Source organism: Bombina bombina, chromosome 12, assembly GCF_027579735.1.
Source record: "Bombina bombina isolate aBomBom1 chromosome 12, aBomBom1.pri, whole genome shotgun sequence".
NCBI lineage: Eukaryota > Metazoa > Chordata > Amphibia > Anura > Bombinatoridae > Bombina > Bombina bombina.
In genome coordinates this window covers 41,618,154-41,762,332 of record NC_069510.1, presented here as the reverse complement: position 1 = coordinate 41,762,332, position 144,179 = coordinate 41,618,154, and the positions used below count along the sequence as shown (strand labels likewise).

The window sequence follows — 144,179 nt, the reverse complement described above, 5'->3', positions numbered from 1 at the left end:
ATCAAAAGATGGTATCACCAATAAAATTATTAGCATGTTATAGAATAAAAATAATGCTATAAAATTATGATCTGATACTTGTTGCGCTAAAAACTTCTAACCAAAAAGATGAAGCTGCAGCAACATCCGGTAAAAATATAGCAGGTCTAAGAAGATTACCTAAACATAAGTAAACTTTTCTTAGAAAGGATTACATTTTCTTATCTAAAGGATCCTTAAATTTAGTACTATCTGCCGTAAGAACAGTAGTACATTTTAGCAGGAATAGAGACAGCCCCAAACCTTAGGGATTTTGTCCCAAAAAACTCTAATCTGTCAGATGGCACAGAATATAATTGCTTAAACGTTTAGAAGGAGTAAAAGAATTACCCAAATTATTCCATTCCCTGGAAATTACTTCAGAAAAAGCATCAGGGAGAATAAACACTTCTGGAATAAATACAGGAGATTTAAAAAACCCTATTTAAACGTTTAGATTTAGTATCAAGAGGACCAGAATCCTCTATATCTAAAGCAATTAATACGTCTTTAAATAAAGAACGAATAAATTCCATCTTGAACAAATAAAAAGATTTAACAGCATCAACCTCTGAGACAGAAACTTCTGAACCAGAAGAACCATTATCAGTATCAGAACGATGATGTTCATTTAAAAATTCATCTGAAAAAAAGAGAAGTTTTAAAAGACTTTTATGTAAACTAGAAGGAGAAATAACAGACATAGCCTTCTAAATGGATTTAAAAAATAAAATCTCTTATGTTTATCAGGAACACTCTGAAAATTAAATGTTGACGGAACAGCAACAGGTAATATAACAGTACTAAAGGAAATTTTATCTGCATTAATAAGTTTGTCATGACATGCAATACAAACAACAGCTGGAGAAACAGATACCAAAAATTTATAGCAGATACACTTAGCTTGGTAGCTCCAGCCCCGGGCAGTGATTTTCCTCAAGTAACTTCTGACTCAGTTGCAACGTGGAACATCTTGCAATATGTAATAGAAAAAACAACATATAAAGCAAATTGATCAAAATCCTTAAATGACAGTTTCAGGAATGGGAAAAAAATGCCAGTGAACAAGCTTCTAGCAACCAGAAGCAATAAATAATGAGACTTAAATAATGTGGAGACAAAAGCGACGCCCATATTTTTTTAGCGCCAAACAAGACGCCCACATTATTTGGCGCCGAAATGCCTTTTGGCGCCAAAAATGACGCCACATCCGGAACGCCGAAATTTTTGGCGCAAAATAACGTCAAAAAAATGACGCAACTTCCGGCGACACGTATGACGCCGGAAACGGAAAAGAATTTTTGCGCCAAAAAAATCCGCGCCAAGAATGACGCAATAAAATGAAGCATTTTCAGCCCCCGCGAGCCAAAGAGTCAAATTTTTGAAGGTAAGAAAAAATGATTAATTCAAATGCATTATCCCAAATATGAAACTGACTGTCTGAAAAATAAGGAATGTTGAACATTCTGAGTCAAGGCAAATAAATGTTTGAATACATATATTTAGAACTTTATAAATAAAGTGCCCAACCATAGCTTAGAGTGTCACAGAAAATAAGATTTATTTACCCCAGGACACTCATCTACATGTTTGTAGAAAGCCAAACCAGAACTGAAACGAAAATCAGCAGAGGTAATGGTATATAAATAAGAGTATATCGTCGATCTGAAAAGGGAGGTAAGAGATGAATCTCTACGACCGATAACAGAGAACCTATGAAATAGACCCCGTAGAAGGAGATCACTGCATTCAAATAGGCAATACTCTCCTCACATCCCTCTGACATTCACTGCACGCTGAGAGGAAAACCGGGCTCCAACTTGCTGCGGAGCGCATATCAACGTAGAATCTAGCACAAACTTACTTCACCACCTCCATCGGAGGCAAAGTTTGTAAAACTGAATTGTGGGTGTGGTGAGGGGTGTATTTATAGGCATTTTAAGGTTTGGGAAACTTTGCCCCTCCTGGTAGGAATGTATATCCCATACGTCACTAGCTCATGGGCTCTTGCCAATTACATGAAAGAAACAGGCTTTTTTTATTTAAGATTATATTTCTCAAAAGCAATTCATTTCTGTTCTAGATTTTTTATTAATTACTAGACGTGCATTTGTGAATGTTGTTACCATCCGAAGGCGGCAGCCGATCGCGGAATTCGGCTATCTTCAGAACCAGATTTCTTCTTGTAAAAGTGCAAAACACTTAAGATCTGTGCAAATCCAGATCTAAGTGTGTTACACTTTCACAAGAAGCAATCTGGCTCTACCTTCTTCCGCATTAGGATGGTAACATTTACAAATGCACTAATTACCAGTCTGTACACACACTCCAAATGTCAGCCAAATAATTCCAATCCCACGTTAATTTTTTTTAAAAATACTTATAAAGGAGCAACGTTAAAGGTAAATATAACCGTGCAGCAGTTATCACAATACAGGTGATGGTGAAAAAACCCTTCACTTTGAAAACGATTTAATAAAACACACACTTGCCCACAAGTATCCAAAGCTCACAGAAGACTCTATTCATCCAGCTGTGTATACAACATTGGAGCCCTTGCACAGCAAGCTCATTAAAGGGACATGAAACACTAAATATGCTTTATAAAAATAGTATTGAGTTTTTTCTACTTCTCCTTCTAGTCATAGGAGCCGCCATGTTAAAAACTTTCACTAAATTCCAGTGCTCACCTGTTTGCACGTCTGAAGTAACTATCCTTCAGATACTTGCAATGAAACCTAGGTTCCAAAATAGTGGTACCCATAATTAGATAGCACAATACATTTCATGCATCCCTTAGTGTCCCTTTAACGGGAGCCTGTAAACCGCAAATTAAGAAGTTGAAGACCTCTGCTTTCTAACCTCTCTGCACCTCAGAGGTGGGGGAGTTAAATTATTCTGGACTAATTCCCGGATCATTATGGGAGAGCAAGAAACGGCTTGTTAATAAATAGGGCTGAGTGTTTCTATTGGAGCAGGGTATTCTGGGTTCTAATATGCAAATGAGATCCATATTAGGTTTTTGCTTTTAAAATAGAATTTAAACTACCATTTCATATCAGTGTAAAGCTGCTTGTGACAGTGTTAAAGCCATAACAAAAATGCAAGTACAGTAAACAGAGACCACTCAAAACACAACTTATGCTTACCTGATAAATTTATTTCTCTTGTGGTGTATCCAGTCCACGGATCATCCATTACTTGTGGGATATTCTCATTCCCAACAGGAAGTTGCAAGAGGACACCCACAGCAGAGCTGTAATATAGCTCCTCCCCTAACTGTCATAGCCAGTCATTCGACCGAAAACAAGCCGAGAAAGGAGGAACCATAGGGTGCAGTGGTTACTGTAGTTTAAATTTAAAAATGACCTGCCTTAAAATGACAGGGCGGGCCGTGGACTGGATACACCACAAGAGAAATACATTTATCAGGTAAGCATAAATTGTGTTTTCTCTTGTAAGGTGTATCCAGTCCACGGATCATCCATTACTTGTGGGATACCAATACCAAAGCTAGAGTACACGGATGAAGGGAGGGACAAGGCAGGTACTTAAATGGAAGGAACCACTGCCTGTAAAACCTCTCCCCCAAATATAGCCTCCGAAGAAGCAAAAGTATCAAATTTGTAAAATTTTGAAAAAGTATGAAGCGAAGACCAAGTCGCCGCCTTGCAAATCTGTTCAACAGAAGCCTCATTTTTAAAGGCCAAAGTGGAAGCCACAGCTCTAGTGGAATGAGCTGTAATCCTTTCAGGAGGCTGCTGTCCAGCAGTCTCATAGGCTAAGCGGATTATGCTTCTTAGCCAAAAAGAAAGAGGTTGCCGAAGCCTTTTGACCTCTCCTCTGTCCAGAGTAGACAACAAACAAAGCAGATGTTTGACGAAAATCTTTAGTAGCTTGTAAGTAAAACTTTAAAGCACGGACCACGTCCAGATTGTGTAATAGACGTTCCTTCTTCGAAGAAGGATTAGGACACAAGGATGGAACAACAATCTCTTGATTGATATTCTTGTTAGATACCACCTTAGGTAAGAACCCAGGTTTGGTACGCAGGACTACCTTATCCGTATGAAAAATCAGATAAGGAGAATCACATTATAAGGCAGATAGCTCAGAGACTCTACGAGCCGAGGAAATAGCTACCAAAAACAGAACTTTCCAAGATAAAAGTTTGATATCTATGTAATGAAGAGGTTTAAACGTAACTCCTTGAAGAACCTTAAGAACCAAATTTAAGCTCCATGGTGGAGCAACAGGTTTAAACACAGGCTTGATTCTAACTAAAGCCTGACAAAATGCCTGAACGTCTGGAACATCTGCCAGACGCTTGTGCAAAAGAATAGACAGAGCAGAAATCTGTCCCTTTAAGGAACTAGCTGACAATCCTTTTTCCAAACCTTCTTGGAGAAAAGATAATATCCTGGGAATGCTGACCTTACTCCATGAGTAACCCTTGGATTCACACCAATAAAGATATTCCGCCATATCCTATGTTAAATTTTCCTGGTGACAGGCTTTCGTGCCTGTATTAAGGTATCAATAACTGACTTGGAGAAGCCACGCTTTGATAAAATCAAGTGTTCAATCTCCAGGCAGTCAGCCTCAGAGAAATTAGATTTGGATGGTTGAAAGGACCCTGAAGTAGAAGGTCCTGTCTCAGAGGCAGAGACCATGGTGGAAAGGATGACATGTCCACTAGATCTGCATACCAGGTCCTGCGTGGCCACGCAGGTGCTATCAGAATCACTGATGCTCTCTCCTGCTTGATCTTGGCAATCAGTCGAGGGAGCAGAGGAAACGGTGGAAACATATAAGCCAGGTTGAAAGACCAGGGCGCTGCTAGAGCATCTATCAGTGTCGCCTTGGGATCCCTGGACCTGGATCCGTAACACGGAAGCTTGGCGTTCTGGCTAGATGCCATGAGATCCAGTTCTGGTTTGCCCCAACGATGAATCAGTTGTGCAAAAACCTCCGGATGGAGTTCCCACTCTCCCGGATGAAAAGTCTAACGACTTAGAAAATCCGCCTCCCAGTTCTCTACACCTGGGATATGGATAGCTGATAGGTGGCAAGAGTGAATCTCTGCCCTGCAAATTATTTTTGAAACTTCTAACATCGCTAGGGAACTTCTTGTTCCCCCTTGATGGTTGATGTAAGCTACAGTCGTGATGTTGTCCGACTGAAATCTGATGTACCTCAGAGTTGCTAACTGAGGCCAAGCCTGAAGAGCATTGAATATCGCTCTTAGTTCCAGAATATTTATTGGAAGGAGAGACTCCTCCTGAGTCCACGATCCCTGAGCCTTCAGGGAATTCCAGACTGCACCCCAACCTAGAAGGCTGGCATCTGTTGTTACAATTGTCCAATCTGGCCTGCGAAAGGTCATACCTTTGGACAGATGGACCCGAGATAGCTACCAGAGAAGAGAATCCCTGGTCTCTTGGTCCAGATTCAGTTGAGGGGACAAATCTGTGTAATCCCCGTTCCACTGACTGAGCATGCATAGTTGCAGCGGTCTAAGATGTAAGCGTGCAAACGGCACTATGTCCATTGCCGCTACCATTAAGCCGATTACTTCCATACACTGAGCCACCGAAGGGCGCGGAATGGAATGAAGAACCCGGCAGGAATTTAGAAGCTTTGATAACCTGGACTCCGTCAGGTAAATTTTCATTTCTACAGAATCTATCAGAGTCCCTAGAAAGGAAACTCTTGTGAGTGGGGATAGAGAACTCTTTTCCTCGTTCACTTTCCACCCATGCGACCTCAGAAATGCCAGTACTACGTCCATATGAGACTTGGCAATTTGGAAATTTGACGCCTGTATCAGGATGTCGTCTAAATAAGGGGCTACTGCTATGCCCCACGGCCTTAGGACCGCCAGAAGCGACCCTAGAACCTTTGTAAAGATTCTTGGGGCTGTAGCTAATCCAAAGGGAAGAGCTACAAACTGGTAATGCCTGTCTAGAAAGGCAAACCTGAGAAACCGATGATGATCTTTGTGTATCGGAATGTGAAGATAAGCATCCTTTAGATCCACTGTAGTCATATATTGACCCTCCTGGATCATTGGTAGGATGGTACGAATGGTTTCCATCTTGAATGATGGAACTTTGGAGGAATTTGTTTAAGATCTTTAGATCCAAAATTGGTCTGAAGGTTCCCTCTTTTTTGGGAACCACAGACAGATTTGAGTAAAAACCCTGTCCCTGTTCCTCCTTTGGAACTGGATGGATCACTCCCATAACTAGGAGGTCTCGTACACAGTGTAAGAATGCCTCTCTCTTTATCTGGTTTGCAGATAATTGTGAAAGGTGAAATCTCCCTTTTGGGGGGGAAGCTTTGAAGTCCAGGAGATATCCCTGGGATATAATTTCCAACGCCCAGGGATCCTGAACATCTCTTGCCCACGCTTGGGCGAAGAGTGAAAGTCTGCCCCCTACTAGATCCGTTACCGGATAGGGGGCCGTTCCTTCATGCTGTCTTAGAGGCAGCAGCAGGCTTTTTGGCCTGCTTACTTTTTTTCCAGGTCTGGATTGGTCTCCAGACAGTCTTGGATTGAGCAAAAGTTCCCTCTTGTTTAGCATTAGAGGAAGTTGATGCCGCACCTGCCTTGAAGTTTCGAAAGGCACGAAAATTAGACTGTTTGGCCCTAGATTTGGACCTGTCCTGAGGAAGGGCATGACCTTTTCCTCCAGTGATATCAGCAATAATCTCCTTCAAACCAGGCCCGAATAGGGTCTGCCCCTTGAAGGGAATGTTAAGTAAGCTTAGATTTTGAAGTCACGTCAGCTGACCATGATCTAAGCCATAGCGCTCTGCGCGCCTGTATAGCAAAACCAGAATTCTTAGCCGTTAGTTTAGTCAAATGAACAATGGCATCAGAATAAAAGAATTGGCTAGCTTAAGTGCTCTAAGTTTGCCAAGTATGTCATCCAATGGAGTCGCTACCTGTAAAGCCTCTTCCAGAGACTCAAACCAGTACGCCGCAGCAGCAGTGACAGGGGCAATGCATGCAAGGGGCTGTAGGATAAAACCTTGTTTAACAAATATTTTCTTAAGGTAACCTCTAATTTTTTATCCATTGGATCTAAAAAAAAAAGCACAACTGTCCTCGACAGGGATAGTAGTACGCTTTACTTGAGTAGAAACTGCTCCCTCCACCTTAGGGACTGTCTGCCATAAGTCCCGTGTGGTGGCATCTATTGGAAACATTTTTCTAAAAATAGTAGGGGAAGAGAACGGCACACCTGGTCTATCCCATTCCTTATTAATAATTTCTGTAAACCTTTTAGGTATTTGGAAAAACATCAGTACACACCGGCACTGCAAAGTATTTATCCAGTCTACACAATTTCTCTGGCACTGCAATGGTATCACAGTCATTCAGAGCAGCTAAAACCTCCCTAAGCAACACGCGGAGGTGTTCAAGCTTAAATTTAAATGTAGAAATATTAGAATCGGGTATCTTTCCTGAATCATTAACATCACCCACTGACTGAAGCTCTCTTTCCTCAGCTTCTGCATATTGTGAGGCAGTATCAGACATGGTTCTTAAAGCGTCAGTATGCTCTGCATTTTGTCTCACCCCAGAGCTATCTCGCTTACCTCTAAGTTCAGGTAGTCTGGCTAATACCGCTGACAGTGTATTATCCATGACTGCCGCCATGTCTTGTAAAGTAAACGTTATGGGCGCCCTAGATGTACTTGGCGCCATTTGAGCGTGAGTCAAAGGGTCTGACACGTGGGGAAAGTTAGTCGGCATAACTTCCCCCTCGTCAGATTCCTCTGGTGATAAAAAATTTTAAAGACAGAAAATGATCTTTATTGCATAAAATGAAATCAGTACATTTGGTACACATTCTAAGAGGGGGTTCCACCATGGCTTTTAAACATAATAAACAAGGAGTTTCTTCTATGTCAGACATGTTTATACAGACTAGCAAGCTTGGAAAACACTTTTAAATCAAGTTAACAAGCAAATATAAAAAAACGGTACTGTGCCTTTAAGAGAAACAAATTTTGTCAGAATTTGAAAAACAGTGAAAAAATGCAGTAAATCAAACAAAAATTTTACAGTGTGTATAATAGGCTAACAGAGCATTGCACCCACTTGCAAATGGATGATTAACCCCTTAGTTCAAAAAACGGATCAAAAAAACGAAATAGACGTTTTTTAACAGTCACAACCAACTGCCACAGCAAGCTGTGGCCCTACCTTCCCCAATAAACGACTTTGGAAAGCCTTTGGGCCCTTTAGAGATGTCCTATAGCACTCAGAGGACCTTTGAGGGAAGCTGGATGTCACAGTTTGTAATTTTAACTGCACCAACTGTAACTTTTATACTACAACAGTGGAAAGCCTCAGGAAACTGTTTCTAGTCAAAATTTAAGCCAGCCATGTGGAAAAAACTAGGCCCCAATAAAGTTTTATCACCAAAGCATATATAAAAACGATTAAACATGCCAGCAAACGTTTTATATTGCAATATCATAAGGGTATTACCCCTGGGAGTAAGCATGATACCAGTCGTTATTAAATCAATGTATTCAGGCTTAACTTACATTAATCCGGTATCAGCAGCATTTTCTAGTGTTTTCCATCTCTAGAAAAAATTATAACTGCACATACCTGATAGCAGAATAAACTGCACGCCATTCTCTCGCTGAAGTTTTACCTCATCTGTGTAATCCCCTCAGACATATGTGAGAACAGCAATGGATCTTAGTTACAACCTGCTAAGATCATAGAAACCTCAGGCAGATTCTTCTTCTATTTACTGCCTGAGATAAAATAGCACAACTCCGGTACTATTTAAAAATAACAAACTTTTGATTGAAGAAAATAAACTAGCTATATTTAACCACTCTCTCCTACAACGTCCTAGCTTGTTAAGAGTTGCAAGAGAATGACTGGCTATGACAGTTAGGGGAGGAGCTATATTACAGCTCTGCTGTGGGTGTCCTCTTGCAACTTCCTGTTGGGAATGAGAATATCCCACAAGTAATGGATGATCCGTGGACTGGATACACCTTACAAGAGAAATATAAGCTATTTTGTACCCTGTTGAGTCTTTTTTCTGGTTGCTGCTTAGTACTTAAACAAGTCACAATATAGGTTATGGTGAGTAAAATATGTAATGTGTTTTATCTATCTGATATGACTTCCTATATCACCTGTTTTTCTTCTCTGCCTCTCAAGCTACTCATACACACGTCAAGAGGCTGTTTACCTAGAGTGTCAGTTTGTGTTTGACCTGGAAGTCCCAGAGACATTTCAGCCAAGTGTGGGTGATGGAGAAGTACAAGAATTCTACTTGTGGCCTCTAGAAAAGGTAAATGTGTTTATAAATGAGCTGAGCTTGACACACAGGACAACACACCTTTTAATCCAGACTCCCCTCCAGCAATTATTTTGATTATGCTCTAGTTCCCCATCAAAGCTAAGTTAGACAACATATTAATCGTACCACCATATATAGCAACACACCAATAATTCTACTAGACATTTCAGAACCTTGCTCCACACTAACAATTCTGACCTTAGAATATCTTTCCTGCCTTCCACTGAACAACGCTGTGTAACCTAATAATTTCTAGAATTAACACACCCTAAATATGGTGTCCACTTGACCAAAGCTTTGCTTTTTTTATTTTCCTCATACCTTTAGGTGATAGAGGCTATAGCAGAAGATGACTTTAAACCAAACTGTGCACTAGTGGTTCTAGATTTTCTTATTCGGCATGGATACATACAACCAGACAAAGGTACAGCTTCCTTTTTTTTCTGTAGAAGTGGCAAGGAACATAGCCCAATGCCTATATTAAAGTTAGAGCTATGGTCTGACATGTTACAAGGCGATATTTTGTTATGGGTGCATTAAGACTTGGTTTAAATGATCAGTTCTTGATGTTTGTTAATATTAGTGGCAGAGTTTCAAGGTCCGGTAACTATTGAGAAAAGGCCTAAATTCATGTCTCATATTTGTATTAGAATTGAGTGTATGAGGAGGCAAAACAAGTGACAAAGGAATATTCTAGAGCATTTGATTATTAAACCAATGTTAATTACCTGTTAATTACCAATGTTATTCTGTCCACTGCACCATCCACACAAAGCTGCCAATCACCAGGACCGTGCCTACTGTGTGAGGCTAAGTTAATAGCATTTTATGAATACAAAGATGCATGCCCTGAAACCTGTGTATAAGTTTGAGGCAAGAACTATACAGAATGATTAAGTGGTTTAACAATCCATGTCAACTAATGCTATTTTTTATTTTTCCTTAGAAAAGTTCTATACAGAATTTGTAGAAAATCTTCATTGGTCTCTAGGAACATCATAAGGAATCTGTCTTCCTTCTTTCCCTTACCTGCTGCGCATTTTAAATGAATTTTTGCTAAAAAAAAAAAAAAAAAAATTTTAGCAATTAAAAGTGGACTTGTGTAGTTTGTCAGCACCATATAAGCCGAACACAAACCTATTCTGTATGTGCACCCTCAACGTAACTACATATTGCTCTCCGGTGTCATTAAAAGCACAGCAAAGGCAAAATATCAATTCATGTATGTGAAAGATACAAATTTAGCATATTTAATAAATATTGACTGTGCAAAGAAAATATTTAAATAAAGTTGGTTTAAACCGAGGACGAAATACATACTACATACATCAGTTTTTACATACACTGTTCGATACAATGTTCACAAAGCTGAATGAGGTGGACAAGTCTCCACAAACCTGATATTATGAAGCACTGCATTTATAACTCCATAATACATACGCTTATGAGAAAATAATAAGAAAAAAAATCCATTTAAAGCAAAAAAATTTTTTTGCAAAAAACATAATTTATGTAAGAACTTACCTGATAAATTCATTTCTTTCATATTAGCAAGAGTCCATGAGCTAGTGACGTATGGGATATACATTCCTACCAGGAGGGGCAAAGTTTCCCAAACCTTAAAATGCCTATAAATACACCCCTCACCACACCCACAATTCAGTTTAACGAATAGCCAAGAAGTGGGGTGATAAAAAAGTGCGAAAGCATATAAAATAAGGAATTGGAATAATTGTGCTTTATACAAAAAAATCATAACCACCACAAAAAGGGTGGGCCTCATGGACTCTTGCTAATATGAAAGAAATGAATTTATCAGGTAAGTTCTTACATAAATTATGTTTTCTTTCATGTAATTAGCAAGAGTCCATGAGCTAGTGACGTATGGGATAATGACTACCCAAGATGTGGATCTTTCCACACAAGAGTCACTAGAGAGGGAGGGATAAAATAAAGACAGCCAATTCCTGCTGAAAATAATCCACACCCAAAATAAAGTTTAATAAAAAACATAAGCAGAAGATTCAGACTGAAACTGCTGCCTGAAATACTTTTCTACCAAAAACTGCTTCAGAAGAAGAAAATACATCAAAATGGTAGAATTTAGTAAAAATATGCAAAGAGGACCAAATTGCAACTTTGCAAATGTGATCAACCGAAGCTTCATTCCTAAACGCCCAGGAAGTAGAAACTGACCTGGTAGAATGAGCTGTAATCCTCTGAGGCGGAGTTTTACCCGACTCAACATAGGCAAGATGAATTAAAGATTTCAACCAAGATGCCAAAGAAATGGCAGAAGCTTTCTGGCCTTTTCTAGAACCGGAAAAGATAACAAATAGACTAGAAGTCTTTCGGAAAGACTTAGTAGCTTCAACATAATATTTCAAAGCTCTAACAACATCCAAAGAATGCAATGATTTCTCCTTAGAATTCTTAGGATTAGGACATAATGAAGGAACCACAATTTCTCTACTAATGTTGTTGGAATTCACAACTTTAGGTAAAAATTCAAAAAGAAGTTCGCAACACCGCCTCATCCTGATGAAAAATCAGAAAAGGAGACTCACAAGAAAGAGCAGATAATTCAGAAACTCTTCTGGCAGAAGAGATGGCCAAAAGGAACAAAACTTTCCAAGAAAGTAATTTAATGACCAATGAATGCATAGGTTCAAAGGGAGGAGCTTGAAGAGCTCCCAGAACCAAATTCAAAATCCAAGGAGGAGAAATTGACTTAATGACAGGTTTTATACGAACCAAAGCTTGTACAAAACAATAAATATCAGGAAGAATAGCAATCTTTCTGTGAAAAAGAACAGAAAGAGCAGAGATTTGTCCTTTCAAGGAACTTGCAGACAAACCCTTATCTAACAAAATGTGATGTGATAAAGTGAAGGCGCCTAAAAACAGTGCACACAAATAAAATGCATGCAAATATGTGTATATCTCAGTGTCCTTGATATGTTTTTCAACAAAGAACAAGGAATGTGCGTGCACACATCTACAGTGCATACAAATATGTGTATATCTCCGTGTCCTTGATATGTTCTTCAACAAAGGACAAATAGTGTGCGTGAAATGAATTTCACAACAGTGCTATATATAAAACAAATAATAGTATATGATAAAAATATTAAAAATATTTTATAAATATTTTACTGTGAGCGCAGTAAAAATTTTTTTTTTTTTCACTGTGAACGCAGTATAAGGTGATATACAGTGCCAAAAAATATATATATAATTAGTGTGATGTGCCCTTCTGATGGAGAACACAATTACAGTGTAGCTCCAGCAGCAAATATAGTGATCCTATGACCAATAACTATTAATGCAAGTGATAATGTGAGCATACAATAGTGGCAAAAGGATATTAGAGGACACAATGGTGGTCTGTTGCAGTATAGAATACATACAATGGTAAGGTACCCGGATACTAAATGTCCTTATACACAGTTCATGTGATGGAAATTATCCTCCGGGTGCTCACTATATAGTGGGTGTGCGGCAGCTGACACTCCTTCCACGGCTGATGGCACCAGCGACGATCTACAGATAGAAGGGAGACAAAAGGAGGCGTGTTTTATTATTGCTTTTATAAGTCCTTCTGACTTTTAACCAATCCCATTTGAGCTGGATTTTCTTCCCTGATTGGGAATCTACCACTACTAATTTTTGGCATTATCTTTGATCCGAGCACTTGTGGGGGTATTTGAAGTTAACCCTTAGGATTTTGGACCGTGAGGATAAGCTCGCTGGACAGCTTTGATTAGTTCAGCCCGCACTTGTGGCACTTCTCAAGTGCTTTAAATCTAGTAAGTGATCCTGTATCGTTTTGTGGGGGTCCCTTTAACCTACGATCTCACACTATTGTGGCGCCTCCTTTTGTCTCCCTTCTAAACCCTTATCTAAACCATCCTGAAGAAACTGTAAAATTCTCGGTATTCTAAAAGAATGCCAAGAAAAAAGATGAGAAAGACACCAAAAAATATAAGTCTTCCAGACTCTATAATATATCTCTCTAGATACAGATTTACGAGCCTGTAACATAGTATTAATCACAGAGTCAGAGAAACCTCTTTGACCAAGAATCAAGCGTTCAATCGCCATACCTTTAAATTGAAAGATTTCAGATCCTGATGGAAAAAAAGGACCTTGTGACAGAAGGTCTGGTCTAACGGAAGAGTCCACGGCTGGCAAGAGGCCATCCGGACAAGATCCGCATACCAAACCTGTAAGGCCATGCCGGAGCTACCAGCAGAACAAACGAGCATTCCTTCAGAATCTTGGAGATTACTCTTGGAAGAAGAACTAGAGGCGGAAAGATATAGACAGGATGATACTTCCAAGGAAGTGATAATGCATCCACTGCCTCCGCCTAAGGATCCCAGGATCTGGACAGATATCTGGGAAGTTTCTTGTTTAGATGAGACGCCATCAGATCTATTTCTGGAAGTTCCCACATTTGAACAACCTGAAGAAATACCTCTGGGTGAAGAAACCATTCGCCCGGATGCAACGTTTGGCGACTGAGATAATCCGCTTCCCAATTGTCTACACCTGGGATATGAACCGCAGAGATTAGACAGGAGCTGGAGTCCGCCCAAACCAAAAAAAAAAAAAAAATTCGAGATACTTCTTTCATAGCCAGAGGACTGTGAGTCGCTCCTTGATGATGTATGCCACAGTTGTGACATTGTCTGTCTGAAAACAAATGAACGATTCTCTCTACAGAAGAGGCCAAAACTGAAGAGCTCTGTAAATTGCACGGAGTTCCAAAATATTTATCGGTAATCTCACCTCCTGAGATTCCCAAACTCCTTGTGCCGACAGAGATCCCCACACAGCTCCCCAACCTGTGAGACTTGTATCTGTTGAAATTACAGTCCAGGTCGGAAGCACAAAAGAAGCCCCCTGAATTAAACGATGGTGATCTGTCCACCACGTTAGAGAGTGTCGAACAATCGGTTTTAAAGATATAAATTGAAATATCTTTATGTAATCCTTGCACCATTGATTCAGCATACAGAGCTGAAGAGGTCGCATGTGAAAAACAAGCAAAGGGAATTGCGTCCAATGCAGCAGTCATAAGACCTAGAATTTCCATGCATAAGGTTACCGAAGGGAATGATTGTGACTGAAGGTTTCGACAAGCTGAAAACAATTTAGACGTCTCTTGTCTGTTAAAGACAGAGTCATGGACACTGAATCTATCTGGAAACCCAGAAAGGTTACCCTTGACTGAGGAATCAATGAACTTTTTGGTAAATTGATCCTCCAACCATGATCTTGAAGAAACAACACAAGTCGAATCGCATGAGATTCTTCGAATGAGAAGACTGAGCAAATACCAAGATAATCGTCCAAATAAGGAAATACCAAAACCCTGTTCTCTGAATACAGAAAGAAGGACACAGAGAATCTTTTAAAAAAATTCTTGGAACTGAGGCTAGGCCAAACAGTAGAGCCACAAAACTGGTAATGCTCGTCTAAAAAGAGAATCTCAAACACTAAAAGTGATCTAAATGAATCGGAATATGCAGATACACATCCTGCAAAACTATTGTAGACATAAAATGCCCTTGCTAAACAAAAGGCAGAATAGTCCTACAGTAACCATCTTGAATGTTGGTATACATAACGATTCAATATTGATAGATCCGGAACTGGTCTGAAGGAATTGACCTTCTTTGGTACAATGAAGAGATAAAATAAAACCCTAGCCCCTGTTCCAGAACTGGAACTGGCATAATTACTCCAGCCAACTCTAGATCTGAAACACATTTCAGAAATGCTGAGCCTTGCTGTGTTAACTGGGACACGGGAAGAAAAAAATCTCTTAGCAGGAGGCCTTAACTGAAGCCAATTCTGTACCTTTCTGAAACAATGTTCTGAAACCAGAGATTGAGAACGGAATTGATCCAAACTCCTTTGAATAAAACGTAATCTGCCCCATACCAGCTGAACTGGAAAAAAGGGCCGCACCTTCATGGGTACTTAGGAGCTGACTATAGGTTTCTATAAGGCTTGGATATATTCCAAACTGGAAATAGTTTCCAAACTGAAACCGCTCCTGAGGATGAAGGATCAGGCTTTTGTTCCTTATTATGAGAAAAAGAACGAAAAAATGATTATTACCCTGGAAAGAAAGGGAAAAACAAAGTTAACTTAGAAGACATATCAGCATTCCAAGTTAAATCCATAAAGCTTTTCTAGCTAAAATAGCTAGAGACATATACCTGACATCAACCCAAATGATATCAAAAGATGGTATCACCAATAAAATTATTAGCATGTTATAGAATAAAAATAATGCTATAAAATTATGATCTGTTACTTGTTGCGCTAAAACTTCTAACCAAAAAGATGAAGCTGCAGCAACATCCGGTAAAAATATAGCAGGTCTAAGAAGATTACCTAAACATAAGTAAACTTTTCTTAGAAAGGAATCAATTTTCTTATCTAAAGGATCCTTAAATTTAGTACTATCTGCCGTAAGAATAGTAGTACATTTTAGCAGGAATAGAGACAGCCCCAAACCTTAGGGATTTTGTCCCAAAAAACTCTAATCTGTCAGATGGCACAGAATATAATTGCTTAAACGTTTAGAAGGAGTAAAAGAATAAACCAAATTATTCCATTCCCTGGAAATTACTTCAGAAAAAGCATCAGGGAGATTAAACACTTCTGGAATAAATACAGGAGATTTAAAAAACCCTATTTAAACGTTTAGATTTAGTATCAAGAGGACCAGAATCCTCTATATCTAAAGCAATTAATACGTCTTTAAATAAAGAACGAATAAATTCCATCTTGAACAAATAAAAAGATTTAACAGCATCAACCTCTGAGACAGAAACTTCTGAACCAGAAGAACCATTATCAGTATCAGAACGATGATGTTCATTTAAAAATTAATCTGAAAAAAGAGAAGTTTTTAAAAGACTTTTATGTAAACTAGAAGGAGAAATAACAGACATAGCCTTCTAAATGGATTTAAAAAATAAAATCTCTTATGTTTAACAGGAACACTCTGAAAATTAAATGTTGACGAAACAGCAACAGGTAATATAACAGTACTAAAGGAAATTTTATCTGCATTAATAAGTTTGTCATGACATGCAATACAAACAATAGCTGGAGAAACAGGTACCAAAAATTTATAGCAGATACACTTAGCTTGGTAGCTCCAGCCCCGGGCAGTGATTTTCCTCAAGTAACTTCTGACTCAGTTGCAACGTGGAACATCTTGCAATATGTAATAGAAAAAACAACATATAAAGCAAATTGATCAAAATCCTTAAATGACAGTTTCAGGAATGGGAAAAAAATGCCATTGAACAAGCTTCTAGCAACCAGAAGAAATAAATAATGAGACTTAAATAATGTGGAGACAAAAGCGACGCCCATATCTTTTTAGCGCCAAACAAGACGCCCACATTATTTGGCGCCGAAATGCCTTTTGGCGCCAAAAATGACGCCACATCTGGAACGCCGACATTTTTGGCGCAAAATAACGTCAAAAAAATGACGCAACTTCCGGCGACACGTATGACGCCGGAAACGGAAAATAATTTTTGCGCCAAAAAAAATCTGCGCCAAGAATGACGCAATAAAATGAAGCATTTTCAGCCCCCGCGAGCCTAACAGCCCACAGGGAAAAAAGAGTCAAATTTTTGAAGGTAAGAAAAAAATGATTAAATCAAATGCATTATCCCAAATATGAAACTGACTGTCTGAAAAATAAGGAAAGTTGAACATTCTGAGTCAAGGCAAATAAATGTTTGAATACATATATTTAGAACTTTATAAACAAAGTGCCCAACCATAGCTTTAGAGTGTCACAGAAAATAAGATTTACTTACCCCAGGACACTCATCTACATGTTTGTAGAAAGCCAAACCAGTACTGAAACGAGAATCAGCAGAGGTAATGGTATATATAAGAGTATATCGTCGATCTGAAAAGGGAGGTAAGAGATGAATCTCTACGACCGATAACAGAGAACCTATGAAATAGACCCCGTAGAAGGAGATCACTGCATTCAAATAGGCAATACTCTCCTCACATCCCTCTGACATTCACTGCACGCTGAGAGGAAAACCGGGCTCCAACTTGCTGCGGAGCGCATATCAACGTAGAATCTAGCACAAACTTACTTCACCACCTCCATCGGAGGCAAAGTTTGTAAAACTGAATTGTGGGTGTGGTGAGGGGTGTATTTATAGGCATTTTAAGGTTTGGGAAACTTTGCCCCTCCTGGTAGGAATGTATATCCCATACGTCACTAGCTCATGGACTCTTGCTAATTACATGAAAGAAACATAATTTATGTAAGAACTTACCTGATAAATTCATTTTTTTCATATTAGCAAGAGTCCATGAGCTAGTGACATATGGGATATACAATCCTACCAGGAGGGGCAAAGTTTCCCAAACCTCAAAATGCCTATAAATACACCCCTCACCACACCCACAATTAAGTTTAACAAATAGCCAAGTAGTAGGGTGATAAAGAAAGGAGCAAAAAGCATCAAAAAAGAAATTTGGAAATAATTGTGCTTTATACAAAAAATCATAACCACCATAAAAAGGGTGGATCTCATGGACTCTTGCCAATATGAAAGAAATTAATTTATCAGGTAAGTTCTTACATAAATTATATTTTCTTTCATGTAAATGGCAAGTCCATGAGCTAGTGCCGTATGGGATAGTAATACCCAAGATATGGAACTCCACGCAAGAGTCACTAGAGGGATAAAATAATAACAGCCATTTTCCGCAGAAAAAAAATGAATCCACAACCCAAAATATAAGTTTATTCTTATAAATGAAAAGAAAAAAAACGTAAAACATAAGCAGAGGAATCAAACTGAAAGAGCTGCCTGAAAAACTTTTCTACCAAAATCTGCTTCCGAAGAAGCAAATACATCAAAACGGTAGAATTTAGTAAATGTATGCCAAAAAGACCAAGTTGCTGCTTTGCAAATCTGATCAACTAAAGCTTCATTCTTAAAAGCCCACGAAGTGGAGACTGATCTAGTAGAATGAGCTGTAATTCTGAGGCAGGGCCTGACCCGACTCCAAATAAGCCTGATGAATCAAAAGCTTTAATCATGATGCCAAGGAAATGGCAGAAGCGTTCTGACCTTTCCTAAAACCAGAAAAGATAACAAATAGACTAGAAGTCTTCCTGAAATCTTTAGTAACTTCAACATAATATTTCAAAGCTCTTACATCATCTAAAGAATGTAAGGATCTCTCCAAAGAATTCTTAGGATTAGGACACAAAGAAGGAACAACAATTTCTCTATTAATGTTGTTAGAATTCACAACCTTAGGTAGAAATTTAAATGAAGTCCGTAAAACTGCCTTATCCTGATGGAAAATCAAAAAAGGAGATTCACAAGAAAGAGCAGATAATTTGGAAACTCTTCTAGCAGAAGAGATGGCCAAAAGGAACAACACTTTCCAAAAAATAGTTTAATGTCCAAATAATGCATAGGCTCTAACGGAGGAGCCTGTAAAGCCTTCAAAACCAAATTAAGACTCCAAGGTGGAGAGATTGATTTAATGACAGGCTTGATACGGACCAAAGCCTAAACAAAACATTGAATATCATGAAGCTTAGCAATCTTTCTGTGAAATAAAACAGAAAGAGCAGAGATTTGTCCCTTCAAGGAACTTGCAGTCAAACCCTTATCCAAACCATCCTGAAGAAACTGTAAAATTCTAGGAATTCTAAAAGAATTCCAGGAGAATTTATGAGAAGAACACAATGAAATATAAGTCTTCCAAACTCGATAATAAATCTTCCTAGAAACAGATTTACGAGCCTGCAACATAGTATTAATCACTGAGTCAGATAAACCTCTATGACTAAGCACTAGGCATTCAATTTCCATACATTCAAATTTAATGATTTGAGATCCTGATGGAAAAACGGACCTTGAGACAGAAGGTCTGGTCTTAAAGGAAGTGGCCAAGGTTGGCAACTGGACATCCGAAAAAGATCTGCATACCAAAACCTGTGAGGCCATGCTGGAGCTATCAGCAACACAAATGATTGTTCCATGATGATCTTGGATCGAGGAACTGCTAATGCATCCACCGCTTTCGCCTGAGGATCCCTGGACCTGGACAGGTAACTGGGCAGTTTCTTGTTTAGATGGGAAGCCATCGGATCTATTTCTGGAATACTCCACATCGAAAAAATCTGAGAAAACACATCTGGATGGAGCGACCACTCCCCCGTCTGTAAAGTCTGACGGCTGAGATAATCCGCTTCCCAATTGTCTACACCTGGGATATGAACCGCCGAAATTTGACAGAAGCTGGATTCCGCCCAAGCAAGTATCTGAGATACTTCTTTTATAGCTTGGGGACAGTGAGTCCCACCCTGATTGACATATGCCACAGTTGTTACACAAACAAAAAGTCCTTTGCCTCAGAGGGCTGAATCATTCCTGCTTTTACTCTTCATAATAGAATGAGACTCCCTGGCTTAATAGTCACAACTCTATTACACTGTCATGAGCACACCTGAGCTTGGGTGGGGTGCTTTAACCAATGGGAGATGGTCAGTCTCCCTGATTAGGTTTTAATACAAATGCAAAATTTGGTTTAGCACACCTTACAAAAAGTTTATATACACATCTTTGAGAGTGCTCAAGACAGTGTAACAATATGTTGCTTAGCCAGTTACCACTTACAAGGTGCCCCAAGCTCAGGTGTGCTCATTACAGTGTAATAGAGTTGTGAATATTAAGCCAGGGAGTCTCATTCTATTATGAAGATTAAAACCAGAAATGATTCAGCCCTCTGAGGCAAAGGACTTTTTGTTTGTGTAACAACTGTGGCATATGTCAATCAGGGTGGGACTCACTGTCCCCAAGCTATAAAAGAAGTATCTCAGATACTTGCTTGGGCGGAATCCAGCTTCTGTCAAATTTCGGTGGTTCATATCCCAGGTCTATATTGGGGCACCTTGTAAGTGGTGACTGGCTAAGCAAAATATGGCCATATTGTGTGACTAAGATCACAATTTTATTTAAAAAGAATAGTTGTTCCTTGATGTTTGCAGGCAATTTTTTGCAGCAGTTCAAAAAATAGGTTGTGCTTTTGAAAATGGATGTGCGCCAATACATTTTTGTTTGTGTAATTACTGGGTAATATTGGCAACACTCCCAAAGATGTGTATATAAACTTTTTGTAAGGTGTGTTAAACCAAATTTTGCATATGCCACAGTTGTGATAGTCTGTCTGAAAACAAATGAACGATTCTCTCTCTTAAACAGAGGCCAAACCTGAAGAGCCCTGAAAATAGCACGGAGTTCTAAAATATTGATTGGTAATCTCGCCTCTTGAGATTTCCAAACCCCTTGTGCTGTCAGAGATCCCCAGACAGCTCCCCAACCTGAAAGACTTGCATCTGTTGTGATCACAATCCAGGTTGGACGAACAAAAGAGGCCCCATAAACTATACAATGGTGATCTAACCACCAAGTTAGAGAGAGTAGAACATTGGAATTTAAGGATATTAATTGTGATATCTTTGTATAATCCCTGCACCATTGATTCAGCATACAAAGCTGGAGAGGTCTTATCCTCCTGGTCAGCAGGAGGAGGCAAAGAGCACCACAGCAGATCTGTATATATAGCTCCTCCCTTCCCTCCCACTCCAGTCATTCGAGCGAAGTTAGGAAGAGAAAGGAAAAGACAAGGTGCAGAGGTGACTGAAGTTTAGCAAAAAAATAAAAAGACCTGTCCTATAAAAACAGTGGGCCGTGGACTCATCGTATCGCAAAAGAAATACATTTATCAGGTAAGCATAAATTTCCTTTTCTTTTACAAGATACGATAAGTCCACGGATTTCATCCTTACTTGTGGGATACAATACCAAAGCTACAGTACACGGATGAAACGGGAACCTAAACGGAAGGCACCGCTGCTTGAAGTTCTTTCCTCCCCAAAACAGCCTCAGACGAGGCAAAAGTACGAGTTTGGAAAAAAGGAAATTTATTCTTACCTGATAATTTGATTTCTTTTACGATATACCGAGTCCACGGGTTTCATCCTTGTGGGATATAATCCTCCTGTTAACAGGAAGTGGCAAAGAGCACCACAGCAGAGCTGCTATATAGCTCCTCCCTTAACTCCTCCCCCCAGTCATTTGACCGAAGGTATAGGAAGAGAAAGGGAAAAAAACTAAAAGGTGCAGAGGTGACTTAAGTTTAGAAAAAATAAATCCCGTCTTAAAATGACAGGGTGGGCCGTGGACTCGGTATATCGTAAAATAAAATCAATTTATCAGGTAAGATTAAATTTCCTTTTCTTATACAAGATATACCGAGTCCACGGGTTTCATCCTTACTTGTAGGATACCAATACCAAAGCTTTAGGACACTGATGAAAGGGAGGGACAAGACAGGAGCCTAAACGGAAGGCACCACTGCTTGAAGAACCTTTCTCCCAAAATAGCCTCAGAAGAAGCAAAAGCATCAAATTTGTAAAATTTGGAAAAAGTATGAAGGGAGGACCAAGTCGCAGCCTTACAAATCTGTTCAACAGAAGCATCGTTTTTAAAGGCCCATGTGGAAGCCACAGCTCTAGTAGAATAAGCCGTAATTTTTTCAGGAGGCTGCTGTCCAGCAGTCTCGTAAGCCAGGCGGATGATGCTTTTCAGCCAAAAAGAGAGAGAGGTAGCCATAGCTTTTTGACCCCTACGCTTTCCAGAATAAACAACAAATAGGGAAGATGTTAGACTGAAATCGTTGGTCGCTTGTAAGTAGAACTTAAAGGCACGAACCACATCCAAGTTATGTAAAAGAGGTTCCTTCTTAGAAGGAGGATTAGGACACAAGGAAGGAACAACACTTTCCTGATTAATATTCTTATTTGAAACAACCTTAGGAAGAAATCCAGGTTTAGTATACGCAAAACCACCTTATCAGAATGGAATATAAGATAAGGCGAATCACATTGTAAAGCAGAAAGCTCAAACTCTTTGAGCAGAAGAGATAGCAACTAAAAACAAAACTTTCCAAGATAACTTAATATCTATGGAATGCATGGGTTCAAACGGAACCCCTTGAAGAACATTGAGAACTAAAATCAAACTCCATGGCGGAGAAATAGGTTTGAACACAGGCTTGATTCTGACTAAAGCCTGACAAAATGCCTGAACGTCTGGGACATCTGCCAGACGCTTGTGAAGTAAAATTGATAAAGCAGAAATTTGTCCCTTTAAGGAACTAGCTGATAATCCCTTCTCCAATCCTTCTTGGAGAAAGAACAAAATCTTAGGAATCCTGACCTTACTCCATGAGTAGCCCTTGGATTCGCACCAATAAAGATACTTACGCCATATCTTATGGTAAATTCTTCTAGTGACCGGCTTGCGAGCCTGAATCAGAGTATCAATAACCCCGCTTAAATAAAATCAAGCATTCAATCTCCAAGCAGTAAGCTGCAGAGAAGTTAGATTTGGATGTTGGAACGGACCTTGAATGAGAAGGTCCTATCTCAATGGCAGTTTCCACGGTGGTAGAGACGACATGTCCACTAGATCTGCATACCAGGTCATGCGTGGCTACGCAGGCGCAATTAGAATTACTGAAGCCCTCTCCTGTTTGATTCTTGCAATCACACGCGGTAGGAGAGGAAATGGTGGAAACACATAAGCCAGGTTGAACGACCAAGGTACTGCTAGAGCCTCTATCAGTACCGCCTGGGGATCCCTTGATCTGGACCCGTAGAATGGAAGTTTGGCATTCTGTCGAGATGCCATCAGATCCAATTCCGGTATGCCCCATTGATGAATCAAAGAAGCAAACACCTCCGGATGGAGTTCCCACTCCCCCGGGTGAAAAGTCTGACGACTTAGAAAGTCAGCTTCCCCGTTCTCTACTCCTGGGATATAGATCGCAGATAGATGGCAAGAGTGAGTCTCCGCCCATCTGATTATTTTTGATACTTCTATCATCGCTAGATAACTCCTTGTTCCCCCCTGATGATTAATATATGCCACAGTCGTGATATTGTCTGACTGGAATCTTATGAATTTGGCCGAAGCCAACTGAGGCCACGCCTGAAGCGCGTTGAATATCGCTCTCAGTTCCAGAATATTGATTGGTAGTTGAGACTCCACACACCCTGAGCTTTCAGGGAATTCCAGACTGCACCCCAGCCCAGGAGGCTGACGTCCGTCGTTACTATTACCCAAGATGGCCTGAGGAAGCACATCCCCTGGGACAGATGGTCCTGTGACAACCACCACTGAAGAGAGTCTCTGGTCTCTTGGTCCAGATTTATCTGAGGAGATAAATTCGCATAGTCCCCATTCCACTGTCTGAGCATGCACAGTTGTAGTGGTCTGAGATGAAAGCGAGCAAACGGAATGATCTCCATCGCCGCTACCATTAGTCAGATGACTTCCATACACTGAGCCACTGAAGGCCGATGAATTGACTACAGGGCTCGGCCAGTATTTAGTATATTTGATTTTCTGACCTCCGTCAGAAATATTTTCATGTTTACCGAGTCTATCAGAGTTCCCAGGAATGGAACTCGTTTGTGGAGCTAGTGAACTCTTTTCTACGTTCACTTTCCAACCGTGAGTTCTTAGAAATGACAAGACGATGTCCGTGTGAGACTTGGACAGATGATAAGTTGACGCCTGTATCAAGATATTGTCCAGTTAGAGCGCCACCGCTATGCCTCCCGGCCTGAGAACCGCTAGAAGGGACCCTAGAACTTTTGTGAAGATCCTGGGGGCTGTGGCCAACCCGAAGGGAAGAGCCACAAACTGATAATGTTTGTCCTGAAAGGCAGATCTTAGGGGTTGATGATGATCCTTGTGGATAGGAATGTGAAGGTACGCATCCTTCAAATCCACAGTGGTCATATATTGACCCTCCTGGATCATTGGCAAAATTGTACAAATGGTCTCCATCTTGAACGATGAGACTGAGAAAATTGGTCTGAAGGTTCCCTCTTTTTTGGGAACCACGAATAGATTTGAGTAAAACCCCTGCCCCTGTTCCAGTTCTGGGACTGGGCAAATTACACCCATTGTGTAGAGGTCTTTTACACAGCGTAAGAACGCCTCTCTTTTTGTCTGGTCTACAAACAAACGTGAAAGATGAAATGTCCTCCTTGGGAGAGAATCTTTGAATTCCAGTTGGTACCCCTGGGTCACAATTTCTAATGCCCAGGGATCCTGAAAATCCATTGCCCAAGCCTGAGCAAAGAAAGAGAGAGTCTGCCCCCTACTAGATCCGGTCCCGGATCGGGGGCTGCCCCTTCATGCTGTTTTGGTCGCAGCAGCGGGCTTCTTGGCTTGTTTACCTTTATTCCAGGCCTGGTTAGGTCTCCAGACCGACTTGGATTGAGCAAAGTTTCCTTCCTGCTTAGTGGAGGAAGAGGAAGTAGAGGATATTCCTTTAAAATTTCGAAAGGAACGAAAATTATTTTGTTTGCCCCTCAACTTGAGGGACTTGTCCTGAGGTAGGGTGTGACCCTTACCTCCAGTAATGTCAGAAATTATTTCCTTCAGCTCAGGCCCGAATAGGGTCTTACCCTTGAAGGGAATAGATAAAAGCTTAGATTTAGAAGATACGTCAGCAGACCATGACTTTAGCCATAACGCTCTGTGCGCCATAATGGCAAAGCCTGCGTTTTTTCGCTGCTAATTTTGCAATTTGAAAAGCAGCATCAGTAATAAATAAAGTGGCTAATTTAAGAGCCTTTATTCTGTCTAAAATGTCCTCTAACAGTGTCTCTACCTTCAGAGACTCTCCCAGGGCATCAAACCAAAAGGCAGCTGCAGTAGTTACTGGAACAATGCAGGCTATAGGCTGTAAAAGAAAACCCTGGTGAACAAATAGCTTCTTTAGTAGGCCCTCTAATTTTTTATCCATAGGGTCTTTAAAAGCACAACTGTCTTCAATGGGTATAGTTGTACGCTTAGCTAAAGTAGATATAGCTCCCTCCACCTTAGGGACCAATTTGCAGGAGTCTCGTATAATGTCAGATATAGGAAACATTTTCTTAAAGTTAGGAGGGGGAGAAAACGGTATACCTTTCCCATTCTCTCTCAACAATTTCCGAAATTCTTTTAGGAACCGGAAAAACATCTGTGTAAGTAGGTACCTCTAGATATTTGTCCATTTTACATAATTTTTCTGGGGGAATTGTAATAGGATCACAATCATCCAGAGTCGTCAAAACCTCGCTGAGCAACAGACGGAGGTGTTCCAGTTTAAATTTAAAGGACGTGACGTCCGAATCTGAGGTAATACATTTTCTGATTCTGAAAGTTCTCCCTCAGACATAAAATCCCTAACCCCCACATCAGAACACTGAGGATGCATTGGAAATAGCCACTAAGGCATCAGAGGGTTCAGTATTTACATTAGAGCCCGGCCTACTGCGTTTACCCTGCAAAACTGGCAGTTTAGACAATACCTCTGTAAGGGTAGTAGACAAAACTGCAGCCATATCTTGCAAAGTAAAAGAATTAGACGCACTAGAAGTACTTGCCGTCACTTGTGTGGGCGTTAAAGGTTGTGACACTTGGGGAGAATTAGATTGCATATCCTGATTCTCTTCAGACTGAGAATCATCCTTGGGCATACTTTAATTTCCTAAAATATGTTCTTTACAGTGTAGGGCCCTTTCAGTACAAGAGGGGCAGAATGTAAGAGGGGCACAATGTAAGAGGGGGTTCCACAATGGCTTCTGAACACAGAGCATTGAGTTTCCTCAATATCAGACATGTTGAACATGCTATGTAATCACCACAAAGTCGTTAAACACTTTATTTATAGATATAAAACAGTTTGACAAAAAACGGTACTGCGCCTTTAAGAAAATAAAAAGCGCACATCTGCAAAACCGCTAAAAAATTAACACAAATGCACAATTTTTAGAGAATTCTGCCCTATAGTGCAGTCGGATATTGCATCCCAAGTAAGGACAATTAACCCTTCAAGTTATTTAAGAAAGTTAACGTTTTGAATAAAACTTTATTGAACTTTTATGATTCTCTGCACCTCATAAATGTGGCGCCTACCTGCCCTCAGGAATCTCAAGAAACACTCTAAATCACTCCAGTACACGAGTGATCAGTTTGGGCCCAACCGGAGCTGAAGACTGCTGCCTGTTTGTAAAGAAACTGCGCAACTGAGGCGCGAAAATAGGCCCCGCCCATCCACTACAATGCAGGCTAAGCTCAACCACAGCATGTAAAGCTGTTCCAAAATAGCCATGTCGGTAGAGAAAACACTTAACGAAGTGAAGTGCTAGAAGGAACAACAATTTCCTGATTAATATTTTTATTAGAAACAACCTTAAGAAGAAAACCAGGTTTGGTACGTAACACCACCTTATCAGAATGGAAAATAAGATAAGGAGAATTACATTGAAATGCCGAAAGCTCAGAAACTCTTCGAGCAGAAGAAATAGCAGCCAAAAACAAAAAACATATCTCTCTCTCTAAAATCCTGGGAATCCTAACCCTACTCCATAAGTAGCCCTTGGATTCGCACCAATAAAGATATTTACGCCATATCTTATGGTAAATCTTTCTAGTAACAGGTTTACGTGTCTGAATCAAGGTATCAATGACCGAATCAGAGAACCCTCACTTAGATAAAATCAAGCGTTCAATCTCCAAGTAGTTAGCTGCAGAGAAACTAGATTCGGATGATGGAAGGGTCCCTGAATGAGAAGATCTTTCCTCAATGGAAGCTACCACGGTTGCTGAGATGACATGTCCACCAGATCGGCATACCAAGTCCTGAGAGACCACGCAGGAGCGATGAGGATCACCAAAGTCCTCTCCCGTTTGACTCGAGCAATCACCCGGGGAAGGAGAGCAAACGGCGGAAACACATAAGCTAGGTTTAACGACCAAGGCATCCATCAGTTCGGCCTGGGTATCCCTGGACCGTATCTCGGAAACTTGGCATTCTGATGAGATGCCATAAGACCCAACTCCGGCCTGCCCCATCTGAAAATCAGATTGGCAAATACCTCCGGATGGAGTTCCCATTCGCCCGGATGAAAAGTCTGCTCAGAAAATCCACCTCCCAGTTTTCCACACCTGGGATATGGATCGCCGACAGAACAAGAGTGAGCCTCCGCCCACTGAATTATCTTGGCTACTTCTGTCATCGCTAAGGAACTCCTTGTTCCTCCCTGATGATTGATGTAAGCTACAGTCTTAATGTTGTCCGACTGAAAACTGATGATGTGGCCGAAGCCAACTGAGGCCAAGTCTGAAGCGCATTGAATATTGCTCTCAACTCTAGGACATTGTTGGAAAGCAGAGACTCCGATCGAGTCCATACACCCTGAGCCCTCAAGGAGGTCCAGACTGCACCCCATCCTATCAGACTGGTGTCCGCTATCACTAACATCCAAGAGGTTCTGCAAAGCATGTCCCCTGGGACAGATGGTCCAGCGAAAACCACCTTAGAAGAGAGACCCTTGTCTCCTGACCTAGAGCTACATGAGGAGACAGATTTGTATAATCTCCAATCCACTGTCTGAGCAAGCTCAGCTGCAGAGGTCTGAGATGAAGACGAGCAAACGGAATGAAGTCCATTGCCGCTACCAACAATCCGATCACCTCCATGCCCTGAGCCACTGACGGCCAAGGATTGGTCCGAAGGGCTAGGCAGGTATGCAGAATCCTTAACTCTGACATCCGTCAAAAAGATCTTCATGGAACAGTCGATTAGAGTTCCCAGAAAAGGAACCCTTGCCTAAGGGACTAGCAAACACCTTCCCAGATTCGCCTTCCACCCGTGAGCCCTCAGGAAGGACAGGACAATGTTGGTATGAAACTTTGTTAGCTGAGAAGACGAGGGCCTGGATCAGAATATCGTCCAGATAAGGCGCCACTGCAATGTCCTGCGGTCTCAGAACCGCTAGCAGCGACCCCAGAACCATGTTAAAATTCTGGGTGCCGTGGCCAGACCAAAAGGAAAGGCCACAAACTGAAAACGATTGTCCAGAAAGACAAACCTCAGGAACTTGAGATGATCTCTGTGGATAGGAACATGAAGCTATGCATCCTTCAGATCCACGGTAGTCATAAATTGACCCTCCTGGATCAATGGAAGAATGGAACGAATAGTTTCCATCTTGAAAGATGGAACTCTGAAAAAACTTGGTAAGACTCTTGAGATCTAAGATAGGTCTGAAAAGTCCCTCTTTTTTGGGAACTACAAACAGATTGGAATAAATTCCCAAATTACTCCCATGAAGGATAGGTCACTTACACAGCGTAAGAACGCCTCTCTTTATCTGGTCTACAGACAATGGAGAAAGAAGGAATCTTCCTCTGGGGGAAGAATATCTGAATTCCAGCTAAATACATATATACACATGTATGTATGTATTGAGTATTTGTAAAGCACAGCTAATCACCCGTAAGGGTGTCAAGGCGCTGCTCATTTAATTAACTTTGGAAGTATGAAAGGCTGAGTAGACCTTGACCGGAGATTGAACCTGCAACCCTTGGGTTGCTACAGAGCTCAACCACAGTGCATTAGCCACTGTTTATCCCTGAGACACTATTTCTAATGCCCAGGGAAACAAAAGAATTAGCCAATATGCTGCCACACCAGTGACGGCAGAAGCACACAGATGGGTGACATTTTTAACCTTGTTGTGTGATCCATAAGAAAGAATAGCCCATTAGGACTATCCTCCAAGGGTAAGAAATTCACGTAGTGATCAAAACCATTCTTTCCCTAAGGAATGACGTCAAACCTCTTAGCGGAGACGGCCAAGGAAAACAGTCATGTAAACATAGAGAATGCTATAGGAAAATATGTGGCCATGTGTTAACCAACTCCCAGACAGCAGTCACTGAGGAGGGAATAGGTTCAAAAGAGAAAAACAAACTTGAACATAGGAACAACACAATTCCTTTTAATTCTCAGAATTAAGGCTGAGTATGTTTGTCTCAGCCTCAGTCATAAGGCTGAACTTTCAAAGAAAACAGCTGAAACTGTGGAATAATGCCCACAGAACAAGACGTTACTATCTCTGAAAATTCTTAAAGAAACTCATTCGAGAGAATTGGCACCATCCTATGCCGCGAAGGCTGAAGGAACAAACAAAACAGCCGCAATTCTCTTAATAAAACTTTTACAGAATTTTTTTTACAGTTTCTTTAAATATTAAAAGGTGTTATTTCTGTCATGCAGAAACCAGCCAATAACAAATGTTGCAGCAAATAGACATCGCTAGGATATCAAAAGCAAAGTCTAAACTAGGAACCGCGGAGCATTGCCTGTGGGTCAAAAATGAATGTGGGCACCCCATGTAGAACATTACAGCAGGCCTTGACCGGCAACACCATACTCCTAACAGCCACTGCCGTAGATGGAGAATCAACAATAAAATTTTAATTAGAAAAGGATGCTACTGTCACTTTAAAATGTAAAAAGAATAACCATATCCTTTTATATGAGCTGCAGAAATAGAAACTTGCACAGCTGCAGCTAGGAGCGAACGCATAACCCTTGACCTGGCCACTGGGTCACAGGACCTTTATGGGGTACATTACAGTGGACATGGCTAGGTACATGAACAAAAGTTACAAACTTTAGCCCCTACTGTTTATATGTCACAGAAAAACATAATTTATACTTACCTGATAAATTTATTTCTCTTGTGGTGTATCCAGTCCACGGATCATCCATTACTTGTGGGATATTCTCTTTCCCAACAGGAAGTTGCAAGAGGATCACCCACAGCAGAGCTGCTATATAGCTCCTCCCCTAACTGCCATACCCAGTCATTCGACCGAAGACAAGCAGAGAAAGGAGAAACCATAGGGTGCAGTGGTGACTGAAGTTTAAAATTAAAAAATACCTGCCTTAAAATGACAGGGCGGGCCGTGGACTGGATACACCACAAGAGAAATAAATTTATCAGGTAAGCATAAATTGTGTTTTCTCTTGTAAGGTGTATCCAGTCCACGGATCATCCATTACTTGTGGGATACCAATACCAAAGCTAAAGTACACGGATGAAGGGAGGGACAAGGCAGGTACTTAAACGGAAGGTACCACTGCCTGTAAAACCTCTCTCCCAAAAATAGCCTCCGAAGAAGCAAAAGTATCAAATTTATAGAATTTTGAAAAGGTATGAAGCGAAGACCAAGTCGCCGCCTTGCAAATCTGTTCAACAGAAGCCTCATTTTTAAAGGCCCATGTGGAAGCCACAGCTCTAGTAGAATGAGCTGCCTTCCTTTCAGGAGGCTGCTGGCCAGCAGTCTCAAAAGCTAAGCGGATTATACTTCTTAGCCAAAACGAAAGAGGTTGCCGAAGCCTTTTGGCCTCTCCTCTGTCCAGAGTAGACAACAAACAAAGCAGATGTTTGACGAAAATCTTTAGTAGCTTGTAAATAATACTTTAAAGCACGAACCACGTCCAGATTGTGTAATAGACGTTCCTTCTTTGAAGAAGGATTAGGACACAATGATGGAACAACAATCTCCTGATTGATATTCTTATTAGATACCACCTTAGGTAAAACCCAGGTTTGGTACGTAGAACTACCTTATCTGCATGGAAGATCAGATAAGGAGAATCACATTGTAAGGCAGATAACTTGGAAACTCTACGAGCCAAGGAAATAGCTACCAAAAAAAGACCTATGGAATGAAGAGGTTCAAACGGAACCCCCTGAAGAACTTTAAGAACCAAATTTAAGCTCCAAGGCGGAGCAACAGGTTTAAACACAGGCTTGATTCTAACTAAAGCCTGACAAAATGCCTGAACGTCTGGAACATCCGCCAGACGCTTGTGCAAAAGGACAGCGCAGAAATCTGTCCCTTTAAGGAACTAGCTGACAATCCTTTCTCCAATCCTTCTTGGAGAAAAGATAATATCCTGGGAATCCTGACCTTACTCCATGAGTAGCCCTTGGATTCACACCAATAAAGATATTTACGCCATATCTTATGATAGATTTTCCTGGTGACAGGCTTTCGTGCCTGAATTAAGGTATCAATGACTGACTCTGAGAAACCACGCTTTGATAAAATCAAGCGTTCAATCTCCAGGCAGTCAGCCTCAGAGAAATTAGATTTGGATGGTTGAAAGGACCTTGAAGTAGAAGGTCCTGTCTCAACAGCAAAGTCCATGGTGGAAAGGATGACATGTCCACCAGATCTGCATACCAAGTCCAGCGTGGCCACGCAGGCGCTATCAAGATCACCGATGCTCTCTCCTGCTTGATTTTGGCAATCAGACGAGGGAGCAGAGGAAACGGTGGAAACACATAAGCCAGGTTGAAGGACCAAGGCGCTGCTAGAGCATCTATCAGCGTTGCCTTGGGGTCCCTGGACCTGGATCCGTAACAAGGAAGCTTGGCGGTCTGGCGAGACGCCATGAGATCCAGTTCTGGTTTGCCCCAAAGATTAATCAATTGTGCAAACACCTCCGGATGGAGTTCCCACTCCCCTGGATGAAAGGTCTGTCGACTTAGAAAATCCGCCTCCCAGTTCTCTACACCTGGGATATGGATAGCTGATAGGTGGAAAGAGTGAATCTCTGCCAGCGAATTATCTTTGAGACTTCTAACATCGCTAGGGAACTCCTTGTTCCCCCTTGATGGTTGATGTAAGCCACAGTCGTGATGTTGTCCGAATGAAATCTGATGAACCTCATTGTCGCTAGCTGAGGCCAGGCCTGAAGAGCATTGAATATCGCTCTCAGTTCCAGAATGTTTATTGGAAGGAGTGTCTCCTCCTGAGTCCACGATCCCTGAGCCTTCAGAGAGTTCCAGACTGCCCCCCAGCCTAGAAGGCTGGCATCTGTCGTTACAATTGTTCTATCTGGCCTGCGAAAGGTCATTCCCTTGGACAGATGGACCCGAGATAGCCACCAGAGAAGAGAATCCCTGGTCTCTTGATCCAGATTTAGTAGAGGGGACAAATCTGTGTAATCCCCATTCCACTGACTGAGCATGCATAGTTGCAGCGGTCTGAGATGTAGACGTGCAAACGGCACTATGTCCATTGCCGCTACCATTAAGCCGATTACTTCCATACACTGAGCCACCGAAGGGCGAGAAGTGGAATAAAGAACACAGCAGGAATTTAGAAGTTTTGATAACCTGGTCTCTGTCAGGTAAATACTCATTTCTACAGAATCTATTAGAGTTCCCAGAAAGGAGACTCTTGTGAGAGGGGATAGAGAACTCTTTTCCTCGTTCACCTTCCACCCATGCAACCTCAGAAATGCCAGAACTATGTCCGTATGAGACTTGGCAATTTGGAAATCTCCAATCCTTTTGGAGGAGAAGCTTTGAAGTCCAGAAGATATCCCTGGGATACAAATTCCAACGCCCAGGGATCCTGGACATCTCTTGCCCAAGCCTAGGTGAAGAGCGAAAGTCTGCCCCCTACTAGATCCGTTACCGGATAGGGGGCTGATACTTCATGCTGACTTAGGGCAGCAGCAGGCTTTTTGGCCTGCTTACCTTTGTTCCAGGTCTGGTTAGGTCTCCAGACCGACTTGGACTGGGCAAAAGTTCCCTCTTGTATTGCATTAGAGGAAGTTGATGCCGTACTCGCCTTGAAGTTTCGAAAGGCACGAAAATTAGTCTGTTTGGCCCTTGATTTGGCCCTATCCTGAGGAAGGGCATGACCTTTTCCTCCAGTGATATCAGAAATGATCTCCTTCAAACCAGGCCCGAATAGGGTTTGCCCCTTGAAGGAAATGTTAAGCAGCTTAGACTTTGAAGTTACGTCAGCTGACCATGATTTAAGCCATAGCGCCCTGCACGCTTGAATAGCAAAACCAGAATTCTTAGCCGTTAGTTTAGTCAAATGAACAATGGCATCAGAAACAAAGGAATTGGCTAGCTTAAGTGCTCTAAGCTTGTCAAGTATGTCATCCAATGGGATCTCTATCTGTAAAGCCTCTTCCAGAGACTCAAACCAGAAAGCCGCAGCAGCAGTGACTGGGGCAATGCATGCAAGTGGCTGCAGAATAAAACCTTGTTGAATAAACATTTTTTTAAGGTAACCCTCTAACTTTTTATCCATTGGATCTGAGAAAGCACAACTGTCCTCGACAGGGATAGTAGTACGCTTAGCTAGGGTAGAAACTGCTCCCTCCACCTTAGGGACTGTCTGCCATAAGTCCCGTGTGGTGGCATCTATTGGAAACATTTTCTTAAAAATAGGAGGGGGAGAGAACGGCACACCTGGTCTATCCCATTCCTTAGTAATAATTTCTGTAAACCTTTTAGGTATTGGAAAAACATCAGTGCACACCGGCACTGCATAGTATTTGATACAATTGCAGTGCCAGAAAAATTGTGTAGATTGGACAGTCATTCAGAGCAGCTAAAACCTCCCTGAGCAACACGCGGAGGTGTTCAAGCTTAAATTTAAATGTAGACATATCAGAATCAGGTTGAATCTTTTTCCCTGAGTCAGCAACATCACCCACAGAAAGAAGCTCTCCTTCCTCAGCTTCTGTATATTGTGAGGGAGTATCAGACATAGCTCTTAAAGCGGCAGTATGCTCTGTATTTCTTCTAACTCCAGAGCTGTCTCGCTTTCCTCTAAACCCAGGTAGTCTGGATAATACCGCTGACAGGGTATTATCCATGACCGCCGCCATGTCTTGTAAAGTAAACGCTATGGGCGCACTAGATATACTTGGCACCATTAGAGCGTGAGTCCCTTGAGCGGGAGTCAAAGGGTCTGACACGTGGGGCGAGTTAGTCAGCATAACTTCCCCCTCGTCAGATTCCTCTGGTGATAAATTTTTTAAAGACAGAACATGATCTTTATTACTTAAAGTGAAATCAGTACATTTGGTACACATTCTAAGAGGGGGTTCCACCATGGCTTCTAAACATAATGAACAAGGAGTTTCCTCTATGTCAGACATGTTTAAACAGACTAGCAATGAGACCAGCAAGCTTGGAAAACACTTTAAAGCAAGTTAACAAGCAAAAAATAAAAACAGTTCTGTGCCTTTAAGAGAAACAAATTTTGGCAGAATTTGAAAAACAGTGAAAAAAAGCAGTAAATCAAACAAAATTTTTTACAGTGTGTATAATAAGCTAACAGAGCATTGCACCCACTTGCAAATGGATGATTAACCCCTTAGTTCAAAAAACGGATCAAAAAAACTAGACGTTTTTTAACAGACACACCAAACTGCCACAGCCTTGCTGTGGGCCTACCTTCCCTAACAAACGATTTTGGAAAGCCTAAGAGCCCTTGAGAGAGGTCCTATAGCATTCAGGGGACTCCTGGAGGAAGCTGGATGTCTCAGTCTGTAAAAGTTACTGCGCAAAAAAAGCGCTAAATTAGGCCCCTCCCACTCATACTAACACAGTGGAAGGCCTCAGGAAACCGTTTCTAGGCAAATTTAAGCCAGCCATGTGGAAAAAAACTAGGCCCCAATAAAGTTTTATCACCAAAGTATATATAAAAACGTTTAAACATGCCAGCAAATGTTTTATATTGCAAATCTATAAGAGTATTACCTCAGAAAGTAAGCATGATATACCAGTCGCTATTAAATCACTGTATTCAGGCTTACCTTACATAAATCTGGTATCAGCAGCATTTTCTAGCATTCACATCATCTAGAAAAAAAATTTAACTGCACATACCTCATAGCAGGATAACCTGCACGCCATTCCCCCGCTGACGTTACCTCTCTCTTCAGTCATGTGTGAGAACAGCAATGGATCTTAGTTACAACCTGCTAAGATCATAGAAATCACAGGCAGATTCTTCTATTTTCTGCCTGGGACAAAATAGTACAACTCCGCTACCATTTAAAAATAAACTTTTGATTGAAGAAAAAAAAGACAACTACGTTTCACCACTTCTCTCTTACTACCTCCATGCTTGTTGAGAGTTGCAAGAGAATGACTGGATATGGCAGTTAGGGGAGGAGCTATATAGCAGCTCTGCTGTGGGTGATCCTCTTGCAACTTCCTGTTGGGAAGGAGAATATCCCACAAGTAATGGATGATCCGTGGACTGGATACACCTTACAAGAGAAAGCAGGGTTGCGTTTACATGATCTAAAATGGCACACTGCCTTCTTTCCAGACTCCTTTATAGGAACACAAATCAAATATGCAAGTTATCACTCCCCTTCAGTAAATGTACCCCCCCCTCCCCCCCGCAGTGTGCTCCCTAGTTAACCGGAACACCACCGCAACCAAGCCTGTGAAAACCTATAACTGTAAGCCCATAGAAAAGGAGGAACAGACACTGAAAATGTGCAGATCCTCTCAACTACATTTGCGAACACAGTCGAGAGGCATCTGGCGTCCGTAGAAGGGATAGCGTAAAAGGCGTGTATCCTAGCTCCGCCCATTGTGGGCGTTAAAGTTAATCTTCCCGGGTTATATGACATGGCAAGTGGAGCCGTCTGAGAACCGCATGGCACAAATGTTAAAACTAGCCAGCTTCCCGACCACTGTTAACCCCTGTAACGTCCAACAAGCAATGTGACAGTAAACAGTGAAATAAATCTCGCTGTCGGCTGCTGTGCAAGAAGCCATAGGGAACGAGACATGCACAACACACGCATGTAAATAACATAAGTTTTTGGGGTCTGTAGAACACGGGGAATCAATAACCCTCCCTGTCAGCAGATTATATAAAATATAAGCCCCATGGGAGTGAGGACATGAAACCACAGGAATTTCTCTTTCGGCTACAAGTTACTAGGAACAAAAGCCGTTGTATAGTAATAAAGTCCTGCAAACACACAGTTGAAGCAACGACTATTTCTCATTACACCCCTGAACACTGATAACCCTCCTGGGCTGCAAACGTAGTAAATTAAGCCCTTGAAGTCAGTACTGAAAGGATGACCCCCCTGGGCTGCAAACACATAGTAAATTAAGCCCTTGAAGGCAGTACTGAAAGGGTAACCCCTCCTGGACTGCAAACCTATAGCAAATGAATGAGGGTAGTACCGAAGGGAGTCTATATGGGTTCCGAGGCAGCATGAAAACTGCCCAATAACTTATCCTCCCTTGATGACACAGGGATAAAGTTGTATAGTGTCCCCAAGTGATAAGGGCAGAGTATAAAAGTAACTCCCCACACATCAGATCGGTAAGCATACAGCCTATACTGAGTTAATCTTATGTCCCAGAATAATAAAGACTGCACTTACCTCCATGCTGAGTAACAGCATGAAAACGTCCCACAGGATCCAGAGGTCTTCTCCCTCAGCAAGCTCTGTGGACACAGAAGGGCCTTAGTTACTATATGCTAAGACCATAATCCAGAAGGGCAGCACCAGTATGGGAAGCACAGTGAGGCTAAAACCCCAACAGTCTTAAAGCCACCTGTTGCTCTACTCTAGAGGCTGACAAGGAATTTTACCTCTTCCTATCACTAACACAGGCAAAGAGAATGACTGGGGTGGGAGGGAAGGGAGGAACTATATATACAGCTCTGCTGTGGTGCTCTTTGCCTCCTCCTGCTGACCAGGAGGCGATATCCCACAAGGATGAAATCCGTGGACTCATTGTATCTTGTAAAAGAAATAAGCATAAAATCAAAGTAACACATTTGATTAATCCCCACTGTTCAATAACCTCCCTCAGAAGATATTAACCCATGATTCTATAAAGTTAACAGGAGTCACACTGTGATCCTGTCTTAAGCAATTTCAACATAAGTAAAAATTGAAACAATCTTACCAGAATATGTGCTGTGGAACAGAAACACAGCCTCTCAAGTGTGACAGTCTTGTAGCATCGTTCCTGACAAAGTTTAGAACGCAGACAGTGAAACTCGTCAACACTGGTTGCTTAAGGAGCCATTAGCAAACAGTCTGGATGGGTTCACAGGAAGACTCTCCCTGCATCTCTAGACTAACTTTCGTCAATGCTCTCACTGAGAGGCTGACAAGACTACTTAAACTCCAGTTGCATATCGAAAGGCATATACCCCTCCTGAGGAACAACTCCGAAACCTTCTGACACTTCTCTGCCATCCTCCTGTGACGAAAGGCAAAGAATGACTGGGGGATGGGGGAAGTAGGAGGTATTTAAGCCTTTGGCTGGGGTGTCTTTGCCTCCTCCTTGTGGCTAGGTTCAGTATTTCCCAACAGTAAGGAATGAAGCTGTGGACTCTCCTAATATTAAGAAGGAAATACAAATATCTTCTTAGCACTTTCTCTGCCTACCTCCTATAGTAGGCAAAGAATTATTGGGGGAGCAGGGGAAGTGGGAGGGATACTTATAGCTTTGGCTGGGGTGTCTTTGCCTCCTCGTGGTGGCCAGGTGTTGAATTCCCAACAGTAATGCATGAATTTGTGGCCTCTTCCAACCTTTGGAAATAAATTTACTTACCCATAGACACTCATCCACTAGAACAATTAGCAGTCAGCCAAACCAGTACCGGAACATCAGCAGAGGTTATGGAATAGGGGTATAATGTAGATCTGTAAAGGGAGGCAGAAGACCCGACCCTGCAACAGATTATGGAGGGCCTATGAAGGATTTCCCTTGAGGCAAAACAATCTCTTATCATAACCATACCCCAAATACATCCCTATGACAAGCACTGTACTCTGAGGGGAACCAGGAATCAACATAGACTGAAAACCCCTCTCTGAAGAACACACGCACATCTTCATTCTACAGCCACCTCTTGCGGAGACAATGTAAGGACTAAGATATGTGTGAGGGGTTTAATTGAGCTCTTGGAGTTTGGGATATATTTACCTCCTCCTAGTGGTAGAGAAAGGAAATTTATGCTTACCTGATAAATTTATTTTACGATACGAGTCCACGGATTTCATCCTTACTTGTGGGATATCGCCTCCTGGTCAGCAGGAGGAGGCAAAGAGCACCACAGCAGAGCTGTATAAATAGCTCCTCCCTTCCCTCGCACTCCAGTCATTAGGAAGAGAAAAGGAAAAGCCAAGGTGCAGAGGTGACTGAAATTTAACAAATATAAAGACCTGTCTTAGAAAAAACAGGGAGGGCCGTGGACTCGTCTTATCGTAAAAGAAATAAATTTATCAGGTAAGCATAAATTTCCTTTTCTTTTACAAGATACGACGAATCCACAGATTTCATCCTTACTTGTTGGATACAATACCAAAGCTATAGGACACGGATGAAACGGGAAGGATAAGACAGGGAATCTAAACGAAAGGCACCACTACTCGAAGAACTTTCCTCCCAAAAAAAGCCTTGGACGAGGTAAAAGTATCAAATACGTAAAATATTGACAAAGCGTGAGAAGATCCAGTTCCTATCACTAACGCAGGCAAAGAGAATGACTGGGTTGGGAGGGAAGGGAGGAGCTATTTATACAGCTCTGCTGTGGTGCTCTTTGCTCCTCCTGCTGACCAGGAGGCGATATCTCACAAGGATGAAATCCGTGGACTCGTATCTTGTAAAAGAAAGCGTAATTCCCATGAGTAATTGAAGGTGGATGCTCACCACCTGTATGAAAGAAAGATATAAGAGGTGGTGGGGAGGTTAATCTCCAATGAGATGACTTATGGCTAACAAAGTTGTATAAAGTCTTCTAACTTATGGTGTTTTCACCATGAAAAAAGCATGACAAAGAAAATCAGTTCTATGTTTAGTAACGGGGGGGGGGGGGGGGGGGGAATGCCATGGATAGAAAAGTCTTTTTTTTTTATAATGTGGATCACTTTTAAATGATTGCCGACCACTGAACCAAATCATCTTGCACTCTGTTCTATAAATCCAGTTTTAGAATGTATCCTATTTGCCAAATACAAACAACCACCCCCTCATACAGCCATCTATGCCGTTATAATAATATCTAGTCCCACTGGTCATCGAATAATGAAATTAAATCACAAATTACTTTAGGTTTTTAATTTTTTCAGTTTTCAAACACAGTATAAAGAAACATGTCTACAAGATCAGCAGAATAATCACAGCCCCCCATTAAAACTAAAAGTTATTTCTTACCGGCATCCTATCCACTGGTCACTGGCAGAGTGTGGGTGGTAATGGGGACAGGGCATAGGCACCCAATGCTGGCAATTCCCAATACTTTCCATAGAGTCAGATTCACAGGAAACTGTCCTGTACCCCTAGTCCTGAAGGAGATTAACCCTTTGACCAGCAGAGGAAGCTGGGCAGTACTAAACCTCTGCCAGCGAAAGGGTTAAGTGGATGCATGCAAGCAAAATATAGATAACACACTGAGATGACGCAGAGGAAGGAGAGCCGGCAGGGAACCTGTGGTCTGTTCAGATGCAGTGAGGAGAGCTGGGTACACATGGTATTTCCTAATGGTTAAAATGCTAATCACAAAACCCACCAGATACCAGACAGGTGACATGATAATCAAATTACAGAGATTTGGTGAGGTTCGTGCTCCCCTCCCATTTTAACGTAATCCCTTCTCTGTAAGGAAGGGGCTAACAAGCGAGCAGTAGATCACAAATCAAAGTTCATTTTTGCCCCTTATATGTTCTGGTGCCTCTCCCAGCCTTTCATGCTTGGCGGATAGTGTAGCGAACATAAGGAACCTCCACATCCTCTCCAGTTTCATCATTACAGCACAACTCAAACACCAGAGCCTTGACGTGCTTCCCAATTTTCTTCTTGGACACCTTTGTCACAATCTCAGTCATTCTAGAAAACAAATAAAGAACAATGCATTAAGAAATGACATCCCATGGTGTCACAGGGCAAAAAAAAAAAAAAAAATCAGAGCTACAGGCATTAATTGTCCTTCTGTCTTATATCTCCAAATAAAATGCTAGTACTGTTACATAACTATACAGCCCCTCACCCCAGTATTCATTTATGTCCCCTAACAGATAATACATACGGCTGCTCCAGACGTTCCTTTAGTTTTGCTGCTGGCATGAAGAATGAGTATAGCATTGACACACCCTGGGACAGCATGGTGATCTCCAACTTGTGCTGATTCTGCAAAAAGCAAATAGGTTACAAACTACTGGTGTAGAAATTAAAAAATTCAGCATTTTATGGTGTTCCTATTAAAGCAGCTTTATTAAGTTGCATAGATTAAACTTACTAGAGAGTTTAATGTTTAAATGGACAACATAATGGTACTAATGGTAAGAGGGACAATATACCAAGCATATAGAGCTACTTCGTTTAAGGCAGAGGTATTGTATGTTGACACACTTTCAATATACACAAGGCAATGTGTCACATAATGCAGAGCACTAATACATAGCCATCCATTTCCCCTACTCACAAACCAACCCTGAATGTAGACAAACGGTTCTTATCAACAAGGGTTAGGTGATGGTCTCACCTTAAAGTAATCTAAAAACTGCTTCAGCGTCATCTCCTCGCCATTGCTCTGGATGCCCTTAACTTCAAACCTGTCCCACAAAGTCCACTCGTTCTCATAGTACTGAAAAACAAAAAATTACTTAGATCTTGAAAAAGACAGGACAACGAGAAGATTACGGTAAATGTTTAAGCTACTTACTTTGTGTTTAGGTGCAGCAATTGGCTCAGAGAAGCCAAAAAAGGGAAGGGCAAGGTTCATGAAGCCATTCTTGAAGGAATCCAACTTTTTGTGTCCTTGAATGATTTTGTACAACTCAAGACATACCAGACCCACCACTGCTGCTGTGGTTGTAGCAATGGCTGGTATGATCTTGCCTGCTATCAGCTTGCTCTGTAAACAAAAGAAGTCAACAGGTTTTTTTTTGTGGTTTTTTTCAGGTCTGATCCCACAAAATCATATGAAAAAAATAAACTCTTGATAGTAGAGCACCTCTAAAATCTATAACCTCTCCTCAGAGGTAAAAACAAACTGGAGAGGGAGAGGAGAGGAGTTGGGAGGGGCTAAAGCTCTGAGCGTTGACCTTTTTGATAGGCTGGAATATATCCACATTATGAAACTATGGACTCATCAGCTAAGGAAAAGAACAATACAGCAAACTTGCATTACAGTAAAATCACTCGGGCACACAGTGTGAAAACCTCCAACCTACTCCATCTGTTCAGATGCAGTAATGAGAGCTGGGTACACACGACATTTCCTAATGGTTAAAGGGACATGAAACCCAAAAAAATGTTCTTTCATGAATCAGATAGAAAATACAATTTTAAACAACTTTCTAATTTACTTCTATTTAATTTGCTTCCTTATCTTGTTATCCTTTGCAGAAAGGTTTATCTAGGCAAGCCCAGGAGCAGCAGAGAACCTAGGTTCTAGCTGTTGATTGGTGGCTGCATATATATACACCGATTGTCATTGGCTCACCCATGTGTTCCGTTAGAAACCATTAGTGCATTGCTGCTCCTTTAACAAATGATACCAAGAGAATGAAACAAATTAGATAGAGGTAAATTAAAAAGTTGTTTAAAATTGTATTCTCTATCTGAAGCAAATTAAAAGGGATAGGAAAGTCAAAATTAAACTTGCATGATACAGAGAGCATGTTATTTTGCAAACGTACTTTGTTCTCTTGGTATCTTTTTTTTAAAAAAGTAATAGGTTCATATTCTACACTAGTGGGAGCTAGCTGGTGATTGTAGCCGGCATCATTTGCCTCTTGTGGTTAGCAAACTCTCAGTAGTGCACTGCTGCTTATTCGGCAAAAGGATATCAAGGGAACAATGAAAATTTGATAATAGTAGTAAATTGAGAAGTTGTTTAAAATGGTCTGTTCTGAATCCAGAACGGAAAAAAGTTTTATGTCCCTTTAAATATCTTAATCAACAAATGCATAATAAAAAGACAATGCAATAACACTGACAGCTGTCAATTAAAAAAAAATATGCTCAGTTGAAATTCAAAGTTTAATTTCCCTGTCCCCAGTATTATGTGACACCCTTCAGCAAATGACTCTCAGGGGCTCTCAAGCTTAGAATTTACTTTAAATATTTCTACATGGAAAACGTTATCGTGTTTAACTGCAGCTCTTTCACATGCATGATAGATATTAGCGTCATTGTATTTACCATCTAGACTGCTTGCTCAAACTCACAATATTAAAGGGGACATTGTACACTAGATTTTTCTTTGCATAAATGTTTTATAGACGATTCATTTATTTATTTTTTAAATTCAATAATTTTTTATTAACGAGAGTACAACAAATATAAATACGTGTAAACAAACGTAATGTTTCATAGTCAGGTACACTCATATTGTTAAAACATTGTGCATTATACAACGTTATCAAATCAATAGATATAGCAACTTTGTAGCCTTGGACAGTGACCATGAGACAGCTAATAATCAATTGAGAGTATATTGAGAGTATATAAGAACAGGGGAGAGGATTGGATGGGAAACTCCTTAGAGCAGTGATTTTTAACCTTTTTTTGCCGAGGCACACTTTTTTACATTAAAAAATCCTGTGGCACACCACCATCCCAAAATTTTTAAAAAAATCACACATTGTAGCCTAATACAGCATATATATATATATACACATACACACAAACACACACATACTGTATGTATTGTGCTGTTATGCCATGCCTCCTACAAACTACCCCTGCACTGGGAGTAAAAAACAAGCAAAGTTTAAAAAATATGTCACACTGTTGTCAGTCTGCCGTGGCACACCTGAGGATCTCTCACGGCACACTAGTTGAAAAACACTGCCTTAGAGGATGGTTACGCACTCCATCTAATATTCGCAAATCTGAAAATCTGTTATTCTTGGTTCCATAGCAAAAGAATATTGAGAAAATGGTCTGATTTAGCATAATAACTATGATACATTTCTTCTAAAGAAAGTACATGTTTAACCTCATTTAGCCACTGTTGGAGAATGGGTGGTTTGGGTTTTTTCCACATACGTGGAATTAATCTTTTCGCGCTGTTCATCAGAACTTGAAATAGTGAGTTTTTGGCAACCAAGGTTAGGTAATTTGTTTAAGAGAATCATCTGGGGGTCTAATGTTATATTTTGGTTTAGCTTGTTAGAAATATACTGTTCAACCTGTTCCCAGAATGGTCTAATTAATGAGCAATGCCACCAAGTATGTGACAATGACGCCGATTCATCACATAGTCTCCAGCATTTTGGAGATACTGACGGGTAGATTCTATGTAAACGTGTGGGTGTTAAATACCACCTAGATATTAGTTTATAATTAGTTTCTACAATATTAGCGGAAATAGAAGATTTCTTAATTGAGTTAGATGATTCATTTATATAGCCCATCTGGGTGTGTTTTAGTAACAATTTATAGTTTTGCTTATTTTTAAATAACATTGTGCTGATTTTCAGACTCCTAACCAAGCCCCATAGTTCTAGATGTATACTGATGTACAGACTTCTGACTGCTTCTGTTTGTATAATGCAAATATGCAGGGGGAAGGTTCTGCTATCAGCCCCTTTCAGCTTATCTCATTAATAGTGCTAAACTAGGAGCTTCTCATTAAGTTTTTAAAAGGTTTTACACTGGATTTTTATATCAGTATCTGTGCATATTCTTCTTTACTACTACTTTGTCTACTACACGCAGTTAAATGAAAATTGGTGTACACTGTCCCTTTAACTGTTAATGACACTAAAATTAAGCAAAAAAAAAAAAATCAGGCAATATTTTAACAAGTAGACCTTTTTATAAAATTGGGAATATTTCTACTTGATGTGGCAAATTTTCCAAAAGATTGCCCTGGGGAGAGGGAGTTCTACAATCATTTTCTCTATTTCCGGCTATTGGCCACCACTATCCCAATACCATTGTGGACCAGACACCATTTTTGCACCTTGTTTCAATTTCAAGATCCTACAACTCTAACAAACACAAATCTAGCCACAACCTGCAAAGTCCAGCTACAAATGTGATGTTTCAGAAGCCAACACCGATAATATTCATACCTTGTGGCGATCAGCAGGTGGAATGTCGTAGTTTTCTGCTCGCAAGTTTGATGCAGCAACAATGAAATCCATGTGGAAATTTTTGTCATCATCCTGCAATGAAACATGCAATTGTTTTACGAATGTTCTGTGCTCATTTCCGATAGACAAAAACCAATAATGACAGGACTGTTTACCTTCTCAAAGTCTATGGGGAACATCTTGAAACCACACAAATTGTCAGGAATAGGAAGACTGTTTTTCAGCTCCTCCAGGCGGCTGTCATCTACAACAGGAACCAAAAACGTATACACACCGGAGTGCTCAAATTAACCAAATAAAATAGCCATTCAGGAGAGTTGAGCTACAACTTCTATACAAAATGTAGTAGCAACCAATGTAAAAACAGCCCACCCAAAATTTGTGAAACCATAACCTTCCAAAAAATTGCAGTAACGTAGTCCTCCCCTTAAGTTTCTCTGATAAAGGAAGAATACAGTGTAGATGGAGCTGAAACAGCCGTCTCTCTGAATAACTAAATATACCCCTTTATCAACCAACACAAGTCTTTCCACTTAAAGGGACATGAAAAACTAATTTCAGGATTTATAAAGATGCAATTTTAAGCAATTTTCCAATTTACTTTAATTATCGAATATGCTTCATTCTCTTGATATCCTTTGTTTAAAAGCATATTTAAATAGGCTCAGTAGCAGCTGATGGGTTGCTGCACATGGGTACCTCGTGTGATTGGCTCACCCATGTGCATTGCTATTTCTTCAACAAAGGATGTCTAAAGAATGAAGGAAATTAGAAAATAGAAGTAAATAGGAATGTTGTTTAACATTGTATTCTCCATCTGAATCTCAAAAGAAATATTTTGGTTTTCATGTCCCTTTAAAAACAGCAAATCACCACCAATCTTGTGGATAACAGGACATACCTAGGGATGCATGTGCATTCTGCATTTCTTGGTCCGACACGTGGATTTTGACTCCGGATTTAGGAGTGAACTGTGGCACCTGTATATTTTTGAGAAAGTCCACCACCGTGGCTCTGTCTGTAGATCCGGTAATGCCATAGGACTGTGCATACAAATTAGCGGCAGCCATAATGTAATCTAAGTGCAGGGTCTGAAAGCAGAGGAACAGTACCTTAGAATTGCAACAGGCATTTGGAGTATATATGTAACAATCATGGGAAATCTGAAGTACAGAGATATCAGCCATAGTAGTTATTTACTGTTTATAAAAACAATTGTAAAGGAATCCACTGTGCCCAAAAGGAAGCCTGCTATGTACTTGGTCACAAGACTTTTGTTTTTTTACTGACCTGGCTGCCAGTAGCTATTTACTCAAATAGATCTTGCCCATATATGTTCTGCACTGCAGATACGGAATAATGAGAGGGAAACGTGCTGTGTAAAAGCAAGTCTTTACAGGCATGTTACGTATTAGCTATCAGTGCATTACGTCTGAGGCCACCCCCAACTAGGAGGTTTCTAATGTGGTTTCCCAGAGGAATAAGTAGGATTCCAAGTGCTAACAAAGCAAAAAAAAAAAATGTGTGTCTCTCCTGAATGTCTGCGTAAGTCAAAGAAATGCTCTTTAGTAGGTACTTACAGTGCTACTGTTAAATGTTAAAGCGTGAGGACATCTCTTGGGACCCGACCAGAAAGGAGCACCAGATGAGGTCAACTGAAGATAAAAAAAAAAAAATGCATAAAATCCACAGAAATAACACTAGCAACAAGCCATGAAATACATATTCACTGGCGGCCAGATGTTAATACAGTCACTCACAAACTATAAAAAGTTACCAGGCATCTCAAGGTAATTTTGGCTCAAATACCTGTTCAGGAGGAAAGTTGTGCAGCAATTGCCGGATGTTGTTGCAGTACTGGATGTGCCAATGGTTACATGCCCATGAAACACACTCTGACCAACTTTTCGGTCTCTCCATAACCAGGCTTTTGTGTACCGCTTCAATCACTTCCAAAGGTTGTGAACCTGGCAACTTCAATGTTCTTTCCATGAATTTTGGATCACTGTAAGATACAGAAAGAAATGAACATGTACAAAACATCTAAGACAAAAATGGGATTTGAGACTCGAAAATTACAGCAACTTACGTTAAATATTGGTTGACATTTTCAGCTGGCTGTTTGAAGAGACCCTCAAACTCATCCCGAGCCCACTGCAGACAAAATGTGGTAAATTGATTAATGAAAACTCCTCCTTATGGCAGAGGTAATTGATCTAATTCTGTTTCCTGTCCCCCTCACCTGCAGAGTATGCTCTATTGAGTTAGGGAAGTTTTTCAGGGTGCAGATAGGGATGGATTTTTCTGGAGGATCTTGACTGGAGCTGTAGGACTCTGTTACAAATGGGATGACCACTTGAACGTTTCCTTTTGTCCCCAAAGTGCCGGATTCCAGTAATGGCTTGCGGTAATACACACAACGGCGGTCCATGTACATTCCTACAGCAGAACAAAAGAGTCAATAACATACATAGCAAGTTAGAGATCAAAGTTTACAAACACCTGCCTGTTATCTAGGAGTGGTTGAAGCTCTGAGCCCAGTATTCAGGCTGCAATCTCCCTCCCACCAGAGGTGTATAACAAGCTGCATCATTTTGCCCCCATACCCTCTTCACTCACGGGCATCTACGTTATCTAGTGCATTGGCCACACCATCTAATGCTTCAAAGAAGTCATCATCGTACACCTTCTCAGTCTCTGTTCCCACTCTGTCCTGGTGGGCAGTTACATGCACATTAGGGTTCATTTGTTTGATAGCTGCAGCTGCTGTCTCCGATTTCATTTTCTAGGTGGGGAAAAAAAACCCATCAATACAATTAATAAAAAACACAATTTATGCTTACCTGATAAATTTATTTCTCTTGTGGTGTATCCAGTCCACGGATCATCCATTACTTGTGGGATATTTTCATTCCCAACAGGAAGTTGCAAGAGGAAACCCACAGCAGAGCTGTAATATAGCTCCTCCCCTAACTGTCATAGCCAGTCATTCGACCGAAAACAAGCCGAGAAAGGAGGAACAGTAGTGCAGTGGTGACTGTAGTTTAAATTTAAAAATTACCTGCCTTAAAATGACAGGGCGGGCCGTGGACTGGATACACCACAACAGAAATAAATGTATCAGGTAAGCATAAATTGTGTTTTCTCTTGTAAGGTGTATCCAGTCCACGGATCATCCATTACTTGTGGGATACCAATACCAAAGCTAAAGTACACGGATGAAGGGAGGGACAAGGCAGGTACTTAAATGGAAGGAACCACTGCCTGTAAAACCTCTCTCCCAAATATAGCCTCCGAAGAAGCAAAAGTATCAAATTTGCAAAATTTTGACAAAGTATGAAGCGAAGACCAAGTCGTCACCTTGCAAATCTGTTCAAAAGAAGCCTCATTTTTAAAGGCCCAAGTGGAAGCCACAGCTCTAGTGGAATGAGCTGTAATCCTTTCAGGAGGCTGCTGTCCAGCAGTCTCATAGGCTAAGCGGATTAAGCTTCTTAGCCAAAAAGAAGGAGAGGTTGCCGAAGGCTTTTGATCTCTCCTCTGTCCAGAGAAGACAACAAACCAAGCAGATGTTTGACGAAAATCTTTAGTAGCTTGTAAGTAAAAACTTTAAAGCACGGACCACGTCCAAATTGTGAAACACAAGGATGGAACAACAATCTCTTGATTGATATTCTTGTTAGATACCACCTTAGGTAAAAACCCAGGTTTGGTACGCAGGACTACCTTATCCGAATGGAAAATCAGATAAGGAGAATCACATTGTAAGGCAGATAACTCGGAGACTCTACGAGCCGAGGAAATGGCTACCAAAAAAAAAAAAAAAGGACTTTCCAAGATAAAAGCTTGATATCTATGGAATGAAGAGGTTCAAACAGAACTTCTTGAAGAACCTTAAGAACCAAGTTTAAGCTCCATGGTGGAGCAACCGGTTTAAACACAGGCTTGATTCTAACTAAAGCCTGACAAAATGCCTGAACGTCTGGAACATCTGCCAGACGCTTAACTAGCTGACAATCCTTTTTCAAAACCTTCTTGGAGAAAAGATAATATCCTAGGAATCCTGACCTTACTCCATGAGTAACCCTTGGATTCACACCAATAAAGATATCAACGCCATACCTTATGGTAAATTTTCCTGGTGACAGGCTTTCATGCCCGTATTAAGGTATCAATACCTGACTCGGAGAAGCCACGCTTTGATAAAATCAAGCGTTCAATCTCTAGGCAGTCAGCCGCAGAGAAATTAGATTTAGATGGTTGGAAGGACCCTGAAGTAGAAGGTCCTGTCTCAGAGGTAGAGACCATGGTGGAAAGGATGACATGTCCACTAGATCTGCATACCAGGTCCTGCGTGGCCACGCAGGTGCTATCAGAATCACCGATGCTCTCTCCTGCTTGATCTTGGCAATCAGTCGAGGGAGCAGAGGAAACGGTGGAAACACATAAGCCAGGTTGAAAGATCAACTATCAGTGTCGCCTTGGGATCCCTGGACCTGGATCCGTAAAAACGGAAGCTTGGCGTTCTGGCGAGACGCCATGAGATCCAGTTCTGGTTTGCCCCAACGATGAATCAGTTGTGCAAATACCTCCGGATGGAGTTCCCACTCTCCTGGATGAAAAGTCTGACGACTTAGAAAATCCGCCTCCCAGTGCTCTACACCTGGGATATGGATAGCTGATAGGTGGCAAGAGTGAATCTCTGCCCAGCTAATTATTTTTGAAACTTCTAACATCTCTAGGGAACTTCTTGTTCCCCCTTGATGGTTGATGTAAGCTACAGTCGTGATGTTGTCCGACTGAAATCTGATGTACCTCAGAGTTGCTAACTGAGGCCAAGCCTGAAGAGCCTTAAATATCGCTCTTAGCTCCAGAATATTTATTGGAAGGAGAGACTCCTCCTGAGTCCACGATCCCTGAGCCTTCAGGGAGTTCCAGACTGCACCCCAACCTAGAAGGCTGGCATTTGTTGTTACAATTGTCCAATCTGGCCTGCGAAAGGTCATACCTTTGGACAGATGGACCCGAGATAGCTACCAGGGAAAATAATCCCTGGTCTCTTGGTCCAGATTCAGTTGAGGGTACAAATCTGTGTAATCCTCACTCCACTGACTGAGCATGCATAGTTGCAGCGGTCTGAGATGTAAGCGTGCAAACGGCACTATGTCCATTGCCGCTACCATTAAGCCGATTACTTCCATACACTGAGCCACCGAAGGGCGAGGAATGGAATGAAGAAGCTTTGATAACCTGGACTCCGTCAGGTGAATTTTCATTTCTATAGAATCTATCAGAGTCCCTAGAAAGGAAACTCTTGTGAGTGGGGATAGAGAACTCTTTTCCTCGTTCACTTTCCACCCATGCGACCTCAGAATGCCAGTACTACGTCCGTATGAGACTTGGCAATTTGGAAGTTTGACGCCTGTATCAGGATGTCGTCTAAATAAGGGGCTACTGCTATGCCCCGCGGCCTTAGGACCGCCATAAGCAACCCTAGAACCTTTGTAAAGATTCTTGGGGCTGTAGCTAATCCAAAGGGAAGAGCTACAACTGGTAATGCCTGTCTAGAAAGGCAAACCTGAGAAACCGATGATGATCTTTGTGTATCGGAATGTGAAGATAAGCATCCTTTAGATCCACTGTAGTCATATATTGACTCCTGGATCAGTGGTAGGATGGTATGAATAGTTTCCATCTTGAACGACGGAACTTTGAGGAATTTGTTTAAAATCTTTAGATCCAAAATTGGTCTGAAGGTTCCCTCTTTTTTGAGAACCACAAACAGATTTGAGTAAAAACCCTGTCCCTGTTCCTCCTTTGGAACTGGATGGATCACTCCCATAACTAGGAGGTCTCGTACACAGTGTAAGAATGCCTCTCTCTTTATCTGGTGTGCAGATAATTGTGAAAGGTGAAATCTCCCTTTTGGGGGGGGAAGCTTTGAAGTCCAGAAGATATCCCTGGGATATAATTTCCAACGCCCAGGGATCCTGAACATCTTGCCCACGCCTGGGCTTAGAGTGAAAGTCTGCCCCCTACTAGATCCGTTACCGGATAGGGGGCCGTTCCTTCATGCTGTCTTAGAGGCAGCAGCAGGCTTTTTTGACCTGCTTACCTTTTTTCCAGGTCTGGTTTGGTCTCCAGACTGTCTTAGATTGAGTTCCCTCTTGTTTATTATTAGAGGAAGTTGATGCCGCACGTGCCTTGAAGTTTTGAAAGGCACGAAAATTAGACTGTTTGGTCCTAGATTTGGACCTGTCCTGAGGAAGGGCATGACCTTTTCCTCCAGTGATATCAGCAATAATCTCCTTCAAACCAGGCCCGAATAGGGTCTGCCCCTTGAAGGGAATGTTAAGTAGCTTAGATTTTGAAGTCACGTCAGCTGACCATGATCTAAGCCATAGCGCTCTGCGCGCCTGTATAGCAAAACCAGAATTCTTAGCCGTTAGTTTAGTCAAATGAACAATGGCATCAGAATAAAAGAATTGGCTAGCTTAAGTGCTCTAAGTTTGCCAAGTATGTCATCCAATGGAGTCGCTACCTGTAAAGCCTCTTCCAGAGACTCAAACCAGTACGCTGCAGCAGCAGTGACAGGGGCAATGCATGCAAGGGGCTGCAGGATAAAATCTTGTTGAATAAATATTTTCTTAAGGTAACCTAATATTTTATCCATTGGATCTAAAAAAGCACAACTGTCCTCGACAGGGATAGTAGTACGCTTTGCTAGAGTAGAAACTGCTCCCTCCACCTTAGGGACTGTCTGCCATAAGTCCCGTGTGGTGGCGTCTATTGGAAACATTTTTCTAAAAATAGGAGGGGAAGAGAACGGCACACCTGGTCTATCCCATTCCTTATTAATAATTTTTGTAAACCTTTTAGGTATTTGGAAAAACATCAGTACACACCGGCACTGCAAGTATTTATCCAGTCTACACAATTTCTCTGGCACTGCAATGGAATCACAGTCATTCAGAGCAGCTAAAACCTCCCTAAGCAACACGCGGAGGTGTACAAGCTTAAATTTAAATGTAGAAATATTAGAATCAGGTATCTTCCTGAGTCATTAACATCACCCACTGACTGAAGCTCTCTTTCCTCAGCTTCTGCATATTGTGAGGCAGTATCAGACATGGTTCTTAAAGCGTCAGTATGCTCTGCATCTCGTCTCACCCCAGAGCTATCTCGCTTACCTCTAAGTTCAGGTAGTCTGGCTAATACCGCTGACAGTGTATTATCCATGACTGCCGCCATGTCTTGTAAAGTAAACGCTATGGGCGCCCTAGATGTACTTGATGCCATTTGAGCGTGAGTCCCTTAAGCGGGAGTCAAAGGGTCTGACACGTGGGGAAAGTTAGTCGGCATAACTTCCCCCTCGTCAGATTCCTCTGGTGATAAAAAAAAATTTAATAGACAGAAAATGATCTTTATTGCCTAAAATGAAATCAGTACATTTGGTACACATTCTAAGAGGGGGTTCCACCATGGCTTTTAAACATAATGAACAAGGAGTTTCCTCTATGTCAGACATGTTTATACAGACTAGCAATGAGACTAGCAAGCTTGGAAAACACTTTAAATCAAGTTAACAAGCAAATATAAAAAACGGTACTGTGCCTTTAAGAGAAACAAATTGTCAGAATTTGAAAAAATGCAGTAAATCAAACAAAATTTTTACAGTGTATGTAATAGACTAGCAGAGCATTGCACCCACTTGCAAATGGATGATTAACCCCTTAGTTCAAAAAACGGATCAAAAAAACGAAATAGACGTTTTTTAACAGTCACAACCAACTGCCACAGCCTTTGGGCCCTTTAGAGATGTCCTATAGCATTCAGAGGGCCTTTGAGGGAATCTGGATGTCTTAGTTTGTAATTTTAACTGCACAAAAAACACGTTAAAATAGGCCCCTCCCACTCATATTACAACAGTGGAAAGCCTCAGGAAACTGTTTCTAAGCAAAATTTAAGCCAGCCATGTGGAAAAAACTAAGCCCCAATAAAGTTTTATCACCAAAGCATATATAAAAACGATTAAACATGCCAGCAAACGTTTTATATTGCAATTTTATAAGGGTATTACCCCTGGGAGTAAGCATGATACCAGTCGTTATTAAATCACTGTATTCAGGCTTAACTTACATTAATCCGGTATCAGCAGCATTTTCTAATGTTTTCCATCTCTAGAAAAAATTATAACTGCACATACCTGATAGCAGAATAAACTGCACGCCATTCTCTCGCTGAAGTTTTACCTCATCTGTGTAATCCCCTCAGACATATGTGAGAACAGCAATGGATCTTAGTTACAACCTGCTAAGATCATAGAAACCTCAGGCAGATTCTTCTTCTATTTACTGCCTGAGATAAAATAGCACAACTCCGGTACTATTTAAAAATAACAAACTTTTGATTGAAGAAAATGAACTAGCTATATTTAACCACTCTCTCCTACAACGTCCTAGCTTGTTGAGAGTTGCAAGAGAATGACTGGCAATGACAGTTAGGGGAGGAGCTATATTGCAGCTCTGCTGTGGGTTTCCTCTTGCAACTTCCTGTTGGGAATGAGAATATCCCACAAGTAATGGATGATCCGTGGACTGGATACACCTTACAAGAGAAAAACACCCAATCTTCACCAGTTTATGTAGTAAAATATTCTATTAATGTTCTTAAAGAGATTACATATAAAAACAAACTAGGAAAAAGCTTCAATAGTAATGGCCTTACAAACTTCACTGTCAACCAAGTTCATGCACAGCATTCAGTGTCTGTACACGCCAATATTGGCTACAGCTGTAAAAGTGTATAACTGAGTTCTAAACAAGATTTTTTATAGACTATTTGTTTTTAGACTTATGTCCCTTTAAGCATTCACAGACTAAACACATCAAAGCTTCAGATTGTTTTAAAAGCCTACCCAAGCTCTCCTAACTCAATATCCCAACAGTCTATGTATCTATAAAACATATTCCACTTTGAACAAGAGTGTGGGTGAAGCAAAATTTAGAACAGGGTAAAAAAATCTTTAATTGCTGAAAACGCTAATTCACCAATGAGATGAGTCCATACTGGCACTTTTCCTTACACATAATGATAAACTTACCCAATATACACATTTGCTAATATTATACAAGCAACTTAAACTACAAACCCAGCAGGGAAATCTTTATTTTAGCATGAAGCCAGAGTGGACCTTTTTAATGGCAAACAGATGTTGCCATGTACCCACATAAGGCTAACTACAATGGTGAACTGATTTCTAAAATGATTAAAAGAATAGCACAGTTAATTAAAACACACACACACATATTTATATATATATATATATATATATATATATATATATATATATATATATATATATATATATTTTTTTTTTTTTTTTTTTTTTTTTTTTTACGGCAACCTTTCATTACCCTATTATATACACTTCTCCAAATTGATGAAGTAAAGGAACCCTGCAAAGTTTAATGCTCACCGTGACATCCCAGGGTCTGAAGAGGAACTGTCTGTTGAGGTTGGACTTCTCTATGGTATCCATGTCTGTCACAGTGATCTCTCCACCATCTCTGGCAGCTAAACCAATCATGGCAAAGTTTTTCAGCAATTCACAGCCAATGGCACCTGCTCCAACCTACAGATCAGGAGGAAATTGTAATTATGCAACTCTAGGACTTACTACTGTACTTCATAAAGTTTTAAGAGACAAGAAAAGAGTCCAGTATGCGGAATACACAAGACCGCAACATCAAAGGACCTACCCAAAGAAAGTGTGCAGAGCAAATTAACTTACCAGAAAATATTTTTGTTTGCCAAGTTTCTCTTGTAGATCTGTCCCAAATACAGCAGTTTGTCCATCATAGCGAGAGTTTCTCTGACGAGGGAGAAACAGAAAGCACTCTGGGTTAGAGTCCTGTAGCGATCATTACATACAGCAAGCGGACATAAACACTTACTGGGCTGCACTTTTCCTCCGTCAAAACCACATCCACATTTTCTTCTGGCAAACACTCCAAGGCATCAAAATATAACCACTGCATGACCGGCATAAACTTTCCAGTGCAAGCCTAGAACAGAGAAGTTATGCAACACTTAAAGGGGCTCAAACAGGTTTAGTCAAGCGGAGTAAAGAACATTTGTAATGTATATTCATTGATTTGTTTTTATGTAATTTAAAGGGACATTCTAGTCAAAATTAAACTTTCATGATTGAGATAGGTCATGTAATTTTAAACAACTTTCCAATTTACTTTTATCATCAAATTTGCTTTGCGGAAAGCTTAAAGGGACACTGTACCCAATTTTTTTTCTTTTGTAATTCAGAAAGCATGCAATTTTAAGCAACTTTCTAATTTACTCCTATTATCAATTTTTCTTCGTTCTCTTGCTATCATTATTTGAAAAAGAAGGCATCTAAGCTTTTTTTTGGTTTCAGTACTCTGGACAGCACTTTTTTATTGGTGGATGAATTTATCCACCAATCAGTAAGGACAACCCAGGTTGTTCACCAAAAATGGGCCGGCATCTAAACTTACATTCTTGCATTTCAAATAAAGATACCAAGAGAATGAAGAAAATTTGATAATAGGAGTAAATTAGAAATTTGCTTAAAATTTCATGCTCAATCTGAATCACAAAAGAAAAATTTTGGGTACAGTGTCCCTTTAACCTAGGTAGGCTCACATGCTAATTTATAAGCCGTTAAACTGCTTCTTATGTCAGTACATTTTGACAGTTTTTGACAGTGCTAGTTCATGTGTTTCATATAGATAATATTGTGCTCACACCCGTGGAGTAATTTAAAGAGCCAGCTCTGATTGGCTAAAGTGCAGGTCTGTCAAAAGAACTGAGATAAGGAGCAGTCTGCAGAGGCTTAGATACAAGGTAATTACAGAGGTAAAAAGTATATTAATATAACCATGTTGGTTATGCAAAACTTTGGAATGGATAATAATGGGATTATCTATCTTTTTAAAACAAAAACAATTTTCAAAGACTGTCCCTTTAAGCTACATCATCATTTATCTTTTCAAACATTCTGGGAGTAGACTGTCCCTTTGAAAACTGTGCCCTTAGAGTTAGAGACTGGAGTGTGCACTGCAAGATTGCGAATTCTGAAATATAAATATTTGGTATTTTAATGTTGTTAGCACGGCAAGGAGTTGAACAAACAATATTACCTTCATGGCTTCCTGAGCAGCCAGACCCCCAATGAAAGCATTTACTGGGGCAAGGTTTCCTGTGGCCTGGAAAGCCAGCTTTTTAATTAGATCTTCCATTAATTTCTCCTGCTTGGCAGACCCAGATCGCTGATTGATTTCTTGGGTAAGGGACAAAACCTCATTGGCATCAGCCTAAAATTGAACACGAGTGAAAAGAGTTATCAAAGCAGAACAAAAAAAAAAAAAAAAAAAGATACACTTCAAACCAAAATAAATAAATCAGCAATAAGTAATAGATACCAACTAAAATGAGTGCCCAGGATCAGAACGCCTCTCACCTCATTGCGGGGTTTGGGCAGACGTCCATTCTTTTTTTGGAACTCGTGGAGCCCCTGGAAACCAAGGTGCAACTGAGATGGGTGTTCAAACTTAGCAAAGTCCGTTATGATAAACTCAGGCTCCGACAGTGCATCTTTGAGTGGTTTCTAAAATGGAAGAAATGGTACAGGATTTCACAAAGGATATCATCTTTCCATATTCAGAGATCCAGTCTTTTATAGTTCATTTTAATCTGCAATATTTCTTAACACAATTAATACAAAAGTTGGAAACTCACTATTCTTCAAGCGTTAATATAAAAATAAACATACAAATTTTTTTTTCCAAAGCAAAATGGGAGAAACTTGTTCTGAGAAGATTGATGAATAAATTAAAAAAAATTCTGTATTACTTATTTCTCAGTTATAATTCAATGTTAATAATACAGAGCCTTAAAATTCCATAAGGTAATTTAAAAATAAAAAGAAAGAAAGCTAGAGAACAAATTTGCTCCAGAGAAATAAAAGGTAGGGACTTCAGCACATTTATTTTATTAACGTATAGAACAAACATACAAATCGTAAGTGCAAACAATACGTTAAAGACTTTAAGCTAAATTTTGAGCTACAGGCATTTTTATCATCATTATCTTGTAAGTGCAATTTTATATATGTAGGTGTGTCTCCTGAATAAACTCTACTGTGAATCGTGGATGCGCTGTTTTCTTGTTTCTCCTATACATAGTTTTTGCCTCTACGGGACGCACACAGTGGAAGCCCCGTGATACACCAGCAGCACCTGATCAGATTCAAGCAAGATCTGTGGAGTTTCTGTAAGGAGACACCCGCTCCTTCCTTGTACTCGCTGTGGACATCGGCAAAACAGCTTCAACCTGAACTGAACCAAGTGCGGTCTGTAATCATTTTTTTGTATCTTGTTTGCCTTGGGAACCACTGCCAAAAAACTATAAAAGAACAATTGTGGTACAAATACGGAGCGGTAAAGGACTAATTGTAACTTTGTTTGTGGCTACACGCTTATATTAGGAGACGTGTATGACATTTTAACAGCAATTTTTATTTCCATGTTTTCTATTAATTTTTCTGACGATAATTGCTGTGTATAATATTTTCTCTTGGTATTTGCATTTATATTAACCCTATTGCAAATTAATACTTGAAAATACCTTAAATTACTCTATCTGGATAATACCCAGGGTCACTATAGACGTGTGCCTCCAATTGCAAACAGTAGCGCTGTTAGTATTCTCTCAAATTTTGATTCTTCAAGCGTTAATATAAAAATAAACATACAAATTTTTTTTTCCAAAGCAAAATGGGAGAAACTTGTTCTGAGAAGATTGATGAATAAATTAAAAAAAATTCTGTATTACTTATTTCTCAGTTATAATTCAATGTTAATAATACAGAGCCTTAAAATTCCATAAGGTAATTTAAAAATAAAAAGAAAGAAAGCTAGAGAACAAATTTGCTCCAGAGAAATAAAAGGTAGGGACTTCAGCACATTTATTTTATTAACGTATAGAACAAACATACAAATCGTAAGTGCAAACAATACGTTAAAGACTTTTACACCATCCAGAAAAAAATTAGTAGAGCATGGACAGTTTTCAGAACGCCAGAGTGGCTGATACCACAGTAGACAAATGACATAAGAATATTAAGGTCTGCAACAAAAATGCAGGAAGCCAGGAATATGTCCATCATGGCAATCCCATTGTGGATCTATACTCACCTTACGTCTAAGCACAGTGATATTTGTCATAGTAAGTGCAAACACATTATCTCATGGCAACGACCTATTTACCATATAGCATGAATTTTAGCTGGATGGTCAGTAGAATCAGCCAATATAAAATTAACATTACACAAATTATCAAAATGTATGTTAAGTTATGCAACTAATTTGGGCTTTGGATAACTTATGTAACTTTTATATATAAAAAAAAATAAGAATAAAAATAAGAATAATAATACAAAGTATTACACTGCCCCCACACAGCTACTTGATAATGCCACCTGGCCAGAATAAATAAAACATTCTGTGGATAACATTTCTTTAATAATCTACTTCTGGATGTTGTGCAAGTTTTATTTATTTATTGCTTGCACTTTATAATTCTGTCCTATACCTTAATAAAAATATGCACGTCAATTTTTTTTTTTTAAGAAAGCCAGGTTGGGGGGGGGTCTACATAATAAAAAAAAAATGTGCTGAAATCCCACTATGTTTGCAGAGATTTATTTTTATTGCTTTATTTTGAGTAACATTGAACTTGTCTACAAGACTTTTGTACAGGTGATAATCCTGAGCCCATAATGCTTAATCTGTAAATGTTCCAGACTAAAAAGCTTCAGCTTAAATACCAGACTGAATTAAATTACATGTGATTTTGCTTCTACCATACAATTTTTTTTTATTTATGGTTTACCATCCATATATATTTTATTATAGTTTAAAAAACAAAATATAATAAACACACTAATGCATTTTTAAATATACTGTTCTAGATAAAACAAAGAAAATAAGCATAAATGTCCCCCTTTTTAGGGCTTTCTAACAATGCAAATTTGTGGTAAAGGTGCAGATTATTTTTCTGCATACAATTTACACCGTTTCAGAATAACAACCTTTTTTTCCAGTCATGTGACTGCTATTGAAAAGCATTGAGAAGCAGTGGATTTGTTAAAATAGCCAGTAGGTGGAGCTGTCCGCTTGTGTTGCCGCAAAGCCAAGCAAGCTGAAATTAATCAGTTTAACCAGACCTGAGCTATCGAGCAGATTTCAAAGGAACAAAATCTTCCTGTCTATAAATTAGTGCAGATTGGAATGCATAGAAAGAACTGTTTGCAGAAAAATGCAAGTGAAGTCTGTGTTGTGTGATTATTTTATTAGGTTTATAATGCTGTTTAGCATTTAAAGTCTCCATTTCAAAGCTTTAAAAATAATGTATTAGGTGTTACTTATGACAATTTTGATAGGGGCCTGGAACCTATCTCCCCCACTTCCCATTGACATACATTATAAACTGGGTTTCAATTTACAACCATTCCTTCTGGAACCTAACCCCGGCGTAAACTGAGGGCTACCTGTATGTATGTTACTATTGGAGATACTTTAGTCACACGTGCAATGGAAAAAAAAGTCACAAAGAGGAGAGATTCTATTTTGCGTTACATTTATATAATCAAGAGATGCCAACCAGAATTTACATACAATCTGTACACACATTATCTTTGTCTGCATACTAAAAGCCAAATACTTAGAACAATTGAAAATTAATATTTTATTGCATCGCATTCCTACATCCCACTGGGAGTGTAATCTCCTCTGCTGGCTCTGTATATACAACTTTTCTATAGCCAATACTTAAGTATGGCTAGGTAGGTAGGGACACCACAGGCAAAAACGGCTATTTCAATGCTTATATAAAAAAAACAGAATTTATGCTTACCTGATAAATTACTTTCTCTTGTGATGTATCGAGTCCACGGATTCATCCTTTACTTGTGGGATATTCTCCTTCCCAACAGGAAGTGGCAAAGAGAGCACACAGCAGAGGTGTCCATATAGCTCCCCCTCTAGCTCCACCCCCCCAGTCATTCGACCGAAGGTTAGGAAGAAAAAGGAGAAACCATAGGGTGCAGTGGTGACTGTAGTTTAAACAAAAACACTACCCGACTTAATAGCCAGGGCGGGCCGTGGACTCGATACATCACAAGAGAAAGTAATTTATCAGGTAAGCATAAATTCTGTTTTCTCTTGTAAGATGTATCGAGTCCACGGATTCATCCTTTACTTGTGGGATACCAATACCAAAGCTTTAGGACACGGATGAAGGGAGGGAACAAGAGAGGTACCTTAAACGGAAGGCACCACTGCTTGTAAAACCTCTCTCCCAAAAATAGCCTCCGAAGAAGCAAAAGTATCGAATTTGTAAAATTTGGAAAAAGTATGCAGCGAAGACCAAGTCGCTGCCTTACAAATCTGTTCAACAGAAGCCTCATTTTTAAAAGCCCATGTGGAAGCCACTGCTCTGGTAGAATGAGCAGTAATTGTTTCGGGAGGCTGCTGGCCAGCAGTCTCATAGGCCAAACGGATGATGCTTTTCAGCCAAAAGGAAAGAGAGGTAGCAGTCGCCTTCTGTCCTCTCCGCGTACCAGAATAGATAACAAACAATGAAGTTGTTTGTCTGAAATACTTAGTTGCTTGTAAATAGAACTTTAAAGCACGAACCACATCAAGATTGTGTAACAGACGTTCTTTCTTCGAAGACGGATTAGGACACAGAGAAGGAACAACAATTTCCTGATTGATATTCTTATTAGACACAACCTTAGGAAGAAAACCGTGTTTGCTACGCAAAACTACCTTATCTGCATGGAAAACCAGGTAAGGTGAATCACACTGTAAAGCAGATAACTCTGAAACTCTTCGAGCAGAAGAGATAGCTACCAAAAACAAAACTTTCAAAGATAAAAGCTTAATATCTATGGAATGTAAAGGTTCAAATGGAACCCCTTGCAGAACTGAAAGAACTAAATTCAGACTCCATGGCGGAGCCACAGGTCTATAAACAGGCTTGATTCTGACTAAAGCCTGACTAAATGTTTGAACGTCTGGTACCTCTGCCAGACGTTTGTGGAAAAGAATAGATAAAGCAGATATCTGTCCTTTTAAGGAACTAGCTGATAATCCTTTCTCCAATCCTTCTTGGAGAAAAGACAATATTCTGGGAATCCTAATCCTACTCCATGAGTAACCTTTGGATTCACACCAAAAAAATATATTTTCGCCAAATCTTATGGTAGATTTTCCTGGTGACAGGCTTTCTAGCCTGAATCAGGGTATCAATAACCGACTCAAAGAAACCACGCTTTGATAAAATTAGGCGTTCAATCTCCAAGCAGTCAGACGCAGAGAAATTAGATTTGGATGCTTGAAAGGACCTTTTATTAGAAGGTCCTGCCTCATTGGTAGCGTCCATGGTGGGACAGATGACATGTCCACTAGGTCTGCATACCAGGTCCTGCGTGGCCATGCAGGCGCTATCAGAAGCGCCGAAGCCCTCTCCTGCTTGATTCTGGCAACCAGACGAGGGAGGAGAGGAAACGGTGGAAAAACATAGGCCAGATTGAAGGACCAAGGCGCTGCTAGAGCATCTATCAGCACCGCCTGGGGGTCCCGGGACCTGGACCCGTAAAGAGGAAGTTTGGTGTTCTGACGGGACGCCATCAGATCCAATTCTGGAGTGCCCCATAGCTGAGTCAGCTGGGCAAATACCTCTGGGTGGAGTTCCCACTCCCCAGGGTGAAAAGTCTGACGACTTAGAAAATCCGCCTCCCAGTTGTCTACTCCTGGGATGTGAATTGCTGAGAGATGGCAGGAGTGATCCTCCGCCCACCTGATTTTGGTTACCTCCGTCATTGCTAGGGAACTCCTTGTTCCCCCTTGATGATTGACGTAAGCTACAGTCGTGATGTTGTCCGACTGAAATCTGATGAATTTGGCCGCAACTAGCTGAGGCCATGCCTGAAGCGCGTTGAATATCGCCCTCAGTTCCAGAATGTGTATCGGGAGAAGAGCTTCTTCCCGAGACCATAAGCCCTGAGCTTTCAGGGAGTCCCTGACTGCACCCCAGCCCAACAGACTGGCGTCGGTCGTTACGATGATCCACTCTGGTCTGCGGAAACACATTCCCTGAGACAGGTGATCCTGAGACAACCACCAGAGAATAGAATCTCTGGTCCCCTGGTCCAGCTGTATTTGAGGAGACAAATCTGCATAATCCCCATTCCACTGTTTGAGCATGCATAGTTGCAGTGGTCTGAGGTGTATCCGTGCAAAAGGGACTATGTCCATTGCCGCTACCATTAGTCCGATCGTCTCCATGCACTGAGCTACAGATGGCCGAGGAATGGAATGAAGGACTCGGCAAGTGGTTAAGAGTTTTAAACTTTCTGACCTCCGTCAAAAATATTTTCATATCTACCGAGTCTATCAGAGTTCCTAGGAAGGAAACTCTTGTGAGGGGGGAGAGAGAACTCTTTTTGATGTTCACCTTCCACCCGTGAGACCTCAGAAATGCCAATACGATTTCTGTGTGAGACTTGGCTCTTTGGAAAGTCGACGCCTGAATTAAGATGTCGTCTAGATAAGGTGCCACTGCTATGCCCATGTCTTAGAACCGCCAGGAGGGACCCTAGCACCTTTGTGAAAATTCTGGGAGCAGTGGCCATCCCAAAAGGAAGAGCCACAAACTGGTAATGCTTGTCCAGAAAGGCGAACCTGAGAAACTGGTGATGATCTTTGTGGATAGGAATGTGCAGATACGCATCCCTTAAGTCCATGGTGGTCATATATTGACCCTCCTGGATCATTGCTAAGATTGTCCGAATGGTCTCCATCTTGAATGATGGGACTCTGAGGAATTTGTTTAGAATTTTGAGATCCAGGATTGGTCTGAAAGTTCCTTCTTTCTTTGGAACCACAAACAGGTTTGAGTAAAAACCCAGCCCTTGTTCCGCAATTGGAACTGGGTGGATCACTCCCATTGTATATAGATCTTCTAAACAGCGTAAGAACGCCTCTTTCTTTGTCTGGTCTGAAGACAGACGAGAAATGTGGAACCTTCCCCTTGGAGGGGAGTCCTTGAATTCTAGAAGATATCCCTGGGATACAATCTCTAAGGCCCAGGAATCATGTACATCTCTTGCCCAGGCCTGAGCGAAGAGAGTCTGCCCTCTACTAGATCCGGTCCCGGATCTGGGGCTACCCCATCATGCTGTCTTGGAGGCAGCTGCAGGCTTCTTGGCCTGTTTACCCTTGTTCCAGCCCTGGTAAGGTTTCCAGGCTGCCCTGGGTTGTGCAGCGTTACCCTCTTGCTTTGCAGCAGGGGAGGATGAAGCGAGACCGCTCCTGAAATTCCGAAAGGAACTAAAATTATTTTGTTTGTTCTTTGTCTTGAAGGACTTGTCCTGGGGGAGAGCATGGCCTTTTCCCCCCAGTGATTTCTGAAATAATCTCTTTCAATTCAGGCCCGAAAAGGGTCTTTCGTTTGAAAGGGATGTTCAGTAGTTTGGATTTTGACGACACATCGGCCGACCAGGACTTTAGCCATAGCGCCCTGCGCGCTAAAACGGCGAAACCTGAATTCTTTGCCGCTAACTTAGCTAGTTGGAAAGCGGCATCTGTGATAAAAGAATTAGCCAGCTTAAGAGCTTTAATTCTGTCCATAATGTCCTCATATGAGGTCTCCGTCTGGAGCGCATCTTCCAGCGCCTCGAACCAGAAAGCAGCTGCAGTGGTTATAGGAACAATGCATGCAATAGGTTGGAAAAGAAAACCTTGTTGAACAAAAATTCTTAAGTAAACCCTCTAACTTTTTATCCATAAGGTCTTTAAAAGCACAACTGTCTTCAATTGGTATAGTTGTGCGTTTAGCAAGTGAAGAAACAGCCCCCTCCACCTTAGGGACCGTCTGCCACGAGTCCCGCATGGGGTTAGATATGGGGAACATTTTCTTAAAAACAGGAGGGGGAACAAAGGGAATACCTGGTCTATCCCACTCCCTAGTAACTATATCCGCAATCCTCTTAGGGACTGGAAACACATCAGTGTAAACAGGAACTTCTAGGTACTTGTCCATTTTACACAATTTCTCTGGAACCACCATAGAGTCGCAGTCATCCAGAGTAACTAATACCTCCCTGAGCAATAAGCGGAGGTGTTCTAGTTTAAATTTAAAAGCCAACGTATCTGAATCCGTCTAAGGAGAAACCTTTCCTGAATCGGAAATTTCTCCCTCAGACAGCACATCCCTCGCCCCCACTTCAGAGTGTTGTGAGGGTATATCGGATACGGCTACTAAAGCGTCAGAATGCTCATTATCTGTTCTTAAAACCGAGCTATCACGCTTTGCAGGTAACACGGGCAGTTTAGATAAGAACACAGAGAGGGTATTATTCATAACTACCGCCAAGTCTTGCAAGGTAAAAGAGTTAGAGCGGGCGTAACTAGTTGTGACACTTGGGGAGAGGTTGACGGGCTAACCTCGTTACCTTCTGTCTGAGAATCATCTTGGGCCACATTTTTAAGTGCAACAATATGTTCTTTAAAGTGTATAGACATATCAGTACAAGTGGGACACATTCTGAGAGGGGGTTCCACCATGGCTTCTAAACACATTGAACAAGGATTTTCCTTGGTGTCAGACATGTTTAACAGACTAGTAGTACTACAAACAGGCTTGGAAATCACTTTAATCAAGTAAAAACACACTTTGAAGAAAAAAAACATTACTGTGCCTTTAAGAGATAAAAAAGGCACACAATTTTGCAAAACATTGAAAAAATGCAGCAAACTTTTCGAAATGTTTACAGTATGTACCTAAAGCATTAGTAAGATTGCACCACTAGCAATATAAACAATTAACCCCTTAATGCCCAAACCGGATTGTACAGAAGCCAAAAAAAAACTTAAGGAAACTACAGCACCGTGCCACAGCTCTGCTGTGGCCCTACCTGCCCTTGAGAACCAGATTTGTGGGGAAAAAGCTTCTTATAGGCCCTCAAACTACAGCAGGACCCTCTATGTGAAGACAGCCCGAACTTCTAGTCAAAATAACTGCGCATCTGAGGTGCGAAATTAGGCCCCTCCCACCTCACTCCGGTGCTTGTGAGGCCTAAAGAAACACTCCCAAGTGTTTTAGTAATAGCCATGTGGATAACAACCCCTGAAAGAAATCCAAAGGAACCTTCAAAGTGTCTCAAAAAACGATATTTTCAATAAAAACCGTTTGCCCTGAAGTAGTGTCAACCAGCATAAACTAGCCCTGTTATGTAAGCTTGAAATTCCATACTTAGTCTCTGAATACAGCTTACCCTCCCCTCATGGGGATATTAACAGTCTTTTCTAGCATTATCACAGTCTTGTCTAGAAATAAATGACTGAACATACAGCCTAACCTGCAAACCGTTCCCCCCAAATGAAGTTCTCTTGTACTCCTCAGTCCTGTGTGGGAACAGCAGTGGATTTTAGTTACAACCTGCTAAAATCTTCTTCCTCCCTGCAGAAATCTTCATCTACTTTCTGCTAGAGAGTAAATAGTACACACCAGTACCATTTAAAATAAACTCTTGCTTGTAGAAAATAAAAACTACAATTCTAACACCACATTCACTTTACCCTTCCATTGCTTAGAGCCGGCAAAGAGAATGACTGGGGGGTGGAGCTAGAGGGGGAGCTATATGGACAGCTCTGCTGTGTGCTCTCTTTGCCACTTCCTGTTGGGAAGGAGAATATCCCACAAGTAAAGGATGAATCCGTGGACTCGATACATCTTACAAGAGAAAAAGGTAGTATCAATTTGTAAACTATTTAATACATTCCAGCAGCTAAAATGGATCATGGGAAACAAATTTACTTTTTAGTAGAGGGAAGAAGTTGTTCAGTTTGAAAAAAAAAAAAAAAAAACTTATGCTTACCTGATAAATTTCTCTTACCGGACATGGAGAGTACACAATGTCATTCCAATTACTAGTGGGATATTCAACCCCTGGCCAGCAGGACGAGGCAAAGAGCACCCCAGCAAAGCTGTTAAAGTGAAAGTCAATCCTAGCGTTGTACAAACGATAGGATTGACTATTGAAACAAATAAAGGGGACTTTCATTCATAAAGTATAAGAGATACTTCATGTAGAAAGCTCCTTTGTTTTAACTGATCACCGTTTTTAGCTGCTTCAGCAGCCCACGGCTAAAAATCTGATAAATCTGGCTTGGTTATTGGCTAAGAGGTGAAAACGTCACCTCTTAGGAAAACATTTTTTAGCCATGGGCTGCTGTAGCAGCTAAGAACGGCGATCGGTTGAAACAAACAGGAGCTTTCTACATGAAGTATCTTATAATTCATGAATGAAAGTCCCCTTTATTTGTTTCAATAGTCAATCCTAGTGTTTGTACAACGCTAGGATTGACTTTCACTTCAAGTGTAAACTGCCTTACCCATAACCCCCAGTCAATCAGAAAAAGAAAAAAAATCGAAAAAGAAGAAACAAGGGTGAAAAGGTGCCTGAGGTTTACGCAAAAAAACTGCCGAATTAAAATTAAAAAAGGAGGGCGGGGTCGTGGACTCTCCATGTCTGGAAAGAAAGAAATTTATCAGGTAAGCATAAATTTTGTTTTCTTTCCTATGACATGGAGAGTCCACAATATCATTCCAATTACTAGTGGGAACCAATACCCAAGCTAGAGGACACGGAATGAACAGGGGAGACAAAAGGCAGGAGGCCCTAAACAGAAGGCACCACAGCTTTAAGAACCTTTCTCCCAAAAGAAGCCTCAGCCGAGGCCTAAGTATCAAATTTGTAGAATTTGGAAAAAGTATGCAAAGTTGACCATGTTGCTGCCTTGCAAATCTGTTCCACAGAAGCTTAAGTTTCGATAACCCAAGAAGAGGAGACCGCCCTAGTGGAATGAGTAGCAATTTTCTCAAGGAGGCTGCCAAGCAGTGCCATAGGCCAAACGAATCAAACTTCTCAACCAAATAGACAGTAGAAGAAGTGGCCTTCTGACCCTTAGACTTTCCAGAGAAAAACAACAAACAGGGCAGAAGATCGCCTAAAATCTTCATCTGATGGATACCCTGGCTACCCCGACTGGGTAGCTCCGCCAAACGAGTCCTGCTTCCTCCCTGCCGACTGCAGCTATGTAGCTGGCAAGTGACCACAGCCTGTAGTCACCTCTGATGCCTGACAGCACCGATATTCAGGGTCCCACCCTGTGGCAGACTCCGGCTACCCAGACTAGGTAGCTCTGCCAGAGGGTCCTTCCTTTGCCTGGAACAGGCTGCTAAGTAGCCCAGGAAAGAGATTTTAGCAGGAGCCCACCCAAATAACTAGACATACTAGCATTCAGGTGAAACAGGAGCTCATTTTATTGAAAACACACAATCCTTTTATACACAAAGCTCATCTTGATAAGATACTGGGCAATCCCACAATTTTCCTGCCATTCCCGTCCCTCCAGACAGACCGGCACCTCCATAGCAGCCACAGTCCCACAGAATCCCATGGGTGGCGGTTTCGGGGTGATCCCGGGGGAGCGGCGGCACTTTCAGGGTGTCATTTTAAAGCTGTAGGTCCCCAGATGCCACAAAAATCAGCGTGATTTGTCACTGGTTAGTTTGCTACGTATCACCACTGACACAAACGCCCAACAAAAAAGGCATATGGGATCTTCGTATAAGCTACTTAAGTAGGAAGCTGCAAATGTCCCTTTACACCGACACTACATACATCAGCGCCCATAAAGTGTTTGTAAAAAGGTGGATTAACCACCATCTGTATACCAGCACCATTTTAAATACCTGCGCCACAGATATGAGCCGCGAATAAGGCCCTAAATTACTCGCTCTGAAAGTTGCCTATATCAATCAGAGCTCTAACAGTGAACAGCAATTGCGGTTATGACACCGCTTTTCAGTATATCCAAAAGCATACTGGCGTCTTAACCGTTAGCTGAAATACAGCCTTAGGAGTTCAATAACCGGATCCTGTTAGGAAATGCCGGTCCACTGTACACTGTCAGTCTAGCCACATTCATATCTAAGGATGTTTTTACTTTAAAAATAGTCTCCACTGCCCATAAAATCCCTTATATGCGTCTGTTGAAAGGGATAGGCACTAATCCCCACTAGGGATCCTGGACCTGATAATCTATAAGTGCTGTCCTCCCACCTGGAAGGTAAAAAAACAGAATTTATGTTTACCTGATAAATTACTTTCTCCAACGGTGTGTCCGGTCCACGGCGTCATCCTTACTTGTGGGATATTCTCTTCCCCAACAGGAAATGGCAAAGAGCCCAGCAAAGCTGGTCACATGATCCCTCCTAGGCTCCGCCTACCCCAGTCATTCGACCGACGTTAAGGAGGAATATTTGCATAGGAGAAACCATATGGTACCGTGGTGACTGTAGTTAAAGAAAATAAAATATCAGACCTGATTAAAAAAACCAGGGCGGGCCGTGGACCGGACACACCGTTGGAGAAAGTAATTTATCAGGTAAACATAAATTCTGTTTTCTCCAACATAGGTGTGTCCGGTCCACGGCGTCATCCTTACTTGTGGGAACCAATACCAAAGCTTTAGGACACGGATGAAGGGAGGGAGCAAATCAGGTCACCTAAATGGAAGGCACCACGGCTTGCAAAACCTTTCTCCCAAAAATAGCCTCAGAAGAAGCAAAAGTATCAAACTTGTAAAATTTGGTAAAAGTGTGCAGTGAAGACCAAGTCGCTGCCCTACATATCTGATCAACAGAAGCCTCGTTCTTGAAGGCCCATGTGGAAGCCACAGCCCTAGTGGAATGAGCTGTGATTCTTTCGGGAGGCTGCCGTCCGGCAGTCTCGTAAGCCAATCTGATGATGCTTTTAATCCAAAAAGAGAGAGAGGTAGAAGTTGCTTTTTGACCTCTCCTTTTACCGGAATAAACAACAAACAAGGAAGATGTTTGTCTAAAATCCTTTGTAGCATCTAAATAGAATTTTAGAGCGCGAACAACATCCAAATTGTGCAACAAACGTTCCTTCTTTGAAACTGGTTTCGGACACAGAGAAGGTACGATAATCTCCTGGTTAATGTTTTTGTTAGAAACAACTTTCGGAAGAAAACCAGGTTTAGTACGCAAAACCACCTTATCTGCATGGAACACCAGATAAGGAGGAGAACACTGCAGAGCAGATAATTCTGAAACTCTTCTAGCAGAAGAAATTGCAACCAAAAACAAAACTTTCCAAGATAATAATTTAATATCAACGGAATGCAAGGGTTCAAACGGAACCCCCTGAAGAACTGAAAGAACTAAATTGAGACTCCAAGGAGGAGTCAAAGGTTTGTAAACAGGCTTGATTCTAACCAGAGCCTGAACAAAGGCTTGAATATCTGGCACAGCTGCCAGCTTTTTGTGAAGTAACACCGACAAGGCGGAAATCTGTCCCTTCAGGGAACTTGCAGATAATCCTTTTTCCAATCCTTCTTGAAGGAAGGATAGAATCCTAGGAATCTTAACCTTGTCCCAAGGGAATCCTTTAGATTCACACCAACAGATATATTTTTTCCAAATCTTGTGGTAAATCTTTCTAGTTACAGGCTTTCTGGCCTGAACAAGAGTATCGATAACAGAATCTGAGAATCCTCGCTTCGATAAAATCAAGCGTTCAATCTCCAAGCAGTCAGCTGGAGTGAAACCAGATTCGGATGTTCGAACGGACCCTGAACAAGAAGGTCTCGTCTCAAAGGTAGCTTCCAAGGTGGAGCCGATGACATATTCACCAGATCTGCATACCAAGTCCTGCGTGGCCACGCAGGAGCTATCAAGATCACAGACGCCCTCTCCTGATTGATCCTGGCTACCAGCCTGGGGATGAGAGGAAACGGCGGGAACACATAAGCTAGTTTGAAGGTCCAAGGTGCTACTAGTGCATCCACTAGAGCCGCCTTGGGATCCCTGGATCTGGACCCGTAGCAAGGAACTTTGAAGTTCTGACGAGAGGCCATTAGATCCATGTCTGGAATGCCCCACAGCTGAGTGACTTGGGCAAAGATTTCCGGATGGAGTTCCCACTCCCCCGGATGCAATGTCTGACGACTCAGAAAATCCGCTTCCCAATTTTCCACTCCTGGGATGTGGATAGCAGACAGGTGGCAGGAGTGAGACTCCGCCCATAGAATGATTTTGGTCACTTCTTCCATCGCTAGGGAACTCCTTGTTCCCCCCTGATGGTTGATGTACGCAACAGTCGTCATGTTGTCTGATTGAAACCGTATGAACTTGGTCCTCGCTAGCTGAGGCCAAGCCTTGAGAGCATTGAATATCGCTCTCAGTTCCAGAATATTTATCGGTAGAAGAGATTCTTCCCGAGACCAAAGACCCTGAGCTTTCAGGGATCCCCAGACCGCGCCCCAGCCCATCAGACTGGCGTCGGTCGTGACAATGACCCACTCTGGTCTGCGGAATGTCATCCCTTGTGACAGGTTGTCCAGGGACAGCCACCAACGGAGTGAGTCTCTGGTCCTCTGATTTACTTGTATCTTTGGAGACAAGTCTGTATAGTCCCCATTCCACTGACTGAGCATGCACAGTTGTAATGGTCTTAGATGAATGCGCGCAAAAGGAACTATGTCCATTGCCGCTACCATCAACCCGATCACTTCCATGCACTGAGCTATGGAAGGAAGAGGAACGGAATGAAGTATCCGACAAGAGTCTAGAAGTTTTGTTTTTCTGGTCTCTGTTAGAAAAATCCTCATTTCTAAGGAGTCTATAATTGTTCCCAAGAAGGGAACCCTTGTTGACGGGGATAGAGAACTCTTTTCCACGTTCACTTTCCAGCCGTGAGATCTGAGAAAGGCCAGGACGATGTCCGTGTGAGCCTTTGCTTGAGGAAGGGACGACGCTTGAATCAGAATGTCGTCCAGGTAAGGTACTACTGCAATGCCCCTTGGTCTTAGCACCGCTAGAAGGGACCCTAGTACCTTTGTGAAAATCCTTGGAGCAGTGGCTAATCCGAAAGGAAGCGCCACGAACTGGTAATGTTTGTCCAGGAATGCGAACCTTAGGAACCGATGATGTTCCTTGTGGATAGGAATATGTAGATACGCATCCTTTAAATCCACCGTGGTCATGAATTGACCTTCCTGGATGGAAGGAAGAATAGTTCGAATGGTTTCCATCTTGAACGATGGAACCTTGAGAAACTTGTTTAAGATCTTGAGATCTAAGATTGGTCTGAACGTTCCCTCTTTTTTGGGAACTATGAACAGATTGGAGTAGAACCCCATCCCTTGTTCTCTTAATGGAACAGGATGAATCACTCCCATTTTTAACAGGTCTTCTACACAATGTAAGAACGCCTGTCTTTTTATGTGGTCTGAAGACAACTGAGACCTGTGGAACCTCCCCCTTGGGGGAAGTCCCTTGAATTCCAGAAGATAACCCTGGGAGACTATTTCTAGCGCCCAAGGATCCAGAACATCTCTTGCCCAAGCCTGAGCGAAGAGAGAGAGTCTGCCCCCCACCAGATCCGGTCCCGGATCGGGGGCCAATATTTCATGCTGTCTTGGTAGCAGTGGCAGGTTTCTTGGCCTGCTTTCCCTTGTTCCAGCCTTGCATTGGTCTCCAAGCTGGCTTGGCTTGAGAAGTATTACCCTCTTGCTTAGAGGACGTAGCACTTTGGGCTGGTCCGTTTTTACGAAAGGGACGAAAATTAGGTCTATTTTTTGCCTTGAAACGTTTTAAAATAAAACCGTTACTGTCACTTTAAATTTTAAACTGAACACACTTTATTACTGCAATTGCGAAAAAACATGAAGGAATTGTTCAAAATTCACCAAATTTTCACCACAGTGTCTTAAAGCCTTAAAAGTATTGCACACCAAATTTGGAAGCTTTAACCCTTAAAATAACGGAACCGGAGCCGTTTTAAAACTTTAACCCCTTTACAGTCCCTGGTATCTGCTTTGCTGAGACCCAACCAAACCCAAAGGGGAATACGATACCAAATGACGCCTTCAGAAAGTCTTTTCTAAGTATCAGAGCTCCTCTCACATGCGACTGCATGCCATGCCTCTCAAAAACAAGTGCGCCACACCGGCGCGAAAATGAGGCTCTGCTTATGCTTTGGGAAAGCCCCTAAGAAATAAGGTGTCTAATACAGTGCCTGCCGATATTATTATATCAAAATACCCAGATAAAATGATTCCTCAAGGCTAAATATGTGTTAATAATGAATCGATTTAGCCCAGAAAAGTCTAAAGTCTTAATAAGCCCTTGTGAAGCCCTTATTTACGATCGTAATAAACATGGCTTACCGGATCCCATAGGGAAAATGACAGCTTCCAGCATTACATCGTCTTGTTAGAATGTGTCATACCTCAAGCAGCAAGAGACTGCACACTGTTCCCCCAACTGAAGTTAATTGCTCTCAACAGTCCTGTGTGGAACAGCCATGGATTTTAGTTACGGTTGCTAAAATCATTTTCCTCATACAAACAGAAATCTTCATCTCTTTTCTGTTTCTGAGTAAATAGTACATACCAGCACTATTTCAAAATAACAAACTCTTGATTGAATAATAAAAACTACAGTTAAACACTAAAAAACTCTAAGCCATCTCCGTGGAGATGTTGCCTGTACAACGGCAAAGAGAATGACTGGGGTAGGCGGAGCCTAGGAGGGATCATGTGACCAGCTTTGCTGGGCTCTTTGCCATTTCCTGTTGGGGAAGAGAATATCCCACAAGTAAGGATGACGCCGTGGACCGGACACACCTATGTTGGAGAAAAGGCACTTACCTGTTCTTTAGTAGGACAGGAGCACTTCTAGGTGTGATAGATGGCCACATCTATCATGGACCTGTAGAGAAAGATAATACAGAGTAACCAACTCTGGTTTTCTATAACAGGGGTAGCAAATATGTTAGAAAACAAAGCAAGGACAATCTCACTATTTTCTAACTGCTTAAAAGCCACCACTACTCTTATTTAAGAGATTGACGAGGACACAGCTAAAGTCCAATCCTTGCTTGCAGGGAAAAGTACTCATCAATGGAATAAAAAAAACTTTAGACATCAACTTCGCACATCCTCCATTGACAGAGGCAAAGAGAATGACTGGGAGTTACGGCTAAGGCAGCTACACTTAACTGCTTTACTGCGGTGCTCTTTGACTCCTCCTGCTGGCCAGGAGTTGAATATCCCACTAGTAATTGGAATGTTGTTGTGGCTCTCCATGTCAGAGGAAAGAAAACATAATTTATGCTTACCTGATAAATTCCTTTCTCCTGTAGTGTGATCAGTCCACGGGTCATCATTACTTCTGGGATATTACTCCTCCCCAACAGGAAGTGCAAGAGGATTCACCCAGCAGAGCTGCCATATAGCTCCTCCCCTCTACGTCACCTCCAGTCATTCGACCAAGGACCAACGAGAAAGGAGAAGCCAAAGGGTGTAGTGGTGACTGGAGTATAATTTAAAAAATATTTACCTGCCGTAAAAAACAGGGCGGGCCGTGGACTGATCACACTACAGGAGAAAGGAATTTATCAGGTAAGCATAAATTATGTTTTCTCCTGTTAAGTGTGATCAGTCCACGGGTCATCATTACTTCTGGGATACCAATACCAAAGCAAAAGTACACGGATGACGGGAGGGACAGGCAGGCTCTTTATACAGAAGGAACCACTGCCTGAAGAACCTTTCTCCCAAAAATAGCCTCCGAAGAAGCAAAAGTGTCAAATTTGTAAAATTTGGAAAAAGTATGAAGCGAAGACCAAGTTGCAGCCTTGCAAATCTGTTCAACAGAGGCCTCATTCTTAAAGGCCCAAGTGGAAGCCACAGCTCTAGTGGATTGAGCTGTAATTCTTTCAGGAGGCTGCTGTCCAGCAGTCTCATAAGCTAAACGTATTATGCTACGAAGCCAAAAAGAGAGAGAGGTAGCAGAAGCTTTTTGACCTCTCCTCTGACCAGAGTAAACGACAAACAGGAAAGACGTTTGTCGAAAATCTTTAGTTGCCTGTAAATAAAATTTTAGGGCACGAACTACATCCAGATTGTGCAGAAGTCGTTCCTTCCTTGAAGAAGGATTTGGACACAAGGATGGAACAACAATCTCTTGATTGATATTCCTGTTAGTGACTACCTTAGGTAAGAACCCAGGTTTAGTACGCAGAACTACCTTATCCGAGTGAAAAATCAGATAAGGAGAATCACAATGTAAGGCTGATAACTCAGACTCTTCAAGCCGAGGAAATAGCCATTAAAAATAGAACTTTCCAAGATAACAACTTTATATCAATGGAATGAAGGGGTTCAAACGGAACGCCCTGTAAAACGTTAAGAACAAGGTTTAAACTCCATGGCGGAGCAACAGTTTTAAACACAGGCTTAATCCTGGCCAAAGCCTGACAAAAAGCCTGAACGTCTGCAACTTCTGACAGACGTTTGTGCAACAGAATGGACAGAGCTGAGATCTGTCCCTTTAAGGAACTAGCGGATAAACCCTTTTCTAAACCTTCTTGTAGAAAAGACAATATCCTAGGAATCCTAACCTTACTCCAAGAGTAACCTTTGGATTCGCACCAATATAGGTATTTACGCCATATTTTGTGGTAAATCTTTCTGGTAACAGGCTTCCTAGCCTGTATTAAGGTATCAATAACGGACTCAGAAAAACCACGTTTTGATAAAATCAAGCGTTCAATTTCCAAGCAGTCGGCTTCAGAGAAGTTAGATTTTGATGTTTGAAAGGACCCTGTATCAGAAGGTCCTGTTTCAGAGGTAGAGACCAAGGTTGACAGGATGACATGTCCACCAGATCTGCATACCAAGTCCTGCGTGGCCAAGCAGGCGCTATTAGAATCACTGATGCTCTCTCCTGTTTGATTCTGGCAATCAATCGAGGAAGCATCGGGAAGGGTGGAAACACATAAGCCATCCTGAAGGTCCAAGGTGCTGTCAAGGCATCTATCAGGACCGCTCCCGGATCCCTGGATCTGGACCCGTAACGAGGAAGCTTGGCGTTCTGTCGAGACGCCATGAGATCTATCTCTGGTTTGCCCCAATGTCGAAGTATTTGGGCAAAGACCTCCGGATGAAGTTCCCACTCCCCCGGATGAAAAGTCTGACGACTTAAAAAATCCGCCTCCCAGTTCTCCACTCCCGGGATGTGGATTGCTGACAGGTGGCAAGAGTGAGACTCTGCCCAGCAAATTATCTTTGATACTTCCATCATTGCTAGGGAGCTTCTTGTCCCTCCCTGATGGTTGATGTAGGCTACAGTCGTGATGTTGTCCGACTGAAACCTGATGAACCCCCGAGTTGTCAACTGGGGCCAAGCCAGAAGGGCATTGAGAACTGCTCTCAATTCCAGAATGTTTATTGGTAGGAGACTCTCCTCCTGATTCCATTGTCCCTGAGCCTTCAGAGAATTCCAGACGGCGCCCCAACCTAGTAGGCTGGCATCTGTTGTTACAATTGTCCAGTCTGGCCTGCTGAATGGCATCCCCCTGGACAGATGTGGCCGAGAAAGCCACCATAGTAGAGAATTTCTGGTCTCTTGATCCAGATTCAGAGTAGGGGACAAGTCTGAGTAATCCCCATTCCACTGACTTAGCATGCACAATTGCAGCGGTCTGAGGTGTAGGCGTGTAAAGGGTACTATGTCCATTGCCGCTACCATTAAGCCGATTACCTCCATGCATTGAGCCACTGACGGGTGTTGAATGGAATGAAGGACACGGCATGCACTTTGAAGTTTTGTTAACCTGTCTTCTGTCAGGTAAATTTTCATTTCTACAGAATCTATAAGAGTCCCCAGGAAGGGAACTCTTGTGAGTGGAAAGAGAGAACTCTTCTTTTCGTTCACCTTCCATCCATGCGACCTTAGAAATGCCAGTACTAACTCTGTATGAGACTTGGCAGTTTGAAAGCTTGAAGCTTGTATCAGAATGTCGTCTAGGTACGGAGCTACCGAAATTCCTTGCGGTCTTAGTACCGCCAGAAGAGCACCCAGAACCTTTGTGAAGATTCTTGGAGCCGTAGCCAATCCGAATGGAAGAGCTACAAACTGGTAATGCCTGTCTAGAAAGGCAAACCTTAGATACCGGTAATGATCTTTGTGGATCGGTATGTGAAGGTAAGCATCTTTTAAATCCACTGTGGTCATGTACTGACCCTTTTGGATCATGGGTAAAATTGTCCGAATAGTCTCCATTTTGAATGATGGAACTCTTAGGAATTTGTTTAGGATCTTTAAATCCAGAATTGGCCTGAAAGTTCCCTCTTTTTTGGGAACCACAAACAGATTTGAGTAAAACCCTTGTCCCTGTTCCGACCGTGGAACTGGATGGATTACTCCCATTAATAAAAGCTCTTGTACGCAGCGTAGAAACGCCTCTTTCTTTATTTGGTTTGTTGACAACCTTGACAGATGAAATCTCTCTCTTGGGGGAGAGTATTTGAAGTCCAGAAGGTATCCCTGAGATATTATCTCTAGCGCCCAGGGATCCTGGACATCTCTTGCCCAAGCCTGGGCGAAGAGAGAAAGTCTGCCCCCCACTAGATCCGGTCCCGGATCGGGGGCCCTCAATTCATGCTGTTTTAGGGGCAGCAGCAGGTTTCCTGGCCTGCTTGCCCTTGTTCCAGGACTGGTTAGGTCTCCAGCCTTGTCTGTAGCGAGCAACAGATCCTTCTTGTTTTGGAGCAGAGGAAGTTGATGCTGCTCCTGCTTTGAAATTCCGAAAGGAACGAAAATTAGACTGTCTAGCCTTAGGTTTGGCTCTGTCTTGAGGCAGGGCATGGCCTTTACCTCCTGTAATGTCAGCGATAATTTCTTTCAATCCGGGCCCGAATAAGGTCTGCCCTTTGAAAGGTATATTAAGTAATTTAGACTTAGAAGTAACGTCAGCTGACCAGGATTTTAGCCACAGTGCTCTGCGCGCCTGAATGGCAAATCCGGAATTCTTAGCCGTAAGCTTAGTTAAATGTACTACGGCATCTGAAATAAATGAGTTAGCTAACTTAAGAGCTTTAAGCTTGTGTGTAATCTCATCTAATGGAGCTGATTCAAGTGTCTCTTCCAGAGACTCAAACCAAAATGCTGCTGCAGCCGTTACAGGCGCAATGCATGCAAGGGGTTGCAATATAAAACCTTGTTGAACAAACATTTTCTTAAGGTAACCCTCTAACTTTTTATCCATTGGATCTGAAAAGGCACAGCTATCCTCCACCGGGATAGTGGTACGCTTAGCTAAAGTAGAAACTGCTCCCTCCACCTTAGGGACCGTTTGCCATAAGTCCCGTGTGGTGGTGTCTATTGGAAACATCTTTCTAAATATCGGAGGGGGTGAGAACGGCACACCGGGTCTATCCCACTCCTTAGTAACAATTTCAGTAAGTCTCTTAGGTATAGGAAAAACGTCAGTACTCGACGGTACCGCAAAATATTTATCCAACCTACACATTTTCTCTGGTATTGCAACTGTGTTACAATCATTCAGAGCCGCTAACACCTCCCCTAGTAATACACGGAGGTTTTCCAGCTTAAATTTAAAATTTGAAATATCTGAATCCAATCTGTTTGGATCAGAACCGTCAGCCGCAGAATGAAGCTCTCCGTCCTCATGTTCTGCAAGTTGTGACGCAGTATCTGACATGGCCCTAACATTATCAGCGCACTCTGTTCTCACCCCAGAGTGATCACGCTTACCTCTTAGTTCTGGTAATTTAGCCAAAACTTCAGTCATAACAGTAGCCATATCCTGTAATGTGATTTGTAATGGCCGCCCAGATATACTCGGCGCCACAATATCACGCACCTCCCGAGCGGGAGATGCAGGTACTGACACGTGAGGCGAGTTAGTCGGCATAACTCTCCCCTCGTTGTTTGGTGAAATGTGTTCAATTTGTACAGATTGACTTTTATTTAAAGTAGCATCAATGCAGTTAGTACATAAATTTCTATTGGGCTCCACTTTGGCATTAGCACATATAGCACAGATGTCTTCCTCTGAATCAGACATGTTTAACACACTAGCAAATAAACTAGCAACTTGGAAATACTTTTCAAGTAATTTACTATAATATGAAAACGTACTGTGCCTATAAGAAGCACAGAAAGAGTTATGACAGTTGAAAGTTAATAAACTGAAAGGTTATAGCATCAAATCTTTGTAAAAAACACAATTTTAGCAAAGGCTTGTTCCCATTAGCAAAGGATAACTAACCCTGATAGCAGAAAAAAAGTTACAGAAATAAACGTTTTTTATCACAGTCAACTACAATCTCACAGCTCTGCTGTGAGTGATTACCTCCCTCAAAACAAGTTTTGAAGACCCCTGAGTTCTGTAGAGATGAACCGGATCATGCAGGAAATACAATGAGCTTCTGACTGAATTTTTTTGATGCGTAGCAAAAGCGCCAAAAAAGGCCCCTCCCCCTCACACACCACAGTGAGAGAGATCAGTAAACTGTCATAAATTAAATAAAACAACTGCCAAGTGGAAAAAAATAGTGCCCAAAATATTTTATTCACCCAGTACCTCAGAAAATGAAACGATTTTACATGCCAGCAAAAAACGTTTAACATAAATTAAGTGTTATTAAAAAGCCTGTTGCTAGTCCCTGCAAATTAGGCTAAAGTTTTATGCATACAGTATAATTCCAGTGAAGTGCCATTCCCCAGAATACTGAAGTGTAAAATATACATACATGACAGCCTGATACCAGTTGCTGCTACTGCATTTAAGGCTGAGTTTACATTATATCGGTATGGCAGAATTTTCTCATCAATTCCATTGTCAGAAAATAATAAGCTGCTACATACCTCTTTGCAGATTAATCTGCCCGCTGTCCCCTGATCTGAAGTTTACCTCTCCTCAGATGGCCGAGAAACAGCAATATGATCTTAACTACACCGGCTAAAATCATAGTAAAAACTCAGGTAGATTCTTCTTCAAATTCTACCAGAGAAGGAATAACACACTCCGGTGCTATTATAAAATAACAAACTTTTGATTGAAGGTATAAAACTAAGTATAATCACCATAGTCCTCTCACACATCCTATCTAGTCGTTGGGTGCAAGAGAATGACTGGAGGTGACGTAGAGGGGAGGAGCTATATGGCAGCTCTGCTGGGTGAATCCTCTTGCACTTCCTGTTGGGGAGGAGTAATATCCCAGAAGTAATGATGACCCGTGGACTGATCACACTTAAAAGGAGAAAAGGGCATTTAGTCATGTAGATAAGAACACTATATGAATTCCGCAAATAACACAAAATATAAAAGATGCACCAAATGTGAGCAGAGCATATTAGTGGACAAAGAAGCTTCACATATCAGCAAGAGACAAACAAACAAAAACTTACAAAGCTAATTTTTTTTGGCATCTTGACTTGACTGACGATTCCTCCACGAACATAATCTGTGAATCCGGTTGTGTCACAGATACTGAATGTGTAGGGCCCTAATGGGAGAAGAACAATGCTGAAATATTCACTTAGACATCATGAGGGCAGTGCCCCTAACATCCTAAACAAGTCCAGTGGCGCCATACCTAGGGACACAAGAACCCAGGATCTAGATTATGTTTTGTTTTATTGCCCACTCCAGATGAAATTTTAAAAGCAGTTACATTTCTACATTCTAATTAAGTGGCCTTAACGGGACATACATAATAAATGCTCTAACACATAAGAGCATTTTCTCTTTCACTGCTGAATGCATATTAAAGGGATACTAGAGTCAGATAGACTGCCATTTTAAACTTCTCTAAAATTTAATTATCTAATTTGCTTTACTCTCTTCATATACTTTGTAGAAAAGAATACATAGGGGTAGGAGCAGCAATGCACTGCTGGGAGTTAGCTGTAGATTGGTGTCAACACATAGGCCTCTTGTCATTGGCTCATGTGATGTGCTCAGCTAGCTCCCAGTAGTGAATTGCTGCTTCTTCAAAAGGATACTACAAAAAACAAAACAAACCAAAAAAAACACATTAGCTAGCTTTATAATCAAATTTGCGCAAACACATTTGGCAAGGAAGTAAAAAAAAGGCATATGCGTGTAGCCACCAATCAGCAACTAGCATCCAGAAGTGCATTGCAGCTCCCTAGCCTACCTAGGTATGTTTTAAACAAAAGATACCATAAGAATTAAGAACATTTGATGATAAACATTACGCTGAAAATCAAGATAGAATGCTTCACCTGAAATCATGAAAATTGTATTTTGACTCATGTCCCTTTAATGTGCTGTGGTTTCAGATTACAAGACTGCACTAAAAGGGAGTGTCTACTCACCTAGCACCTTGATCTCCACTGGCTCACAGCTGTTGAGTTCCTTCATGCCCTGAATTTCAGTAAATGTGACGAAGTCTCCACTTTCAAAGCCATGACGAGCCTCATCCAAACAGGTCACAACACCAGGGTTATCCTAAGAATAGATGGCGGGGAAATATAAAATAAATCTGCTAAAGAAGCTCTTTACCTATTAACCTTCAGATTCATATTGGCCCAAAACCTATCAACCATTAAAGGGTAACTGAACCCATTTTCTTTTTTTTTCTTTCTTGATTCAGATAGAGCATGCCATTTTAAGCAACTTTCTAAATTACTCCCATTATCAGTTTTTTACATTCTCTTGGTAACTTTATTTGAAAAGCAAGAATGTAAGTTTAGATGCCGGCCCATTTTTGGTTTACAACCTGGGTTGTTCTTGCTGGTTGGTGGATAAATTCACCCACAAACAAGTACAGTCCAGGGTTTTATTTAACACAAATTGGCTGGCTCCTTAGCTTAGATGCCTTCTTTTTCAAATAAAGATAGCAAAAGAACGAAAAGATTATAGGAGTAAATTAGAAAGTTGCATGCTCTATTTGAATCATGAAAGAAAATAATTTGGGTTCAATGTCCCTTTAAAAAGGGATACAAAACCAATTTTTTTTTCTTTCATGATTCAGATAGAAGCAGGCAATTTTAAGCAACTTCCTAATTTAATCCCATTATCAAATTGCCTTCATTCTCTTGCTACCTTTATTTGAAAAAGCAGAAATGTAATGTTAGGAGGCGGCCCATTTTTTGTTTAGCACCTGGGTAACACTTGCTGATTGGAGTTTAAATGTAGCTACCAATCAGCAAGCGCTACCCAGGTTATGAACCAAAAATGAGCCCCTCCTAAGCTTACATTCTGGCTTTTGCAAATAAAGAGAGCAAGGGAACGGAGTAAAAAATAGGAGTAAATTAGAAAGTTGCTTAAAAACAAGTTATTCTTACCTGATAATTTCAATTCCATGGTTACGAGGAGAGTCTATGGCTTCATTCATTACTTGTAGGAAATACAGAACCTGGCAAGGCTTAAATAACCCCCACCCACACACATCCTCTAGTCATTCTGCGGAGGGAACAAGGAACAGTAGGAGAAATATCAGGGTATAAAAGGTGCCAAAAGAACAAACAACTAAATATAGATCCGCCCAACGGAGAACCGGGCGGGAGCCGTGGACTCTCCTCTTAACAATGGAAATGAAATTATCACGTATGCATAATTTATGTTTTCCATCTTATCTTCATTACTTGTGGCAAACAAATAGCCAAGCTCTAGAGGACACTGAATGAAAACGGGAGGGTAAAAAAGAGGCGGACCTTATTCTGAGGGCACCACAGCCTGCAAAACCTTTCTCCCAAATGCTGCTTCAGCCGAAGAAAAAAAAACACAATTTATGCTTACCTGATAAATTTATTTCTCTTGTGGTGTATCCAGTCCACGGATCATCCATTACTTGTGGGATATTCTCATTCCCAACAGGAAGTTGCAAGAGGACACCCACAGCAGAGCTGTCTATATAGCTCCTCCCCTAACTGCCATATCCAGTCATTCGACCGAAAACAAGCAGAGAAAGGAGAAACCATAGGGTGCAGTGGTGACTGTAGTTTAAATGAAAAAATTACCTGCCTTAAAATGACAGGGCGGGCCGTGGACTGGATACACTACAAGAGAAATAAATTTATCAGGTAAGCATAAATTGTGTTTTCTGTTGTAAGGTGTATTCAGACCACGGATCATCCATTACTTGTGGGATACCAATAACAAAGCTAAAGTACACAGATGAAGGGAGGGACAAGGCAGGTACTTAAACGGAAGGTACCACTGCCTGTAAAACCTGTCTCCTAAAAAGAGCCTCCGAAGAAGCAAAAGTATCAAATTTGTAGAATTTTGAAAAAGTATGAAGCGAAGACCAAGTCGCCACCTTGCAAATCTGTTCAACAGAAGCCTCATTTTTAAAGGCCCAAGTGGAAGCCACAGCTCTAGTAGAATGAGCTGTAATCCTTTCAGGAGGCTACTGGCTAGCAGTCTCATAGGCTAAGCGGATTATGCTTCTTAGCCAAAAAGAAAAAGAGGTTGCCAAAGCCTTTTGACCTCTCCTCTGTCCAGATTAGACAACAAACAAAGCAGATGTTTGACAAAAATCTTTAGTAGCTTGTAAGAAAAACTTTAAAGCACGAACCACGTCCAGATTGTGTAATAGACGTTCCTTCTTTGAAGAAGGATTAGGACACAAGGATGGAACAACAATCTCTTGATTGATATTCTTGTTAGATACCACCTTAGGTAAAAACCCAGGTTTGGTAAGCAGGACTACCTTATCCGTATGGAAGATCAGATAAGGAGAATCGCATTGTAAAGCAGATAACTCGGAGACTCTACGAGCCGAGGAAATAGCTACCAAAAACAGAACTTTCCAAGATAAAAGTTTGATATTTATGGAATGAAGAGGTTCAAACGGAACTCCTTGAAGAACCTTAAGAACCAAATTTAAGCTCCATGGGGGAGCAACAGGTTTAAACACAGGCTTGATTCTAACCAAAGCCTGAACGTCTGGAACATCTGCCAGACGCTTGTGCAAAAGAATAGACAGAGCAGAAATCTGTCCTTTTAAGGAACTAGCTGACAATCCTTTTTCCAAACCATCTTGGAGAAAAGATAATATCCTGGGAATCTTAACCCTTGGATTCACACCAATAAAGATATGTACGCCATATTTTATGGTAAATTTTCCTGGTGACAGGCTTTCGTGCCTGTATTAAGGTATCAATACCTGACTCGGAGAAGCCACGCTTTGATAAAATCAAGCGTTCAATCTCCAGGCAGTCAGCCTCAGAGAAATTAGATTTGGATGGTTGAAAGGACCCTAAAATAGAAGGTCCTGTCTCAGAGGCAGAGTCCATGGTGGAAAGGATGACATGTCCACCAGATCTGCATACCAGGTCCTGCGTGGCCACGCAGACGCTATCAAAATCACTGATGCTCTCTCCTGCTTGATCTTGGCAATCAGTCGAGGGAGCAGAGGAAACGGTGGAAACACATAAGCCAGGTTGAAAGACCAGGGCGCTGCTAGAGCATCTATCAGTGTCGCCTTGGGATCCCTGGACCTGGATCCGTAACACGGAAGCTTGGCGTTCTGGCGAGATGCCATGAGATCCAGTTCTGGTTTGCCCCAACGATGAATCAATTGTGCAAACACCTCCGGATGGAGTTCCCACTCTCCCGGATGAAAAGTCTGACGACTTAAAAAATCCGCCTCCCAGTTCTCTACACCTGGGATATGGATAGCCGATAGGTGGCTTCTAACATCGCTAGGGAACTTCTTGTTCCCCCTTGATGGTTGATGTAAGCCACAGTCGTGATGTTGTCCGACTGAAATCTGATGTACCTCAGAGTTGCTAACTGAGGCCAAGCCTGAAGAGCATTGAATATCGCTCTTCGGGAATATTTATTGGAAGGAGTGTCTCCTCCTGAGTCCACGATCCCTGAGCCTTCAGGGAGTTCCAGACTGCAACCCAACCTAGAAGGCTGGCATCTGTTGTTACAATTGTCCAATCTGGCCTGCGAAAGGTCATACCTTTGGACAGATGGACCAGAGATAGCCACCAGAGAAGAGAATCCCTGGTTTCTTGATCCAGATTTAGTAGAGGGGACAAATCTGTGTAATCCCCGTTCCACTGATTGAGCATGCATAGTTGCAGCGGTCTGAGATGTAGGCGTGCAAACGGCACTATGTCCATTGCCGCTACCATTAAGCCGTTTACTTCCATGCACCGAGCCACCGAAGGGCGCGGAATGGAATGAAGAACACGGCAGGAATTTAGAAGCTTTGATAACCTGGACTCAGTCAGGTAAATTTTCATTTCTACAGAATCTATCAGAGTCCCTAGGAAGGAAACTCTTGTGAGTGGGGATAGAGAACTCTTTTCCTCGTTCACTTTCCACCCATGCGACCTCAGAAATGCCAGTACTACGTCCGTATGAGACTTGGCAATTTGCAAGCTTGACGCCTGTATCAGGATGTCGTCTAAATAAGGGGCCACTGCTATGCCCCACGGCCTTAGGACCGCCAGAAGCGACCCTAGAACCTTCGTAAAGATTCTTGGGGCTGTAGCTAATCCAAAAGGGAAGAGCTACAAACTGGTAATGCCTGTCTAGAAAGGCAAACCTGAGAAACCGATGATGATCTTTGTGTATCGGAATGTGAAGATAAGCATCCTTTAGATCCACTGTAGTCATATATTGACCCTCCTGGATCATAGGTAGGATGGTACGAATAGTCTCCATCTTGAATGATGGAACTCTGAGGAATTTGTTTAAGATCTTTAGATCCAAAATTGGTCTGAAGGTTCCCTCTTTTTTGAGAACCACAAACAGATTTGAGTAAAAACCCTGTCCCTGTTCCTCCTTTGGAACTGGATGGATCACTCCCATAACTAGGAGGTCTCGTACACAGTGTAAGAATGCCTCTCTCTTTATCTGGTTTGCAGATAATTGTGAAAGGTGAAATCTCCCTTTTGGGGGGGAAGCTTTGAAGTCCAGAAGATATCCCTGAGATATGATCTCCAACGCCCAGGGATCCTGAACATCTCTTGCCCACGCCTGGGCGAAGAGAGAGAGTCTGCCCCCTACTAGATCCGTTGTCGGATAGGGGGCCGTTCCTTCATGCTGTCTTAGAGGCAGCAGCAGGCTTTTTGGCCTGCTTACCTTTGTCCTAGGTCTGGTTTGGTCTCCAGACCGTCTTGGACTGAGCAAAAGTTCCCTCTTGTTTGCATTTGAGGAAGTTGATGCCGCACTTGCCTTGAAGTTTCGAAAGGCACGAAAATTAGACTGTTTGTCCCTTGATTTGGACCTGTCCTGAGGAAGGGTATGACCTTTTCCTCCAGTGATATCAGCAATAATCTCCTTAAAACCATGCCCAAATAGGGTCTGAACCTTGAAGGGAATGTTAAGCAGCTTAGATTTTGAAGTCACGTCAGCTGACCATGATTTAAGTCATAGCGCCCTGCGCGCCTGTATAGCAAAACCAGAATTCTTAGCCGTTAGTTTAGTCAAATGAACAATGGCATCAGAAAACAAAGGAATTGGCTAGCTTAAGTGCTCTAAGCTTGCCAAGTATGTCATCCAATGGAGTCGCTACCTGTAAAGCCTCTTCCAGAGACTCAAACCAGAACGCCGCAGCAGCAGTGACAGGAGCAATGCATGCAAGGGGCTGTAGGATAAAACCTTATTGAATAAACATTTTCTTAAGGTAACCTAATTTTTTTATCCATTGGATCTAAAAAAGCACAACAGTCCTCGACAGGGATAGTAGTACGCTTTGCTAAAGTAGAAACTGCTCCCTCCACCTTAGGAACTGTCTGTCATAAGTCCCGTGTGGTGGCGTCTATTGGAAACATTTTTCTAAAAATAGGAGGGGAAGAGAACGTCACACCTGGTCTATCCCATTCCTTAGTAATAATTTCTGTAAACCTTTTAGGTATTGGAAAAACATCAGTACACACCGGCACTGCATAGTGTTTATCCAGTCTACACAATTTCTCTGGCACTGCAATTGTATCACAGTCATTCAGAGCAGCTAAAACCTTCCTGAGAAACACGCAGAGGTGTTCAAGCTTAAATTTAAATGTAGAAATATCAGAATCATCTTTCCTGAGTCAGAAACATCACCCACAGACTGAAGCTCTCCCTCCACAGCTTCTGCATATTGTGAGGCAGTATCAGACATGGTTCTTAAAGCGTCAGTATGCTCTGCATTTCGTCTAACCACAGAGCTATCTCGCTTACCTCTAAATTCAGGTAGTCTGGTTAATACTGCTGACAGTGTATTATCCATGACTGCCGCCATGTCTTGTAAAGTAATCGCTATGGGCGCCCTAGATGTACTTGGCGCCATTTGAGCGGGAGTCCCTTGAGCGGGAGTCAAAGGATCTGACAAGCGGGGAGAGTTAGTCGGCATAACTTCCCCCTCGTCAGATTCCATGAAGGAGCAATCAGAATAGTTTATGCTTGCTCCTGCTTGATGCATGCCACTACACGAGGTAGAAGTGGCAACGGTGGAAAAATGTACACTAGGTTGAATCCCCCTGGACCGCAACCCGTATCTGGGTAGCTTGCAGTTGAGTCTGGACGCCATGAGAGCAATCTCTGGAGTCCCCCAACTGTTGCAGATCTCCACAAACATTCGGGTGAAGAGACCATTCCCCTGGATGAAGAGATTGTCTGCTGAGAAAATCTGCTTCCCATTTGTCCACACCTGGAAGTGGATCGCTCCCATTTGTCCACACCTGGAAGTGGATCGCTGATAGCGAACATTCGTGGGTCTCTGCCCACTCCAGGATTCGAGATACTTCCCTCATGGCTAAGGAGCTTCTCGTTCCCCCCTGGTGGTTGATGTAAGCCACCGAGGTAATGTTGTCCGACTGGAACCTGATTGACTTGTACGAACCCAGGAAGGGCCAAGCTTCACGAGCGTTGAAGATCGCCCAAAGTTCCAGGATGTTGATCAGGAGAACAGACTCCTTCCGATTCCACCTGCCCTTTGCCTGTCTGGCACCCCAAACCGCTCCCCAACCTGAGAGACTTGCGTCCGTAGTCACAATCTCCCACAATGGTCTGTTCTGAACGGAGAGAGAGACAGAGACAGACGCCCTCGACCCGTCGTCCAAAGAGATCACTTGGGACAGGTCCGAATGATCGCCGTTCCACTGCCTCAGCATGCACAGCTGAAGAGGCCAGAGATGGAATCTGGCGAAAGGAATGACATCTATAGTGGATACCATGAGCCCAATCATCTCCATGCACCTGGCCACTGACGGCCATGAGAATGATTGAAGGGCAAGACAGCTGGAGACGATCTTGCAACGTCTCTTGTCTGTTAGGAATATCTTCATGGCAACGGAATCTATTATCGTGCCCAGGAACTCCACTCTGGTACTGGGAATCAGACAACTCTTCCCTGAGTTCACCTTTCAACCATGAGATTGCAGAAGAACTCTCGAATGATCGCTCTGCCAACTGGTAGGACGGAGCCTGAACCAGAATGTCGTCCAGATAAGGAACCACTGCAATCCCTCTGGATCTCACTACCGCAAGCAAAGCTCCCAGAACCTTTGTGAAGATTCTTGGAGCCGTAGCCAACCCGAACGGAAGAGCTACAAATTGGATGTGCTGATCCAGAAACGCGAACCTGAAGTGATTCTTGTGGATAGGCACATGAAGGTAAGCATCCTTCAAGTCTATCGTGGTCATAAACTGACCCTCTTGAAACTAGAGCCAGTATTGACCTTATCGTTTCCATTTTGAACGATGGAACAGACAGAAACTTGTTTAAGCACTTTAAGTCTAGAATTGGGCGAAGCGTGCCCTCCTTTTTCGGTACCACGAAAAGGTTTGAATAGTACCCTAGACACCTTTCTGCTAGATGTACCGGCACAATTACTCCTAGAGAGGAGAGATCCCTCACGCACCCTAGAAAAGCATTCCTTTTTTCTGGATTTGATGAGAGATTTGACAAGAGGAATCTGCCCCTGGGAGGATGTGTCTTGAAACCCTGGGACACAATTTCCTGAACGTCTCTCAACCAAGCCTCCGCGAAAAGAGGGAGTCTGCCCCCTACTAGATCCAGAGACGGATCGGGAGCCACCCCTTTATGCCGATTTTGTCTCAGCGGACTTCTTGCTCTGTTAGGATTTATTTCAAGACACAGGGTTTTCCAAGATCCCTTGGACTGCTCAGGCTTTGCAGCAGGTTGCTGTCCTTGGGACTTGTCCAAACAAAAGGGACGAAAATTAAGGCCCTTAGGCTTATTTTTATCCTGCGGAAGAAAGGCACCCTTGCCCCCCCGTGACTATGGATATGAGAGTCCAGGCCTGGACCGTAAATCTTTCCCTTAAAAGGAAGGGATAGCAATCTAGATTTGGACGTCATGTCAGCAGACCACGACTTCAACCATAGGGCCCTCTGGGCCAAAACAGAAAAACCTGTCTTAGCATTCAAGCTAATAAGCCGCATGTTAGCATCACAAAAACAAATTAGCCACCCTCTGGGCCTTGATTCGTTCATGTATCTCGTCGAGGGGAGTTTCCACCTCGACCATTTCAGACAGTTGCACCAATAGGTAGCGTCTCCCGCAACCACAGCCAATGCGGCTGCAGGTTGAAAAACAAACCCTGTGTGCTGAAACAGCTTTCTTAACAGGGTCTCCAATTTTTTATCCATGGGTTGCTTAGACGACGAATTATCCTCAAGTGGGATAGTGGTGCGCTTAGCGAGCGTGGAGAAAGCACCATCCACCTTAGGGACAGATCCCCACAATTCTAGCTGAGAATCTGGAACAATTTTTTAAAATCGAATTAGGGGAGAAAGATGATCCAAGTCTCTCCCATTCATTCTTAATAATCCCCATCTTTACGGGAACCGGGAAAGTCTGAGGTAACTTCGGTTCCGGAACCTCTAGAGTCGCTAACACCTCTTAAGCGTAAGTTCTCCATCCTAAACAAAGTCTGGTTCTTCCGCAGCCAGAGGTTTAGAGGCCACAGTTTCCGACCCAGAGAGAGAGAGGCCTCCGAAGTATCGGAATCCACAGCATCAGCGGATAATTTATTCTCAGATACATCCAACGGAGTAGATGACCCCTGGGAGGGATAGCAATGTTTAACCTTTCGATTGCCCGGGCGAGGTAACACTAATGACCGCAGATACTGCCGTTTGCAACTGCTCAGCAAAATTGGGCGCAACGTGGCACCTCCCGAAGGAGGATTAGATATGAACTGGGGAGCTGCATGCATAATCTGAGATAAATGTAGGGAATGCACCTCACGGGACAGAGACCCCTCAGTGATACTAAACATTTTATCGAGGAATGTGGAACATAGTTGAGGAGACGAGTATACCGAAACCTCCTCACAATAAACACAGGCATTAGATTTAGGTAAAGAGGGAGTACCCTCTAACATATCAGAGTCCTCCATAGCTTGTGCTTTAAATAAGGACTACAGAAAAGATTAAATGGTACCTTTATACTTCCAATAACTGGGGCACTCACCACCTCCTATGACCCAGGCCCTCAGAGAAACTCGTTATTGTCTCCTGCAACCATCGGTCAGGAATCGAGAGAAAAAAAAAAAAAAAAAAAAAGAGGCCACACCCGGTAACATGGAGTACCGTGCCGGACCGCCCCCGCAGCCAAGAAAAAAAAAAAAAACGTGCCAACTAAACAGGCTGCGCAGTAATCAAGGAAGGAAAAAACTTGACTGTTCCACATTACCAGAGACACATCACACATGTCACAACAAAAAACACCAAAAAAAATTCATGTTTACACCCCCCCCCCCCGTTCAATAATCACTTTTTGGAGATATTAACCCTTGATTCTATACAGATAAAGGAGCCACACTGTGAACCTGTCTTCTTGCATTATCATTACAGATTTAAAAAAATTAAACAATCTTACCAGAATCAACACCGTGGAACAGGAACACGGCCTCTCAAGTTTGACAGTGAGAAGCATCGCTCCTGACATGGACTTTAGTGAAGAGAGCAGGCAGTGAAACTCGTCAACACCGATTGCTTAAGGAGCTGTTAATACGAGTCTGCATGGTTTTGCAGAAAGTCTCTTCCTGCATCTCCAGACCCTAACATTTGTCAATGCTCTCACTGAGAGGCTGACAGGACTATTAAAAACTCCAGTCCCATTCCGTAGAGTACTACCCTCCATAATAGGCTACTCCAAAATCTTCCGACACTTCTCTGCCATCCTCCTGTGACGAAAGGCAAAGAATGACTGAGGGGAGAGGGGGAGGTATTTAAGCCTTTGGCTGGGTGTCTTTGCCTCCTTCTGGTGGCCAGGTTCTGTATTTCCCACAAGTAATGAATGAAGCCGTGGACCCTCATTGTATTAGATGGAAATTGCCTGCTCTATCTGAATCATTAAATAAAAATGTGGGTTTAGTATCCCTTTAAGGTCCTTGACTCAAACCACTATCAAAGTTCAGAAATTTCCCAAGAGTAGGTCATTCTTCTTCCATGTCCAAACAAAGGAGCAGCTCCCCAACTACCCCTAACCAAAGCACAGATGCAGAGGAAGAAGCTTCCTTGTTAATTTAGAGCTTACCTTTGTGATCATGGAGATCATTGCACTCAGCGGTTGCTCGCCATTGATGTCCATTACAACCATTTCCTTTCCAAAGTCGCAAAATAGCTGCCTGTAAGGAAAAAAAATGTTCAGTGCCAAATAACCATGACAGACAATAGGATTTATTAGATACTATCAGTCAATCAATTTCCTTGTGCATGTGGTCATGTGTATCAAAGGGATATTGCAACACCACGTTCTTTGTTCGCTTACCCAAACAATCCTCTGGTGTCTGCTACAATGAACTTGATATCTCGGCTGTGGCACAAGTCACCTACACGCAGCTGCTCCTCGAGGGAAGAGTTGGTGAGAATCACAAGCTGTAGAGAGAAGGGGAAAAAAAAAGGGGGGGGGGGGGAAAGAGTACATAAATGGCACATATATTAAAGCTTATATTTTTAACACGTTTTGTGCAGTTAAGGGAAACAGCATTGGCACTCACCTGAAAACCAGAGAGGAAGTCCTCTGTTAAGGGGCCAGTGGAAGCGGTCACTGGTACATATGTGTTAAGTTCTGCAAGTCTTGGATAAGACACCTCAGCTCGATTCTTGCCAACATCATCTTCCCGTAGATAAAACTGTAAAAGAGCGAGCAAGTGATGTTACGTACAGATTAGAGGTGGTATTTGGAGCCTTCAATAGGATCTAAATGTGGAAGGCAGCAGCAGCTCATGGCTCTTATTCTTGTGAATGTTCAATCTGTGCAAATCCTGATCTTAGTGTGAAAAATCCAGCTCCGAAAAGAGACGAATGCCAAGAGTGGTTGTCTTCTTCCAAATAAACATGTCTAGTTCTGATTACAGCTGCATACAAGTTCAGGACACACACATACATACATATTGACTCAAACGATCAAGGTACCTGAGAAGAGAGATCTCCCCATTCAGCGTTTCCCTGATCATGGACTGTGACAGATCGGACTCCTCCAAGGATGATGTTCTTCGCAATTTCCACACCCAGTCCACTCATGCCTGAGATTAGGACATTTGAGTTCTGCATACGTTTCATGGCCTCGTGTCCCAATACATAGCTGGAAGAAAGAATTATTTAACAAACAGTTTGGCACAGACTTAGGCAAACACAGATACTGACCATAAACAACAACAACCCCAACAACAACAACAACCCCAACAACCCCATTCACACACACAAAGTGTTTCTTACGTATGGTACACAAATTGTGTGAAATACCAGTGGCTTCTCAAACATAGGATTCTCTATTTGATTTCTCTAAATATTAAACCCACTTTGCTTTAAGGGACAGTCAAGTCCAAAATAAACTTTCATGATTCAAATACGGCATGTGATTTTAAACAACTTTCACATTTACTTTTATCACCAATTTTGCTTTGTTCTCTTGGTAGGCTCAATATGCTAATTTCTTAAACCTTGAAGGCTGTCTCTAATCTGAATGCCTTGACAGTTTTTCACCACTAGAGGGTGTTAGTTCACGTGTGTCAGATAACATTGAGCTCAAGCAAATGAAGATACCTAGGAGTCAGTACTGGTTGGCTAAAATGCAAGTCTGTCAAAAGAACTGAAATAAGGGGGCAGTTTGCAGTGCTTAGATACAAGGTAATTACAGAGGTTAAACTTATATTAATATAACTGTTGGTTAGGCAAAACTGGGGAATGGGTAATAAAATGGATTATCTATCTTTTTAAACAACATTCTGGTGTTGACTGTCCCTTTAACTCTTTCGCGACAGGGTTAAAGTGTCTACATCGGAAGACCCAAGCCTGACAAATTGCACGATCGTGAGATTTCAATTATTGGATTGCGACTGGGGGCGTCCCTACAACCCTAGGAACGCCCTCCAGACCGCGATCAAATCCTAGAAGCACAGAAGGCTTCAGGACAGCCATTAGCTATGAGGTTCTATTCCGTCATAACGGCTATAAAGCCCAGTGTAATTATGACGGATAGAAAGGCATAATGGCATTAAAAGGTTAAAGTGACTCTGTACTTACAGCTGACGTGAATAGAGCCCCTCATCAATCTCGGATTCATTCCCGTTTCGCGCCATGCCCTAAAAATAACAAGTTGAACGAAAGTTAGGTGGTACATATTGATGTGAACAGTATACACAAAGTGAAACGAGGATTTATAATCTGCAAGAGATAAGCATACTCACGTTCGTTGGTGCGGTCAAGTCCGTACGCACAGAGTTAGAGGATGAGCAATTTGAACCCGTCTTTGTATCAGATCCAGACACGCGACGCTTCTTGGACAACGGCGAGCTGGACATCTATCAAAACACAAAGAGGAAGAGCAATTAACAAAAATACTTTAAATAAAAACAACATGTTGCACTGTCAAGACTCATATTACAGTGAAAATGTGCAAAAGTTACATTCTTGAGCATGCAATTTTAGCAATACTACCCATGCAAGTCTGTGTTTAGTCTATTGCTCTAGAAAGGCACTACAATTGTGTGCTCAAACCCTTGCCAGGGTTAAACACACACACTTGCATGGACAAGACAGCAAAAATGACATGCTCTGGCGAGTTTGAGCATTTTTTTATTTTTGTACAAATGTACCTTAAAGCACATAATATATCTGTGCTACATGCCCCATTGCTTGTGTAGTATAAATGACACGAATGTATCAACAGGTCTCAAATATAGCAGATTACAGGCCCTTACAATTTACATGCAATACTGAATAACTAGTAAACTAAGAAAAACCAAATAGGTTTGCGTCTCACACAGCTCAAGCTTAAAATACATTTGTGGATCACTGCCCCGGGTGTTTCTTCCATACAAAAGTATTCTGTGTATAGAGTTGCTGTGCATCCTAAAATTGCACAGTTTAAAATATTTTTTATTGTTGGTGGTACCATTATTATTATTTGTAGAGCGCCAACAGATTCTTATTTCATTTAGGAATTTTAGTATATGGAACATCAGTTTTAAAAACTCAGCAACCTGATCAGAGAAGAGTCAGCGAAAACAGCTAAAATTATGACACTGTATATTTTTTTTATATATACACAGAAATGATGTCTAACACTGCACAGATTTACAGTGAATGTGTCATACTTCCAGACATGGCTGTAACTGGCAGAGGCCTAGTAATAAATGGAGTTACTGAACCATATGACAATCTACAATGTGCACGATTTAAAAGACCTCATGACCAGAAAGCTGATCATACAAAGTGAAACCACACAAACAAATGAACGCTGTATGACTTGTGGATTAGTTGACTTTATTTATGTTGACCGGTCAGCCTTTACTATTTAGATTAGCTGGCCTGGCAGCCTCTTTGTTAAACAGATGGCAGAAGCCATGGGTGCAGCCGTATAGGTTTGATACATTAGGGAACTGTTCTCATTGAAACAGTGGAAAAACAGAATTTATGTTTACCTGATAAATTACTTTCTCCAACGGTGTGTCCGGTCCACGGCGTCATCCTTACTTGTGGGATATTCTCTTCCCCAACAGGAAATGGCAAAGAGCCCAGCAAAGCTGGTCACATGATCCCTCCTAGGCTCCGCCTTCCCCAGTCATTCGACCGACGTAAAGGAGGAATATTTGCATAGGAGAAATCATATGATACCGTGGTGACTGTAGTTAAAGAAAATAAATTATCAGACCTGATTAAAAAACCAGGGCGGGCCGTGGACCGAACACACCGTTGGAGAAAGTAATTTATCAGGTAAACATAAATTCTGTTTTCTCCAACATAGGTGTGTCCGGTCCACGGCGTCATCCTTACTTGTGGGAACCAATAACAAAGCTTTAGGACACGGATGATGGGAGGGAGCAAATCAGGTCACCTAGATGGAAGGCACCACGGTTTGCAAAACCTTTCTCCCAAAAATAGCCTCAGAAGAAGCAAAAGTATCAAATTTGTAAAATTTGGTAAAAGTGTGCAGTGAAGACCAAGTCGCTGCCTTACATATCTGATCAACAGAAGCCTCGTTCTTAAAGGCCCATGTGGAAGCCACGGCCCTAGTGGAATGAGCTGTGATTCTTTCAGGAGGCTGCCGTCCGGCAGTCTCATAAGCCAATCTGATGATGCTTTTAAGCCAAAAGGATAGAGAGGTAGAAGTTGCTTTTTGACCTCTCCTTTTACCAGAATAAACAACAAACAAGGAAGATGTTTGTCTGAAATCCTTTGTAGCATCTAAATAGAATTTTAGAGCACGGACAACGTCCAAATTGTGTAACAAACGTTCCTTCTATGAAACTGGATTTGGACACAAAGAAGGTACAACTATCTCCTGGTTAATATTTTTGTTGGAAACAACTTTCGGAAGAAAACCAGGCTCAGTACGTAAAAACCACCTTATCTGCATGGACCAGATAGGGCGGAGAACACTGCAGAGCAGATAACTCAGAAACTCTTCTAGCGGAAGAAATTGCAACCTAAAACAAAACTTTCCAAGATAATAACTTAATATCTACGGAATGTAAGGGTTCAAACGGAACCCCTTGAAGAACTGAAAGAACTAGATTAAGACTCCAGGGAAGAGTCAAAGGTCTGTAAACAGGCTTGATTCTAACCAGAGCCTGAACAAACGCTTAAACGTCTGGCACAGCTGCCAGCCTTTTGTGAAGTAAAACAGATAAAGCAGAGATCTGTCCCTTCAGAGAACTCGCAGAAAATCCTTTCTCCAAACCTTCTTGTAGAAAGGAAAGAATCTTAGGAATTTTTATCTTGTTCCATGGGAATCCTTTAGATTCACACCAACAGATATATTTTTTCCATATATTATGGTAAATTTTTCTAGTTACAGGCTTTCTAGCCTGAATAAGAGTATCTATTACAGAATCTGAAAACCCACGCTTTGATAAAATCAAGCGTTCAAACTCCAAGCAGTCAGTTGGAGGAAAACCAGATTCGGATGTTCGAATGGACCCTGAATAAGAAGGTCCTGTCTCAAAGGTAGCTTCCATGGTGGAGCCGATGACACATTCACCAGGTCTGCATACCAAGTCCTGCGTGGCCACACAGGAACTATCAAGGTCACCGAAGCCCTCTCCAGATTGATCCTGGCTACCAGCCTGGGAATGAGAGGAAACGGTGGGAATACATAAGCTAGGTTGAAGATCCAAGGTGCTACTATTGTATCCAATAGAGTCGCCTTGGGATCCCTGGATTTGGACCCGTAACAAGGGACCATGAAGTTCTGACGAGAGGCCATCAGAACCATGTCTGGAATGCCCCATAATTGAGTTATTTGGGCAAAGATTTCCAGATGGAGTTCCCACTCCCCCGGATGCTCCTCCATCGCCAGGGAACTCCTTGTTACCCCCTGATGGTTGATATATGTAACAGTCGTCATGATGTCTGATTGAAACCTTATGAATTTGGCCTTTGCTAGTCGAGGCCAAGCCTTGAGAGCATTGAATATCGCTCTCAGTTCCATTATGTTTATCGGGAGAAGAGAGTCTTCCCGAAACCATAGACCCTGAGTTTTCAGGGGTTCCCAGACCGCGCCCCAGCCCACCAGACTGGCGTCGGTCGTGACAATGACCTATTCTGGTCTGCGGAAGCTCATTCCCTGTGACAGGTTGTCCAGGGTCAGCCACCAACGGAGTGAATCTCTGGTTATTTGATCTACTTGTATAGTCGGAGACAAGTCTGTATAATCCCCATTCCACTGTCTGAGCATGCACAGGTGCAATGGTCTTAGATGAATTCGTGCAAAAGGAACTATGTCCATTGCCGCAACCATCAAACCTATTACTTCCATGGACTGCGCTATGGAAGGAAGAAGAACAGAATGAAGTACTTGACAAGAGCTTAGAAGTTTTGATTTTCTGGCCTCTGTCAGAAAAACCTTCATTTCTAAGGAAACTATTATTGTTCCCAAGAAGGGAACTCTTGTTGACGGGGACAGAGAACTTTTTTCTATGTTCACTTTCCACCTGTGAGATCTGAGAAAGGCTAGAACAATGTCCGTATGAGCCCTTGCTTTTGACAGAGACGACACTTGAATCAGGATGTCGTCCAAGTAAGGTACTACTGCAATGCCCCTTGGTCTTAGCACCGCTAGAAGGGACCCTAGTACCCTTGTGAAAATCCTTGGAGCAGTGGCTAATCCGAATGGAAGTGCCACAGGTAATGCTTGTCCAGAAAGGCGAACCTTAGGAACCGAAAATGTTCCTTGTGGATAGGAATACGTAGGTACGCATCCTTTAAGTCCACCGTGGTCATGAATTGACCTTCCTGGATGGTAGGAAGGATCGTTCGAATGGTTTCCATTTTGAATGATGAAACCCTTAGAAACTTGTTTAGAATCTGGAGATCTAAAATAGGTCTGAATGTTCCCTCTTTTTTTGGGAATTATGAACAGGTTGGAGTAAAAACCCATCCCTTGTTCTCCTAATGGAACAGGATGAATCACTCCCATGCTTAACAGGTCTTCTACACAGTGTAAGAATGCCTGTTCGAAGATAATTGAGACCCGTGGAACCTTCCCCTTGGGGGTAGTTCCCTGAATTCCAGGAGATAACCTTGAGAAACTATTTCTAGCGCCCAAGGATCCTGAACATCTCTTGCCCCAGCCTGAGCAAAGAGAGAAAGTCTGCCCCCCACCAGATCCTTCCCAGATCGGGGGCCAACACTTCATGCTGTTTTGGTAGCAGTGGCAGGTGACTTGGCCTGCTTACCCTTGTTCCAGCCTTGCATCGGCCTCCAGGCTGGCTTGGTTTGAGAAGTATTACCCTCTTGCTTAGAGGGTGTAGAATTTGAGGCTGGTCCATTTCTGCGAAAGGGACGAAAATTTGGCTTCTTTTTAGCCTTAAAAGACCTATCCAGAGGAAGGGCGTGGCCCTTTCCCCCAGTGATGTCTGAAATAATCTCTTTCAAGTCAGGACCAAACAGTGTTTTACCCTTGAAAGGGATGTTAAGCAAAAGCGCTCTGCGCGCCACGATAGCAAACCCTGAATTATTCGCCGCTAATCTAGCTAATTGCAAAGCGGCATCTAAAATAAAAAAGAGTTAGCCAATTTAAGAGCTTGAACTCTGTCCAAAACCTCCTCGTACGAAGATTCTTTATTGAGCGACTTTTCTAGTTCTTCGAACCAGAAACACGCAGCTGTAGTGACAGGAACAATGCATGAAATTGGTTGTAGAAGGTAACCTTGCTGAACAAACATGTTTTTAAGCAAACCCTCTAACCTTTAATCCATAGGATCTTGAAAGCACAACTATCTTCTATAGGAATAGAAGTGCGTTTGTTTAGAGTAGAAACCGCCCCCTCGACCTTGGGGACTGTATGCTATAAGTCCTTTCTGGGGTCGACTATAGGAACTAATTTCTTAAATATAGGGGGAGGACAAAAGGTATGCCGGGCCTTTCCCATTCCTTATTTACTATGTCCGCCACCCGCTTGGGTATAGGAAAAACATCGGGGGGCACCGGAACCTCTAGGAACTTGTCCATCTTACCTAATTTCTCTGGAATGACCAAATTGTCACAATCATCCAGAGTAGATAATACCTCCTTAAGTAGTGCGTGGAGATGTTGAAATTTAAATTTAAAAGTTACAATATCAGGTTCTGCTTGTTGAGAAATTTTCCCTGAATCTGAAATTTCTCCCTCAGACAAAACCTCCCTCCTGGCCCCTTCAGATAGGTGTGAGGGTATGTCAGAACAGATATCATCAGCGTCCTCTTGCTCTTCAGTGTTTAAAACAGAGCAATCACGCTTTCTCTGATAAGTAGGCATTTTGGAAAAAATGCAAGCAATAGAATTATCCATTACAGCCATTAATTGTTGTATGGTAATAAGTATTGGCGCACTAGATGTACTAGGGGCCTCTTGTGTGGGCAAAACTGGTGTAGACACAGAAGGGGATGATGCAGTACCATGCTTACTCCCCTCATTAGAGGAATCATCTTCGGCAATATCATATCTATGGCATTATTATCCCTACTTTGTTTGGACATTATGACACAAATATATCACATATATTTAAATGGGGAGACACATTGGCTTTCATACATATAGAACATCGTTATCTGATGGTTCAGACATGTTAAACAGGCTTAAACTTGTCAACAAAGCACAAAAAACGTTTTACAATAAAACCGTTACTGTCCCTTTAAATTTCAAACTGAACACACTTTATTACTGAATATGTGAAAAAGTATGAAGGAATTGTTCAAATTTCAACAAAATTTCACCACAGTAACTTAAAGCCTTAAAAGTATTGCACACCAAATTTGAAAGCTTTAACCCTTAAAATAACGGAACCGGAGCCGTTTTTACATTTAACCCCTATACAGTCCCAGGTATCTGCTTTGCTGAGACCCAACCAAGCCCAGAGGGGAATACGATACCAAATGATGCCTTCTATAAGCTTTTTCAGTGGTTCTTAGCTCCTCACACATGCATCTGCATGCCATGCTTTCCAAAAACAACTGCGCATTAGAGGCGCGAAAATGAGGCTCTGTCTATGACTAGAAAAGGCCCCCAGTGAAAAAGGTGTCCAATACAGTGCCTGCCGTTTTTATTAAAACAATCCCCAAGATTTAACAACTATTAAAAGTAATAATCTGCCAAATATACTTAGTAAAGTAATCGTTTTAGCCCAGAAAAATGTCTACCAGTTTTTTAAGCCCTAATGAAGCCCTTTATTCTTTTACTTAAAGAAAATGGCTTACCGGTTCCCATAGGGAAAATGACAGCTTCCAGCATTACCGAGTCTTGTTAGAAATGTGTCATACCTCAAGCAGCAAAAGTCTGCTCACTGTTTCCCCCAACTGAAGTTAATTCCTCTCAACAGTCCTGTGTGGAAACAGCCATCGATTTTAGTAACGGTTGCTAAAATCGTTTTCCTCTTACAAACAGAAATCTTCATCTCTTTCCTGTTTCAGAGTAAATAGTACATACCAGCACTATTTTAAAATAACAAACTCTTGATTGAAGAATAAAAACTACATTTAAACACCAAAAAACTCTAAGCCATCTCCGTGGAGATGTTGCCTGTACAACGGCAAAGAGAATGACTGGGGAAGGCGGAGCCTAGGAGGGATCATGTGACCAGCTTTGCTGGGCTCTTTGCCATTTCCTGTTGGGGAAGAGAATATCCCACAAGTAAGGATGACGCCGTGGACCGGACACACCTATGTTGGAGAAACATGGACTGTTAGAGGTACTTGAGGGCCGCGGTTGAGAAAAACTGCACTATGCAACTAAAGTCAAATCTGCAGATTGTAATCCAGAGCGGAACAACAGATGCTTGGTGCTAGGAAGTCTAGAAAACAGTGGTACCAATTGTTACTTTCAATTAACTATATAGCTGGGTGCATGCATGTAAAGGAAACATAGCAAAGTTTGCCAAGTCATACTATACGGACATCAGTACTACAGCTGCCCTCATCACTGTACATAACTCATTATCCAAGCAAGCGTGACCTTATAAAGTTCTCCCATACTGAATTGCATCTCAATGGAAATACTTACTACATTTCACCATTCAGTAAGATATAGCACAATAAAAGTATGCCCCCTATCTAAACAAAGATAAAGCAACATTTTTTGTCGACCTGTACCTCAATAACCGCATGTTATTCTGTAGTATTAAAACTATGGAGAATCTTTCTATGCCAGGGGTCAAAAAATCTTTTCAACATTTAGGAGCCTGTACAAATATTTAGGGGCCATACATACTTTTATGAGCCAAACAATGGTATGTGTATAGATATATTGAAAATAACCCAAAAAGTTAGAAGCCAGGGGTAAAATTCCAGGAGCCAGTGGCTCCCAGGGTTGCCAAGCCCTACTTTAGGTCGACAAACCTGTTTCAAATTTAGGAGCCAGTAAGAATATTTAGGAGCCAGAGAGTGGTATTTGTAAATATATCTATGGAGAATAACCCAAAAAGTTAGGAGCCAGTGGCTACCTGGGCTCCTGGGTTTGTAGAGCCCTGGTCTATGGCCATGCAACATGAATCAACATTCAGCTGCTTTAGAGCTTGGTACCCAGGGACCTATGCACTTAGCGCTCACCCATTTTACAGCCTTAAAATCCTTTGTTTCAATGACACAAACCCAACTGATAAATCATTTATTCAACCTTTCAGCATCTGCACACTTTGACTTTCAAAATGAATTGCACTATTCTAAAGAAAGCCTTGTAATTTACAAACACTGTATCCCCAATGCTTATTCTCACCCCTATACTTTAGGGGCTGGGGAACTGCAGGGGGAGAAAAAAAAAATTATGGCTCCTATAATTCACTTCAATTACCAAATTTATACGGTCAATCTAAAAGATCTCAGAATGTATTTTATTACTAGACTGAATCCCATAAGCTCTTTTTACTTCTAGATTCTATTCTACATAATCATCCGTATAAATTTCCCTTGTCTGAATAATTTTGCCTACTCATAAATGTTTCAAATACAATTTAAAGGGCCATAATAATGAAAGCTACAGGCACTAACTTGTTAGAGCATGTAATCTTAACACTACAGACACCGTGGTCACAAAGGGCTTAAATACATGGTTAAAGTACTGCTCAGAAGCAACAGAGCCGTGCTGGTCTCAAGCAAAAAAATACTAGTCACCCAATTAGCAGTGGTGGTCACACAGCTGGGATGTGTGACTAGCCCTGCTGATAGGATCAGCATACAGTTGCCACTTCAAGGGTTAAAATTCAAGTTTCTACCTGCACACCCTACAGCATATGTAGCTCAAAAATGTCCAGGAAAATATGGCTGCGCTGGCAACCCTAAGTTAGCAACAGTTCCCGCTTAGGACCAACTGTTTTATAAAACTCCCAGGCATTACTTTACCTATGTGTTTAACTCAGTGTGGGAGTTAAACAGGAGTTGGGGAGCCACTGTTAAAATTACATTATCTAATAAATTAGAATAGGTAATGTTTCATTGTTATGGGCGTTTTATTCAAATGACTCCACATTTACCAATACTCCTGTAGCTCAGACTTCTATTCATCCTCAGCTACGCTGCTCTTAGAAAGTCCCTAAAGTTTCTGTAGCTTGCATTACTCAGAACACAAACCCCCTAAGGTCTCTTATTCTGCCATTTCTCTGATTTCAAGTAACACATCTGAACGGCTCATGACTCAGGGGACGGTTTCACCTTGATTTTACTGGCTACCATTATTTATAGTTTGAACAGCTTTGGAAGAATAGCTATGCAGAAGCGCACACTGCAACACACTTCCAATTTACAATTTTGCAGCCAGCTTGTTTTAAAGGGACATAAATCCTCCTCCCCCCAAAAAAAAAAAAAATCTTTAATTCTTCAGATAAATTATGTAAAATTTAAATTAAAAAAAAATAAATTAAAAAAAAAAAAAAAAAAAAACTTTCAAATTTACTGTCATTATCAGTTTAACTTTGTACTCTTAGGGGGGCGCACATACACGCCCCTGTCTGCCGCAGCTCGCCTCTGCCGGGCTGAATTCCCTTGGCAGAATTTAGCATTGCACACGAGCACTATTTTGCGCTTGCGTGCAATCCTGCCCCCTGCCCATGCACATCAAATCACGCACGGGCAGGAGCTGTCAATCTCCCCAGTCGGACTAGACCGCAGAGATTGAATTTTGCCACTTTAGAGGTGGCGAAAGATTAGGGAAGCAGCGGTCTGATGACTGTTGCTTGTTAAAGTGAAGGTAAAGTTTGAACTATCTATAAACACTATTCAATTGTTAACATCATAAATAATCTAATCGCTAACTTCTTTTCTACATGTCATCATCTATTTCCCCAATAAACATGATTTATATTATCCCTACCGTGGTGTAACGGACTCCTCCCATCAGCCATTTCCTGATGTCTGACGTATAGAGTGGTCCCACTCGCTCAATACGTCTCTCTTAGGCTCGTTTACGTGGATCACAATAAGTACGCATGCGCATAAAGGGATTTCAGCCTCTGATCGCGTTTCCCATTCGGAGAAAGAAGCCTACGTATTGCAACAATTGCAATAGGCATGCGCAAAACAGGAGCGCTTTTCTTCCAAGGAAGAGAAAAGAATAGGAACGCATGCGCATATTGTCAAACAGGGCAATGACGTTGAATGACGGCCGATGACGGCCGCCTAACGGCCAGAATCTCAATTGGCTGCTGGAAAAACGTGACCAGCAAATAAAAAAAAATTACATGAACGGGTTGAATTTACATATTGAAATAAAGTAAGTAAAAACTGCGAAAACAGACTTTAGAATAAAATTTAAAAAAATTGATGAATGAAAGTGCCATTCATTTAGGCTGGGCTGTATAATGCAATAATGAGATATAACGAACTTTACCTTCACTTTAAATACGGCTTGCAGGTTCTCTTGTGAGAACCGGCCGCCGTAGTGGGTCGAAAGGCTTTGATAGCTGTTGATCAATCGACCCCTTAGAATCCTGTTTGCAAGAACAATAGGCGACAGCCCAGAGGCAGAACTTTTCTTCACTTTCTACAATGAGATTTTTTGTGTGAAAAAATGTTCTGCAGGTCATTTTTGTGATAAATTAAAAATTTTAAATTAGGCAGTTACACTAAAGCACCAGCTCAATTTCAATGTGTTGATTAAAAAGACACTAAACCCATTTTATTTTTATGATTCAGATAAAGCATGCGATTTTAAGCAACTTTCTAATTTACTCCTATTATCAATTTTTCTTCGTTCTCTTACTATCTTTATTTAAGAAGTAGAAAAATGATGCATAGGAGCCGGCCCATTTTTGGTTGAGAACCTGGGTTATGCTTGCTTATTGGTGGGTAAATGTCAGCCTCCAGTAAGCTAGCGCTATCCATGGTGCTGAACCTAAAATGGGCTGGATGCTAAGATTTACATTCCTGCTTTTAAAATAAAGATAGCAAGAAAACGAAGAAAAATTGATAATAGGAGTAAATTAGAAAGTTGATTAAAAATGTCATGCTCTATCTGAATCATGAAAGAAATAAAAATTGGGTTCAGTGTCCCTTTAACTTAAGAGTAAAGCAATTTTTAAACTTTTATAATAAAGTGCAGCAGTTAAATTCCCTTGCAAATTAGCTGCAGACAAAATAAGATTAGAAAATGTCTCAAATAGGTTTATTTTTCTCTTAGCCTAACATCACAAGATAGAATAGTAATAAAAAAAAAAAAAAAAAAAAAAAGGTGCATTGCTAACAAGAACATCTTACATTCAAAAGTCACAGCTTTGCAGACTGGGAAAGGCTATTGGGCAGGGTTGAAAAGAATTGCTCAGAGCCAGTCACTGCTCCTTTGTAGCACTGCTCCATTAGACTATTCTCTTCAAACAGCACTTTGCTGTGGATGCGCCGTGTTAAGGAAAACTTACACAATGCAGCCAGAGCAAAACTCTGAAGAGAACAGTCTAATGTGGAGCACTGCTGTAAAGTGAAAGCACTAACAGTTCCTGCATGTGTCCCATTCTTTCTGCAGACATGCTGAATTTTCTGCGATGACAACTCAGATCACAACATGCTCTGCCTTGGGGGGTGGCAGCATTGTTTACGGTCGTGTGATGCTCCAGAAATGTGCCCGCTATCTAGCTATATATAAAATTGACTTCATTCTCATAGTATTTGTTGAAGTGATAAAAGTAAATTGGAAAAAATTGTATGCTTTAACTCAGTGCTTTCCAAACTGTGTCGTAAAACAGTGCGTCGGCGGCAGTGTGTAGGTGTGTCCCTGCTTCAGCACTAATTTTTTTTTAAATTTAAAATTCTTTTAAAAATGTTTTTGGGTTTACAACTTTCCGCCTGCCTGCAACGCATAACACGTAGTTGACACGTGATTGATACCTAGTGGGTCACAGATCATCTTAACCTATTGGCGCAGCTTAGCGGAAACTGAAACTATTCCCATTGGCGGCACATTTGCTCCTGACGTGTAGTCTCCTCAATCGGCTCGTGACTGCACATGTAGCCGATGAGTGGGACAGCAGTGTGTTTGCAGCGCGGGCAGTAGTCTGTTGGACTCGCAGAGCTCTGAGGGCAGCAGCTTAAACGCTGAGCTGAAGTCAGAGGGGGTTTTTTTGCAGCTAGCTCCCAGTAGTGCATTGCTGCTCCTGCCCTTGATATATGGATAGGAAGTGGAAGCTTAAAAATGCTTGATAGTGATATGCGAGTGTCTATCTAATATTCAGAATCAGTTCATCCCATAAACCTCATACATCCCAATAAAATAGTAAGTAGCTATTGGTGTTATTAAACTTTTTTTAAATAAATTATATTATAACGAAATGTATTTAGAAAAATGTATGCATGTGTCTCTTAAAACAAGTTAGTTTAACCTCCTGTTTGCTAATACAACTGAATTACTGTGTCGCGAAACGCTGTAGGTCTAAAAAGTGTGTCACCAACATAAAGTTTGGAAAGCTCTGCTCTAACTGAATCACAAAAAGAAAACATGTTTCATGTCCCTTTAAAGGGACATAATAACCAAATGTTTAAGCACTTGAAAGTAATACAGCATATCAGTAAAAAGCAGACTAGAAAATATAACCTGAACATTATTTTACTTCAAATTTACACAATAGTTGCATCCCATTGTAAACTGACTTTAAGCAGCCAATCAGGACATTAGCCTCGGGACGTGCATCTGGCACCTGCAGGCATGTTATTTCCCTCCTCAGTTTAAGGACGTTTACTCTGAAATCTCATCAGGTCACAGGAAAGCAAAGTGTGACATCAGCACAGCTGATTGGCTGCTGTTTCCTCATATTCCCTTCCATTTGCTACACTACCTCTAAGACAACAGTATAGATTTTTTTGGTATCATATATAACCACTGGGTATTTGTTAGAGTCATGTGAAACCCAGGTGCCTTCTACTGTAGATGCAAATGAAAAGAAAAAACATGTAAAGGATGAATCATGTTATGTTAACCCTTATAAAGCTGTATAAAATGCAAGGATAGTACATTTGCTTTGTTCTATTGGTATCCTTTGTTGAAGGGTAAGCCTAGGCAAACTCAGCAGCGTACATGCATCTTTAGTAATCTATGGTAGCAGTGCTTATAACGTTTGTAACAATGCTTCTATAGAGTACTAAAGATGTGTGCGCACTTCTGAACCTACCTAGACTTATTTTTTAATGAAAAAAAAAATTAAAAACAGAGTCTGAAACAAGTTTAGATAAAAGAAATAAAAGATGTTTGTTTTTTAAATTGCACAAACCTAATCATAAAAGTTTAAAGGGGCATTCCAGCCAAAATTGAAATGCACATCAATTGCACTTTTGAACAGAATCTTTTTTCAATATACGTGCACTAGCAAAAGTGCTTCAAGTAAAAGCAGTCCTTGGTTTTATTGAGCTTTTACTGTGCATGTGCACATGCAACATATCTAAATATGCTTCCTACGCTAGCATTTTGGTGGAGCTTTATTTTATGTAAATGTAGTGATTGCCAGCACAAAGAGGCACCAATAGATCTCACAGCAGACACACTGTTCAAAAGACTATTGCATAAAGCATATTTAGATTTGCTTCATGAGGACATGCACAGTAAAACAGTGACAGCTGTTAATAGGAGAAATTTTGTTAACGCAAGTATATTGCAAAATGCTTATATTCAATGCATTGTTATACAATTCAGTTTTGGCTGGAATGTCTCTAAGTTTAACTTTACTGCCCTTTAAAAAAAACACAACCTTAAAGAGCCTTTATATTTGACAAACACAATCTAATATGACTGCCTCAAAGGCGGTAAAACCACTGCATAAGTGCCCAAGGTAACACGTATAACAGATTTACAGGCACTCTGGACTCAAAACCATGCTGAGTATCAGCAGTTATGCTTTAATAGATAAAGGATTTTAAACAAAAGTATATGTCTAAGGTCCCTTCCTATATTTAAAATGTACCACAAGGACGCTATTTTAAAAAAAAAAAAAAAGACGATCATCATGAATTTGGGCACGTGCTCTCAAAAATGTGCACTGCCACTGTCCTAGGTCTTCGTGTTCACATGTGTGGTTTGCAATAAGTATCAAAAGCCCAGTCTTCATATTAGTTCTAAAAAGCAAGTGACATAACCTTCTGGGATAATCCATCACTAATCTGCTAAACTTTATATGCCAGGTTACATTTTGGTGTTTAGTTTGCTTTATCTATAGCTTCCAGCACAGTGGCAAGGGCAATGAATGAATGTAAACACACACACATAGTATTACCATCCATTTAAAGAGACATCTTGCCACAGTAAGAAACTAAACAGGATCAAAAAAATAAATAAAACAAAAATGTCCCAATCAGTGAAATTATACAGGGGACAGGAGTGATGCCAACGAGTAGGGCTGCAGGCACAACACCTTGGACTGACATGGCCATCACTGCCAATACAGAAAGAAGATAGGGCGAGAGAAACCAGAGAAGGGCGGAGCTCACCTGCATAATTATACAAATGCAGAGAGGTCACACACAGTGCTATCACTACAACAAACAATTCCCTGTGAAAGGATCTTCCCATGAGTGAAAGCCCAGCATCTGAAAACACAGGGCATAATCTGTCTACCCTGTGATATGTTTAGATTGCTTTTCCTTTTTAAAATATTCAAACCCCAAAGTAACACTGTTACCAACTTCAAATACTAGGATATAAAACCCAAACATTGTATTTTATTATTCTGATAGAGCATGCGATTTTAAATAATTTTCTAAATTTACTTTTTTTTCATTCTCTTGGTATCTTTTGTTGAAAAGCAGAATGTACGCCTAGGTGCCGGTCTATTTCTGGCGCACTATATGGCAGCTGTTATGCAAGAATGTTATCCATTTGCAAGAGCACTAGATAGCAGCACTATTTCCTGCTATGGAGTGCTCCAGATGCCTACCTAGGTATCTCTTCAATTTAGAATATCACTGGAACAAAGCAAATTTGATAATAGAAGTAAATTGGAAACTTTTTCAAAATTGTACATTCTGTCTAAGTCACACAAGAATGGGGGTTTCATATCCCTTTAACCATGATGAGTACATAGCTTAAAATGATCTGTCCTTGGAGAATTTAACTATAGTAAGGGTTTCTTACAGTAGATGAACTAAAGACTACTGCAGGGGCTTCCTATGAAGTATTGGGCAGACAGTTACTGGCACAATGTGACCAGGAAAACAGGTGTGGCATTGCTGTAATGAGTCACCATATGGAAAGGTTAAGCACCACTACTGGCACAGTGCTGCCAAAGGGGGAAAACACAGAATACATAGTACTGGATGACCACAAACTGAATGACACTATATTACAGCATTTTCACCATGTAGAGTACCTTAATTGTGGTCCAGCAATATCATTATAACAATAGGTCCCTGGAAGTGTAACCAGATCACTGGTACCCTAACTGATTACAGACTACATGGCACTCTGTACCAGCAGTGCTACCATACAGACTGACTTTTAGGAAGTGTGTCATCATGCAGAGAGTGAGGTGGGGCACCACGTACAATGGTCCAGCAATGTCACTAGAATTACTGAGCAGAGGGGGGATTATTTTATCCTATGAGGTGGATAAGACCTAGCACACACTGACTGATCACAGGATACATGGCACTGTGCCCTAGCAGTTCTACCGTATAGACAGGGCGTCAGGAAGTGTGTCATCAAGCAGACAGAGCAGGTGGCGCTGAAAGCACAAGCGGGACTCCCATTGTTACAATGCGGGCAGATGGGACCCCGGCACACCGTAGCCACATAGGGCAGTTTCACAGTTACAACTCCGTATCACAATCATACAGTCGGCAATCAGGGATAGGAGTCAGCCATGTGGGCTTCTATAATAAGACCATGTCAGTACAGCGTCCTTAGGTACCAAGTGCAGGGGTCGCCGTCCGGTCCTGGGCTTTTCTACGGCGCTTCACTTTCAGAGTTTTGTCATTTTAACCAGTTAGAGGCTAGAAATGGCTCTCAGACATTGTGCGATATTGTGCTGGAGCCCGCTAGACGGTCAATAAGTTCACAAACAGAGCTCACGCAATAAAGCGGCTTCCAACCCCACCCAAACGGTACTTACCAATCCCCTCCGGGCCGGCCCCGCTCCGGTATCCCTGACACAAAAACAAGATGGCGGCGCCCCGGAACTGAGACAGACAACACCGCCGGCCTCATCAATATGCAGGGGCGGGGTCGAAAGACGACCAATGATTATAAGGCGTTCGGTAAAACACGCCCACATGCAGGGGCCGCAATGACAGCACAGGCGTAGCATAGTGACATAACGTGGGAGGGGCATACACCGGAAGTGGGACATTTACTGGGGGACCTGAATGTTATGGTAGGAAGTGTGTCAGAATGAATGAGTAAGGGAACCGGTGAGTCAAGCATCTTGTCATTGAGGAGTGGTTGAAGGCAGGCCAAGAAATATACATGTATACATAGGTCCTGCACTATGAGCGGTAAGCAGTGTACATGAGAGCATGGCAGCATATAGAGAAGTGTGGGCCAATCAGAATGAGGCGCAGTAGGCAGTATATATAGAAGTGTGGGCCATTCAGCATGAGGGGCAGGCTGTGTGTGTGTGTGTATATATATGTATATATATATATATATATATATATATATATATATATATATATGTATATGTGTGTGTGTGTGGGCCAATCAGAATGAGGGGTAGTAGGCAGTATATATAGAAGTGTGGGCCATTCAGCTTGAGAAGCAGGCAGTATAATTAGAAGTGTGAGCCATTCAATTCGAGGGGCAGGCAGTATTTATAGAAGTGTGGTCCAATCAGCTTGAGGGGCAGGCAGTATTTATAGAAGTGTGGTCCAATCAGCTTGAGGGGCAGGCAGTATTTATAGAAGTGTGGTCCAATCAGCTTGAGGGACAGTCAGGAAATATGGCCCAATCAGCTTGAGGGGCAGGCAGTATATATGAAAGTGTGGCCCAATCAGCTTGAGGGGCAGACAGTATATATAGAAGTGTGGGCTAATCCGTTTAAGGGGGAAGGCAGTATATATGGTAGTGTGAATCATACAGCATGAGGGGCAGGCAGTATATACAGAAGTGTGGCCCAATCAGCTTGAGGAGCAGGCAGTATATAGTGTGAGTAAGTCAGCATGATGGCTAGAATATAGATATATAGAAGTGTAAGTCAGCATGAGGGGGAAGGCAATACACAGGTAATTGTAGGTTTGTCAAAGTGAGAGATAAGAAGTATACATGGGAGCTTGGGTCAATAATTAGGAGGTGTAATAAGTATAAAAAAAAGACAATCATTGTGAAAGGTATGCAGTTTTAACAAAAATAAGTAAATTTTAAAAAATAAAGAAAAGCATTAGGAGTAAGTTGTATACTTGGGGCTGTTGCTTAGTCAGTACATATAAGATAGCGTGTTAGCATAGGCGGAAGTGACCCCACATGGGATAGTTTGTGGTATGCATGTAAGCGTGAATCAGGCTAAGTGTCCGAGAACACGCTCATGCAACCGCAATAGTTGAACAGGCAACATGACTGCGCACTGGGCAAGGCATCTTTCCCAAGACTCAACTTATTCATACCTGTGCAAAGTGTCATTCAGCACAGAGTTTAAAGATGGAAGCCAGGTATTTTCTATTGGTAAAAAAAAAAAATCTAAAGGTTTTAATGGTTTTATAAATTATTGAAAAAAAGAACTCTCATGTGCTGAATAACCCTACTTTTTCTTTCAGGCTTGTCCACCAAATCTGTGGATATCACTCCTGGCAACCAATGAGCAGAGCTACTGCAGTATGAAGTGAACACACACAATATACATGTTTCAGAGCCAGAGAATAATTTAATAAATTATTAGATAAATTCATTCACAACATTAGGAGAAATAAGTAACATTTTAAAAGCCGTAGCTCATTAGGCAAAGAACATCTGATAAAGCCAAGGTACGGAAGAGTCAAATTATTCAGATAGAACATGCAATTTTAGACAACTTTCCAGTTTATCTCTTAAAGTGAAGGTCAATTTAGATGAATCGGTGCCAGTTTTTTAATAATCCTATTAAAAACAAGGGCACTTTAATTAATCAAAATTGACATTTCACTCTTCTTCAAATACCTTTTAATTCTGACAGCCGCTGCAGCGCTTCCTCCACCCGTCGCAAGCCCTGTTCATGGGTCCAAATGACGAATCCGGCTTCCTCCAATCACGGCCTTGCCTCAGGCCAAGATTCCCCTGGGGGGGAGCCATGATTGGAGGAAGCTGGATTAGTCATTTCTGAGGTATGAAGAGGCTTCCGATGGCTGGGGGAATCGCTGGAGCGGCTGTGAAGATTAAAAGGTAAGTACCGTATTTTCCGACGTATAAGACGACTGGGCGTATAAGACCACCCCCTACTTTTCCTGTTAAAAATATAGGGTTTGTGCTATACTCGCCTTATAAGACTACCCCCTCAATGAATGCAGCAAGCACACCAAATAAAATCATCAGTTTGGAGCAAGTATGGGGTATGGGATATACGGTAGGTTTTCACCTCAAAATTCACCCAGTGTGCAGATAACTTTTTTGTTGCATGCGTTTGTGTGTGTGGGGGGGGGGGGGTGTTTGTGGCAGTTAGCAGGGATAATTGGGGGGGTCCATGGGCAGGTTGTGGGCTCCAAACAACTGTAAGGACCAGACCCAATTTAAGGCACCATTTTTGCCCAGGTTTGTAAGCCCTGCGCTAAACACTTCTGCTTCCACAACTGCACGCTCCTTTTAACTGCAGCGCACTCATGTAAGAGTAACAGCCCCTTTTAACTGCAGCACATGTTCACGGCCCAATAGCAGAGTTATCGTTTTCCAGTAGTTCGAGCTGCAGGCTGCTGATTGTCACACAAGCATGGAGTACAAGTAGTATCCCAGCAGTTCACATGCTGAGCGGCATAGAAGTCAGTCAGCATGTGAACTACTGGGATACTACTTGTACTCCATGCTTGTGTGACAATCAGCAGCCTGCAGCTCGCACTACTTGAAAACGATAACTCCGCTATTAAGCTATGAACATGTGATTTAGCTTTGGCTGTCTTGCTGCCCTCCTGCCACTGCCAATGAGTCTTAACACAGTAATAACCCCACGGTTATTCATTCCTTACCTACTAGCTCCCAACCAATCAGTGTGACGTTGCTTTCCAAAACTTATGTAACTCCCCAGTAATTGCAACAAACGAGCTCTCACTGCCCGCCATTACATACAACGCATCTCCTTGGCAACCTCAGCACCCGCCCAGTGCCCGCCTCTGTTTCAGTGGAGCTCAGTTTAGGATAACGTTGTCTGTACTCTGTAATAATGAGGCTTATAAGACGACCATCGGCTTTTGAGAAGATTTTCATGACTTAAAAAGTCTTATACGCCGGAAAATACGGTTTTTGAAGATAACGAGTGAAATGTCAATTTTGATGAATTTAAGTGCCCTTGTTTTAATTAGGATTATTAAAAACCGGGCACCGACTCATCTAAATTGACCTTCACTTTAAATCTGCTTTTTTTAATTTTAGTATACTTTGATGAAGGATACAAAGAAAAATAAAACAAAATTTGATAGATGTGAACTGTTAAGTTGTTTACAATTTTATCCTCTCTGAATTATAAACAAAACAAATTGTGAGATTCATGTCCCTTTTAAAGTTGTTCCAGAAAAGAAATCAAACACCCCAGGTTCTATTTGAAATCATTAACTGTACATTAGATCAAGTAAGCTCACATTAAAAATAAGATAACTGAAACAAGCCATTGCTCTTCTGATGCAACATATCCCCAAAATAACACCCCCTTCCAATTAGCCTTGTAGAGCAACTCTACCAAAATACGCTCTTCTAAAACTGTAAGAAAGTGAGGGTTCCTGCCAACCTTAAGGGTGACCTCAAGTAATGGTAGGTAGCTTACATACTGCACTGCCATGCATGCACAGCTGTAAGTCATAGAACAGTAAACAGAATGTGCAAATATTACTTGAGGCAAGTGTTTCTGATAGGTTGAAATGCCCGCTTGCTTATTAGAATAAAAAGAAAATGCAGCGCAGCATCAGACACGGTCGGCAGCACCTTCTAGGCAGAGATTTTAAAGGTATTTTAAATATAAAATGAAGCAATTTGGAGCAACACTAAAATATCTGATACTACCGGGAGCTAGTAATCATAGTCCTTTTATTTATAACTTTGACTTGCCCTTTAAGCCCTCCACTGCCTCAGAATTAAAGGGACAGTCTACTTTAAAACGGGTTTGGTTTAAAAAGATAAATAATCCCTTTATTACCCATTCCCCAGTTTTGCATAACCAACACTGAATTATTAATAAACTTTTTATCACTGTGATTATCTTGTATCTAAGCCGCTGCAGACTGCCCTTTATCTCAGATCTCTTGACAGACTTGCATTTTAGCCAATCAGTGCTGACTCCACAGGAGTGTGCAAAACATGAACTAGCACTAACTGTGAAAAACTTAAAATGCACTGAGGCGGCCTTCAATGTTTAGAAATCAGTCTGAGCCTACGTAGCTTTGACTTTTTAAAAAAAAAAAAAAAAAAAAACACAAACAGAATACCAAGAGAACAAAGTAAATTTGATAGAAGTAAAAATTGAAAAGTGTTTAAAAATTGCATGCCCTATCTGAATCATGAAAGTTACATTTTGACTTGACTGTCCCTTTTAAGCATCTGCTTTGTCTGGGACGTTTGCCAAGCCCTGCTTGTGCAATAATAAATGAAGGTGGCAGATGCTAACTTACACACACACTTTAATAAATGGGGTTCTAGATATATTACATTGTTATAGACATTACAAAAGCCAAGTTTAAAACATGGATACAAAGAGAGAGGTAAATTTGACAATACGTGTATTTTTTATTGCTTACTTTATCAGAACCATTAAATTAATTTTTGTCTTGCACTACAGTTTTTATTAAAGGGATATAAAGGTAAAATCTGAACTGCACATCTTAGCGTTTCAAATTCCATTAAAAGTGTGTGGGGGGGGGTTTGCAATAAACCTTTACATGTTGCAAAATTCACTTTATACAAACTTTATTACAGCAGTTAGCCTTGTTGTCTGCAGACTAAAGCCCAAATTGGCTCCTCCAAATAAGACACATGGTGGGTGGTGTTTATAAATAATTGCTGCAAAAACGATGTTAAAATTAACCCTTTCCTGATGTAAACAAATGAGTAAAAATTGACATCATGCGATCAAGTGATTTAAATAATGGGATCGGGTCAGGGGGAGTGACTGACGCTAGGCACGCCCCCAGCCCGCAATCCAATATAGAAAGTAGCTAAGGTTTCAGGACAGTCAAACTGTTAGGACGTTCCATGCCGTTCTAATGGCACTAAAGACCAGCGCACTTAGGACGGCATAACACATACTAACGGCGGGAAGGGGTTACACTTTCATGGTTTCAATCAGAAATGGCCAGCTGGTGGCCCATGGGGCCCACGTATCCCTCTACACTATTTTTGTTGCCCCAAGGAAAAAGTAGAACTGGGAATGTGGTCCCAAGTAAAAGAACTAAAATGATGGGCATTGGAGGCTTGTGGTTGGTCCACAAATTCAAATGAGCCCTCTGAAGTGGACAGCAACAGATAGCAAGTGCCCTGCAACATTACTAAAAGCTGGCTCTGTAGGACTTAACATTTTTTAGGAAATATTTATGTGTTTTATGCAGCCCTTAATATTTCTAAAATTGATCTATGGCCCCCACATGTGAAGACGTTGACTCTCACTGGTTTAGCTACAGCAAGACATTTTAAACAGCTCAGCGCTGCGGAATCTGTTGGCGCTCTACAAATACCTGATAATAATAAAGAAAAGTGCAAGTGCCTTTAAAGTGAAAGTCAATCCTAGTATTTGTGAAATGCCAGGATTGACCATTGAAACAAATAAAGGGGACTTTCAGTCATGAAGTATAAAATACTTCATGCAGAAAGCATCTTATTTGTTTCAAGCGTTCGCCATTCTGAGCTGCTGAGGCAGCCCACAGCAGAAAGTTGTTTTGCTAAGAGGTGCATGCGGGAAATCCGGTGCCACAGGGAGAGAAAAGACTGATTTACCCCACGGCTATTGGCTAAGAGGTAAAAATGTCACCGCTCAAGCAAAATAGTGGACTGCCATAGTATTTTATAATTCATGAATGAAAGTCCCCTTTATTTATTTCAATGGTCAATCCTAGCATAGACTTTCTCTTTAACCCCTTCCTGATGGGACTTATTTGTTTATATTGGAACTTTGTTCTAATGTAGACAAATAAGTAAAAATTGAAATCACGCAATCGTTAAAGGGATAAGAAAGTCAAAATTAAACTTGCATGATTCATATAGAGCAGATCATTTTAAGACACTTTTTTAAATTCACTTCTATTTTCAAATGTGCTTCGTTCTCTTAGTATCCCTTGTTAAAAAAAGAATACGCACATATCATACACAAGTGGGAGCTGGCTGCTGATTGGTGCCTGCACACATTTGTCTTTTGTGATTGGCTAAATAGATATTTTCAGCTTCCTGTCAGTAGTGCAATGTTGTCCATTCAGCAATGGATAATAAGAGAATGAAGAAAAACAGAATTTATGCTTACCTGATAAATTACTTTCTCCAACGGTGTGTCCGGTCCACGGCGTCATCCTTACTTGTGGGATATTCTCTTCCCCAACAGGAAATGGCAAAGAGTCCCAGCAAAGCTGGTCACATGATCCCTCCTAGGCTCCGCCCACCCCAGTCATTCGACCGACGGACAGGAGGAAATATATATAGGAGAAACCATATGATACCGTGGTGACTGTAGTTAGAGAAAATAATTCATCAGACCTGATTAAAAAACCAGGGCGGGCCGTGGACCGGACACACCATTGGAGAAAGTAATTTATCAGGTAAGCATAAATTCTGTTTTCTCCAACATTGGTGTGTCCGGTCCACGGCGTCATCCTTACTTGTGGGAACCAATACCAAAGCTTTAGGACACGGATGAAGGGAGGGAGCAAATCAGGTCACCTAAACGGAAGGCACCACAGCTTGCAAAACCTTTCTCCCAAAAATAGCCTCCGAAGAAGCAAAAGTATCAAATTTGTAAAATTTGGCAAAAGTGTGCAGTGAAGACCAAGTCGCTGCCTTACATATCTGGTCAACAGAAGCCTCGTTCTTGAAGGCCCATGTGGAAGCCACAGCCCTAGTGGAGTGAGCTGTGATTCTTTCAGGAGGCTGCCGTCCGGCAGTCTCATAAGCCAATCGGATAATGCTTTTAAGCCAAAAGGAAAGAGGTAGAAGTCGCTTTTTGACCTCTCCTTTTACCAGAATAAACAACAAACAAGGAAGATGTTTGTCTGAAATCTTTAGTAGCCTCTAAATAGAATTTTAGAGCACGGACTACGTCCAAATTGTGTAACAAACGTTCCTTCTTTGAAACTGGATTCGGACACAAAGAAGGTACAACTATCTCCTGGTTAATATTTTTGTTGGAAACAACTTTCGAAGAAAACCAGGCTTAGTACGCAAAACCACCTTATCTGCATGGAACACCAGATAGGGCGGAGAACACTGCAGAGCAGATAACTCTGAAACTCTTCTAGCAGAAGAAATTGCAACCAAAAACAAAACTTTCCAAGATAGTAACTTAATATCTATGGAATGTAAAGGTTCAAACGGAACCCCTTGAAGAACTGAAAGAACTAGATTTAGACTCCAGGGAAGAGTCAAAGGTCTGTAAACAGGCTTGATCCTAACCAGAGCCTGAACAAATGCTTGAACATCTGGCATGGCTGCCAGTCTTTTGTGAAGTAAAACAGATAAAGCAGAGATCTGTCCCTTTAGAGAACTTGCAGATAATCCTTTCTCCAAACCTTCTTGTAGAAAGGATAGAATCTTAGGAATTCTTATCTTGTTCCATGGGAATCCTTTAGATTCACACCAACAGATATATTTTTTCCATATTTTATGGTAAATTTTTCTAGTTACAGGCTTTCTAGCCTGAATCAGAGTATCTATTACAGAATCTGAAAACCCACGCTTTGATAAAATCAAGCGTTCAATCTCCAAGCCGTCAGTTGAAGGGAAACCAGATTCGGATGTTCGAATGGACCCTGAACAAGAAGGTCCTGTCTCAAAGGTAGCTTCCATGGTGGAGCCGATGACATATTCACCAGGTCTGCATACCAAGTCCTGCGTGGCCACGCAGGAGCTATCAAGATCACCGAGGCCCTCTCCTGATTGATCCTGGCTACCAGCCTGGGGATGAGAGGAAACGGTGGGAATACATAAGCTAGGTTGAAGGTCCAAGGTGCTACTAGTGCATCTACTAGAGTCGCCTTGGGATCCCTGGATCTGGACCCGTAGCAAGGAACCTTGAAGTTCTGACGAGACGCCATCAGATCCATGTCTGGAATGCCCCATAATTGAGTTATTTGGGCAAAGATTTGCGGATGGAGTTCCCACTCCCCCGGATGGAATGTCTGACGACTCAGAAAATCCGCTTCCCAATTTTCCACTCCTGGGATGTGGATCGCAGACAAGTGGCAGGAGTGATCCTCCGCCCATTGAATTATCTTGGTCACTTCTTTCATCGCCAGGGAACTCCTTGTTCCCCCCCTGATGATTGATATATGCAACGGTCGTCATGTTGTCTGACTGAAACCTTATGAATTTGGCCTTTGCTAGTTGAGGCCAAGCTCTGAGAGCATTGAATATCACTCAGTTCCAGAATGTTTATCGGGAGAAGAGACTCTTCCCGAGACCATAGACCCTGAGCTTTCAGGGATTCCCAGACCGCGCCCCAGCCCACTAGGCTGGCGTCGGTCGTGACAATGACCCACTCTGGTCTGCGGAAGCTCATTCCCTGTGACAGATTGTCCAGGGTCAGCCACCAACGGAGTGAATCTCTGGTCTTTTGATCTACTTGAATCGTCGGAGACAAGTCTGTATAATCCCCATTCCACTGTCTGAGCATGCACAGTTGTAATGGTCTTAGATGAATTCGTGCAAAAGGAACTATGTCCATTGTTGCAACCATCAATCCTATTACTTCCATGCACTGCGCTATGGAAGGACGAGGAACAGAATGAAGTACTTGACAAGAGTTTAGAAGTTTTGATTTTCTGACCTCTGTCAGAAAAATCCTCATTTCTAAGGAATCTATTATTGTTCCCAAGAAGGGAACTCTTGTTGACGGGGACAGAGAACTTTTTTCTTTGTTCACCTTCCATCCGTGAGATCTGAGAAAGGCTAGGACGATGTCCGTATGAGCCTTTGCTTTTGACAGGGACGACGCTTGAATCAGGATGTCGTCCAAGTAAGGTACTACTGCAATGCCCCTTGGTCTTAGAACCGCTAGAAGGGACCCTAGTACCTTTGTGAAAATCCTTGGAGCAGTGGCTAATCCAAATGGAAGTGCCACAAACTGGTAATGCTTGTCCAGAAAAGCGAACCTTAGGAACTGATGATGTTCCTTGTGGATAGGAATATGTAGGTACGCATCCTTTAAATCCACGGTAGTCATAAATTGATTTTCCTGGATAGTAGGTAGGATCGTTCGAATAGTTTCCATTTTGAACAATGGTACCCTGAGAAATTTGTTTAGGATCTTTAGATCCAAAATTGGTCTGAATGTTCCCTCTTTTTTGGGAACTATGAACAGATTGGAATAAAATCCCATTCCTTGTTCTCTTATTGGAACTGGATGTATCACTCCCATCTTTAACAGGTCTTCTACACAATGTAAGAATGCCTGTCTCTTTATTTGGTTTGAAGATAAGTGAGACCTGTGGAACCTTCCCCTTGGGGGTATTTCCTTGAATTCCAGGAGATAACCTTGAGAAACTATTTCTAGCGCCCAAGGATCCTGAACATCTCTTGCCCAAGCCTGAGCAAAGAGAGAAAGTCTGCCCCCCACTAGATCCGGTCCCGGATCGGGGGCTATCCCTTCATGCTGTTTTGGTAGCAGTGGTAGGCTTCTTGGCCTGCTTACCCTTGTTCCAGCCTTGCATTGGTTTCCAGGCTGGTTTGGGTTGTGAAGTATTACCCTCTTGCTTAGAGGATACAGAATTAGAGGCTGGTCCGTTTCTGCGAAAGGGACGAAAATTAGGCTTATTTTTAGCCTTAAAGGACCTATCCTGTGGGAGGGCGTGGCCCTTTCCCCCAGTGATGTCTGAAATAATCTCTTTCAAATCAGGTCCAAATAATGTTTTACCTTTGAAAGGAATGTTAAGCAATTTTGTCTTGGATGACACATCCGCTGACCAAGACTTTAGCCAAAGCGCTCTGCGCGCCACGATAGCAAACCCTGAATTTTTCGCCGCTAATCTAGCTAATTGCAAAGCGGCATCTAAAACAAAAGAGTTAGCCAATTTAAGTGCTTGAACTCTGTCCATAACCTCCTCATACGAAGATTCTTTACTGAGCGACTTTTCTAGTTCTTCGAACCAGAAACTCGCTGCCGTAGTGACAGGAACAATGCATGAAATTGGTTGTAGAAGGTAACCTTGCTGTACAAAAATCTTTTTAAGCAAACCCTCTAATTTCTTATCCATAGGATCTTTGAAAGCACAACTATCTTCGATAGGAATAGTAGTGCGTTTGTTTAGAGTAGAAACCGCCCCCTCGACCTTGGGGACTGTCTGCCATAAGTCCTTTCTGGGGTCGACTATAGGAAATAATTTCTTAAATATAGGGGGGGGAACAAAAGGTATGCCGGGCCTTTCCCACTCTTTATTTACTATGTCCGCCACCCGCTTGGGTATAGGAAAAGCGTCGGGGGGCACCGGAACCTCTAGGAACTTGTCCATCTTACATAATTTCTCTGGAATGACCAAATTGTCACAATCATCCAGAGTAGATAACACCTCCTTAAGCAGTGCGCGGAAATGTTCTAATTTAAATGTCACAATATCAGGTTCAGCTTGATGAGAAATTTTTCTTGAATCTGAGATTTCTCCATCAGACAAAACCTCCCTCATGGCCCCTTGAGATTGGTGTGAGGGTATGTCAGAACAGTTATCATCAGCGTCCTCTTGCTCTTCAGTGTTTAAAACAGAGCAATCGCGCTTTCTCTGATAAGTAGGCATTTTGGATAAAAGATTTGCTATGGAGTTATCCATTACAGCCGTTAATTGTTGCATGGTAATAAGTATTGGCGCACTAGATGTACTAGGGGCCTCCTGTGTGGGCATAACTGGTGTAGACACAGTAGGGGATGATGTAGTATCATGTTTACTCCCCTCATTTGAGGAATCATCTTGGGCAATATCATTATCTGTGGCATTACTGTCCTTACTTTATTTGGACACTATGGCACAATTATCACATAAATTTAAATGGGGAGACACATTGGCTTTCATACATATAGAACATAGCTTATCTGATGGTACAGACATATTAAACAGGCTTAAACTTGTCAACAAAGCACAAAAAACGTTTTAAAATAAAACCGTTACTGTCACTTTAAATTTCAAACTGAAAACACTTTATTACTGAATATGTGAAAAAGTATGAAGGAATTGTTCAAAATTCACCAAAATTTCACCACAGTGTCTTAAAGCATTAAAAGTATTGCACACCAAATTTCAGAGCTTTAACCCTTAAATTAACGGAACCGGAGCCGTTTTCAAATTTAACCCCTATACAGTCCAAGCTATATGCTTTGCTGAGACCCAACCAAGCCCAGAGGGGAATACGATACCAAATGACGCCTTCTAGAAGCTTTTTTAGTGATTCTTAGATCCTCACACATGCATCTGCATGCCTTGCTCTCCAAAAACAACTGCGCAGTAATGGCGCGAAAATGAGGCTGAGTCTATAACTAGAAAGGCCCCCAGACTAAAAAAGGTGTCTAACACAGTGCCTGCCATTTTTTAAACGTTCCCCAAGATTATAATGCCAATTATAAGCTACAATCTGCATAATATGCCCCAATAAAGCAATCGTTTTAGCCCATAAAAATGTCTACCAGTTTTTAAGCCCTTTTTTAAGCCCTTTATTCTTTTATATTTGACTAAGAAAATGGCTTACCGGTCCCCATGAGGGGAAATGACAGCCTTCCAGCATTACATGGTCTTGTTAGAAATATGGCTAGTCATACCTTAAGCAGAAAGGTCTGCTAACTGTTTCCCCCAACTGAAGTTACTTCATCTCAACAGTCCTGTGTGGAAACAGCAATCGATTTTAGTTACTGTCTGCTAAAATCATCTTCCTCTTACAAACAGAAATCTTCATCCTTTTCTGTTTCAGAGTAAATAGTACATACCAGCACTATTGTAAAATAACAAACACTTGATAGAAGAATAAAAACTACATTTAAACACCAAAAAACTCTTAACCATCTCCGTGGAGATGTTGCCTGTGCAACGGCAAAGAGAATGACTGGGGTGGGCGGTGCCTAGGAGGGATCATGTGACCAGCTTTGCTGGGACTCTTTGCCATTTCCTGTTGGGGAAGAGAATATCCCACAAGTAAGGATGATGCCGTGGACCGGACACACCAATGTTGGAGAAATGTGATAATAGAATTAAATTGGAAAGTTATTTAAAATTGTACGTTCTGTCTGAATCATAAAAAAAAATGTTGGTGTTTATTATCCCTTTAATGCGATTGTGTGATTCAATGATGGGATCAGGTCAGTGTATATGACACTAGGCACGCCCTCCTTGCCACAATCCCATTTAGGAGGCAGGTATGGCTTCAGGACAGTCCTAACTGCCCTAAAGCCCAGCACAGTTATGACGTTCTAATGGCGGGAAAGGGTTACTACTCTATCCCAGCAGTGTTTGCAACAGTTTTACTGCTATAAAAATTGTTGCAAACATTGCTGCACTAAAGACACAGGAACAGGAATATAGTACAAAAAAGCAAACTTGATCAATTGAAAAGTGGTATAAAATTATTTTTTCTATGTAAACCATAAACATTTAATTTGAACCTCACTATCCCTTATGCTCTTGCAATGAATAAGTGACAGATGGGACCTTGATCCCACATATGAATATGAAAATCAAGGAAATTTACTCTTACACAGCAGCTGTACGGCTTAGAAAATATTTTGTGCATCACTATATCAATCCAGAAATAGATGTGAAAACACTTGTTGCAGTTTATCACACTGGTAGAAACAGATTTTGAAGTTTGATAATAAGCAGGAGACCCGTTTGGCTTGTACATTCTCCTACAAATACAGATGTACTTGTCTAGATAAACTGTCAGATATACACTTCTACTCTAAAACGTTACAGGACATTTAGGAACCAGGCAGACTATAGAGGAGTCTCAGACGTCATTGAATGACTTCATATATAAATATAGGTAGATTTTTTGTTGTTGTATTTATTGTATTTTTTAAATTATCACTTGGTAGTAACATTTTATGAGTCATTGCTCCTGAAACAAAGGGCCAGGAAATACTTTTTTTTTTTTTTTTTTTTTTAAACTAGGAAATAGAAATGCAGAGAAATATTTTATAAGCATACAGGTAGCCCTCAGTTTACGTCGGGGTTAGGTTCCAGGAGGAATGGTTGTAAATCGAAACCATTATAACTTGAAAACCAGTTTATAATGTAAGTCAATGGGAAGTGAGGGGGTTAGGTTCCAGGCCCCTCTCAAAATTGTCATAAGTAACACCTAATACATTATTTTTAAAGCTTTGGAATGAAGACTTTAAATGCTAAACAGCATTATAAACCTAATATAGATTGTATCATCATCAAACTAAGTTTAATAAACAAAAACGTTTTTTACTTGCATTTTTCTGCAATCAGTTCTCTGCATTGTTAGCATGTTAGATAATATTGGGTCTGCACCTATTCTATGCATTTCAATCTGCAGTGATTAAGCAGTTAGGCACCCTCACCTCAAGCTGCTGGACAGGAAGATAATAGGGAAGTGGCTGCTAAAACTTGTTGCTCGATAGGTCTGATCTGTGTACACAGATCAATTTCAGGCTGTTAAGTTGCATAACTTTTCTGCAAAACAAGCAGACAGCTACTGGCTATTTTAATTAGTGCACTTTACTTTCCAAAGCTTTCCAATAGCAGTCACATGACTGAAAAAAAAAGGTTGTTATTCTGAAACGGCGCAAAATGAACCGGCGTAAACCGAGGGCCACCTGTAATTATCTATTATCCAGCGACAGTTGTTCAAAACTAATTTTCTGGAACAGGGCTCAAAAATGCAAGTCCTAAGCTACTAGCCATGACAAAATGTTGCTCACCACTTACCCACACCACATCCACTACTTCACCCTCTATTTGCATGTGTTAAGCCATTGTGAAACATTGTGATAGTTTTTATTTTATACCATAACAAATTAAATAATGCTACATACAGTAATAAATTAGCAAAAAATAAGTTCATAGCAGTTAGAAACAACTAGAGGTTGGAAAGAAAAAGGAAGTTGTTGAACATAGAAAGTGCAGAGAGCCGACAGTCATGGAAGGTCATAGCAGACCTGGAGAATTTTTTTTTATTAATCATCTCTCCCTTCTCTCTCTTAAAGTGAAGGTCAATTTCAGGCCAATGGACTATTGACATCTATTGATTAACATATCAGCATTCTAGTTGCTAACTTTATATTTGTCTTTACATTTTATAAAAAAATATATATTATAATACTCTCCGTTTGCAGTCCGACTCCTCCCCTCAACCACTTCCTTATTCTTCAGTAGTGTGTCAAAAAGCTTGTGCACAATATTACCAACAAACTGCGCATTCGTATGTGCAGCCGAATCGCGCATGCGTCAAATGCGATCAAATAGTTTGAGAGTTATTGACAAATTATAAGTTCAAATATTCAGTGCAGGGCATATTCCATATCGGCAAACATGATTACAGCAGAGTTATCAAAAGATTGCTGTAACTTACTTGTAGCGCGTTCGGAGTAACAATATGTAGCCAATTAACAAGCAGGAAGCGGAATACGCATGTGCGTCTCATGAACGAGCATGACAAATGTATGACACTATTGAGGGACTAACGCATGCGCATAACTTAGTGATGACATTGCAAAAAAAGGGGCTGAACACCCCGGGGGGGAAACTGACATTGGAGAGTTGAATCTTACATTGCTGTCAATCAATGTAACGAAGATGGACGAAGAAAGTGTAGCGGGGGTATGAATAGAAGGTAAAATATTGACTGTAGGAGTCAAAATTATGAATGAACATCAACATCATTTCTAATCAGCTGCAGATTGGCGTGAGCGAGTCACCTGGACTTGACCTTCACTTTATCGTTCTCGACTCCCTTCTCTCTTAAATCTCTTTTTACCCTCTCGCTTCTCTCAGGCCATATTTTCTTTTTACACTCTTTTCTTTCCCTTTCTCATATCTCTTCACTTTTTTTCTCCATTCTCTCTTAACCCTACCTCCTCCACTTTCACTTTTCCTCTTCAATCTCTCTCTGCCCAGTTTACCCTCTCAGAAGTAACAGATTAGAGTCCCAAGACATCTATGGGTGCCCTAACTTCCCCTCGCTGGCTGCCACCAACAGCACCTAAAATGTATCTTAAAGGGACATTCAATCAAAATTAAACTTTCAATATTCCGATAGAGCATGCCATTTTAAACAACTTTCCAATTTACTTCCATTAACAAAATGTGCACAGTATTTTTATATTTAAACTTTGAGTCACCAGCTACTACTGAGCATGTGCAAGAATAAGTGTGTATGCATTTCGCATTTGTGATTGGCTGATGGCACATGTATACATTTGTGATTGGCTGATGGCTGTCATATGGTACAGGGGGAGTGGAAAAAGACAACTTAAAATTGTCAGAAAAAAAAAAATCTACTCATTTGAAGTTAAGAATAAGTGCTATTGCATTGTCTTGTTATCTTGCATTTAGGGACTTAGAAACAGACAGAATTTAGAGATTTAAATGTTATAAAGTGTATAAATATAACAATGTTGGTTGTGCAAAGCTGGGGAATGAGTAGTAAAGGCGTTATCTATCTTTTTAAACAATAACAATTTTTTAATTGACTGTCCCTTTAATAAAGATGGATCCTTTCTAGGTCTTTGCACCTGTGATATACAAGTCCTACTTTTATTGGGTTACTATATATGTGTATAATAAATATAAAGTGCTATGTGTTTAAACCCTGAAAAGAGGTTAAAGGGACAGTCTACCATAGAATTGTTATTGTTTAAAAGATAGATAGTCCCTTTATTACCCATTCCCCGGTGTTGCATAACCAACAGTTATATTACTATATGTTTTACCTCTGTGATTACCTTGTATCAAAGAACCATCTTCCAGCCCCCTGATCACATGACTGTGACTGTTTATTATCTATTGTCTTAAATTTAGCATTGTTTTGTGCTAGATCTTAAATAACCCCCTGTGCCTGAACACAGTGTTATCTATATAGCCCACGTGTACTTTCTGTCTGTGTTGAAAAGAGATTTAAAAAGCCTGTGATAAGAGGCAGCCCTCAAAGGCTTAGAAATTAGCATATGAGCCTACCTGTGTTTAGTTTAAACTAAGAATACCAAGAGAAAAAAGCAAATTTGATGATAAAAGTACATTGGAAAGTCAATTAAAATTAAAAGTCCTATCTGAATAATGAAAGTTTAATTTATACTTGACTGTCCCTTTAAAGTGACGGTAAAGTTTGCAACTTATAAAAGCATGTCATTCATGTTAAACAATGCATTTTCCATGGAAAAGCAATAATATTTTTAAAACATACGTAGAAATCTTCCGTTTTAATATCCCTCCATGTAAAACTATTTTTGTTCTCGTTTTAACAGGTGGTGCCACCCATCCTAAGTATGTCTATTGAAGCAAGCTCTCCAAACAATAAGGCAAAACAATGTCACAAGAAGTAAATAGTGAATCGCTATAATATAGCCATTTCCCTGTTTATATGACAGATATTAGATCTCGTTCATAATAACAGCCTGAGAGTGTGCTCTTCAATACATACATAGGATGTAAGAAAAGGAAAAAAAAAAAAATGTTTTAAACACAGAGACAGACTGGGGATATTAACCCTTTGAGTGCTAAGCAGATTTTAAGGGTTTTTTTTTAAAAAAAAACAAACTTTTTTTTCAGATCCCCAAGACATATATTGGAAGTGATATGCGATTACCTTTAAACAGTAGGTCTTGGGGGTCTGTAGCTGCTTAGATGCCCGAGATACAGGCTTCTAAGCAGCATGCCCCCTTTTTATTGTATTTTGTTAATAAAGTTGCACAATGAAGTCATTGCGCGTGACGTCACCATGCAAAATGTGAAGCCCCGGTGATGCCTGTCACTATACAGGCCCGATCGCCGGAGTAGGAGCCCCCAGATCTCCCTTAAGGTGGGAGAGTGCTAGCGACGACTGAGCCACCGTCAGCATCGGAGTGGGAAACTGCAACAGCTCAGAGCCGTCATTAGCACTGAAAGGATATTTTTAACCCCTTCACGACCTTATGACTTTCTATGCCGTCCTAACGCACTAAGCTTTAAAGCCCTAAGGACGGCATAGAACGTCATCACCATTTGACTGCACTAAAGCCAAAAGGCGCTTCCTGAATGGGATTGTGGGCTGGAGGGTGTAACTAGCGCTAGTCACTCCCGCCTGACACAATCCCATCATTGAAATCACATGATCATATAAATGATCACGTGACTTCGGTTTTTACTTATTTGTTTACATTGGAACTTTGTAGCCGACAAATAAGTCCGGGAGGGAAGAAGTTAAAGTTTTTAAAAATATTGTTTTTCACCAGAAAAATAATTATATAGATTACCATGATTTATTACATACTTTTATAAGATGCAACGTAAAAGTTCACACTTTCTCATCACTTTAAACACATAGGGGCCAATTTATCAAGTGTCTGGCGGACATGATCCACTGTAGCGATCATGTCCGCCAGATATCAATAAATGCCGAATCATTGCACAAGCAGGGGGTGTTAATCATCCCGATCGTATAAGATCGGGCACATTGATGTCCGCAGAGGCAGCGGACGAGTTAAGGAGCCACGGCCTTAAGACCGCTGTTTCTTAACTCCGGATTCTGGCGACCCTGAAGGCTCGAGCAGAAACAGGGGTATTTGGCCCCATTCGGGACATGATAAATCGGCCCCAAAGTTTTAAGTATTGCTCAGGAGTTGCAGAGAACTGCTGGTCCCTAGAAGAACAAGCCACAGACCCAATCAGCAGTCTTCGTCCCATGACCCAGCTACGCAATTGCTGCTTTTAAACACTGTAGTATACAAAAAATAAAAACAGCTATGATCACATTTTAATATCTAATCGCTTAAAAAGGGACAGTAAACAACTTAAGATTCATATATAAAATGTTTATTTGTGCATACTGAACAACTTAATATTTTTTTGCCCCCTTTTCATGTAATTCAGCTTGTAAAATAGAGCAATTTCTAATTCTCAGAACTTAAAACGCTCCCTGCCGACTTATCCGGGTTATAACTCTGCAACATATCTATCTCTAATTTCCTTTAACATAACAGTGGCTAATTTTATTGTCTGCAGACTAAAGCCCAGACTGACTCATTCAAATAAAACAAATGGCTGTGGAGTTTAGCGATTGAAAAATAATTGCAGTAAAAAGGTTGTTAATTTGTATTAAGAACATTAAGACTTGGCAGATATGTTATTCTGTAGCAACACAACAGAAATGTTTTGTATTAAGGTTTTTACTGTCCCATTAAATGTGCACTATGGTTTATATTAAAGAGATATAAAGGTCAAATCTGAACAGCACAAAATGTAAGGTGCATGAAGTCCAATTGGCTAATCAGTTAAAAAAATAGATATAGGGAGTATATACAGACACCCAACAGGATAACGTGAGGGGAAAATATTCTGAAGCAAAACTAGAAAAGGGATACTTTTTTTTTTTTTTTAAACAAATGAAAATTTTGGAATTAAAACAAGAACATTTTTTTTTTATGGGCTAGAGGCAAATCTGCTTAACCCCTTAATGACAGAGGACGTGCAGGGTACGTCCTCAAAAAAAAAAAAAAGGCAGTTAACGCCTGAGGACGTACCCTGCACGTCCTTGGTGTGGAAAGCAGCTGGAAGCGATCCTGCTCGCTTCCAGCTGCTTTCCGGTTATTGCAGTGATGCCTCGATATGGAGGCATCCTGCAATAACCTTACATGGCCATCCGATGCAGAGAGAGCCACTCTGTGGCCCTCTCTGCACCGGACATCGATGGCCGATATCGTTGGTGGGTGGGAGCCGACTTGGGAGGCGGGTGGGCGGCCATCGGTGTGCTGTGTTAAGTCACGGGGGGTGGGATCGGACGCGCGCGTTGCAAGGAGGGAGACGGGCGGGGAGCGTGCAGGGGGCGGGAGCGGGTGGGAACCGCTACACTACGGAAACATTTTTAAGTAATAAGTGGCCTAATCTTGTTTGTGCAAAAGCACAAAAAGAGATCGTGGAGGGGTGGGGGGGTTGGTTTTGTGTGGGGGGAAGCTACACTACAGAAATGCTTACAAAATTAAAAATAAAAACATTTTTCTTCTAAACTGGGTACTGGCAGACAGCTGCCAGTACCCAAGATGGCGCCCATCAAGTTAGAGTGGGAGGGTTATAGAGCTGTTTGGGGGGATCAGTGAGGTTGGGGGCTAAGGGAGGATCGTACACAGCAGCATATGTAAATATGCTTTTTTTTTTAAAAACTAAAAAAAAAATATAGCTTTTATTTTAGTACTGGCAGACTTTCTGCCAGTACTTAAGATGGCGGGACAATTGTGGGGTGGGGGAGGGAAGAGAGCTGTTTGGGAGGGATCAGGGGGTCTGATGTTTCAGGTGGGAGGCTGAGCTCTACACTAAATCTAATATTAACCCTGCAAGCTACCTAATTAACCCCTTCAATGCTAGCCATAATACACGTGTGATGCGCAGCGGCATTTAGCGGCCTTCTAAATACCAAAAAGCAACGCCAAAGCCATATATGTTTGCTATTTCTGAACAAAGGGGATCCCAGAGAGGCATTTACAACCATTTGTGCCATAACTGCACAAGCTGTTTCACATTTGGCGGTGAAATGGTGGCATGAAATATACCAAAATGGGCCTAGATCAATACTTGGGGTTGTTTACTACACTAAAGCTAAAATTACCCCAAAAAGCTCCCTACATGCTCCCTAATTAACCCCTTCACTGCTGGGCATAATACACGTGTGGTGCGCAGTGGCATTTAGTGGCATTCTAATTACCAAAAGCAACACCAAAGCCATATATGTCTGCTATTTCTGAACAAAGGGGATCCCAGAGAAGAATTTACAACCATTTGTGCCATAATTGAACAAGCTGTTTGTAAATAATTTCAGTGAGAAACCTAAAGTTTGTGAAAAAATTTGAGAAAAAGTGAACTTTTTTTTTTTATTTGATTGCATTTGGCAGTGAAATGGTGGCATGAAATATACCAAAATGGGCCTAGATCAATACTTTGGGATGTCTACTAAAAAAAAAAATATATACATGTCAAGGGATATTCAGGGATTCCTGACAGATATCAGTGTTCTAATGTAACTAGCGCTAATTTTGAAAAAAAAAAATGGTTTGGAAATAGCAAAGTGCTACTTGTATTTATGGCCCTATAACTTGCAAAAAAAGCAAAGATCATGTAAACATTGGGTATTTCTAAACTCAGGACAAAATTTAGCATGGGTGTTTTTTGGTGGTTGTAGATGTGTAACAGATTTTGGGGGTCAAAGTTAGAAAAAGTGTTTTTTTTTTCAATTTTTCCTCATATTTTATAATTTTTTTTATAGTAAATTATATGATATGATGAAAATAATGGTATCTTTAGAAAGTCCATTTAATGGCGAGAAAAACGGTATATAATATGTGTGGGTACAGTAAAGGAGTAAGAGGAAAATTACAGCTAAACACAAACACCGCAAAAATGTAAAAATAGCCTTGGTCCCAAACGGACAGAAAATGGAAAAGTGCTGTGGTCATTAAGGGGTTAAAGGGACACTGAACCCAAATTTTTTCTTTTGTAATTCAGAAAGAGCATGCAATTTTAAGCAACTTTCTAATTTACTCCTATTATCAATTTTTTTTCTTCGTTCTCTTGCTATCATTATTTGAAAAAGAAGGCATCTAAGCTTTTTTTTTGTTTCAGTACTCTGGACAGCACTTTTTTATTGGTGGATGAATTTATCCACCAATCAGCATGGACAACCCAGGTTGTTCACCAAAAATGGGCCGGCATCTAAACTTACATTCTTGCATTTCAAATAAAGATACCAAGAGAATGAAGAAAATTTGATAATAGGAGTAAATTAGAAAGTTGCTTAAATTTCATGCTCAATCTGAATGACAAAAGACATTTTTTGGGTACAGTGTCCCTTTAATTTCGAACAAGACTGATTAATTATAAAAAGAGAAAGAATAAGGCAATATTAAAGGAACAGTCTACACCTTAGTCATCTTAAAGTCTTACCTTAGATTAAGCTGCAAATAGCCTCCTGCACCTTTTCTATATCATGCAGCAGGAACAGTAAAAAAGTAATTTTAAAATTAATTATTGTTTGACCACTTTGAAATGGCTGCCAAGCTCCGCCCACTGATGACATCACAACCTGGGCTGCATATGGCATCCAATCACGAAAGGCTCACTAGTTTGCTTCAACTGACTGTCAATGCTATTCAGCAGAGTACCTAGGTGCAGCCCAGATCATGATGTCATCAGTAGGCTGAGCTTGGCAGACAAGTGGCCAGAAACAATATTCCTTTTAAAATAACTACTGTTTCTGCTGCATGTTTCAGGAAGGGGTGCAGGAGTCTATTTGCAGCTTAATCTAAGGTAAGACTTTAAGATGACTAAGGTGTAGACTGTCCCTTTAAGAGAGATGGTATAAGATATACATCAGCAGAAGATATAAGAAAGATATTTAACGAAACAGATATTGACAGCAGATAAGAGTCATAAGCCCAGCAAGTCTTACACAAGTATCTACTCAGTAGGGGACGTCAACCTTACATAGGGCAAATCATGTTAACTTTAGCATTATAAGCAGATGACCTATTTATATCTTAAAACAAGAAAGAGTCCAAGTTTTTTTTATAAATAATTAAAATATTTAGTGCTTGCTCTGGATATAGAATTAACAAAAGTCGGGAATGTTTTGGCTGTACAAAACTAAGAATAGGTCTCAAAGAACCCCTTTTCGAATAGTTAAAGAAATCAATTATCTGGGAATTAAAGTTGCATGTAACCCAGCAGAATGGTAATAATTTTTTTACAAAAGTGTAAATTGAAAATCCACAAATGGCTCCTATTACCCCTCTCATTGTCTGCTAAAATTACATTAAAGTGAAATTCAATTCATATGAATCAGTGCCCGGTTTTTAATAATCCTATTAAAAACAAGGGCACTTTAATTCATCAAAATTTACATTTCACTTGTTTTCTTCACATACTTACCTTTAAATCTTCACAGCCGCTCCAGCGATTGCCCAGGTCGTCGGAAGCCTCTTCATATGTCAGAAATGACGAATCTGGCTTCATCCAATCACGGCTTCCCCCCTAGGGGAAATCAAGGCCTGAGGCAACGCCGTGTTTGGAGGAAGCCGGATTTGTCATTTTGGACCTGCGAAGAGGGCTTGCCACGGGCGGAGAAAACGCTGCAGCGGCTGTCAGGATTAAAAAGATAAGTATTTGAAGAAAACAAGTGAAATGTCAATTTTGATGAATTAAAGTGCCCTTGTTTTTAATAGGATTATTAAAAACCAGGCACTGATTCATCTAAATTGACATTCACTTTAATTTTCCTGTTCCCGCAATTATTATATTTAATGCAGAATCTTCCTTTATTCATCAAGGAATAAGAGAACTCAATTCTCTATATTTAAAAAAAAAAAAAAAGAAGAAGATTGTGGAAAGCTTGCTTTCCCTAATATTAAATATTATAACAATAGCCAGAAAGTAGAGGGCACTGCAAGATTAAAGAATTCCCCACGCAATAAAGGTATGCAGTGACCAAGAGCACAAAACGCGTCTGCGAGTGACTCAGTCCACACAACCCATTTGATTTTATTGTGTGCTGGTTAAACTCTTATGCTTTTAATCTGAAGCAACACATTTTTGGATTTTACCTTTTTTTGCGTGGGGAATTGTTTGATGTTGCAGTGAGCTCTACTTTCTTTCTGCCGTTTGAATTATTCAACGTGTGGAGCAGACACGCTTTGAGCAGCACTGACACCTTTTCCTCCACTATGACCAATCTCCATTGTGCCGGGTTAAGAGCTGGGGAAGGTCAGTTTCCTACTGAAATGAATCTTAAGAACACATTATCAGACTTTCTCCCCATTGTTGGGAATCCAATTTTACCCCAGGATTATGTAAAAGGTATTTCCCGATTATGGGAAGAAAAGGAGCTTATTTAGATATTTAGATCAAATTGCAATGTTAAAAGGGAAAGTAAAGTCCAAATTAAACTTTCATGATGCAGATAGGGAATGTGATTTTAAACAACTTCCCAATTTACTGTTATCATCAAATTTGCTTGGTTTTCTGGGTATTCTTAGCTGAAAGCTAAACTTGAGTAGGTTCATATGCTAATTTCTAAGTCCTTGAAGGCCACCTCTTATCTGAATGCACTAAGTTTTTTTTACAGCTAGGAGGGGGTTAGTTCATGTGTTTCATACCAATAACATTGTGCTCACATGAAGTTATTTAAGAGTCAGCACTAATTGCCTGAAATGCAAGTCTGTCAAAAGATCTGAGATAAGGAGGCAGTCAGCAGAAGCTTAGATACAAGGTAATTAGAGGTCAAAATTGTATTTCTATAACCTTGTTGGTTATGCAAAACTGGGGAATAGTAAATAAAGGGTTTATCTATCTGTTTAAAAACAATAATATTGTTGGTGTTTACTATCCCTTTAAATCGTTTGATGTAATAAAGAGAATTTTCTATTCCACATCATCACTTCTTTGGTTATCTACAACCGAGAGACTATTATAGGGAAGTTATAAGTGAAGCATTTACAAGATTGTAAACTTGGAATAACAGAGAAAGTAAATTTTTGGATCAACAAACAACTAGGGAGAAAATTGTTTTTTCCATAAAAATATTAATTTTCTTAGTTGGATATGATTCTGTAAAAGAAAAGGGGGGGAGAAACCAAGTATTTTAGTATCTCGGAACCTAGTTTTCTTAACTTGGAAGAAAAGTAGACCACCTAGTATTAAAGAATATGTGCAAAAAAAAAGTATATCCAATTTAATCTTGAATTGGTTCATTTAGAAAAGAAAAAAGGAACAAATTCTGTTTAACAAATAGTTAAAGGTCATTCAGGATGTAACCCTCTCTCTACAATGTCAAATGATATATCCAATTTAAATTAAAATTGCCAATTTTTGTAAATGCAAAAGACTGGTTCTCTTCCAAATCAGTGGTTATACCAATAGTTGGAGGTCAATTTGAACTAGATTTGTATGGAGAAGACTAGTAAGACATTCTGGAGAAGTCCTTTTTTCCCCCCTTTTGTTGTTTGGAACAATGGGAAATATGGAAATTATCTTGTTAATAAAAGTGGTATTGTAAGTCCCAGTGGAATAACAAATATGTGATGTTAAAATGATTAATATATATATATCTGAAACAAATGTACAATTTATGTTGAACTCATGGAATTCTGAGATATGGATTATATATGTACTCTCCACTATTGTGCTCTTTTTTGTTTGTAAAATGAAAAGGATTTGTCTAAATAAAAATATTCAAAAAGAAATGTAGATGTTTTGTCACTAAAAGAATGATATTTTGCAAGTGAACATATACAATACCCATTAATTATGTTTACTGCCACTTTAATTTACTATATGGTATTGCTTAGAAATTAAAATGGACCCAAAACCTGCATGAATATTCAGTGACCAGTGACATACATTGGGGTAGATTTATTTAGCACTGCGGAATCTGTTGGCGCTCTACAAATACCTGTTTACCCTTTGAGTGCTAAGCACTTTCCTAGCTGTTTAAAGGGTTTTTTTTATTATTTTTTTTCCAGATCTTACACTGTTGGAAAGGTTAGGTGATTTCCTTTCCAACAGTGGGTTTTGGGGGTCTGTAGCTGCTTAGATGCCCGAGATACAGGCATCGCTAGTTTTTTTATTTTTTTATTTAAAATTCAAATTTTTTTTTTTTTTAAATAATATTTTACTTACTGAGCGTTATCGCTCCTTGCTCCGCCCCCAGGATTACTTCCTGATCTGTGTATGAGTTGTAGTAGAGAGCGGAACACCCGCTCTCTACGTCATTATATAAGAAATATTGATCATCAACTATTCACTTTGCGCATGCGTTAATTGCTTAATACATGTTTTCGGACGATCAGTCTGAGATCTAACATGTAGCGCTTGCGCATAGCCAACGAGGGGCGTGTTAGTGTGTTTTACAGTCGCCAACTGGCCAGGATTCTGATTGCAAGTTGAAAACACATGATTTTTCAAATCTATGGCGGCGATTGTACAGGTGGAGGAACGGAGCTGAAATGGAAGCATCTAAAAAGTAAATATTTACAAATACTGACAGTTTTCGGCGTTTTGGTGAATGAAAGTGCTTTTTTTTTTGTTATCTATACTATCGCATGTTGAAGTTTGCAATAGTTTACCATCACTTTAAAGGGCCATAATAACCAAATGTTGAAACACTTGAAAGTGATGCAGCATAGCTGTAAAAAGTGGACTAGAAAATATCACCTGAACATCTCTATGTAAAAAAGAAAGATATTTTACCTCAAAAGTTTCTCAGTAGCCACATCCCATTGTAAAGGACTTCTAAGCAGCAAATCTGTATGCCTGTCCCGGAACAGCTAAGGGAGTGAGCATCCATGCACACATCTTATTTCCCTATTCAGCTTAAGGAAGTTTACTATGAAATCTCATGAGAGTTAAGTGTAATCTAATGAGATCACAGTAAAAGAATGCATGACCTTAACACTGCTGATGCTGATTGGCTGCAGTTCATTTCTTCATTTTTATATTTTTTTACCTGCAACTGAGCAGCAGTTGAGTATAACTTTTTACACAGAACTTACTCTGTTGAGCTGAGGTAATTGTGAGGTAAAATATCTTCCTTTTTTACATAGAGATGCTCAGATGATATTTTCCTGTCAGCTTTTTACAGTTATGCTGCATCAGTTTCAAGTGATTTAGCATATAAGCATTATGTCCCTTTAAGTTAAGAAGCAGCAGTCGTAAGACCGCTGATCCTTAACTCATCCACCACCTCTGAGGCAGCATACAGCAATGTGCAGGGGGAGGCATTGCACAAGCATTTCACCAGGCATTTATCGATGTCGGACGGACATGATCCGCTACAACGGATTATGTCCTTCCGACACTTTATAAATCTACCACACTGTATCCACACAAAGACAAAAGAAGAAAAAAAAAAATATTAATCACATGAGTTAAAGGGATAAGTCTAGTCAAAATTTCATAATTCAGATATAGCAGCATTTTAAGCAACTTTCTAATTTACTCCTATTTTTTTCTTCATTCTCTTGGTATTTTTATTTGAAAGTAAGCTTAGGAGACAGCCCATTTTTGGTTCAGTGCACATAGATAGATAGATAGATAGATAGATAGATAGATAGATAGATAGATATATATCAGCTACCTGGGTGCAAATATATTACCAACAAAAACCTCAAACAGATGCACTCACAGGAATTTTGGATGAATAAAGTGTCATGTATTGACATTTCAGGGACTAAACATGTTTGCTGTACTTATACAAAGCTCATTTGTTAATAATAAAAACGCCTAATGGTAGACAGTCTACAAGCAAAAAAAACTAACTTTTTTTTTCTTATTTTAGCACAAAAACATAAGATACAATTAGCTAATATTAAAACTGTTCAATGTTTACTGCACAAATCATAATTAAATAAATGTATGTAAAGTTTGGCAAAAATGTTGAGGTTGTGTTACAATATTAGTAATACACTGCCCCCTATCTGTCTACTTTATAATGCCACCCAGCTGGCACAATTTTCTGTAGAGATCACTGTACCTAATCAGTATATTATCCAAGAGCTTTACAAATTAAGAAATCAGCCACATATTGTATTTTTTTGTATAATACTATTTCCTAAAAACAATAGGATTGAGAGCAGGATTCTAGAAGCTGCCAATCATCACTTCTGCCATAACTATCTTTGGGTCAGACTTTTAAAACCCATTTATCTTCTGTTCACATCTGTCTCACACTTGCTGTTTTATCACCAGTCTCTAACCCACTTTGGGGTTTTTCCACTGTTGGGCTAGTCCAACCAAGATGCATAAAAATCAATTGGCTGCATTGTAATAACAACCTCTATTCACCAGATTATGCAATATTTGTGTCTGACCAATAGGGATATCTGGCATCCCTCTGCTCTATATATTAGGTGCAGGGCACGAAAATCATGTTATAATAAGCTATTTGGCATCCATCCTAGACTACCTCTCCCTATTCACATCACAGGGTATTCACCCACGTGTCTCACTGATGCAGCTGACAGCTGCAGTTTAGAAAGAGCCTGTCTTTTCTCTACATGTTGCTTATTGTACTCTTCTTTGGGATAATTGTGCTTGCACAAGTAATGGTTTGTCCTCCTAAAAGCATGGTGCATCTCTAATAGACACATGCAAATATATATTGGTTCTTCAGTTAATATAAGTATAAAATGTATATGTGGCTTCTTTTTAAAGAGGTTGGTATCTTGGGTATCCTCATGCCACCTGTTAATTGGGAACATTTCTCTGTACCTCTCATTTACTAATATCCTACTATGTGTCTCACTTCTTTATGCAGCTCCTCTGTCTGTTTTACACTTATCCTCTCTCTATTTTGTTTTTCTTTTTATCCCATCTGTTTTACACTCCCTCTCATATCTCTTGTATTAACAAGAACTATAATTTCCCCTGTCACACCCCCTTCTGTGTCTTACCCACGCTAACAACCCCTTTTGTCGTCTCTCATCCCCTCTGTGTCTGTCTATTTAACCCTCTATGTCTTCCTTCATCTATAACACTTCTCATGTGCCTTGTTATCCCCCCTTTGTGTCGTCTCACTTTCTGTATAACTGGTTTTCTATGCTCGTCACATCGTTTCTTTCCCCTTATCTCTATGTCTTTCATCTTCCCTCTTTTTTTTGGATCTCCATCTCACACACTCCCTCTCTTTGTGTCTCTCACGCTCCCTGTCTTACCTCCTCTTTTTGTGTGTCTATCTCCCTCTCTCTGTCTCTCTTACCCCCTCTCAGTGTCTCTCTCCCCTCAGTCTCCGGGCTCCTCTCTGTCTCTTGCGCGCACCCTCGGCCGTTGCTCGGTAACCGCTCAGGAAAGAGCACGCGCTCAGCGCAAGGCACCGGAATACAGAGACACGGGCACGCGCGCTACCGGCGAAGCAGCCAATCAGCTACAAGCTAATGTCGCGCACTCGCGCGGAGCTCCCAGCATTATCGCGCCGCATTGCCAAAGGTAGCCACGTTTGAAATTGGCATGGTCTTAAAATAGAGGCTTTTATGGCAGATGTCTGGAGATTTCGGGAGCAGCAACAGATATTTCGCCACAGCCTTCAATTCAAAACATCGCACAGGGCTCTGAAACATACTCTGTTTCAGGAAACACAAACTCACCTCTCACCAACCCTTAATAAAGATGGCGGCGCTCTCTCCACACGTGTTTGAAAAAACTCTCATTGTGAATAAAAAAGTAACAGTGAGAATCACACCCCCCAAACTCTTGGTAACTCCCAAAACTGAATGGCAGACTCACCAATAAAAGGCGAGTACCCCAAGGCTAGATCAATTAATTTATAAACGAACTGGCACAACAGGGAACCGATTCATTTAAGAGCAGTCACCCCAAACTGGAGAGTGGAACGTAAATAAATTAGAATACAGTGACACCCATAAACTAAATGACTATGTAATCTTAAAATGGATCATGCCGTTCGCAAAATTGGAGAGCAGGAGAAATGTACATGAGGGTAGGAACTTAACTGGACATTTAAGTGCAAATAAACTTTTGTGATTCAGTTTGAGTAGCAGTTTTAAGACTCTTTCACTATTTACTTCCATTATCAATTTTTTATAATCACAATTTCTGGGGAACAAGGTCCTACTGAGCCTGTGCACATAGGGTATACATATACTAGTCTGTGATTGGCTGATGTCTGTCACATGAGACAGGGGGCTGGAAAATGGGAGGGAAAAAATAATTTGTCAGAAAAACAAAAACAAATTATGCTTATTTGAAATTCGGAGTAAGCTTTATTGCATTGTCTTTTTATCATGCACTTGTTCAAGGGACAGTATACAACAATTTTAATATAACTGCATGTAATAGACATTGCTATAAAGAAGACTGTGCACAGATAGTTATCTAACAATCCAGTATAAAACCTTTTAAAAACTTATTTAGAAGCTCCAAGTTTAACACTGTTGATGAGATTAGCTGGAACACCCAGTGAAAGGGACTGGAAGCAGATCCCCGCCACCTTCCCTGCATTTGAAAAGACAGATTAGACAAACAGTGGTCTGTAAATGTGTGTATACATCTGACATTTTTGGGCTTGGTTAGGAGTCTAAAAATCAGCATAAAGTTATTAAAAAATGAGCAAAAATAATGGATTATCTAGAAAACATTTATGCAAAAAAAAAAATCTAGTGTACAATGTTCCTTTAATTATGTAATTATACTGCATTGAGTGGTCCTTTACAGATAGTTTACCCTAAACAGGAAAGAAAAAAATATTCCTAAGATTTATAGCTAAATACATCCAATATGTAGAGCAGGGGTGTTTCTATTCTGGTGAGCAAGGGCACCCCCTAACCTACAATAAAGTAGGTACAGCCCCACACTAATGAATAAAGGAATCCCAATGTCACCCAAACCAAAAGCAGGGGGAAGGGATTACAATTTGTTAGTGTTCCTAAACTCTGTGGCATAGCAAAAAAAAAAAATGCTCTTTGAGAATTTTTAATATTTTTTTCACTGTGGTCCAAAGGCAGTAGAGACCAGAGATAGCACAGACAGAGGGGGACAATTATTTAAATGAGTTGTGTCATTTAAAGGGACACTAAACCCAAAAGTTTTCTTTCATGATTCAGATAGAGAATACCATTTTAAACAACATTCCAATTTGCTTCTATTATCTAATTTGCTTCATTCTTTAGATATCCTTTGCTGAAGAAATAGCAATGCACATTGGTGTCATTTTCATGTGATTGGCTAATCACATGAAGCATCAATAGGCAGCCACCAATTAGCAGCTACTGAGCCTATCTAGATATGCTTTTCAGCATAGGATATCAAGAGAATGACGCAAAATAGATAACAGAAGTAAATTAGAAAGTTGTTTAAAATGTCATGATCTTTCTAAATCATGAAAGAAAAAAATTCGTTTTCATGTCCCTTTAATGCTACATTCCATAGACCATTGTTTCTCAACCACGGTCCCCAAGTAACCCCCAACAGTCCAGGTTTTCATTATAGCTGAACTAGAGCACAGGAAAAATAATCAGCTGATAGGTGGGAGCAGGTTAGGAACCATGGTTACTGATCACCTGATTTTTTTCACTTGTGCTCTAGTCCAGCTATAATGAAAACCTGGCCTGTTGGATGTACTACTTGAGGACCGCAGTTAAGAAACATTGCCATAGATGTCATCACTGACAGCAAACATTCTGAATTTTAGTTACATATGTATATTAATGTGTATACTATGAACTAGTTTTGCCAGCACAAAAATACTGGACATCTGTTGGTGGCTCTACCTTACCGCCAACTCATGATTCCACAACTTACATTTTTCATAACTGAGCAGTAATTTTACCCCTTGGGTGCCAGTAGCAGTGGTGGGCTGGGTAGGGTGGCAATTACCTCACAGGCTACTCTTGGTGATGGAATCAGGGCAAGTGCAGAAGATGAAGTGCCCAACAGTTTATTTTATTAGTACGCTGTGTGTGTGTGTATATATATATATGTATCAGCAAGTGTATAAAAACATGCATACATATATAAAGTGTGCAGTAGATATATTCTCACCATGGTGTCTTCTTCTACTTTGCCCCTGATAGAACTTTGCCTGACCAGCCCAGTGCCTGTACCCCCAGAGAAACCCTGGTTACTATAACTGTAGGCTGCCCTGCATGAATGCTGTCAAAGTAGCAACATGATAACTAATTATCCATTGCCAATTTCTTTTTATTTAAATACAATATGGCATTTTAAAAGGGGTGGTTTATATACCTGGGCCAATTGGTTGTATTAGCCCCTGGGACAAAAGTTGTGAGTCCTCCCCTAATTACAAATCAATCATTTTACCTCTTTGGCTGCTAGTTACGTGTAAACAGAAGCTATTTGCCCCCCTCGACTTCCACTCATTTCTTTCTGCTCCATATTAGTAATGCATATAGGTAATAGGTATATGATGCCTTTTATATTTAGCTAACACTCAGGAACTTTAAAAAAAATAGACATTCAGTGTCCAGTATTTTTGTTAATATTTTGCTGGACTTTCTAGTTGAATACTGGACACCTGGTAACCCTACTATGAACACATCACTCCTGGTTTTAAGTTTTCTTAGGAATTAGGAGGTTGTCTGCTCTTACACAAGCTGTGTATTATAAATAAAAGATACACAGGCTAAGTTTCCAGAAATAGATCAAAACATATATATAACTGTTACAGAAGCATTAGTTATTTTGTTGTGAAGAAACTTATTTCCCAGCAGCAATGCCTGAACCAGCCAAGCCAGCGCCTAAGAAGGGCTCCAAGAAAACTGTAACAAGTATCATTTCATAAAGGGTTAACTCTGTTCAGTTTTGAGAAAACTATTTTCTGAGGCAGGTTTCCTAGCATATTGTGTACTGTAATTAAGTTTGTGATAAGCATTCACTGCTAGGTGATAAGAAGGACTCAATTGTTTTCTTGTGTGTACTTGTTATCTGCGGTGGCCTGTCCAAGGGCTTTGTCTAAATGTGTGATGGGGGATTTTATGCTTCCCCCCCTGGGAGTGCCCTGTGTGCATGTAACCTAAATAAAAAGCAGGCTGGGCATCCCAGTCCTCAGTTCTTGGTTGTCCCTCAATCGCAGCGTTGACTCGTTTTTGTGGGCAGAAGGGTATCCTAGCTGTACTACAGCTAAGGGGGATTATTCTACATTTGCGAGACTCATATAGAATACTATGGAAAGCAGTTTCTCCCCTCTTCAGCAATAGGAATCCAGGCTACTAAGCGGTCCATCTCTCAGCGAGACTAAGGGTAACCGTAACATTTGGCGGCAGCGGTGGGATTTTTCCTGGATTTCCTAGGAGAGGTACAGAACGGATGGAGAGCGCTTACGAAAAATTGAAGCGTACAACCCTAAAGGATTTACTTGAAAGCAGAGGGGGGTACGCCAGCAACCGGCCGAGGAGAGAGCTGATCGCAGAATTGACCGAACGGGATCAGAGCTTCACAATGGCGGAAACACCGACCACGATTAGTGACGAAAAAACCAGGATTGTTCGGGAGAGGCTCTCACTGTACGGGCCGAACCCCTCCATGGAATTGGTACAGCAGTTGATGGCGGAAGCGGACAAGGATATACGAGAGACTCGAGCCCACGAACTCAACCTAGCGAACGCACACCGCAATGCTGAAGCCCCGCAGGTAATCATCCCTGTCGAAAATGCTGGGAGGCCCAAGATACCCTATGCGGCATTTCGACCCTTCCTAGAGAGCGAGACAGGGATTGATGAATATTTGGTGGACTTCGAAAGGCAATGTGCCCTGCACCAGATTCCCAACAGGGAGTGGCCCACGATATTGTCTGGGAAACTATCCGGGCGAGCCCTGGAAGCCTTTCGTACTCTGGGTGCTGAGGAAGTGACACAGTATGAGCTAGTTAAGGAGACACTGTTGCGACGGTACGCAGTAACTCCGGACGCGTATCGCCGACAGTTTCGGGGCACGAAAAAGAAGCCTAACGATACCCATATGGAATGGGCGCACCGAATGCGGAGAGCGGCAAATCACTGGATGAGCGGAAGTAAAGCGGTGACTGGTGAGGAAATTTTACAATTGTTTCTCTTAGAACATTTTTATAATGGCATGGAACAGCAAGGGAAGGAATGGCTGCGAGACAGGCGACCTTCTACCTTAGAAGAAGCAGCCAAATTGGCCGATGAACATTATGACTCCCGTCTTCACGAACCCAGAGAGGTTTACCGTGCACCCCCTCGTGCTGAATTTCGAGCCCCGGTGCCCGCAGGGCCCGCCCGACACTCAGGACCACCCAATAACAGCTCTGAGCGTCCCAGACCGACTTGCCACCGATGCAAGCAACCAGGGCATTTCATGGCTAGCTGCCCCCTTAATACGCACCAGACACCCAGGAATTACAATTACCCCTCTGGGGCATATCGTCCGGCCCGGACCCTCTGTGTTAACCAAGAGGCCCCTATGGAGGAATATTTGGGGCCGCTTCACGAGGCGGACCCTGTATATGCTGCCTCAGATAACCGCCAGCACCATCGGCAGAAGGTATGGCTCGAGGGGCGATCTACCGAGGGATTGAGAGACACAGGGGCTACTATCACGCTGGTACAGAGTCATTTGGTGCCGGAGCACAAGCGATCTGGACAGACTGTGGCCGTTAGAGTGGCGGGGGGGGATGTGTACAAAATTCCAACAGCTAAAGTGCATCTTGATTGGGGAGCGGGAAAGGGGGCTGTGAACGTGGGCATAATGGATAATTTACCTGCCGAAGTACTACTGGGCAATGATTTGGGCCCCATGACTTCTGCCTATGCTCCAGTATGCAACAACGAGGCGGACCCAGTGACTACACGGGCCCAAGCCCGGACGGAGCGAGAACTCTCACCAGTGCGGGAGACACAGGTAAGACCTACCCCGACATTGCCTGACATGTTAGGCCCCATACCCTGGGACACCCCAGATGCTTTCGAGACAGAGTCTAAGACTGACCCGACCTTACAAAAGTACCGGGAACAAGCAGAGACCGGAGGGGGCGGGGCAGATAATGAAACATTCTTATGGGAAAAAGGGAAACTATACCGCTGGACAGAGAAAAGGGGACAGCGTAGGCGACAGCTGGTAGTGCCCCACAAATACCGTCAAGAAATCCTCAAGATAGGCCATGACATCCCCTTAGCAGGCCACCTAGCTGTAACCCGTACCCTACACCGCATTACTCACACGTTCTTTTGGCCAGGGGTACACGCCGACGTTAGAACTTACTGTAACACCTGCGATGTGTGTCAACGAGTAGGAAGGCGAGGCGATCACCCTAAAGCCCATCTAGTAAATATGCCCATTGTAGAGGAACCCTTCAGCCGGGTTGCTATTGACCTAGTGGGACCACTGGCTACCCCTAGTCCCTCCGGTAAGCGCTACATTCTTACCGTAGTGGACTACGCTACCAGGTACCCAGAGGCTGTCGCCCTATCCAACATACAAGCGGATACGGTAGCGAATGCACTAGTACAGGTGTTCTCCCGGGTAGGATTTCCAAAAGAAATCCTATCCGACCGAGGCACCCAATTTACGGCTGAATTGACCCAACAACTCTGGCAGGTTTGCAAAATTAAGTCCCTCCTGAGCTCCCCATACCACCCCCAGACGAACGGGCTGTGTGAGAGGTTCAATGGGACCCTCAAGCAAATGCTCAAGACGTTCACTCAGGAATACCGAGACTGGGAACGCTTCCTGCCGCACCTCCTTTTTGCTTATCGGGAGGTGCCCCAGGAAACGACAGGGTTCTCTCCCTTCGAGTTGCTCTACGGAAGAAAGGTACGGGGACCCCTAAACCTGATCCGGGAGCACTGGGAGGGAGAGATGGAGACTGACGGTGTCCCCATTGTGCCATACGTGCTGGAACTCAGGGACCGAATGGAGCAATTAGCCAAATCCGTGCGGGCTAATCTCCAGTCGGCCCAGAGAAGACAGAAAGTATGGTACGATCGGGGGGCCCGAAAGAGAATCTTTACCATAGGACAAAAGGTGTTAGTACTTAAGCCGGTGAAGACAGACAAATTGCAGGCGTCCTGGCAGGGCCCCTACCAGATCGTAGAGAAAAGGGGAGACACCACTTATGTGATAGCTAGCTGCCACGACAACAATCTTAGAAAGACATTCCATGTAAACATGCTCAAGGAATATTTTGAGCGACCAGAGAACGTGACGGCCATATGTTGTTCCCCTCAGGAAGGCCCCGACAGTCTACCCATTCCAGACCTATTAGAAAAGAGTCTCCCCACAGGTATAGTGGCTCAGGTTCAGATAGGAGACCGACTTAGCCCCACTGAAAGGGAGCAGCTCAACCAACTCCTACAGTCCAAACACCTCACCTTCTCCCCGAAGCCAGGGTACACTACTTTAACCACCCACCAGGTAGATACTCCGGGACAAGCTCCCTTGCGCCAGGCTCCGTACCGAATCCCCGAAGCAGTTAGGATAGGAATGAAGAAGGAGATCGATGAGATGCTCCAACTCGGGGTAATTGAGCCCTCCGATAGTCCCTGGGCCTCCCCAGTTGTCTTGGTGCCCAAGAAAGATGGGACCACCCGGTTCTGCGTAGACTATCGGAGGCTCAATGAAAAGACCGTGACGGACGCTTACCCTATGCCCAGGGTAGACGAGCTACTCGATCGTATAGCCAGGGGAAATTACCTGACCACTATTGACCTCTGCAAAGGTTACTGGCAGATTCCCCTGGCCCCGGAGGCTATCCCCAAGTCGGCATTCGTCACCCCATTCGGCTTATATCAGTTTAGGGTAATGCCGTTTGGGATGAAGAATGCCCCAGCTACATTCCAGCGCTTGGTGGATAGGCTCCTGGATGGCTTCCAGAGTTTTGCTTGCGCCTACCTGGACGACATAGCGATCCACAGTGAGTCATGGGAGGACCACTTAGCTCACATAGGAATGGTTCTGGATCAGATCCGGGCTGCTGGCCTGACTCTGAAGCCAGAAAAATGCCACTTTGGGATGGCCGAGGTACAGTACCTGGGTCACCGGGTGGGGTGTGGAAAGCAGCGACCAGAGCCGGCCAAGATAGAAGCTGTCGCCAATTGGCCCACCCCCATCACTAAGACTCAGGTCCTAGCCTTCCTGGGCACGGCAGGGTACTATAGACGGTTCGTACCAGACTACAGCACACTTGCCAAACCCCTGACTGACTTGACCAAGAAGAACTTACCTCGACAGGTCCTGTGGTCTCCCCACTGTGAAACGGCTTTCCAGGCTCTCAAAAATGCTCTAATTAACGCTCCTGTCTTGGCGGCTCCAGCCCTTAACAAACGTTTTATCGTCCACACAGATGCTTCCATGTTCGGGCTGGGAGCCGTCCTCAGCCAAGTAGGCGAAGATGGAGGGGAGCATCCAGTTGCCTACATCAGCCGGAAGCTCCTGCCCCGCGAAGTCAGCTATGCAGCGGTCGAAAAGGAGTGTTTGGCTTTGGTGTGGGCATTAAAGAAATTGACTCCCTATTTATATGGGCAGGAGTTCACTCTGGTCACCGACCATAACCCGTTGGTGTGGCTGAACCGGGTCTCTGGAGATAATGGCAGGCTATTACGTTGGAGTTTATCGTTGCAACCCTTCAATTTCACCATTACTTACAGA

General features: G+C 41.4%; 2 protein-coding genes across 3 annotated transcripts in view; one reads left to right on the top strand and one right to left on the bottom strand.

Annotated features, from left to right (window-relative positions):
* LOC128642603 (uncharacterized) overlaps positions 1-10,454 on the top strand; it is a 20,784-nt gene extending 10,330 nt beyond the window's left edge. The window contains exons 6-8 of the mRNA XM_053695373.1: positions 9,221-9,353; positions 9,690-9,786; positions 10,309-10,454. Of these exons, the coding sequence (XP_053551348.1) occupies positions 9,221-9,353; positions 9,690-9,786; positions 10,309-10,364 (286 nt within the window). The 3' untranslated portion in view covers positions 10,365-10,454. The remainder of the gene's footprint in view (positions 1-9,220; positions 9,354-9,689; positions 9,787-10,308) is intronic.
* Positions 10,455-39,231: 28,777 nt separating this feature from the next.
* On the bottom strand, positions 39,232-135,940 carry UBA1 (ubiquitin like modifier activating enzyme 1). 2 transcript variants are annotated; one of them, XM_053695824.1, is made up of 26 exons: positions 135,799-135,940; positions 91,878-91,991; positions 91,714-91,772; positions 90,604-90,772; positions 90,186-90,320; positions 89,957-90,063; positions 89,723-89,813; positions 79,587-79,719; positions 78,654-78,751; positions 55,732-55,878; positions 55,412-55,585; positions 54,188-54,298; positions 54,025-54,105; positions 53,710-53,865; positions 46,854-47,019; positions 46,477-46,673; positions 46,324-46,388; positions 46,044-46,239; positions 45,815-45,889; positions 45,136-45,325; positions 44,390-44,478; positions 44,214-44,306; positions 40,850-41,041; positions 40,670-40,771; positions 40,214-40,314; positions 39,232-40,014 (listed from the first exon to the last, which is right to left on the bottom strand). In XM_053695824.1, exons 2-26 carry the CDS (start codon positions 91,989-91,991, stop codon positions 39,873-39,875), a joined length of 3,183 nt encoding a protein of 1,060 aa, XP_053551799.1. In that variant the 5' UTR covers positions 135,799-135,940; the 3' UTR covers positions 39,232-39,872. The 2 variants fall into 2 exon arrangements, with proteins under 2 accessions (XP_053551799.1, XP_053551798.1); XM_053695823.1 differs by lacking the exon at positions 135,799-135,940 and adding an exon at positions 107,681-107,794.
* Between the last annotated feature and the right edge of the window lie 8,239 nt (positions 135,941-144,179).

Bases quoted from the DNA above. Each gene is read 5' to 3' on its own strand.
- UBA1 (XM_053695824.1), bottom strand. From the start codon at position 91,991: ATGTCCAGCTCGCCGTTGTCCAAGAAGCGTCGCGTGTCTGGATCTGAT. The intron at 45,326-45,814 runs GTAAGTACCTAC...CTCTGCTTTCAG, and splicing joins TAACATTTAACAGTAGCACT to ACCCTGCACTTAGATTACAT. The intron at 40,772-40,849 runs GTAAGTAGCTTA...TTTGTTTTTCAG, and splicing joins TTGCTGCACCTAAACACAAA to TACTATGAGAACGAGTGGAC.